General features: G+C 35.6%; 6 protein-coding genes and 1 long non-coding RNA gene across 22 annotated transcripts; 4 read left to right on the top strand and 3 right to left on the bottom strand.

Annotated features, from left to right (window-relative positions):
• Window positions 1-34,821: 34,821 nt before the first annotated feature.
• LOC111596526 (mucin-5AC) lies at window positions 34,822-55,057 on the top strand. Of its 5 annotated transcripts, none has more exons than XM_023310796.2 (15): window positions 34,822-35,035; window positions 36,922-38,406; window positions 38,483-39,274; window positions 39,330-39,497; window positions 39,565-39,606; window positions 39,670-39,696; window positions 44,744-45,040; window positions 45,098-46,500; window positions 47,416-47,634; window positions 47,689-48,155; window positions 48,235-48,641; window positions 49,754-50,177; window positions 50,235-50,340; window positions 52,968-54,037; window positions 54,841-55,057. In XM_023310796.2, the coding sequence occupies exons 2-15, from the start codon at window positions 37,117-37,119 to the stop codon at window positions 54,906-54,908; spliced, it is 6,780 nt and encodes a 2,259-aa protein (XP_023166564.2). In that variant the 5' UTR covers window positions 34,822-35,035; window positions 36,922-37,116; the 3' UTR covers window positions 54,909-55,057. The 5 variants fall into 5 exon arrangements, with proteins under 5 accessions (XP_023166564.2, XP_023166563.2, XP_023166565.2 ...); XM_023310795.2 differs by lacking the exon at window positions 54,841-55,057 and having other exon boundaries at window positions 47,689-47,954; window positions 48,006-48,155; window positions 52,968-54,620; XM_023310797.2 differs by lacking the exon at window positions 54,841-55,057 and having other exon boundaries at window positions 47,689-47,954; window positions 52,968-54,620.
• Window positions 55,058-60,658: 5,601 nt separating this feature from the next.
• LOC111596524 (nucleic acid dioxygenase ALKBH1) lies at window positions 60,659-62,927 on the bottom strand. 4 transcript variants are annotated; one of them, XM_030223740.1, is made up of 4 exons: window positions 62,730-62,927; window positions 62,083-62,197; window positions 61,066-61,613; window positions 60,659-61,010 (listed from the first exon to the last, which is right to left on the bottom strand). In XM_030223740.1, the coding sequence occupies exons 2-4, from the start codon at window positions 62,194-62,196 to the stop codon at window positions 60,680-60,682; spliced, it is 993 nt and encodes a 330-aa protein (XP_030079600.1). In that variant the 5' UTR covers window position 62,197; window positions 62,730-62,927; the 3' UTR covers window positions 60,659-60,679. The 4 variants fall into 4 exon arrangements, with proteins under 4 accessions (XP_030079600.1, XP_030079599.1, XP_030079601.1 ...); XM_030223739.1 differs by lacking the exon at window positions 62,730-62,927 and having other exon boundaries at window positions 62,083-62,253; XM_030223741.1 differs by lacking the exon at window positions 62,730-62,927 and having other exon boundaries at window positions 60,664-61,010; window positions 61,066-61,310; window positions 62,083-62,252.
• Window positions 62,928-76,349: 13,422 nt separating this feature from the next.
• On the top strand, window positions 76,350-88,540 carry LOC111596962 (BTB/POZ domain-containing protein 7). Its single transcript, XM_023311423.2, has 4 exons — window positions 76,350-76,574; window positions 84,932-85,420; window positions 85,476-87,989; window positions 88,046-88,540. Exons 2-4 carry the CDS (start codon window positions 85,049-85,051, stop codon window positions 88,187-88,189), a joined length of 3,030 nt encoding a protein of 1,009 aa, XP_023167191.1. The 5' UTR covers window positions 76,350-76,574; window positions 84,932-85,048; the 3' UTR covers window positions 88,190-88,540.
• Window positions 88,541-92,647: 4,107 nt separating this feature from the next.
• Window positions 92,648-95,308, bottom strand: LOC111596959 (myb protein). 2 transcript variants are annotated; one of them, XM_023311419.1, is made up of 3 exons: window positions 94,706-94,823; window positions 93,376-94,631; window positions 92,648-93,301 (listed from the first exon to the last, which is right to left on the bottom strand). In XM_023311419.1, exons 1-3 carry the CDS (start codon window positions 94,738-94,740, stop codon window positions 92,670-92,672), a joined length of 1,923 nt encoding a protein of 640 aa, XP_023167187.1. In that variant the 5' UTR covers window positions 94,741-94,823; the 3' UTR covers window positions 92,648-92,669. The 2 variants fall into 2 exon arrangements, with proteins under 2 accessions (XP_023167187.1, XP_023167186.1); XM_023311418.1 differs by having other exon boundaries at window positions 93,376-95,308.
• A 9,802-nt stretch (window positions 95,309-105,110) lies between these two features.
• On the top strand, window positions 105,111-108,262 carry LOC111596523 (guanine nucleotide-binding protein subunit beta-1). Of its 4 annotated transcripts, none has more exons than XM_030223720.1 (3): window positions 105,111-105,321; window positions 106,514-106,715; window positions 106,776-108,262. In XM_030223720.1, the coding sequence occupies exon 3, from the start codon at window positions 106,903-106,905 to the stop codon at window positions 107,923-107,925; it is 1,023 nt and encodes a 340-aa protein (XP_030079580.1). In that variant the 5' UTR covers window positions 105,111-105,321; window positions 106,514-106,715; window positions 106,776-106,902; the 3' UTR covers window positions 107,926-108,262. The 4 variants fall into 4 exon arrangements, with proteins under 4 accessions (XP_030079580.1, XP_023166558.2, XP_030079581.1 ...); XM_023310790.2 differs by having other exon boundaries at window positions 106,511-106,715; XM_030223721.1 differs by having other exon boundaries at window positions 106,502-106,715.
• Window positions 108,263-113,123: 4,861 nt separating this feature from the next.
• Window positions 113,124-129,210, top strand: LOC111596963 (G1/S-specific cyclin-D1). Of its 5 annotated transcripts, none has more exons than XM_030223755.1 (7): window positions 113,124-113,249; window positions 113,646-113,813; window positions 113,880-114,375; window positions 116,974-117,195; window positions 127,217-127,391; window positions 128,771-128,916; window positions 128,979-129,210. In XM_030223755.1, exons 2-7 carry the CDS (start codon window positions 113,758-113,760, stop codon window positions 129,180-129,182), a joined length of 1,299 nt encoding a protein of 432 aa, XP_030079615.1. In that variant the 5' UTR covers window positions 113,124-113,249; window positions 113,646-113,757; the 3' UTR covers window positions 129,183-129,210. The 5 variants fall into 5 exon arrangements, with proteins under 5 accessions (XP_030079615.1, XP_030079614.1, XP_030079613.1 ...); XM_030223754.1 differs by having other exon boundaries at window positions 113,124-113,259; XM_030223753.1 differs by having other exon boundaries at window positions 113,124-113,297.
• A 13,070-nt stretch (window positions 129,211-142,280) lies between these two features.
• Window positions 142,281-143,323, bottom strand: LOC115483021. The gene is made up of 3 exons (XR_003944204.1): window positions 142,770-143,323; window positions 142,475-142,586; window positions 142,281-142,418 (listed from the first exon to the last, which is right to left on the bottom strand). It is a non-coding gene; the product is annotated as an uncharacterized LOC115483021 (long non-coding RNA).
• Between the last annotated feature and the right edge of the window lie 856 nt (window positions 143,324-144,179).

Here is a 144,179-nt window from a genome sequence, read left to right as displayed (position 1 = left end):
GGATTCTTTGTACCTCTAGGTTGTGTTTCGGCTTGATACGAATGCCTCTCCTGTTGGTGACCCTGCACCTTTGCATGTGGCTTGCGCTCTTTGTCCTCTAGACTTTTTGCGAAATTAGCCGCGAATGCGTACCTTTCATGATTCGACTCGACTTCTTGCGCGAGAGCTAGCGCTGAAGGCAGATCTCTGGGCTTTGCTGCAAAGAGAACATCTGTAAGACTGCGCTTGAGACCCGATATGATACGCAACGCATCGTCGCGGAACTTTTCACATAGGCCCTTTGCTAAAGCCGGCTCATATGACATGTTAACTTTGTTAGTGAGAAGAGTGAGTTCTTCTCTACCTCATCGTAATATTGAAGCAGGGGCAGGCCACCTTGCCTCAAGGTACCTAATTCCTGTTCAATGATATGAATTGGTCTCTTGTTACTGTATGTGAAATCTAGGCGATTTATTATCGCATCAAAATTTAATACAGTACCAAATGAGGCCAGAACCGCGGCTGCGATAATAATAACAGCCTAATAATGACGAGAACTGCCATTATGTGGTTTGAAGATCTCATAAGCGGCTAATGCTGCCTGCCTCCAAGATACATAAGAATCCTGTACTCCTGCAAACTCAGGTAAGCACTTGACGGCATCTAGCGGCTCGTCACAGTGAATGTCGTTTCTAATTCCTATAGCAGCATATGCTACTACTTGTGGGGCGGCAACGTTTGCTGCTGCTATTTGTTCAGCTAACTCATTAATTCTTTGAGTCAATGCAAGCTTCCTCTGAACCGGGACATGCGCAGGCCAGTGGCCGCGAAAAATAAAACGGGCCGTTAAAAGATGGGTCGAATTACGTCGCAGCTCTGAACTACGAGAACTAAGTGCACAACTTTAGACACACAGAAAGTAACACAAAGTAATCTTATTAACCATCTGGATAAATCGTTTCCACTAAAATTCTCAAAGCAGTCACTAACTAATTTTTTAAGAATTAAACTTGAGGAAAAATTTTGGCTAGAGTATCCATTTACATGATTCAACTAAAAAAAATTCTCCTTATAATTAGTCACTTGCAGCTCCCGCGCTGCTGTCTTAATTGATGTTGGTTGTTGCAGCTCCTGTGCTGCTATTTTATTCCTTGTTGGTTGTGGAGTCCGACCACTAGTTGGGCGCCAATTAGTTTCCTTCCAGTCCTGTAGTGGCTGAAGATTAGGTTGAGAGGTAACTGTTCCTCTTATTGCTGGCCTCGGGCTCAGACAATAAAACAAATTATTTAACGGCTAAGTGCCGGAGTGAATATTTATTTAAGCGACTTATGGAAAGAGCGCTGTATTCAAAACTAAAAACTAATTACAAAGAATATTTCGCTTAAGATAAGCCAAAACTCGCATCACGCCACAATGTCACAAAGTCAGCAAGCCGACTCAGCGAAAATCTTAGGCAATAGCGGAAACTCTTGCAGAAAAACCAAAAGTGTCCAGTTACCGCCGCTGACCAGTACTGATACAAAGTATGTCGCAATTGCGAGGGCTGTTTCTTAACTTATAAACTTTTAACTTATAATATCTTACTACGTGTTAACTTATATACGCGGTAGCGCATGTTATTTTCGATAAGTTTCAAGGTGAAAAAAAAACATGGTCGTCGCGCCATTTTTATGTAATTTGCGGCACTTGACATAACGGCTGATGTTTCCGCAATGTTGGGATCAAAGGATTCGTTCCTGCAAAAGCTGTATGGGTGTAGCGTAAGCACGAACGATGCCAGCGATGTCTCGATGATAGCTGCGTTAGCTTAAGCTTCCACTACTACCTTCGTTAATGCGGCCCCACTGCAGTTGCCACCGCTGCTGATGCTCCCGCTGATGTTGTCCCTGTAGTTGCAGCACCCGGTATCGGTGTCGCTAAGCCGGTATCTTCCGATGCGGTGACGAGTTAGAACGCGATAGTCCAGCTCAGGTTAGGAGAGCTATAGCTTGTGTAGAAGTACACGTCAACGTCACACTATGCTGGATGTTACGACAAAATACTCGCGGTTCATCGTTGACATAACCGGCAGAATTGAGTACTGGAGGCTTTGAGACGCGTTCGCAAACCTCCTACTGCCACCTTCGCTGTTACCGCTGCCCCAGCTACTAATGAACAAATAACTAATAATAAATAATTTTAAAAGACAGCGACAAGCTTACGTGTGTGCGTAACTGATGATCGCAAAGTTGAACATTACACTAAAAACAGAAATCACAGGAATGAAATAAAAGAAAACAATACAGTTGGCTGGCCCAGTTGCCCACCGTGCACAAGCAGATAATGACAATATCGCTGACCTACTCAACCGGGATGATAACTCTGCAGACGAGGCCAACAATGTTATGTACATCAGTGCCAAGTACCAGGAGTTGGCGCTTCACCTGATATCTAAGATAACACGGTAAGAGACCGACCTTTACTGTTTCCCAACCAGTGCTACGATTGCTGCACCCCGAATCTGCAAAGCTGCGGTCTCTGCAGGTCAGTAATTGTAATGAGCCACAAACTCAAGTACCTTCTTCTATCGAGATGCGAATAGTGGTGGTCAATACCAAAATCAAAGAACTTGATCTTGATGTGAAACAAAATGAGGCGCATATACATAACATAGCAGTGTAACAGCTGCATAATTAAGACCCAAAAACTATTGAAGAAAACTCAAAATAGTTTAACATAAGTGAGTATTAATTTTTAATTACATTGAAAGAGAAGCCAACATAAATCAGAATACAAATACACACACCAGTAAAACTAAAATTGTAATTACAATTTATAAACAAAATATGTATGTGTATATTGCACTGTAAAGAGTTGAGTAGAGTTTGAATCATATTGAAGAAAAAAGTGATTTCATTTCAACCTATGAACTTTCCACTCTTGTAGAAGAATATCTTTTAGTTGTATGCGGTTCATTGGATTCACACATGGTGAATAAGGGTCACATCGGGGATAGTGTATCAATTATGGAGAAGCGAAGTCCGCACATTAATCTTTCCTTTGTGGAACTTAAAATTTGGCCTTTTGTTGTTAATAAAACCAAATATATCCTCAATTCTCTTTAAATTTATCGTTAAATTTGAGGCATTCATTGTGTTCTCTATAATTGCCAGTTCTCCGACTCCTCGGCTAGAGATGCACCCAAAACCCAAAGCTTTCCAAGTTTTACAGAAGGAATGATGTTTCAGCTTTTCAATGTAGTTAATGTGCCTTGTGCCATAATCTGGAGTGACCATTGGTACATTATAGTATTACTTTTGTTTCGAGGCAAAATAAAAAAAATGTGAAATGTGTTTTACCAATATTTCCAATAATGTTCGCAGTCATTTACCAATGAAGGTTGAAGTTTTTCGTGCAATTCTTGAAGAGTACCTATGCCATAGGAAGGACCGACGTACTGCGTCATGTTTTTTTCTTGACAAACTGTTAGTAGATTGTTGTCATTTAAATTATGAATCTGTTAAATGTTTAAAAATGTTAGAATATGATTTACGACTGTAAAGAGCAGCAGTTGGAGGTGTGGGAGCGGGAGTGTAGTGCGCATTACAATTGCTCTTCCATAATAAATAAAATAAATCAGTTTGGAATTAAATCTATTCAAGACAAGAGGAAAGTGTTGCTCAGTAGCTCTACATCCCACAATAATTGTTGTATATTCTGTACTCAGTTTGAACTGGAACAGGCCCAGGAACAACTGGAAATCGCAGGCATATGATATGCATCAGCAAACTGGGAATTACATAAAATATAATTTACAGACTATATTTATATATAGATATATATATATTTATATATGTCGACTTAGTATTATATGCTTGATTCATTTCGTTAGCGCAGCGAGTTCCGGTCGCACTCGAGCTCTGACTCGAGACGCACAAATCTTGTGCGCATCTTCCACCGAACCACGCTCGGCGACAGCTTTTGTTGCTATCGCCTCGCTAAAACGGGACTTTCTCTAACTACAAAACACAGACAATCACAGCGCACAGGAAGGATGATGCAATATCAGCATGATGTTGCAATTATGATTCTAACGAAAATGCTCAAAGACGCACCAATACATAGGCAGTGCGACCTTCATATTACCAGCACGCGCTTGCAGGACACCTGCACATTTCGACTGCCTACTCTCCGACACGGCCATCCTGACCATAACCTCGTGTAGAGACAATTACCAACCAGGCGATTTTAAATTCTGAATTCATATAACTTATTATGTTACCCATTTCATAAAACACTATCTTTCTTGCTTTATTAAACAATATTTTTACATAATTTTTTTTTTTTTTTAAGCAATTTTAAAATAATTATTTATTCTTCTGTATACAACATTAGACATTAACATTTGTTTCAAATCGTACCTTGCCGTAAGCTGATGTAGCTCAAATATTTTTTCTGCTTGTGCCCTCACGTTTGACAACTCAACATCATTTTCTACATTACTAGGTTGAAGTAATCCTAATGGGCGTGCTACTTTTCCCAATAACTTTTGAAGAAGACTTGCATTGGTGCACCTCTCCTGTAACAACGTGATCATGGTTCGTTCCACTTGGCCGTTAGCTCGGCTAGCACCGGTGGCAATCAAATGCAAGTTTATTTTCTGATCTGAACATAATTGGCTAAACTTGGCACCCGTAGAACACCTTCCCTGATAGACTATTATTCTCTTTGGTACTCCAAATAACGACACAGAGGATTGAACAGCATTTATGCAGCTTTCACTATCTAATGTAAGGGAATGACTGAGGAAAACATATTCGGTAAATGCATCCACTTGAACGATAACATACCCTTTCTGATCACTTTTGCCACTTAATTTACCTGTTATGTCAATGTGAAGTGTGCCAAGGAATATTAACTTTCGGAATTGGGTGCAATTTTGCTTGAATTTTTCCTGAGGTTGGTTTGGACATTTTATACGTAATACAGCTGTCCACAAATTTTCTAACATATTGTAACATATATTCAAACCAGTAAAGTTCGTAAACTTTATCTAATGTCTTCTCGTAATTATCGACTCGTGCTAAACAACGTTTTCTACCGTTTCTGTGTATTTTTCGTTAAAGAACTTCTGCTCTTAGTTCAGAGGTTTTTGCAGTATCTTTAGCAAGAGAAAAATCCTGGGAGTCAGATTCAGTTTATTTCTTGACGCTTTTAGTACAATCAGTAACGACAACAAAGTTCCTACACAATAAATAATATCTAAAATGTTTATCGTTTACGACAGCTATAGTTTTTAACTCGTATGAGTAGTATCTTGATTCTGCAGGGGAAGTAGTATTCTACTACATGAGGTTTGTTGTTAATTTTATGTAATAAAATTGCAACGCAACCAATGCATCTTGCATCTGTATGCAATTCAATTTCATAATTTGGGTCAAAGATAACAAGGTTTGGTTTATCAGTAAGTATAGAAATTACGTTCTTCCGTATTTGCTCATGTTCTGTTTTCCAACAACATTTTTTCTGAAGTTAAGAAATATAAGGGTTTCATCAACTGTGAAAATCCGTTAATAATCTGAAATACGATGCTAACCCAATAAATTTTCTTAGTGATGTAACTGACTGTGTAGGTGGAAGAGTAGTTAATGCTTCAATTTTCTCTGGGTTTGGACGAATTTTACCTGCACTGATAAAAATTGGACAGATGATATTAAGAAGAAACACTTTGTAATGTTGAAACGACAATATCAAACCCCTGATTTAGTATTTCTCTGCCAATAACAATTTCACTTTGCATTTGATCGTCTGCAATTACATAAAACATAATTTCCATACAGATATCATCAATTCTTATGTTACTTAATATTTGTACCGAACTACATATTACACTGTTGCCTATTTCTTTTAACATAACAATATTCGTAAATCGTTTACCAGAGAATTTTTATACCCTGATCTCATTAAAAATGGGAAATCAAGGTATAATGGTTTTGTGCAAATGTATGTAACAGGCAGAAGGAGGCGTGGCAGACCCCATTAAGTATATATATTCTTGATCAGGACGACAAGCCGATTCGATTGAGCCCTGTCCGTCTGTCCGTATGTGTGAACGCGTGGATCTCAGCATCTATAAGATCTAGAGACTTGAAATTTTTTCGCAGGTCCGTTTATAGCACGCGCAGGTCAAGTTAGTTTCAAATATTCGATAACTATTCGCATTTAATTGTTATCGAATAAAAACATGATTGAAATGCTGTTAATAAATTATATCTCGGACGTCTTAAGAACTAGAGTTTTATGGATACTGGCTCCAAATTTCCCCAAATTCTTAAAATTTAAGTTTAGTTGGAACTAGGGCCATTATGTGAAACCGTTTGCATCTCAACCAAGCCAATAAGATATGTAGATCATATGCTGAAAATTTCATTAAAATCCATTAAGTAAACAAGTAAGAAAGCTCTAGTCGGGGTGCCCGACTAGGAGATACCCTGATCCCAGTCCTTTAAGTTTTGTAATATTTTCCGTAGTTTGTATCGAGTATTAAAAAAAAAAGAAAACAAATAAAAATCGACATTGCGTGACCAGGATTCGAACCCGGATTATTTGCGCAACGTGCACAAACTCTACCAACACCGCCACTTCATAACTAAAAAAAAAATAAAACAATAAAAAACATTTCATCTCCACTGGTCTCGAACCCGGACCAAGCTGCATGCGAGCGGCGCCTCTACCAACGCAGCCACTGTCCTTCTTACGCGAGCTGTTGCAAATTTGAACATAAGTAGCAGCTAATAATTCAGCCCAATTCAATCGCAATTTCAATTCTTGGAATAAAAAAGAATACACACATTTGAATGTATGTGTGCACACGCATAGGAAAAATGCGTGCGCGTGGCGCTGCTGACATGTGCTTTTGCAAATTGGCCAAACGTTTTGTTTAATAACTTCTGTTTTACTTAATGGATTTTAATGAAATTTTCAGCATATGATCTACATATCCTATTGGCTTGGTTGAGATGCAAACGCCTTCACATAATGGCCCTAGTTCCAACTAAACTTAAATTCTAAGAATTTGGGGGGAATTTGGAGCCGGTATCCAAAATCCAACAAAAATCAAAATTGCATAAAATATACATAAGACTAAATACAAAATTTGGAGGCTCTAGCTCTTAAGACGTTTGAGATATAATTTATTTACTGCATTTCATTAATGTTTTTATTCGATAACAATTAAATGCGAAAAGTTATCGAATATTTGAAACAAACTTGACCTGTGCGCGCTATACACGGACCTAGATGCTGAGATCCACGCGTTCACACATACGGACAGACGGACAGACGGACGGACAGACAGACGGACAGGGCTCAATCGACTCGGCTTGTCGTCCTGATCAAGAATATATATACTTTATGGGGTCTGCCACGCCTCTGCCTGTTACATACATTTGCACAAAACCATTATACCTTGATTTCCCATTTTTAATGAGATCAGGGTATAAAAAGAAGTTATTAAACAAAATGTTTGGCCAATTTGCAAAAGCACATGTCTGCAGCGCACGCATTTTTCCTATGCGTGTGCACACATACATTCATATGCGTGTATTCTTTTCTATTCGAAGAATCGAAATTGCGCTTGACTTGTGCTGAATTATTAGCTGCTACTTATGTTCAAATTTGCAACTGTTCGAGAAAGCAGTGCAATGGGTGCGTTGGTAGAGGGGGCGCTCGTATGCAGCTAGGTCCGGGGCTCGATACCGGTGGAGATGAAACATTTTTTATTGTTTTGTTTTTTTTTTTTTAATTTTAATTATAAAGTGTTGGTAGAGTTGGTGCACGTTGCGCAAATAATCCGGGTTCGAAACCTGGTCTAGCAATGTCGTTTTCTATTTGTTTTCTTTTTTTTTTTTGAATATTTTTTAATTATGAAGAGGCGGTGTTGGTAGAGTTGGTGCACGTTGCGCAAATAATATTGGTTCGAAACCTGGTCTCACAATGTCGTTGTTGATTTATTTTCTTTTTTTTTTGAATACTCAGAGGACTGGGATCAGGGTATCTCCTAGTCGGGCACCCCGACTAGAGCTATCTTACTTGTTTACTTATCTTTTCTTTCATCAGTGAACACACCGCACCAGAATCGAAGGTTATTACGAAAATATGTCCTCTATGGTCCAGGTATCCCTTCATTACTGCAATGCTTCACTGTGCCACTCGTTTTTCCCGGTTGAATGTTTTGTTCTTGTCAGTTTTCTACCTTGTACACTGGGCGGATATTTGACCCAACTCTCCGCACTTGTAGTAATATATACTCGATTTTTCAAAATGATGAACATCTCGAATGCCTTGTCGATCCTTGCGTCTTGAGTTGATAATCAATCATTTTATGGCCCAGTTTGCCGTAAAAATTGCACTTTATCGATGATTCTTCTTGTCTTTTTGGGTGAATGCTTTCAGTTCGGACTGCAACTCTCTCCTGGTTCAAACGCTGAAAGCGATCATCAAAAATGTAGTTCTGTAACCATGCAAGATTCCCGCCGTCGACTTGACAACATATTTAGAAACATGGCTTCTGGTGTTTCTATAGTGTCGAAACGCTGCATGATCAGCTCTTAAACTCGGTCCAGGAGATATTTGCGCAACACACATGAGAAAGCCGTTGTGAAGCGCTTCCCTCTAATGCTGAACATAGGGTCACGACCAGCACACTGCCTTTTAATGAATTATCTTGTAGAATAATTTCTACGGTAGTGCACCAAGATGAAGCGTTAGCGCCTGTAATGTCTGTGAATATCCGTTGCCTGTGTCTCCGTCTGTATAGCATCCCAATTTTTTGATGCTTTCCAGAGCTCCCTGGACGTCCAGGCACATCGTTGTTGATGAGCTGATTACCTTGTTGGTTGCGTTGTTGTGACCGGGGTTCGATTGTTAAGCAAACACTATTTTGAAGAATTTCCACATTTTCCAAAATTCCTCGAAATTTCACTTTCCCTTTGGTTCGGCGCAGTTTTAATTGTTGTGTGGCTTCTTTAGATATAAAGTTTTTTTCCGAGCCTCCATCTATAAGAGCCCTTAGCTGCTCGTATTTTCCAGACTTATTTTTAATCTGGATGAGCGGACAGTTGCTGCTGACGGTCTCTTTATTATTTGCATTTTCGAGCGCTTTTTAACAGGCTTAGCTCTAAATCTCGGACACCTGGTTATCTCATGTCCAGTCAATTGGCAAAAACGGCATATTTTGTAGCTCGTTGTCTTTGCTTCCATCGACGTATGGACGGCACTCTTTTCCACTGAGTCCATTGAGTTATACAATTGCTCAATATACTCCAGCACGTTGCCCAAGGACTGAATTTCTCTAGCCTTCTTCACATGTTGCTCGTAAAGTTGTAGGACTTCCGTAGCGAATCGTCGGAACAGAATTTGAGTGAATAGAACGTCAGCTTCATTACCAAATTGACCTTTTTCTTTGATCATGAAAATACATTCGTTTTCTGTGTCCAAGAACGTACGGATACTGCCTTTATCATTGTTCCTCAGCAGTTCCATGTCCACTAGCTGGTGAAAAGCGTTGCCAAATATTTTGCGCCTTTTTTCATATTGCTTCCACGCTGTATTGTAGCTAGCAGACGAGCCAATTAATAAATGGCCTACGACCATTTTGGCTTCTCCTTTGAGGCATGATTTCAGGTAGTTCAGCTTCCTTGTTTCGCTGATATCTTTCCTGTTGTGTATCCTTTCCTGTCGCCGGTGTTGTGCCTTGGATGTCTTTGGTTGGATGGATGCTGTTTGGTCGGTGTCTATGGTGTCGTCAGCAACTTTAACTTTCATCAGAGACTCTTCATAGTTCCTGATGTTTTCCATTATGCCATCATATATTTTCTCCTTAATATTGATGGTCGACGACACCGATTTTGACCAGCGTTAGATGATTGGGAGTAAACACTTCTGCTAATTTATCAATGACTGGTAAGGCATCCTTGTTTGTAATGCTCTGCCGGATCTTGTCATAGATCTCTGATTGCTTTTTGAGCAACTCAAGAGTTTTTCCCGACAGCATTTTGTTTGTGTTGTTTCGTGCGAAAATTTGTTCTTAATTTAGTCTTTGGCTTGCCCCGTTGGAGGTGTTTTTGTTTTGATCGCCTGGTTGATCGTGCTGTGCCTCTACTCACAGCTTGAACTGGTAAGCCAAAGAAAATTATTTAAACAATTTTGCACTTCACTTTTACACTTATCACAAAATATAGCCTTGAAGATTGTACTCGAAGGACCAATGTGAATACATTTGAATGTGGTGGCGTTCAGTTGCGTAATGATCTTTATTCGGCTGAGTTAGAGTTGTTATACCCGTACTCAAGCGTATTTTATCCCTTATATCCAGCTTATCTATGCTAAGTGCGTAAGGCCCAGCGTTGGTATGTCTAATTTTAGTTTCTAAGCATGTAATTTGATCTATTCTTATTGAGTGCGTAGACGGCTTAGAATTCTTGAATATGGTATATGTTCATGCCTGAAGAGTAGGACTGAGCTGAACTGAACTGAAGATTGCGACACATCATTTGATGAGTTCTGCGGTTGAGTGGAGCTCCAAGCGGGAGGCATGCTATGCTCTCCCTCTGTGTAGCTTCATATATATAGCTTGTATATACTTATATGCATATGGCATAAACATTAGGCAAGCGGCATAGACCTTAGGCAAAGTGCGTACGCGGCATCTCCCGCGCTGCTGTGGTCTGACCATAAGTGGCTGATCATATTATATTTGTTTATATTTGCGCTCGCCCTATGTTTATGCGTAGGGACAAATGTCACTATATGCGTATTTAGTATACACTATCATATGTTAGGCATATGACGCATTTATATGTAGAATACTCTACATTGCTTCGGATCTTATTAATATTTTATTAAATATACTACAGTATGTTCATGCCTGAGCATTCTGCGGGGGGCCAGAAAATGCGACAGCTAGCAATTGCTGCCTCTGGTTTCTCTTCTTAATCCGTGGCCTACGTCTCCGTCTGTATAGCAACCCAATTTTTCGATGCTTCCCAGAGTTCTCTGGGACGTCCAGGCACATCGTTGTTGATGCGCTGATTACCTTGTTGGTTGATAATCCAGATATACTGCCAGAGATAATCCACCCAAGTTCGGTCTTTTGTCCCAGAGTTTTGTTGATTTTCTTTACTTTTCCCAACATTATTAAGGGTAGTAAATCAACGCCAATGACAATGTCAATTCGGCTGGGCTCGTTAAAATGTGGGTCTGCTAGCGCGCAGCCATTCCAATCCTTATTGTCCATTTTCTTGGTCGGAAGAGCTCTCTGAAGTTTTCACATAACAAGTGCCTGCGTTGTGGTAATGAATTTGCATTTAAACCGGGGTTTGATTGTTAAGCAAACACTATTTTTAAGGATTTCTATATTTTGCGAAATTCCTTGAACTTCCAAGTTCCGTTTAGTTCGGCGCAGTTTTAACTGTTGTGCACCTTCTTCAGATATTGGGGTTTTTTGCGAGCCTCCACCTGTAAGGGCCCTTAGCTGCTCGAATTTCCCACACTTATTTTTAATCTGGATGAGCGCTGTCGCCAGCAACGTTGCATGCCCTTTATTTTCATTTAGACAGTTGCTGCTGACGGTCTCAGTTTTATTTGCTTCCTCGTGAAGCAAATTGTTGTGTGCTTTGGTGCATTGATTGCAAGTCCAATTCTTTTTGCAATCTTTAACGCTGTGGCTGCCTAGATATTTGTAGCAAAGCGAGTTTTTGAACACAAACTCCTTGCGTTTTTTAACCGGCTCAGCTCTAAATTTCTGACACCTGGTTATTTCATGTCCAGTCAATTGGCAAAAACGGCATCTATCGTGGCTCGTTGTCTTTGCTTCCCTTGACTCATGGGCGGCGCTTTTCTGCACTGAGTCTATTGAGGTATACAGTTGCTCAATAAACTCTAGTACATCGTCCAAGGAATGAATTTCTCTGGCCTTTTTTACGTGTTGCTCGTAAAGTTGTAGGACTTCCGTAGAGAATCGTCGCAACAGAATTTGAGCGATTAGAACGTCAACTTCATTATCAAATTGACCTTTTTCTTTGAGCATGAAAATACATTCTGTTGCTGTGTCCAAGAACTTGCGGATACTGCCTTCATCATTGTACTTCAGCAGTTCCATGTCCACTAGCTGGTTGACGGCGTTAGCAAATACTTTGCGCGTATTTTCGTAGCGCTTGCATATTAGTTCCCAAGCCGAGTTGTAGTTAGCAGACGAGCCAATTAATAAATGGCCTACGACCATTTTGGCTTCTCCCTTAAGGCATGACTTCAGGTAATTCAGCTTCCTTGTGTCGCTGATATCTCTCCTGCTGTGAATCACATCAGAGAATAACTCAAAGAACGTCGGCCACTCTTTGGGGCTTCCATTGAAGTGAGGAAGATCCACTTTCGGTAGCTCTGGAACGTCTTCTCGAGTATTTTGCAAGCCAGCTACTCTTCTGTTTAGTATTTTTGTGAGTATGCTGACATTGCATTCCAGCTCATCGATCTCATCGATGTCGAAGGCAAATTTTTCGTATTTTGCCTTTAAATCCGTGAGCGTTGACTGGACTTTGTTCCACAGGAAAATCAGCTTGTCTTTATAGTCAAGGATTTCTTCCTGGCTGCTGAGCTCTAGATTGGCAGACACTTCTTCCATGTGTTACCTTACTTTTAGAGCTCGTTTGTCCACAAGGTTAACCAGCACCTTCATTGGGCTCGAGCTTCTTTGGGAAAATATTATTTTCTGATGCCTGTGTTGTGCCTTGGATGTCTTTGGTTGTATGGATGCTGTTCCGTAGGTGTCTATGGCGTGGTCGGCAACTTCGACTTTCATCAGAGACTCCTCGTAGTTCCTGATGTTTTCCATTGTGCCATCATATATTTTTTCCTTAAAATATTGATGGTCGATGACACCGATTTTGACCAGTATTAGATGATTGGCAGTAAACTCTGCTGCCAATCTATCAATTGCTGGTAACGCATCCTTGTTCGTGATGCTCTGCCGGATCTTGTCATAGATCTCTGATTGCTTTTTGAGCAACTCCAGAGTTTTTGCCAACAGCATTTTGATTGTGCTTTTTTTTCGTGTGAAAATTTGAACTTAATTTACCCTTTGGCTTGACCCGTTGGAGGTGTTTTTGTTTTGATCGCCTGGTTGATCGTGCTGTCCCTCTACTCACAGCTTGAATTGGTAAGCCAAAAAAGTATTTAAACAATTTTTCACTTCACTTTCACACTTGTCACAAACGTAGCCTTGTAGATTTTACTCGAAGGACCAAAAAATTGTGTGTACACATCACAAACGTAGCCTTGTGGATCCAGCTCGAAGGTCCAAAAAATGTGAATACATATAACTGTGGTGGTGTTCAGTTCTGTAATAATCTTTATTCGTCTGAGCAAGAGTTCTTATACCCTGGCTCCTGCGTATTTCATCTCTTAGCCTAAGTACATTATGTAATGACTTCTGCGGTTGAGTGGAGCTCCAAGCGGGGGACATACTATGCTCTTCCGCTATGTAGCTTCATATATATAGCTTGTATATACTTATATGCATGTGGCATAAACATTAGGCTAGCGGCATAGACCTTAGGCAAAGTGCGTACGCGGCATCTCCCGCGCTGCTGTGGTCTGACCATAAGTGGCTGATCATATTACATTTGTTTATCTTTGCGCTCGCCCTATGTTTATGCGTAGGGACAAATGTCACTATATGCGTATTTAGTATACACTATCATATGTTAGGCATATGACGCATTTATATGTAGAATACTCTACATTGCTTCGGATCTTAGTAATATTTTATTAAATATACTACAGTATGTTCATGCCTGAACACTCTTTGAGATTGACTTAAACTTAAAAACAGTGAAATGTATAATGCTTTTTAATGTGAATACAAATGTATTATTTGTTATAGTGTTAAATATCTTACTATATTTTGTGTTTCCCAAAATTATCTGTTTTGTTTGAAGGTATGATGTTGGTTCTATTTTAGTTATGTTGTTTGTTATATATGTAGATGTTCTGTGTATATAATGTGTTTACAATTGAAATTTCATTTATTTGAACGCTACAGTCATATATCTTATTTATATTATTACCTTCAATGTGGATGTTTTTTTTATTACAATTCTGGGTTATTTATGTCTTAGGCAAGTTCCAAGTTACAATTATATTAGGTTCTATATAGCTAAGATTGTAACTTCTGAATATTTTTGTGTATTTACATTCTGTTGAGATTTGTGTAATTATACTAGTTATACATTCGTTCATTTCTTTTTTTTTTTTGTTGATGTGAAATATACTTTATTACTTTGTGTGTAGTAGGTTTCATAAGTGTTTTCTGTTAGGGTATTGTTGTCATTTTCCGGATAGGGGAGAATCTTGTATAGTGGAGTTTTAGGTATTTATTTTGGTATTTGGTATGTATGGCTTAAACCAAGTGGAAGTTTTTATATATAGAATCTTTTCGGAATTGATATCTAGTATATTTTGGTGCTTCACCAGCTTAGGGTTCAAAATTCCAAGTCTAGTTAGTTTCATTTCTAATTCGATGTATTGTGTGAAATGTTCTCGTGTGCTGCTTAGATTGTTAGAAAATTCTATGTTTTTGTTTACTGCGTTTATTAGGTAGCTTAAGTCGTTGTTCTGTTATTGATTTTGAATTCTAATTCTTCTTTGTCGTTTTGGTCTACCGTTGCCAAATAGATATTTATTAACTGTGCCTACTGCGTTTATTAAACCTCGTTTATTTCTTTTAATAATTTGAATTCCGTTCATTTGACGCTTTAATTTTTCTATTAGGTATTCTATGTGGGCAATGTCTTTAAATAGCTCTGTTTGTTTAAGTAAGTCGTTGTAGGCAGTATGTATTTTAGTTAGTTGTAAGATGTTGATTTCTGAAATTGTTATATTTGCTCTCATTAATTTTCTTTTTCCTTTTACATTTTGATTTGTAGTGTGTAGTTTGTCTGCCTCTATTGGTTTCTATGAAGTGTTTTTGTCCGTTTGTGTTATTAAACCTGTTTTCTTAAATGACGTATTTGTTTTAGTTTTTACTTCAATATTTATTCTGTCTTTATTAAGGTTTTTAATTTTGCTTGTCTGTTTGACATATAAGGGTGTACCTACGTAGATCATTTCTATGCTTTCGGTCATTTCTATGTAAGTTATTTTTATGTTTGTTTTGTGGAAGTAATGTGTGGTATTTATTTGGTATTCGTTACCTTTTATGAATTCAATTTGTCTGTTTTATGAGTTTATGGGTCTTTCCGGGTATGAGGTTTTCGCCGTCTTAAGCACTTTGAATAGTTGCTCACGCGTTAATAATTTCTTGTAATTTGATTCTAAAAGGGGCATCGGCTACGTGGTTTTCTTTTTCTGGAAGGTATTTGATATTTTAATCGTATTCATTCAATTTCATCTTCCATCTTTGCAGTTTCATATTTGGTTCTTTTATATTATGTAACCATGCTAAAGGTTTGTGGTTGCTTAGAATTTGGAACTTTTGACCGAAAAGATATGGTCTGAAGTATTTAGTAGCCCATACGATGGCTAATAGTTCCTTTTCTATTGCCGAATAATTAAGTTTGGGATCGTTTAAGATTCTGCTACCGAAACAAATTGTTTTGTGAACCTCTGAGAGGACTTCTCCTATAGCCACATTGCTTGCGTCTGTGGTTAGGGAAAAGGTTTTATTGAAATCTGAGTAAGTTAGTAAAGGATCATTTGTTATGAGTATTTTTAGTTTCTCGAAGGCTGCGATGGATTCTTTATCAGTTATATTGATTTTAGATTCCCTTTTTAATCCTAAGGCCAAGGGTTTTGCAATCTTGGCAAAGTTAGGGATGGACTTGCAGTACAATCCGCAGAGGACTAGAAATGATTTGATTTCTTTAGATGTCTTGAGAATTGGAAATTTGAATATAGCTGCTACTTTGTCGGGGTAAGGCTTAATACCTTCTGTGGTTTTAATGTGTCCTTAGAATTCTGTTTCTCTTTTTAGAAACTCACATTTGTCTAATTGTAATTTTAAGTTTACTTTACGTAATCTGTCGAATACCCTTTTTTAGAGACTAAGTTTTCTTCTAGTGAGGTTGAAAAGATGATTATATCGTCAAGGTAAATTAGACAGCCTTTGAAGATTAGGTCTTCTAAAAGGTTATGCATGCATCTTTGAAAATTTACTGGGGCGTTTTTAAGTCCGAAAGGCATTCGAGAAAATTTGTAGTGCCCTTGTTTTGTTGAGAATGCAGTTTTTACAATCGATTTAGGGTCCATTTGAATTTGGTAAGGTCGATGGTAAGGACATACTGACATTTGCTTAATTTATCAAGAACTTCATCCATTGGGTAGTTGTCGTCTATGGTAGCTTCATTAAGCCCACGATAATCGATAACTAAGTGGTATTTCTTTTCTTTGGAAGCGTCCTTTTTATAAGGTACGATAGATAGGGGAACAATAGGGTACATTAGAATTTCGTATGATTCCCTGTTCTAACATTTCGTTGATTTGTTTGTTGACTTCTTGGTCAAGAATTTGAGGATGTCTATAAGGATGTTTATAGATAGGGTCCTCATGTTTGGTTATTATTTTATGTTTAATTGCACAGGTAAAGGTCAAATTTTCACCCGTTCTGTATTGGGTGTCACTGTAGTTGCGAAGCATTTCTTTTTAGGTTTTCTGTTTCTTCTAGATTTAAAAGATTCAGTCTGTATTCTTCTATATTGTTGTTTATCTCGTACGAAAATAAGTTGTATTCGAAGGATAAGCAGCTTGACCGGGTGTTTCGTTATCATATTGAAAATTGAATGTATAGTTTCCTATAGTTACGTTATCTTCCGCGTAATTAATGATAATAATATATGATAATAATATATCGTAAGTGTATAAGAATTTGTGACAGTGGAATTTTTGTTTGAAAGGACCAATTTTGCTGGATTTATTAAGTTCTATTATGCCTTTTATAGTTTGGACTTTTAGATACTCTTTAGTTTCTGGGAAATTGAAATAATTTTCATTGATTAAATTTATAGAAGAGCCAGTATCTATTATGCAATTGAGGGGAGTGTTGTTTATGATAAGATGGATATAGGGGCTTGGTCGATTGTTTCGGTTGGATTGAGTTGATCCGAGGTAGATTGAAGAAAATGGTCTGACCATTTCATTTTAGTTTAATCGCTAGTGCTTTCTCTTATACGTTTAGTTGGTTGGTTTAAGAATGTATTTTGGGTTTGTTCTTGAGCAATTTTTTGATAATTTAATAGATTCTGTTGTGTTCCCTGATTTAATTTATTAGTAAATTCACTGTAAAGTTGATGATTAGTTGAACTGTTTCGTCCAGGAAGGGTAGATTGATAGATGCTCTGTCTGTAATTAGTTTGGTTTTGAGTAAGTTTGGTGACTGTTTGGATTGTTTTGGTTAGCGCTTGGCTTTGAATTGGTTTGGTTTGAAGTGTTCCTAGGAAATAATATTTTCCCAAAGGAGCTCGAGCTCAATGGATGTGATGGTAGACCTTGTGGACAAACGAGCTCTAAAAGTAAGGCAACACATGCAAGAAGTGTATGTCAATCTGGAGCTCAGTAGCTAGGGATAAATCCTTAGCTATAAAAACAATTAGATTTTAATGTTGAACAAAGCCCACTCAACGCTCACAGATTTCGAGGCAAAATATGAGAAATTCGTCTTTGACATTTATGAGATCGAAGAGCTGGAATGCAATGTTACCATACTCACAAGAAGACTAGATGACTAGGAGAAGGTGACTAGCAAAATATAAAAGAAGACGTTCCAGAGCTACCGAAAGTGGATCTTTCTCGCTTTAATGGAAGTCCCAAAGAGTGTCCAGCGTTCTTCAAACTATTCTGCGATGTGATTCACAAAAGGAAAGATATCAGCGCCACAAGGAACCTGAAGTACTTGAAATCATGCCTCAAAGGAGAAGCCAAAATGGTCGTAGGACATTTATTAATTGCCTCGTCTGCCAGCTACAATTCAGCATGCGAAGTTATATGCAAGTGCTATGAAATAAGCGCAAAATATTTGGTAACGCTTTTAACTAGCTAGTGGGCATGGAACTGCTGAGGAACAATGATGAAGGCAGTATCCGCAAGTTCTTGGACACAGAAAAAGAATGTATTTTCATTATCAAAGAAGTCCCACAAGTTTTCGAGCAACATGTAAAGGCTAGAGAAATTCAGTCCTTGGGCAATGTGCTGGAGTTTATTGAGCAATTGTATAACTCAATGGACTCAGTGGAAAAGAGTGCCGTCCATACGTCGATGGAAGCAAAGACAACGAGCTACAAAATATGCCGTTTTTGCCAATTGACTGGACATAAGATAACCAGGTGTCCGAGATTTAGAGCTGAAAAAGCGCAAGGAGTTTGTGTATAAAAACACGCTGTGCTATAAATGTCTTGGCACCCATAGCATTGAAGATTGCAAAAAGAATTGCAATCAATGCACCAAAGCACACAACTATTTGCTTCACGAAGAAGCAAATAATAAAGAGACCGTCAGCAGCAACTGTCTAAATGAAAATAGAGGGCAAGATACGTTGCTGGCGACTACGTTTAGCCAGATTAAAAATAAGTCTGGAAAATAAAAGTAGCTAAAGGCTCTTATAGATGGAGGCTCGCAAAAAACCTTAATATGTGAAGAAGCCGAAAAATGTGAAAATTCTTCAAAATAGTGTTTGCTTAACAATCAAACTCAGGCTTAAAAGCAAATTCGTCACCACAACGCAGGCACTTGTTATGCCAAAACTTCAGAGAGCTCTACCGACGAATGTCAATGAGGATTGGAATGGTTGCAAGCTAGCAGACCCACATTTTAACGAGCCCCTTAAAAATAATGTTGTTATTGGCTGATTTACTTCCCCTAATAATGTTGGGAAAAGTGAAGAAAATCGACAAAATACTAATCTTGGATGGATTGTCTCCGGCAATATAGCTGGGTTATCAACCAACAAGGTAATCAGCGCCTGGACGTCCCAGAGAGCTCTGGGAAGCATCGAAAAATCGGATTAAGAAGAGAAACCAGAGACAGCAACTGCTGTCACATTTGGCCTCCGCAGAATTCCAGAACTCTACGCATGCCGTCTACGTCCTCAACCACTTGCAGGGAGTGTAATAAGAATAGATCAAATTACATGCTTAGAATCTAAAATTAGACATACCAACGCTGAGCTTACACACTCAGCATAGATAAGCTAGATTTAAGGGATGAAATACGCTTGAGTCAAACGAATAAAGATGATTACGCAACTGAACGCCACCACAGTCAAGTGTATTCTCAAAGTCTGTCTGGTAATTTTCTAGTTATAACTTCTTCAACTATATTTTTTATTAAATTAGTGTAAAGTGTTGTATAAGTGATATCACGTTCTAGTGCTAACTTATTAGTAATTATAAATGTCTTAGTCTTAATATACTCAAAGTATTGGTGTCGCCTTGATTAAACACTCGTTGTCTTTAAAGTTTTCTTACATTTTTTTTATTTAATCGCGCTTTCCTGCACGTTGGTTCTTTGGCGGATAAAATTTGTATTGTTTAACACGGTGTCTATGTATTGTTAGATCTTTGGAAAAGAGATTTTTTCTTAGCGGCACTAATCTTAGTTGTTCCCATTAACACACTTTAATTTTATCCTACCGACTGCGCCAATAATGAGTTTTACGTTACATGTTTATAACAAAAATATAACTTTATTATAACGGAGCACAATTCTTTATAACAATGCACAACTCTTTTCTTATGATAAAGTACAATTCTTTATTTATAATTAGGAATCGACTTTCGTGGTTAAGGGGTGAGAACTGAGCTGAACTGAACTGAACTGAAGATTGGGTGTTCATTTGTCTATTATAGCTAGATTTGATGATAGTGGCGTGATTTAAGATATGCGTAAGTGGCCTGATCACTTGTGATAGGTCACTTCGAAATATGCTGAGTACTGGGTCCCCACAATAAGGGTGTAATGTGATCTCTTGTTTTTTGGGACTCTAAGAGTGAGAGATTTGTTTATATTAGATGATGGAAGGGGATCGTGAATGGACTTCAATGGTCTGTTCGAGTGTTGTTGTATATGTTACTGGTGGATATATTACTATATATATAGACTAACATACGTATGTCGTTTTATTGAAGGATATAATGGTTTGCGTAATCTATGCAGTGCGCATTTGCAGCAGTACCCAGCGCTTCTCGTACAGTGTCGTGATATTTGCCTGCATATTCCTCGTATACGCTTTCCCTTGCGAAGATTGAACGCTGTTACATTCTTGCTGCTAAATGCTCACCGTCATTTGCGCCCTTGTTGTGCACTTTTTATCATTCGGCAATATAAACAAATGTGTTTGTGCATTAGTAATATTCGTCGGTGTATTTGACACTTGCACTCTCAATTGCGAAAAACGAGTGCGGGGACGTTGTTGTTGCTGAACAATAATCGTTACTCACTCTCACTTTGCGCGGACTAGCTAGTGTACATGTACAAGTATGCATGTACATTGCACTTCGCCGCTCACACTTATTCAAACTATTGTGGTACAGTCTGGTTGTTGCCTTTGGTAATCTATGGATTACCGATCTATGGACGACTAATCATCACAAACGAGAAAGCCCGTATTTATAAATCTTTGAAAGATAGATACACGATAGATACACGATAGGTAGAGCTATTTGAAATTGAGTGTTAATTAGAAATATTAAATCGATAAATATAAAGTTTTCAAGATTACGGCGACTACTCAGAATAAAAAAGCTCTATTGGTTATTTTGAGAACTTGGTTGACAAGGATCCAGCGCTATCAAATATAAAGCATATAAATTACCTCAAGGCTTTGAATGCTCTTTAAGTGTGCATCTCCAAGTTGTTTAAACTGCCCAACATGTCTGAACCAGCAGCCTCATCTTTGTTGTCGCTAATTGATTCAATATTATAAACAAATTTCTAATGATATGCTGATTCATTAAGTAATATCCAAGGAGGACCCCGGCACTCGCTCAAGATAGCAAGAAAATCTCGACTGTACGAAACTCCCGTTGTAGCAATTTTGCCACACAGTCGTGAAGCTGCTTTGAACTGACGGTATCACATAACACTTAACACTTCGCTGCTAAAGAAGCGTCTTCTGAATGTAGTGTGATGCGTAAATCAATTCACGACAACACCGAAAGAAGTGGAAAAACTTCACTGGCTGTAACTCTGCCAAGTCAACATCAGTCCGTAAGACACATTAATAAATGTGTTTTCTTTAAATCTATACCATGTCATAAGCGATTCAAATTCGCAAAATACTATCTGCTCTTATTAAGTTTTGCGAAGAATACATTCAGTAGTTTCTTGCAAATCAACTCACTGTCGTGTTTGATGTAAGCCCCATCACACAAGGATCAATCAGGATAATATCAGTTAGCCAAAGTCCTCTTAGACTCCAGCTCTCAGATAAACTTTATAACTGAAAAACTAGCCAAACAGCTAAAACTGAGAAGACAAAGAAAGGGAATTAAGTTGTTGCTAACTGTCAGTCATCTATTCATCACAACGTTCAAACATCTATAGCATCACGAACGGACGACACAAAAATCATAGCAGATTTCGGTATATTAGCGACCATATCTTCCTGATGAGATCATTTTACCTGATAGCGTAATTTTTGTTTTAAGAGAAGACCCAATAAAGGGAGCTAGCTGCAGTCCAACACACATAAGACGAATGAAACTGTCAACAACTTTAATAAATGTTGTGAAGAACGAGAGGTATATAGATTCGTTCGTTTACAAATTTTTGGAATTGGAAGAAAAGCCAAGTACCCTAATTCGAATTTGTATGCAGAACAACAACTATGCGAGAAGTCCACATCACCTCGGGTCGGCTCAGAGTGTCTTTGCCATTCAATTCGACTCAAAATTACCTAGGCTTGCCATAGGATATATCCAAGCGACGTTTTATGGCCCTGGACCTATGTATTACCTTTTTGAAGGAAAACTAGGCTTTGGCTCATATGAGTCCAACTGACAGTCAAATCATTTAATCATGATGCATCTAGCCAGTCGTCACCATTCAGCCACAGTTACGTTTTCGTTTTTCTACGTTTTTGATTTCGTCCCCAAGCTGCTACCGCTGACAGCGCTATTTTCAAATTGTTGTATGTTCGTAAAACATGTGAGCGACCTGCATGCTTTTAAAAAAAGCTGCTGCAAGGATTTCCCCATGACTTTTAACAATTTTAACAATTATTCAGACATCTGTCTTTCTTCTCACAAAATGGTGGTCTAATTTTGAGCAACTTGCTGCGCAACCAGCAAGCCACATTCGGAAATGCCGAAGAAACTATAGTTGTTGAAGAAGTGTAGAGTTGCTATTGTATTGTATACAAATTCCATTATGCAGTTGAAGCTACATCCTCATTTCCAACAAGTAAGAAAGCTTGAGTCTGAGTGTCCGATTAGGGGATACCTTGATCCCAGTCTTATCTGCGTATTTTAATTTTTTGCATAGTTTGTATCGAGTTTTTAAAAAAAAAAATTAAAACCTGATTTTTTTAATATTTTCCATAGTATTTGTATCGAGTATTAAAAACAAAAAGAAATAAAAGCCGACATTACAACACCAAGATTCGAACCAACATTGCCTATGCAACGCGCATCAAAAACCACAATACAACCTCCCTTCGCCACTGATAATTTAAACGCAATGCAATCTCAATTTCAATTCTTCGAATAGAAAAAAATACACGAATTCCTATATGTGTGTACATGTGTAGGTAAACTGTGTGCGCTTGGTGCTGCTTGACATGTGTCTTGTTTAATAGCTTCTGTTTTTTTTTACGGATTTAAATGAAATGGTCAGCATATGATCTACATATTCTATTGGATTAGTAAAAATGTAAACCACTTCACATATTGGGGAAATTTGTATCCGGTATCCAAGTGTTCACTGTGAAATTTAATTTTAAAAAAATTCAAATTTGAAATTTTTTGTGGTTGTCCTAGGCTCTCAATGAGTACGGTCGTACACGCGCAGAATAGTGATAAATAGTGAATAAACAAATAAAACAAAAAACAAGTAAGAAAACTCTAGTCGGGGTGCCCGACTCGGAGATACCCTGATCCCAATCCTATCTGCGTTTTTTAATATTTTCCGTAGTTTGTATCGAGTATTAAAAATAATTCAAATAAAAACTGACATTACCACATCAAGATTCGAACTCACACTTTTTCCGCAACACGCATCAGCTCTACCAACACCGCCACTTCATAATTAAAAAAAAAAAATCAATCAAAAATGTCTCGTCGCCGCGAGGATTTAACCCGAGATTATACGCTGACAAGCGCCGCTTCTACCAATTCAGCCATTGCACTGTTTACTCAAGCAGTTGCAAATTTTAAGTGAAGTAGCGGCTAATAAAACTGCACAATTCAATCTCAATTTCGTTTCTTTGAATAGAAAAGAATACACGCATTTGAATGTATGTGTGTACACGCATAGGAAAAATGCGTACGATTGGCGCTGCTGACATGTGCTTTTGCAAACTGACCAAACATTTTGTTTAATAACTTCTGTTCTACTTAATGGATTTTAATGAAATTTTCCGCATATGCTCTACATATTCTATTGGCTTCGGATGTAAACGCTCTCACATAATGGCCCTATTTCCAACTGAAGTTTAATTTTAAAAATTTGGGGAAATTTGGAGCCGGTATAAAAAATCCAACAAAAATCAAAATTGCATAAAATATACATAAAATTTGGAGGCTCTAGCTCTTAAGACGTTCGAGATATAATTTATTAACTGCATTTCAATCATGTTTTTATTCGATAACAATTAAATGCGAATAGTTATCGGATATTTGAAACAACTCGACATGCTATACACGGACCTACAACAAAAATTTCAGTCTCTAGCTCTCATAGATGCTGAGATCCACGCGTTCACACATACGGACAGACGGACATACGGACGAACAGACAGACGGACGGGGCTCAATCGACTGGGCTTTTCGTCCTAATCAAGAATATATATACTTTATACATTTGCACAAAACCATTATACCCTGATTTTCATTTTCAATGGGATCAGGGTATAAAAAAAAGTAGCGACTGCAAACCGACTGCTTTTAAGCAGCAAAATTATGCCTTTAGGAGACGTTGGAAAAAGCACCAACAACTCCACGATCACTTAAACGAAAAAATGAAGAGTCTCCATCTGTGAGAAGGAAATCTCTACACTGGCCCTTCTACATCTCGGCAAGCTAACCTCTTTCTTCAATTCCTCAACACCGACGCCACTGAACGCCACATATAAGACACAACGAGACGGACATATTCGCATTATGATAAAAACTGTTGAAAAATATAGGAGCATAGCTAAAATAATAACAGCTAAAAAAATATACTAACACACATTTCAACTAAAGTAGGAAAGAGCATTTAGAGTTGTAATTAAAAACTTGCATCACTCGACACCCATCGACACAATAAAGCGTGCAATAGAAAAGCAAGGTCACGCAGTCAGAGGGATTCACAATATCAAAAGTCGTATTACCAAGAAGATACTTACAATGTTTTTCATAGACCTGGAACTAAATAAAAATAATGTGGAGATCTACAAAACAAAACATGTTGAGAATGCCATAGTAACAATCGAGCCGCCAAGGAAAGTGAGCGAGATGGTACAATGCTTTCGATGCCAAGAAAGCATATTGAAACAAAAAATTAAGCGTGTTAAGTGTGCTGGAAAGATGCACCAACCACCTGTGCTAACTACCTTGAGAGCCACGCTACTAGCTACAAAGGATGCAGAGTCTATCAGTCTATTACCAAAATCAAATCTATCGATAACGAAACAGCAATGGCTAATGAACGACCAAGATTGTCAACAACAACACTCCAACAACAACACTCTAACAAGCAATACGAATCAATTTTCACATTATGCAGGCTATGCGCAAGTACGACGAGATGACCCTGTCATAAAAGAAAACTCTTCTCTAGAGAGAATTGAAAAACTGTTAGTAAAACAATCTGAACTAACAAATAATTTACTTAATATGATAATGTTACTTGTAAATAAGTTATGCAATTAGCATAGCCGCATAGCCATATGGAATGCTAACGGGCTTTCCAGTCATCGTAATGAAATAACCTTATTTATTAAAGTCAACAAAATTGATATATTACTTATTTCAAAAACACATTTTACTAACAGAAATTATATGGCCATTAGCGGGTTTAACATCATTAATGCTGCCCACCCGTCTGGAAGAGCACAAGGAGGAAGTGCAGTTATTGTAGAAAATACTTTAAAATACACAGCATTAGACTGTATCAGCACAAATATTATACAAGTTGAAGCGATTCAATTACAATGCATGCACTCCACTACATCTATTGCTGCAGTATATCTAACACCAAAATATGCATGCAAAGACTTGGTAGATGCTTTATTGCTGGAGGTGACTATAACGCAAAGCATCCATTTTGGGGGTTAAGACTGGTAAATCCAAAAGGTGCTGAATTATACAAATTTATCACCTTCAACATATACTCAACCTTATGGAAAGGCATGCCGACGTACTGACCAACTGATCCACGTAAGATCCTAGATTTTTTGGATTTCATTGTTTACTCTCAGCTACCGCAAAATAATTTTAAAATAAAAGATAACTTTGATCTGAGCTCTGACCACGAAAGAAAATGTAAATAGGCAAGCTTTTCTGCCACTAGAACTTAGAGCAAAAATAGGTGAAAAAATAAAACTGCGGAAAATATGGCAACCGACAAAAGAAAAATCAACAAAGCAGTCAAAGACTTGAACAGTAGACTAAACAATGAAGCTACAGCAGAAAAGGAATCTTGACCCATATACAAGTGACTTGGATCACAGCCTTAGGAAAGCAAATAGGTATCTTAAGAGACTAACCAGAAGAGCTACCACAATTCCCCCAGCAGAGGACAACGCTTCAGAGGCAATAAAGAAAAAGCTGAAGCGTTTGCAGAACATTTAAGCTCTGTTTTTCTAAAGTATTCGAAAGAAGAAGAAGAATGTCAGTGGAGCTGGACGAACTAAATATCTTACCAAAACATTAGTTTGGACTTAGAAGACGGCACGGAACACTCGAGCAATGCCATCGTATAACGCATGCAATTATTGTTGCATTTGAATGCAAAAAATATTGCACAGGTGTCTTTTTAGACATTAAAATAGCGTTTGATAAAGTCTGACATGCAGGTCTTCTTTACAAAGTTAAGTAGTGGCTGCCAGCACCATACTTTACTATTATAAAATCGTACCTGGCAAACCGATTATTTTAAGTAAAATAACATGACGAATCATACAATATATACACTTGGGAAGCTGGTGTTCCGCAAGGAAGTGTTTTTTACACAGCGGACCTACCTACAACAAACGCTGTTGAGATAGCAACATATGGAGCAAAAATGGAGAATAATAGTGAACACGCATTTACATTTTCTCTGAGACCTGGAAGTTGTCCTGCAGTCACACTAAACGGTCATGATATACCTGTTAGTGAATCGGTAAAAAATCTAGGTGTTCATCTTGATCGGCGGCTAACTTAGAAGCAGGACATCAAATCGAAACGAGACCACTTCAAGGTGAAAACCAGGAAAATGTATTGGCTGTTAGGACCACGTTCTGAATTAAGTCTTGAGAACAAAATAAAAGATTTCATGTCTTAGATCTGCCCCACAGAAACTTTTATCATAATAGTCATTCTTCCTGCTGACCGATAACATGAAAATAGACCATTTGAGATCAACGGAGTGAATTTCTATGCTATACTTTGAAGGCTATGTAAATTGAATTATTTAGAGGCTTAATACATTTCTAATGTGCATATTGAATTATTTAGAGGCTTAATACATTTCTAATGTGCTTATCCAGTTTTATTGGTATATGTGGCAGTGTCAGAATGCCACCAACTTTGTGGTTGATGCAGCTCTCGGACAAGTTCAATGCCAAAACAGCTGGCATACAAATGTTTACTGCGGAACTGGGAGTGGAATTAGTTTTTGAACCACCGCGGGCGCCGCACTTCGGCGGCGCTTGGCATCCGGCAGTCGGTCAAGGCAATAGGTCGCGCCGTCTTGCGACAGGACGAACTGGCAACTGTTCTAGTCGATATAGAAGTGGTCCTCATTTCCCATCTAATGGTCACTTTCAGCAACAACCCAAACTACAGCGAAGTTCTTACGTTCACACGGCTGATAGCTGCGTCAATGCAGCTGATCTCCAAGAACAATGCTCGATTATGGACAGACTTGTCAAGGGATTAGGGATTACCTGCCCAGCCTCCATTAGAGACACATTGGACCAAAAAGAGGGATTTTATGGAGGCCAAAAAAATTGTCCTCATGGGAGAGACAACGCTCCGCCTCAGCATTGGATACTATATGTGGTGACCGACGCGATCGATAATCTGCAGAGATGTTAGAGTGCGAGTGGTGAATTAATGAAATACATTAAGTTTTTTAAATTATGAATTCATTAAATACTCGACAATGTTAGAATAAGCTCTTCTACTTCCGCTCGCTCGGCTATGCTCGCTTTGCTAGTGCGCTAGCTGCGCTTCATGTATAGTTGAAATAAAAGAAATCAGTTTGAAGCTGCGCTGAAGTCCACAATAGTTGCTGTACATTCTGGACCCAGTTCGGACTAGACCAGACCCTTTTCACAGGACATAGTTCGAAAAAATAAATAGATATGTTAATTATTTTTTGTTAAAAAATATATATAAAAATGTCATTAAACAAATATACACGTATATAATAATATTTTATTGTACAGGTTAACGAGTAGTTGCAACTAGATAGTAAGTAGCTTACAACTTACAATACTAACGAAAAATACTATCGGCATTATCGATAACTTTCTGTAACTAACATTACAAGCCCCATTTGTATCAACTGTACAAGTAAGATGTCAAGGAACACTCACTCTCTCCTGTAGCCTCATCGACGGTAGACGTACATAAATTTACGCTACAACAAAAATAAATAATTAAATAAAGAATTAGTACAATATTGTTTTTCTTACAAGTAGCTTACACCCAAAGAAAGTTCATGGAAGTGACTTCGAAAAACATAGTGGAAAATAATAAGCAAATATATATTTAGAAAATAAGATTTCATAAGATGGTAGCGCTAACTATTAAAAGGGAGTTGAGTCAAAATTTTAACTCGAGTAATTTTAAATTAAGCTTATTAACTACGCAGTTGAAAGTTTCAAATTGGTAACTGATTTCGCTGAAAGATAAAACGATTATACAAGTACAGTGCTAAACTTCAACGCAATCATGGCAGCCCTCAGAAAGGCCTTAAGAGCATTGGTTGTCCCAGCCCAGACCAAGAATTTGCCATCTGCTTTAACGGTGGCTCAAGAAGCTGAAAGCAGTATCGAGAGAAGCATGTTCACATCGTCGTATGCCAAGGCAATCGAAGAAAAGAACCGTTCAGGGGGAGGTGGCAGACAGAATAACCGCTTTTAGGCTATACAAAGGAAAACCCCATATTTCGTTGAAAATTGGCTAATTTACTGAACCCAACATGAAAATTATTGGGCAGGACTCCCCAAGGCAAATGCAGGTGCAACCCATGGATGTCGATCTATCGGTATCTAGGTTTAGATAAACAACTGGTTGGGAGAACCTCGGAGTAATATCGCACGAGGCGGAACTCAAAAAAGGCGAAACACCTTAGAGAGTATGTCACGGCAGAGACGTGAATAATTTAGTCCAACACGCGCGTAGCCAAGACGGACAATGGTATGCGGACGTAGCTGAGAACGTAAACGCCAGGTGCAGGCGTAAATGACAAAATGATTCACAAGACGATGACCTGAATTTTGTAGAGAATGTTCCCGACTGACGTATGTGGAGCGGCTGTTGGCAGGGAGAACACTAAATATCCTAATAGCCAAAGGGGCAGCGAAAAGTTATGTAAAGCCCGTAAAGGAGCTTTATAAAAAAAAGTCCAAAGAAATGCCTAATGAACATTTTCGTACATTTTTTTTTTGCTGGACACGCTCAGCTCATTTGACGCCATTGTAGGCTTCGACCTGTTAACATAGACAGGAGCGGTATTAAATTTATGCAAGAAATCAATAAGTCACCCCAAACATATCGGAACAACTTCATTATCACGACTTTGAGAATGTTAGCTTTACAGATGTCACTGACATTGTTGTACCTAATTCTGTTAAAAAGGATTTCAAAAGCACGATTCTCAACAGAAATAAGGTATTTTCGACCTCTAACGAGGCGTTACCTTTTAACACTACTGTAGAAACTCATAAACCGATATATTCCAATTTGTACCATTACCCCATTCGCGTAGCAGATTTCCTAAATAAATAAATACAACAAAGTATCATTAGGCCATCAAGGGGTCCATATAACAGTCCAGCATGGGTTGTAGACTGTTACCCAATGCCAAGCATTGCCATGATCTTAGCGAACCTAGGAAATGCCAAATATTTTACAACTTTGGATTTAAAATCCGGGTACCACTAAATTTACTTAGCGGAGCAGGACCGCTACAAAACAGCCTTTTCTGTTATAGGGGGGCAAGTACTACTTTTGTCGACTACCATTCGGTCTGAAGATTGCGGGAGGCATCTTTCAAAGCGCCATTGACGACGACCCTAGAGAACAAATTGACAAAATTTGCTATGTCTATATAGACGATGTTAATATATTCCCCGAAAATGAAGTCGATCACATAAAACACAATGACACAATGCTTAAATGCTTCCTCGATGCCAACATGATGCCAACAAAGTTTTTCAAGGAGAGCGTTGAGTTCCTTGGGTCTATTCTGACCAAGTGCGGAGCAAAAACTAATAACGAATAGGCTCGTTGCATCCAAAAATATGTCGAACCGAAGACCTTGTTTAGCCTAAGAACGCTAATAGGTTTTGCAAGCTAATATAGGAGATGATTGCCAGCAATCGTATGGGCTTTGGGTAAACTACAAAATTACTTGCATGGTCTAAAAGAATCAACGTCTTCACAGACCATCAACCGCTAACCTTTGTGGATACCAACGCCAAAATAAAAAATTGGAAAGCCGTGACTGACGAATACAATGCAAATGCGTTCTATCATCCTAGCACAGAGAACTTTGTGGTAGATATCTTATCGAGGCAAAATATAAATGCACTACAAAACGAGGCGTAGTCGGACGCTGCAACACGGTCAAAATGACTGACAAACATCTAAATGATTTTAGAAATTAAATTGTGGTAGAGGAGGTACGTTATGCGTTAAAGCGAACCATCATATTAATGTATAGCAAAATGCACCACTCAATAAAGTTTACAGAAGAAAATAGTCTTATTGAGATACTTAAGCCATTAACAAGAATTAACGCCGTAAACGCAATTCATTGCGATCTTCCAACTCTTGTCAGTTTCCAACACGATTTAGTATTAAATTTCCCATCAACCAAATTTTTATACTGTAAAAATATGACAACAGATGTAACAAACAGAAACAATCAAATCGTAATAATAGCAGCTCAGCACAATAGAGCACATAGAGCTGCAAAGGAAAATGTCAAACAAGACTTTCACAACTATTATTTTATTTTTAATGGCCAAGCTAGCTAAGGATGCTGTTACAAACTTTAAGGTGTGCATAAAATCTTAATATGATAGGCATTTCAAAAAACAGGAACTAGGCACCAATCGCTTCAAACCCAATCGAGATGTCGCATATTGATATTTCGAGAAGTTCCCCAAATTCGCAATGGTACAACCATTGATGTCTCGAACAATAGTGAATGTTAAAAAACCAGTTTTACAATTGTTAAATTTTTCCCACAAAACTAAAATAATATTTTGTTATAATAAAGAATCGCTAATTTCTAAACAATCGGATCACTTTTAAAAAATAACTATGACATTGACACAATAAATGCACCACCATTACGATACGACCGAACAAATCCTTATGGCCACAACCTTATATAACAGGTCGGTACACTCAGTCACAAACTAAACGCCCAGTGAAATAATCCATTCCACACCGGACAAGTTTTTCTAATTTATTAAAGATAAGTTAACAAAGGCACAACACGGTAATCTTTACCGATGTAACCCAGAAAGGCAGAACAAGGTGTTCGATGTAGCCGAAAGAGTGTTCCTGAAGAACAACAAGAGATTAGTTTATCAGTTGTCCCCAGTATTCTCGGAAGGGACCATATAAACTGACCTAGTAACACCCGTGCTTATAAAGGGAAGGGTGATCCATTAAGACAACATAAAGTAAATTCAAAGAGTAAAAACAGAGTCGGACCATGAAAGAACTGACATAAACGCAGGAACAAGTTAATTTTAATAACACTTAAATACTACTTACGAACATGTAAAACTTTCGTTCACTGCCACGCTCGCCAAATCCGGGTTAAAAAACCACAATATTTAAGCCTATGAGACTATTTTTACCGTACAGCTCACAGATAGCCTATATTACTCTCAAATGTTTGTACCTAACACTAAACTAACTCTAAGGATTATATCCCGCCGTAAGAGTTAATCTAGTTTGTAAGAGGCCCCTGACATCCAACAACACCAGACGCATGCCAAAGCGAGAAAATGTGATGATAAAGCCGTAGCTAGCACAGAGCTCATCACAAACAGCTGCGCAACAGTTGCAAACACGTCGAGGATTATACCCAGGCGGATCAGTTATGCACTCGGTCATCTAGAACCGACCACAGTGGTAAACGAGGGAGTACTTGACATCAACGATCTGTACGAATCCATAAATTACATCTTTGACTACTATCAGGAGGCTCCCTTGGGCATAAAGAAACGCATACCCATAATCACGGCACAAGGTATTCAAGCAGAACAAAGCATCAGCGGGGTCCTGAAACTATTCGACGTTACCGCACGTTTGCAACACCGTCCTTAAGAACACTATAGTCAAGTCGAAACTCAACAAATGTGTAGCATTGCCGAGGACGGCGACAATCTTAAGCGAGTAGTTATTTACAGCTCGATACCAACAAAAACAACTATCGGAATTATCGATAACTTTCTATAATTATAGTTACAAGCCACATTTGTATCAACTGTACAAGTAGGATGTCAACCTCTCACTCTCTCCTGTAGCCTTATCGAAGGCAGACATATATAAATTTACGCTACAACAATGATAAATAATTATATATATAATTTACATAGTATATTTTACTTTTCATATCATCATATACTCATAAATATTGTTCATGTTGAAACTTCCATAAATTCTCTTTAAAGCTAAATAATAGAAAATACATGCTAAAATTTCGACATCAGGTTATCGCCATCAGCGAAAATGTTAATGCATATGATTGATTTGATTGATTTTGATTAAACTTAATTGTTTATTAGTTATATTGAAAATAGTAGATATAAAAAGCAAATTAGAAGTAAACGGTCTCGCATTTTTTACGAAATGACTTCGAAAATTTGATTAAGAGTCTAATTGTATAAACTAATAATGTAATTGACTAAAATGCCTTTAATAACTTAGTTTTTTTTATTATTTGCCGTTCCTTCGGACTCGTACACTTTCTTAACCATTTATGTTGGTTCAGTATGATGGACATACAAAACTCCCGACATTTAGGGTTTGAATCCACGATTTAAGGGACTTAGTTATAGGGATTGTGGTACTTCTCATATTCCGAAATAACTATTCGAAATTCAGAAAAGTTTGTTTTAATACGTAATTACAGCTCTTCGCAATAATACACAAGATTTAAAATTGCAATTTATAAGTGGCTTAGTAGATAATGGCTATGCCAGTAGTCCAAATGATATACCTGTTTTCGAAGATCATGAAAAAAAGTTAAACCCATCCGGGACTTCCAAATTAAATTTATATATATCCTGATGTTTGAATTAGGTAACGATGGACTTGCAGAATGGTAAACCAACCTTAATTCGGTAGAGTTTCTTCAGTATGAACAAAGCTGAAGGACACACCAAGCAATCTTTAACTACGAGTCAGCCGATTAATACTGTCAATTTGAACTACCGGATAAACTGGAAGTTCTTTGTTTTTACTGAACCCATTGAATATAGGAGATCAGGGCATAATGTTTTTTTTAGTCTTAGTTTTATGTTTATTTCGTTTTTAAGTTCCAAAATAGCTGCTATGTGAGTATCTTGAATTTTTACTAAGCTGACATGTACTCGAATAGAATATGTTGATTAAATGCTGAACATTTTCATTAAATTAATATATTAAGCAATCATCTGGTAAACTTGAAAAGTCTTACGGTAAGCCTACGGTAAGCCCTTCCAAACGTTTCTTTCTTGTACATGGGCACATTCTTTGCATTCTCTTCTATTCGAAGCCGGGTATAAAAGTGCACTGTTGCACTTAATGCATAAAAAATATAAAATTTACACTGGTACAGATGTCCTGGATACACAACATTAATAATTCATAGTGATCTACTTAAAAAAATAAAGGTTTTCGAATGAACAATTTGAATATCTTTAAAATAAAAAACGCCCGAATATATACATGAGTAAAGCATTCGAGCCCTATTCGTGCGCCGTGGGAGACCATGGAAAAAAATTGAGATTAGATGTTTATTTGTGTAAAATTTCCTATTTGATAAGAAATGCCAGGTTTTATTTAAAAACTTCCAAATACTGACATGTTTTCTTTCACATTCATTCATGAAGTGTGCAATGTCCGTTTTGCAGTTGGAAAACCATTTCTCCTTTATTTGTGGCTAGAGACTTGAAGTTTTAAGATATGTCAAAAATTTGGAGTGCACATAGATTTATGGTGTTTAGTAGTTTTAAAAAATAAAACCTTCATTTGCACTTAAAGTACTGTTAAGATTTTTTGATCAACGAAAAAGTTATGTCATTGATAAATAGAGGCGTGGCAAAGCAGATTTTCGTATTTATTGTTTAAAACCAATTCTGTAATATTTTGAAAATTGTACGGCCCTATGAATGCATATGAAAAAAAAATATATATATATATACATAAATCTTCTATGATATTAGAAACCTAATTTAATCTAACGTTCCATATAATGTTCCAGTCTGTTGTTATGTTACCGTATTATTACTATCGATTGCAATATAGCAAATAATCGATTAATAATAAATACCAACATCGATTATATTACTTCACTATTTTCTTGTTCGATTTTTTGGTCAGAAAATTTCAGAAATATCAAATGGTTTAAATGCACTATTTAAGATACTGAGAGTGAATGAGTTCTAAACTAGTAAAGTGCAATGAATATATATCGAGTCTGGTTAATGACTTGATCGAAAGATGCTTTTTACTCTAACACTTAAATAATATATATATATATATATATATATATATATATATATATGTATATATATATATATATATATATATATATATATATATATATGATTGTGTGCGGCGCTGAAGCTGTTGCGTACACGAAGTAGAAAACACGCAATAATAAGACAAGTGCAAGCGAGATGGCTACTGCTACTAGATTCATTGTATACAACATCGTTCATATATGTACATACATACATAGAAGGCAAGTAGCGCGCGAGTACTGTTGTAGCCGACTTCAGAGCATAAAGTATAGTAATTAAAATAAGAAAATAAATTATAAAAACCTATTATAGTTACACGTATGTAAATCACGCAACACATGCAAAAATCAAAAAACGCTTTTAAAAAATCAACTGAAAATTTATCTTTTGGATATGTGTGTATATGAACTAAAATTTTTTAATATGCATATTAAATATCAACAAAATTCAAACAATTTTGGTTTTAAGCAAATACATTCAGATGTATAAGTGAGCAAATATGATGTATGTGGATATACACTTATAAATATATCTAACAAAGTGCAAAAAAAAAAGCGTTAAGGGGTGATTACCGAAAGGGAAAGAATCATTATTCTATGTATGTCTTTTCGTACGATATATAAATGTTGATGTGAACTATAAACATACATAAATATATATCTACATATATCTATTTATGCATTTATACATATCTACTTTTTTCTGTGTGTAAGTATATACTAAATGAAAACAAAATGATAAATTAAATTTAAATACCGGTCACCTAGTATTGTGAATCAAATGTCAAATGTTGTAGATTAGATGAAAATTTCCTGAAAAAAAAATGTTTGGGTAGCATTAACTAAGCGTATTGTATTATTCATTTATATATACAGTCTGTCAAGAAACACTTTACACAGTGGAAAAAATCTCAATTTTTTGACTTTATGTAAAAAAATAAAGAGTTTTTGTTTAATTTAACTAATTTTTTTTAATGGTTACCTGTTTAATAGGTATTTTTAAATCAAATTATAGAAAACAGAAACAAAAACAATAATGGTGAAACTTAAAAAACAACAAAAACTTAGATTACTCATATTTTACACTGTCAAGAAACTCTTTACACATTTTGTTCTCTTCATCTGTTTTGCTCTGATTCTAAGAAATAACGGGGCTTTACCGTTAACTATGCCTTTAGAATCTGTCTATGCATCTCTATTTTTGTGTTTATTTTTCACTTTGTGCGAAATTTGGCTGAGTACACATATAAAAGCAATACAAATTTTGATTAATAATGCCCGGAAAGAGATTAAGCTTCGATGTTGTCCAATTGATCTTCTACAATCGGCAGTTGGGCAAATCAGTTCCAGAATTAGTGGAAATGTTTTCTGTGTCAAGAAAAACCATATACAACGTTCTCAGTCGCGCGGAAATGAGGGAAGACTTGAGGCAAAGGGTGTGGGTGGCCGAAAAAAAAAGATATCTGATCGGGCAAGCCGCCTTATGATGCGAAAGATCAAATCAAATCCCCAAATCTCGACCAGAACTCTTGCCAAGGAGCTCAAAGAAGAGTGTGGTGTGGATGTGTCCCACGAAACGATCCGTCAGGCTATTCTACGGCATGGGTATTCTTCGAAAGTGGCACGTAAGAAACCCTTGCTGTCGTCGACAAATGTGGAAAAGCGCTTCTGTTTTGCTCTTACTATGCTTAGGCACCCAGAGGAGTATTGAAAGGACGTTATATTTTGCGACGAGACCAAAATAATGTTGTATTACAACGAAGGTCCGCCCAAAGTATGGCGAAAGGTCTCTAAAGCTTACGACAAAGCGAATATCATTCCAACAGTCAAATTTGGAAAGCTGTCGGTTATGGTTTGGGCCTGCATTTCCAGCCAAGGAGTCGGTGAATTGGTATTCATTGAAAACACAATGAATGCCGAGCAATATTTTTTAACCAAATTTGGCTTTATTAGTGAAAATCGGCCAACTTTTAAATTTTACCAAGACAACGATCCAAAACATAAGGAGTATAATGTACGTAATTGGTTGCTTTACAACTGCGGAAAGGTCTTGGATACACCACCCCAAAGCCCAGATCTCAACCCAATCGAACATGCGTGGTCTTATTTAAAGCAAAAGGTTGGAAAAAGGAATCCAACCAACCGTGGACAGCTAAAAGCTTTCGTACTGGAAGAGTGGCAGAAGATACCCCTAGAGTATATTCAAAACTTGGTCAACTCAATGAAAAGAAGACTCCAACATGTACAGAATGCTAAGGGGGGCCATACTAAATATTAAGTATTTCAAAATTAGTTATAATTAGTTTTACATTTTAAATTTAGAACAATATATAAGAAGTGTGTAAAGAGTTTCTTGACAGTGTAAAATATGAGTAATCTAAGTTTTTGTTGTTTTTTAAGTTTCACCATTATTGTTTTTGTTTCTGTTTTCTATAATTTGATTTAAAAATACCTATTAAACAGTTAACCATTAAAAAAAATTAGTTAAATTAAACAAAAACTCTTTATTTTTTTACATAAAGTCAAAAAATTGAGATTTTTTCCACTGTGTAAAGTGTTTCTTGACAGACTGTATGTCAACCTTAAAAAATGTAGAATTCTCACCATATATAAAGTGGGCATTGAATCCATGCTATGATGACACCATTGGACACTCTCATGGATTTACATTTCAATGATTACAGCTTTAATTGCACCCGCAGCAGTAATAGCTTAATCGAAAAATTATTAATGCACCAAGAGTGACCAACCTATCAAAAATAAAAAATAACAGCGAATTACATTTTTGAGATGGATGTAACTAATACAAGCCAAACTGCACAGACGATGTTAAGCTCGCTTGCAGATGGCAACGTACTACAGGAGTCACGGAGTCTTTTAACGCAACACGGCAATGTAAACACAGCACAAGATGTTCTTCCGGTACCCACAGCTGTAGTGAGTCTCAACAAAAATAAAAAGCAAAATGAAGCGAGCCTACGAAGTATTGTTCCGGCGCTAAGTGACACACCAGATACTTCAACACTTTCGACGTTACCGATTTCAACCACATCATCTGTGGTCTTAAACCTGCCGCCGCCAAAATCGAATTTAAATGTCGCTGGATCAGCTTCAGATGCTGCGTTATTAAGTTGTTTGCTGCCAGCTCCGCCTTCTTTTTCAAGTTCAGGAATTAGGGCCACTTCAACACCGCCACCTCATAGTTCTTCAGAGAAAACAGGACCATCACAACTAAAGTCTGCACCATGTGCAAGTGATTTTGACTCTGACACGGAATTGTCAATTGTTGCAGCGGCAGCGACAACAGTAGTTACGTCTACAATAGACCACTCGACCACATCTCCCATGTCATTAGCTTCTACATTAACGTGTGCACCTGTTCAAAATGCTTTATTAGCCACTACAAACGGTCACCTCAATAACAGCAACACCTCCAGTAATTGTCCTCAACTAAATCTAATCACAAAACAGCAACGCCAACAAAAACGTCGGCGTGAACGAGCACAGCGCCTGCAGGCAGAGCGCGATAGTCGATGCACTTTAAGTGCATTAAGTGGCGCTCTGATTGGAGGATCTGTAGGTGTGGGTGTCAGCCTTGGTATAGGCGCTGCTACTGGTAGTACCAGTAGTAATATAATTGGTTCTGTAACTGCACCTGCCATATTAATAGGTAACAATAGCGCATTGGGGCCTGGTAATAGCATGTTGTATCACATCAATAGTGCTGGTAGTATGGGAGAAGATAGCAATAATTCCAATGGCAACTTTACTAGCAGTAGTAACGGTAGTAATAATTTGCTGCCACCTACGGACAGCATTGCATCACTGCTATTGAATCCGCCACACTCTCCCGAATGCAATTCTGGTTTAATGGCAACTCCTAGTGATAGCGAAGGTGAATCGCTAGATGAAGATCTCCTTTCAACATCGTCATCATCAACGTTACTGCTTCCGCGCGATAAGCCTCCACCAAGACCGCCACCTCCAGTTCGTCGAAAACTGCCTAGGTCCCCTGTCTTAGAGGAGGAGATTATTGATGGATTTGCCATATTAGAGTTCAAAACGTACGAAGATCTAGAGGTAAGCATAATAAATTAATACTACTATTCGCTTATAATTTCTATATATCTAATATATAATAAATATTGGTAAACAGTTTGCTATTAAATTGGGACAAAAGCGCAAAGAAAAACGGCTTTCGGCATTAGAAGAACTGACGTGCACGTATAGCATAGAGGAAATGAAAATGCCAAAGATTATCGATACAGGCCAACCTCACCCATTACGTACCACAAATATTTCCAATTTGTCAATTGCAAGCAACAATAATTTAAAAGAAACCAATCACCACCAGCATCGCGGTAATAATGTCGGCGTTGGGGGCACTATTGTGACTACGACTAACAGCATTAGCACTAACAATAATTCAACAAATAACAATAATAGCAATACGGTATATACTATGCCAGTGGCAAGTATTCCCGATATAGAAACAGAAAAATGGGTAGGAGATCCATATCGACAGCAGCAGGAACAGCTAAGCGGTAATACAAATAATATTAGCATCGGAATTAACAGCAAGGCAAATCAAATCAGTAATAGTCAACATTTGAACCATGTAATCCAGTCCAATCATTCCGCATCATCTGTCATCAGTATAAGCAATACGCCTATCCCAGGAGCCGTAAATACTGTCAGCTGCATTGTGGAGGAAGACAATGAAAAGTTATCCATTGGCGCAGTCGTGCCGCACATCGATCTAAGTGGAAATATAAATGAAAGTAATAGTTCCGGGATTACATCGCAAAACACCATAAACATTCCTAGCCAACCAAAAAGCGATATAGCAGAATATGTTAGCATTAAGGGCACAAAGCAAAATGATGCCGCCGCTGTTAGCAATCGTCTATGCGTTATGCTATCATCGTCTTCAAGTTCGAAAATCAACGTAAGTATTTATATTATCTTTTTAATAAATACATTTATATGTTACTTTTCAACAGAAGCTGAAAAATTTGGAAAGCAGTGAAGCTGATGCACCTGGCACGGCAGAAACTGTCGCAGGAGGCTTAACGCTGGAAATTGAAGACTATTCGATCGGTACAGCAAAGTCTTTGGGGACTAGCATTCTGCTTAAAAAGGATATCGATCTTAACGAAAGTTTTGCAAATGTAAGTTTTAATATTACAATTTCATATTTATATATAATTTTTATCATATTTTCTAATTTTTGGCCAGGTTTCAAATCACTGCACTATCAACAATAAAGAAACTAATATCGTATGTATTTACTCTCAACGAACACAGATTATTATCTTTATATGTATAACATGTTTGTTTCAGTGTGATAAAGCTATAGGCGGGATTAAGGTAAGTGCTAACAAGCAGATAGTGAACTTATTTATTATGTGCACAGCTGCCAAAATTGAAATAACACTACTCTCCCAGCAGTTTTTCCAAAATAAATCTGGAATCTCTCTAAGAATTGTTGAAGAAGAATAAATTAAGCTCACCGGGAAAGAAACTAAATTACATATTTGTCTTACAATTTCTTTAAATATAACAAAATTTAGGAAGAGCTAATTACGAATTTTGGAAAAAACTTTTTAATTGTATACTTAAGAAATTATAACTAACTAAAAAAAACTCTAGCCAGAAGGGAATAACTTGAAGATACCATCAACCCTAGCCGATCTGCGATTTAAGCATGCTATATACCTTGTATCTTTGCAGTTACACATGTACACGCACATAGACATAGTGCATTATTAGGGTAGCGCAAAATTCTCTTCTCCGTTAATGTTAAATAGTTTCTATATCATTCAAGCTTCCATTGATTTATTTTTCTTGACATGAAACAAGGCTGGTATAATTCCAGGAAATATTTTGAAAAAAGCTTACTTTTAATATTTTATACACTATTAACAAAAGTGAATAGTAAGGTCGACAAAAATTAGATTTGGAACCCAATTGTAAATTTAATTTAATATATATTAATAAAATAGTAGGCCCAACGTATTTAAAAATTGAGACTAACTAATAAAATTTTTTTTTTCGAAGGCGAACATATTGTCCACCACCTATTTTCAACCGTTTTCGTTAATATTAGTATAGATGGTAAATATGAACTTCCACGTTTTGGGTTTTGAGCGATTTCGATGACATATGCCGCGAAGTTTTAATTTTAATTAAATAAATTTTGAAGGTGATGCAAAGCAGTTGTCAAGTCTTTTGTAATATCCGCATTCAAGTGTGGATGTGAAGAATACCTACATCACGGTCGTGTAACACCAGTTCTATTCTAAATATTTGAAGATAATTGGTGCGAATGTTTTTCTCAGCATGGGGCGCCTCTCTGTCTCATCTGTTCCTGCCAATGAAGTTTTTATAATTCATACGTATTTATTCTTTAAGAAAATCAATTTTATCATCTACACAAAAAAAATTGTACATGTGATTGCCAAACTGAGCGAGATTCAATTGAATTTGGAGACGCTACGCAAATGACATAAAATAAGTACAACCTTTCAACAAAAACAAAACAACATAGCAACAACATATACAGTAGGGAGCAAAAGTGTTTCCACAGTTGACACTTTCAAATTTGTGAAACGATATTTGCCAAACGAATGAAGCAAATCAAAAATACTTTTTTTTTTTTTCAATAATATGAATTTAATTCTTAACAAATTGCCGTATATAACAAAAACAAAACTTAATCAGTAAAATATTCAAACAAAGAAAACTGAAACAAAACGCATGTGTACAATTTTGCACCTTCAGTGAAAAAAATTAAATAGGATTCAAAATCAATATTTTGTCCACAGGCCCTTATTAGCTATTACATTTTTTATTCAGTTTGGCATACTCTCGACCAACTTCTCTTTGGTTTCCTTTGGAACTAGGTTCCACTCCAGTTCAACACGCTTCCAAAGATCGTCTAGGTTGGATGACATTGATTGATATTGCCCGAGCCGTCGCTTCACGATTGACCACAGGTTCTCAATCGGATTGAGTTCAGGACTTTTAGCTGTCCACTCCATCAGCATAAAATCTCGGTTTTTTTATCCATTCGCGGACAATTTTGGCAGTGTGCTTCGGATCCCCATCTTGTTGAAAAATGATTACCTTTACGGGGTATGCACACTTGTCCAAAAAAATGGGTAGATAGGTTTTCAAAATATTGAGATAGTCTTCTTTTAACATTATACCATCAATTTTCTGCAATGGTCCAATGTGAAAACCAAGTAAAGCAACCCCTAACTGTGACATTGTCTCCTCCATGCTTAACGGTTTGCTTCACATAGTGTTTTTGAAGCTTGTCCCCGGGCCTGTGCCAACAGTATTGCTTGCCATCTGATTGAAAATGGTTGAACTTGAATTCATCCGACCAGATGACAGGTTTCCAATCATCTACAGTCCAGTTCTTGTGTTCCCGGGCGAATTTCAATCGACCCTTGACATTCTTCTCGGATAGAGCTGGTTTATTTTTTTTCACACTTGCCAAATATCCAACCTTAGCTAGTGCTCTTCTAGCCACCCGCCGACTCACGTTTTTCCTATGTCCATAAATGGCTTCTTCGGTGTTAGGAACTTATCAGTTCTCATTTTCGACATTAGTCTGGCGTCAGACTCCTTTAAGAGGCGTTTGCGGTCTTTAATAGTGTTTTTGGATGCACCACTGCGTCTTTTCTGGACCTTGGACACCGCTGAATTAGAAATATTAAACTGATCTGCAATACTACCAGTCGAAATCCACTTTCAGTTAGGCTAATAATGCTATTTTCTACATCTGACGAAAGCTTCTTCATTTTTTCGCAGCACTTTTTAGTTTTAGTTTGCTAAAAATTAACAAATTTACTTCGAATAATAAGAAACACGTGAATTTCTGGATCATAAAAGTGTAGAATCCATAAATAAAACATATAAGGGTAAACTTGCGTGTCGTCTATTGCCGATTATTACGAATATCGGAAGGTGCAAAATTGTACACATGCGTTTTGTTTCAGTTATCTTTGTTTGAATATTTTACTGATTAACTTTTGTTTTTGTTATATACGGCAATTTGTTAAGAATTAAATACATATTATTGGAAAAAAAAAGTTTTTTTGATTTGCTTCATTCGTTTGGAAATTATTGACTCACATAGTTGAAAGTGTCAACTATGGAAACACTTTTGCTCCCTACTGTATATGTCAAGCTTAATTTTTTGTTAAGGAGATCACATAGAAGAATAACTATACCAAAAAAGAAAATCAAAGTTTCTTGAGATTGGAAAAAAAGAACTAGAAACTCGCAGTAATATATATGGACTTATAAAAAGTATGAAATAAAAATAATTTTCGACAGCAAAATTTTAATCATCCCATTCCAATTTACGTCTTCACAATTAAATAGCCCTTTTGTTACCTTATCAAACCTATGATTCCTCAAACTCACGCCATCACTATTTATCTACTTCAAAGTTGCAATGTAGCAAGTGACAATTCAGATGTAATTAAAATTTTTTTGAATACAATGCGAAGGAAGGAATGTATAAAGAGAAAACACGTATGCTTGGTGCTAATTGCTACGTGTATTTGGTCAATTATCTTCTGTTCTATTAAACAGATGTCAATTAATGTTCAGCATATGATCAATATATATTGTACTGAACATAAGACAATTTATCTAAAATAAATATTTAAATCTAAAAATAATGGTCATATTTGCAACTGAGCTTCAATTTAAAAAAAAATTTTTTTGGGTTTATGTTATTCAAAATAGAAAAAAATTAATTTATAAAATATATAGCACCAAAGACGTACAATGTATAATTTATAGCCCAAGCTCAATACATTTTTGAATTTATTATAACGGGAAATGTTATCTATTATTGGAAACAAATTTGCTCTGCGAGTGTTATAGGAAAAGCTATGTATAAATTTAAAGTCTCATCAGAATATCCGCAACTGAGTTACTTAATTGACTAAATTCATATATCTACGCTAGGGAATGTTCCCAGAATATGTTATCCGTAAAAAATATTAATATTTCGCCGAATGTAGATCTATTAATAAGAAAAACGGCTGTATTAATCTAACTAAAAGTCTATACGAATTTAAAGGAAGAGTTCTAGTGCCCACATTCTTTCATAAGTGGGACAACGATCTGATTCGATCAAGACTTCTCTGTATTTTAGAAAAAGTCTGTTACCATTAATGAAATCATAATATCAATTAAACGTCTACATAGAACACATGAAATAGAGCGAGAAGAACATAGTTTGGCAATTGCATAGCTTTATTCAAAGCCACAGATTTTTGTTGCCATTAGTTAAATCTTATTAATACACTGTTTTCTTCAAGGGTCAAGGGTAAAGAATATATTTGTCATCTTGAGCCAATTGTGCATTATTGCTGTTTCCATTGATTGGTGTATATATAAGTATATGCCTATAAATCAATTTTATAAATTTTACAATTATTCGATAAGCAAAACTGAAAATAACAACTAATAAAGCATGAGTGGGGATGTCTGATTAGGAGATACACTGACCCATGACCGATCTGCGTTTTTAAATATATTCTATATATCTAATCTAACTATTTAGCACGTTTGTAAAAAAATAATAAAAGTACTGAATATGGGGAAATTTGAAGCCGATAACCAAAATATAATAAAATCAACATTTTATTCGAGCTATTGATACTATCCACGAGTATATATTTAAAATCAAGTCTCTAACTTTTCGTTGCGTTCGCACGGACAGACGGACATTGCCAGATCGACTCAGTTCATTAAGTTTTTAAATTTGATCAATTCCATCCTTGGAGCCAGTCTAAATTTTGCGAGTAGTTTCAAATTTCATAAAATTCTTTAAATTAAATTTCAGTTGTAATGTGAAAGAGCTTGCATTTTTATTAAACTGACAAATGGAATATATATATAATATATCATGTGCAATTATTCAATACAGTAAAAAAATGTTGGCCAATTAGCAAAACCCCGTGTCCCGCAGCGCAAATCGTACGCGCTTTTTTTTATACATGTATTAAAAGTGCGTGAAATATATTTAATTGTAAGAATTTTAATTGTCAATGAATTGTCTGCTCCAACTTTATTTGACGCCCGCTCAATGAAGAGGCAGTGTTGATAGAGGAGATGCGCACTTCTGAGCAGTCAACTCCAAACGACATGGCTTTCACTAATTTTTTTTTTTTTTTTTTTGATAAATGTGCTATTTTATTGTGAAGCTGTGTGTGAAACTACGAGTGTTCAAGGGATCTCACAATCGAAATTGATAATAATATAAAGTATTTAAATTTATTCTCTGATTTGAATTGGACCACTAATTATTTTTATTTTCGTTTAACGCCACATGTTTTTATAAAAACAATATGAATAACACAAATTTTAACGGATTATGTAACTGCAGACTAGTCGAACGGAATGTATAGCTGTAAATATGTGCGATATCGATTTGCCAACTTTGACGGCTTTATCAACGCCACATACGAGTCCTGTATCAAGTAGTACTGCACCAAATGGCTCTCATACAATGGACAATGAGATTACAAGCGAATCTACGAGCATACAACAAACCGTCAATGTGATACCATCAACGCTTTTAACGGACAAACCAAAAGCTAATGGGGATAATCAACAATCCAGCACAGGAACAGATAATATATCTCATACCATAAAGCATCCTGCTGTCACGTGTTCTACACAAGTAAGTGGGCGTTTTTAATGTTTTAGTACTTTTTTACAAATTTTGAATACTACTTAGGTAACTAGCGTAAGTATTTCTGGTTGCGAATCGTATCTTACGTCGGAAGCTGTACATTGTGGGCTCGAAGTAACTTCATGTGCAACTACCAAAGGAATTACTCTAAGCACGAAAATGGTAACGTCACATGGAATGGACACGCCAGTGCTTAAACCTACAATTTCTTTGGGTACTCCTTCAACCCCCGTTACTATAGCACCATTACATGTTACATTTGTGGAACGAACGTCCAATGCTGTGCTTACAACTAACTATAAGACAAATGATAATACACAACTAAGTATTGATGGCCGAAAAACCACTGGTTCCGTGGATTCGCTGAAGAACACAAATGTCTCAATGCCAATGTCTATTTCCCCAGTTGCAAATGGATTCCTTTCTGGCCATTCAGCACTCGGTTGCACAACAACTTCCGCTGTTGGAAAAAGTCTTCTAAATATTTCTCCACATTCAGGAAACAAAGTGGTACCAGTCCCTATGAGTTTGCCACCTAATACGGGAGTTAGTTCCGTTGCAATTACGGCCTCTGCTATCACGAAAGCATCCCTTAGTACTGGAAATACTGCAGTAGGGGCAACAGGCTCTTCATTGGTGTTTCATGGGGCACCCCCACTGATGCCTCACTCGGGAGCTGGGTTACCTATGCTAATTCAAGCAACGCCATACCGTTCACCTTTTCCCAATTATTCAAATTTATATACACCCTATAATAACATAACTCATGGACAATACCTTCCGTCAGTGATACCAATGGGAAATTCTAATACATCGTCCTTGTCTCAGCGTTCGGAAAATCGCAACTGTCGCGATACTCAACCGACAGCATCATTAAAAGTTCCAGCAACAAGTGCAACTTCACTGAATCAGCACAGTGGTAATAGCATCGCAGGATTGCGACCTATTACACCGCTTGGCTATGTGATTAGCAATAATAATACAACGCAGGTATTAGGGACTATTCCTATAACAACAACAACGACGGTACCTTCGTTACATTCGACGCAGTCCCATCACTTACCTACTAACACCACATTTGGTGTTTCATGCACTGGTCCACCGATTTCAACAACACAATTGGCGACATCCTCAGGAATTGCAGTTGTTACTTCGCAAATGCAACCTTCTGCTCCAATGCTTCCTCAATCTGGGTATCAAACACATCTTCCTCAAGTAATAAGCTCATACCCACAGTTCGCACCTTCAACATCAACGTCACAACAGCCACTTGTGCGTTGTACTACCACTTCAACTATTAGTACAACTAACACATCAGTCCTTACTGTACAAAGCTTAATGACAGCGACGCCGTCGTCGCCAATAAACACCTCTATAGCATCATCATCTGTGATTCAAAAAATACTTTCGCCTAAAACCGAGAGTAGAGAACGGGATACAAGTTACAGGTATAATATTTATACTAATCTATATATAATTGCAAGAAAAAAGTTTAGAAAAAAAAAACTGACTTTTTGGTTATATATTCCACACAGTGTCTAACCAACAATTATTTCATTTAATTCCTATCTAAACTATTTTCTCGAAATTCATATACTTTTATCATAGGTAAAACTCTGGTAATCATAAGCATCTGGCAGTCTTGTTTCCGCTAGGTCAATCGATAGTGTTTGTGCTTATAAAGAACAAATAAGTTATAGAGAGGCGAACATCTTATACAGTATATTTAATTTAAAAAACGATTTTGCATAAAATGGACTATCATATAATTACATTTTGATGTCATTTGTATATTCTGAACATGTCATTGTATATGTATATATGTTTACAAGCTTACAATAGAAATAGCAATTCCGCCAGTCTGTAACTCATGGTAGAAATCTTGCCATCTTTTGGTGAGTTTCATTGTAGCCAACAGCCAATCAATTTTTTTCACGTTGCTGTGAACATCAAAGTTTATTTAAATAAACTGTTAAACATAAACATATAAATTAGGCGTTTTAACAATAATAATGACATACACGATTAAAGTGGTTGTTATATGAGCTAAAAGTAGTTAGACTAAAAATTTGTTGCGTAGCACGTTGGTATTCGTGGCGAAACAGGATATTAGTGGCTAAAACCTCACTAAATTATAAGTATATTAAAAGATAAGATAAATGCTCAGAACTCCTCGCCAACCTGAATGTTTACGTGCATATTTAAAAAAGACATACCGTAGGTATGTAGGTATACAAATATGTCTAAATATAATAATCATCTACTGCTTATATTATTTCATTAAATATATATTTAATCATAGATATATTATATATATATACAATAGATAGTCATATAATTTAAATTTTTTTTACTAATGCCAGCATTACGTCCGTTCGACCAAGCAATACCGTGTCGGTGTCAGGTGGGCCATCAGGCATTGCATTAGGGGCACCATTTTGCAGCTTAGTACCATCGACACACTACAGTGCCGTATCCGTATCTTCATCATCGACCCCGCTATCATCGGCAACCCATTCAGCTCTAGCAGTTACGGGTCATAGCATTTCCACATATACAACAAAGACTGGGCTCTGGTTAAAGTAAGATTATTTGTGTTCCATTTTTTTATATATAACATTGTAATATAATTTTAGCCCATCAGTTATGCAGACGACAGCAATGACTTGTACACCTTCCATTCCAATTTTGACTAGTGGCAGTGCTCGACCAGTTCCCTCACCTCTGAGTTCTGGTGTTATAGGACCACCTGGTCGAGTTGCCGTGAATGCAATTTCACCTCATGCGGTGCATTCCAATGTTGGCAGTGGACATGTGCCAATGGCCAACTTTCAGACCACGTTTTTTGCCACGCCCCATGCACCACCCCAATCGTCTTCAGCTGCGACCATTTCTGTTACAGGTAGTAGCATCAACTCTGTTTCTCATTTACCTTTGGTGTCATATACAACAGCTGTTATTGTGACGATGGCCACTGCAACAACCACGACGTCGTCTATCAGCACAGTTGGTAATACACAGTCCACTGTGGCAACGGTGTGTACAGCTGTTACACCTACACCACATCCATTTTCCGCAGAATCTCTCTTCCAACCAAGTAAAAGTATGAATGTCAAAAATAGTAGCTCTCCGATGCAAACCAGAATAATTTATTAAATTATTTTTTTATATGCTCTTAATAGATGATCAAGCTGATTTATTGCGTCGCGAGCTGGACAGTCGATTTCTGGATCGGTCTGGCTTAACCCAACCTTCTCCATCATCCTCATCAACTTATTTGCGACAGGAGTTGCATCATCAACATCAGCATACACACCTACATCAACATCCACAGCTTTTGCCGACAGCACCAATGCCAGCCCCTACTACTATACTACAGGCTACCCCACCGACACCCGCACAAATTTTTCCTCCTCCGCTATTTAAAGATATACCCAAAATTGCTGCAGTCGACCCACAGTTTTATCGTGCAGGCCTTGGAATGCCTCCAAGTTATACGGGATATAATCCAACAGGGCTTTTGCACAATGGCTTGGGTGGGCCAACGCCATTTGTTCCACCCAATCATTTAACTTCATTTGCGCCAAAGGTAAGATGAAATAAGTGAAGTATTTTTAAATTGTCTATGGAATATTTTAAAATACGTTTAAAAAAAGCAGAATTGCTTGTGACTTAAAAGTTGGACATATGTATATTATACATATATAGACTTTTTTTAACATATTGAGAGACTACATATCCCCGAATTTAATGGGCTCAAAGTGAAAGAATATTAGGATACGTGTTAAGCTTGAGTCATGCATGATTGTAAAAAACAATAAATAAATCTATTACACGAGAACTAACCACAAATACAAGTGTATATACTCTTCAAAAATAGTTGTTGTATTTAGGCCAGACTGTCTACTAATTATGACTTAAAATTACGATAAAAATCTCAGATCTTCGCAAATAAGATCCACAATGTGTTATTTAGCTTCTAATTAGTTTCGTAATTTGAATCCTACGACAGCGATTGAAACTCACATTTACCTTTTATGAAACAGTAAAGACAGTAAAAAGTTCGGTTCTAACTATTTATTGAAAATGAGAATTTAGGGTATGCTTTGCGAAAGCGTATGTAACAAACAGAAGGAGGCTTGGCAGTTCATCTAGTCATGGCCACATGTTCCTTTGTCCGTCCGTATGAACGGAACGATCTCTTAAGCCACAACTAGAGCCATCACAATATGAGCTAATTATTTTTTTCGATAGCGTATTTAATTTCCATATCAATAATTTAACTTTGTTTTAAAGCATAGCTTTAATACCATAAACATTTTATTTACTGTTAGGGCAAAGTACACACAAATTTTGCATATTTTGGATTTTGAAAAATAAAAACCGCAAATACTAAAGACTTGTGTTCTGGTAAATATGCTCGTCTTACTAGATGGTCTTTGCTTACCGTCAATGATAATGAGAATTGTATAGACAGTAGAAAAGCTGCTATGTGGCACCTGTTGGAGGGTTGTAAGACAGAAAACATAAATTTTGAAAATATGTAGGTGTTTTTGGACATCTTTAGTCACTAAAGTCAAAGTGGTTGGGTCACCACCTTTTAATATATTTTTCACCCAAGGAGATACTTAACAGATCGAGATTTATATAGTATAGAAAAAAATGTATGTGACTAACAGACTTATCTATTTTCGTAACTAGAAAACTGGGCGTTGGAACGCTATGCATGTCCGTATTGCGTGGGAAATTTACTATCACCAAAACAAACAGAATTCAGAAAAATCCATATCAGCGTCAGGTTCTAATCTGGGAAGCAACTGTAACAGCGGTAACTCAGGCACTTCTAGTGCAACTAATAACTTAATTAGTATGAGCAATACAACGCCCATGAGTATATCTGGGAGCAACAGCGCTGTTTTAGCAACCAGTGGAGGCATGGTTGTGGCCAGTGGATCCACAGCAGCAGTTAATTTGAAACCATCCCCGTCGTTGACTCTGAGTTCCACATCCCCGCACCTTTTACATCGGTCGACTGAGCTTACGACAGCTGCTACGTATGCCAGGTCTCCATTTGAAACTGCTCCACTAGCTGCAAGCTTTATTGGTGCACCACCTAGTCATATTGGTAAGATTAACGTACACAATTAATTTCACGGTTTTTTTACTTATAAAAATTTGACAGGTACAGCTGTTTCCCAGTTTAGTCGGTACGTTGGATCTTTTGGATTTGCCGGCCTTACGCATTTTGGACGAGATATTTCATTGAGTGGACATTTGGATACATGGAGGTAAGTTAATTTGCAAATTAATAGCACGCGCATATCAAGTTTGTTTCAAATATTCAATAACTCTTTCCATTGTATTGTTATCGATTAAAAACATAATCGAAATGAAGCTATTAAATTATATCTCGTACGTCTCCTAATTATACCCTGATCCCATTGAAAATGGGAAATCAGGGTATAATGGTTTTGTGCAAAGGTATGTAAAAGGCAGAAGGAGGCGTGGCAGACCCCATAAAGTATATATATTCTTCATCAGGACGACAAGCCAAGTCGATTGAGGCCTGTCCGTCTGTCCGTCCGTCCGTCTATCCGTATGTGTGAACGCGTGGATCTCAGCATCTATAAGATGTTGTAGGTCCGGGTATAGCACGCGCAGATCAAGTTTGTTTCAAATATTCGATAACTATTCGCATTTAATTGTTATCGAATAAAAACATGATTGAAATGCAGTTAATAAATTATATCTTGGACGTCTTAAGATCTAGAGCCTCAACATTTTGTATTTAGTTTTATGTCTATTTTATGCAATTTTGATTTCTGTTAGATTTTGGATACCGGCTCCAAATTTCCCCAAATTCTTCAAATTTAAGTTCAGTTGGAACTTGGGCCTGGTCTCACAGGACTGGGATCAGGGTATCTCCTAGTCGGGCATCCCGACTAGAGCTTTCTTACCTGGTTTGTATTTAGTTTTATGTATATTTTATGCAATTTTGATTTTTGTTTGATTTTGGATACCGGCTCCCAATTTCCCCAAATTTGTAACATTAAAGTTTAGTTGGAAATAGGGCCATTAGTAAAGGCGTTTGTATCTCTACCAAGCCAATAGAATATGTAGATCATATGCTGAAAATTTCATTAAAATCCATTAAGTAAAACAGAAGTTATTAAACAAACTGTTTGGCCAATTTGCAAGAGCACATGTCAAGCAGCCCCAAGCGCTCGTGTATTCTTTTCTAATCGAAGAATTTAAATTGCGATTTTTTTGTGCTTAAATTATCAGCTGCTACTTAACTTCAAATTTGCAGCTCTTTGTCGAAGCAGTTCAGTGGCAGTGTGGGTAAAGGCTACGCTAGTGAGCAATAATCTCTGGATTTAAGCCTGGTGGTGAAGGGACTTTTTTATTGTTTTTCTATTTTTTAATTATAAAGTGCTGTTGTTGGTAGAGTTGATGCGCGTTGCGTAGAAATTGTGGGCTCGAATCTTGCCTTCGTAATGTCAGTTTTAATTTGTTTATTTGTCAATGCTCGATACAAACTATGGAAAATATTACAGAACGCAGATAGGACTGGGATCAGGGTATCTCCTAGTCGGGCACCCCGACTAGAATTTTCTTACTTGTTTAAAATTTGTTTTTAATTTATTTAATAAAGCGAAAAACGTAGAAATATTAATGCATATGGTCAATGTAGTATATACATACAATGTTTAATCTAATATTCTCATTCTCAATTCACGACTTTTTTTGATGGTCGTTGTAGAAGCAAATATCCCGGTCCTAAGGAAAACATGTCAGAAATTTTTATTGTTATTATTATCTGAAGAGCGCAGAGTTTATCTCTTTATGGGCATTTGCGGGAGATCATTGTGTGTAAATTGGAAAAGCGAAAATAATGGCGCTTAAATTTTTTTAAACCCTGATCCCATAGAAAATAGGATTAATGATCCCATTAAATGGCGTGGCAGACCCCAAAAAGTATATATATTCTTCATCAGGACGGCAAGCCGAGTCGATTGAGCCCTGTCCGTCAGTCCGTATGTGTAAACGCATCGATCTCGGCTTCTATAAGAGCTAGAGACAAACTTTTTGTAGGCCCGTGTATAGCACTATTCGCATGTAATTGAATTGTGCTGAATTATTAGCTTAACTTCAAATTTGCAACTGCTTGGGTAAGCAGTGCAGTGGCTGCGTGCGGTGCTCGTCATTCATTTTTGTTTTATTTTTTATAATAATGAAGTGGCGATGTTGGTAGAGTTTATGCGCGTTGCGTAAACAATGTGGGTTCGAATCTTGGTGTGGTAATGCCAGTTTTTATTTGTTTTTTTTTAATAATCGATACAAACTATGGAAAATATTAAAAAACTCAGATAGGACTGGGATCAGGCACCTCGACTAGAGCTTTCTTACTTGTTTTTGTGTAGGCATACTATTTAATTGTGAAAGTGTAAGCTAGCTAATTTCTGTCAGAATCAGATACAGCTCTACCGATAAATCTATATTGCTCTATCTGTCTTTTACGTATCCATATGTCATAACGAATAGTTCATCATTGGAAAAGATGTACCGTACCGTACCGTAAATTGCACAAAAGCAGAGAATGTACTAAAATTTGTCAGAAAAATACATATAAACATTTTGTCCTATTTAGAAAAAATAAATGAAATAACTGATAAGCTTTGAAAATAGGCTGAGATGTTTTCATTTCTTTCCATTTACTATGTTTTATTTATCACGCATTCGTTAAGGCGCTTGCCATTCGAGCTTGCGTACTTTGCTTATACGGCTTATATAACAAACCAACTTTTGTATGAATTGATTAAATCTTTAAGCATACAAATAAATACAATACAAATAAAGTTTTTATTACATATTTAAAATTTTAATAAAATGTGTACTTGAAATATTCTTTCAGAACTAGTTCAATACCACGCTCAATGCCATATCATCCAGCAGCTACTGCTGGACCTAATGGTTGGCCCATTAAATCAGATCTCGCCATGGAGAATGCTCGTCGTGAAGCGGAAGAACGAGATCGAGAGCGTGAAATACGAGAACGAGAGCAGCGGGAGCGCGATCGACAAAGGAGAGAGCGTGAAGAACGTGAACGTAAAGAAAAAGAAGAAAAACTTAAACGTGAACAGCAGGAGCGAGAGAGAGAACGAGAACGGGAACGTGAACGCAAAGAGCGCGAACGACGTGAAATAGAACGCCGAGAAATCGAACGTGAACGAATGCTACAGCAACAACGGATTAACGAGAGCAACAAGCAGACTGCAGTAGCGTCCTCTACATCCACACCACGAGATCGCTCACCACACCGTGTTATTGAGCTGAATACAGAGATTAGAATAAAGGAAGAACATGGCCGAACGAAAGAAGAGCAAGACGTTCTTCTTATGCGTGCATCCGCAGTCGCGGGTGTAGGGGATCCACGTTATCATCCTCCTTCATTAGTGTCTGTTCAACCGAGTGCAGCAGTTGCCGCTGCACATCACCATGCAAATTTTTTAGTAGCGGGTCGACATGGATTACCGCCACCAACATCACATATTTCCCGTAATATGATGGCGCCCTCAATGGGTATCAATGGCCCACTAACACATTTCGGTCCACCAGGGCCGCCACCGTGGGGTATTGATCCATATCGTGATCCCTATGCACCTATTTTGCGATACAACCCCATAATGGAAGCAGCTTTTCGTCATGAAGCAGAGGAACGTCAGAAAGCACTTAACATGTATGCAGCACAATCGGCAGCTCATCTGCGAGGTAAGGAACCAAGTCCCATACCGCCACCAACGGTGGGTCATTTAGGTCCTCCTGCCACACATCTTCGAATACAGCCAGCGGGTGTAAATATTATTGCTTCATCAAATGCACCACCGTCTTCACAAAATCCACAAACACAATTGACTACAATTGGAATTGGGAAGGGACCCCAACCATCCACTATGAACTTGGCGGTACAACACATGATAACAGGTGATTCTTTGATACATCCATCCGTTTCATCAAAAAAAGATACTGAGCATAGTATAGGTATAGCGGTAAGTGCATCCGGAACAAGTATTAGCCATAGCAGTGTACCTGGAAGCATGATAGGCATACCACCAGCTTCACCAGTAACGCCAAGTCGATGATAACTTTCTAGGAAAATATAAAGATTATTTCAAATATTTTAAATTTTAGAATTTTTTTACCAATTCCAACAATTTTAAATGTTTGTATTTATTTGCCGTTCCTCTTGGACCCCTAGCCTGAAAATACCAAGATAATAAGCGCAACGCTTTTGTAATATAAGAAATTAATCTCAATATTTATTAACTTAATTTTAATGTGGCGGAATACAATTGTTTCATTAAAACGATAGTCGAAATATCTCATTTAAGACACAATAAGGTGTATAAGGAGAAAGTGAATTACCGATTATCTTTTGAATTATGTGCGCTTTTAGATTTCGTAACAAGTTGCTTCCCACTAACGTCTACCCGTAACGACAAATCGCACATACATACGTACTCGCATATACAAAAATTACTTTAAGATTATAAATTAGCTGGATATATTTATATATAAATTAGATTTTTAGGTTTGCATATATGTTTAGAACATTTTTATTTAATTTGAGGACATAAATATACTTAAGTGTACATATATACACAATCAAACATACCTAGTAATATAAAATACGCTAAATTATTCATTAATTCAATAGCAGTACAGTATAATCTAGCAACTGGTAGAATCAAACTATACCATTCCAATTGTGCATTATGTGTTTCCAGGTGTAATTACATGTATGCCGGTAATGTGTAAAATTTTGAAGAAAATTATAATAGAAACATTGCTATAAACTGAGACAGTGTGATGTTTCGCATAAAGACGGACTAGATTTATAACATTTATGTTAAGCCATATACGTTTGCAAAGCTCTATAATTTATAATAATGTAAATCAAGCTTTTAACATATTTTCAAAAAGCCAGAACGAAAGTAACTTATTCTCTTAAATAAGTTAAATATAAGATGTGGCGTTGAAGTAAATTATCCATAAGATGAATAGATAGAAAGTTCAATATTATTGTACAGACTTTACAAAAAAATAATAAAATAACTGTTTCACTGACTTTCAAATTTTTGTCAGCAGGTGACTAATGGTATATTTTGAATATAGCGTTATTTTTTTCAATTGTTGCATTGTCTTTAACCTCATTTAGAAAGCTCTCGTAATCAAGTTAATCACTTTATATTTTAAAAATAGTATGTGTTCAATTTTTATACTATTAAATTAAATTTAAATTAGCTATTTAAGATGTTTGAATATAAGTGAAAGAACTTTTTACTTCAATTTAAGCGCTATATCTAGCAATGATAATATGAATAGGATTAAAATTTGCTACAAAAAAAAACCTCAAGCGTTAATACAAAACAAATATTGTGGTCAGAAAAAAAACATGGTAAGTATTTCGAAAGCTTGCAAAAAACAATTGTAGGAGGAGAATTTGTGTTTAATGTTGGAACCAAAACGAAAATAAAAAATTGTCCTCAAAAACCTAATGAAATTCATGCAGGCTGTATTCACTACTTCTATCTACTTATATTATCTCACTGTTCAAAAGTAATGAACAAACCATACAATGTTTACACGATAACTTAAATTAAATTTAGTATGGAATAGACATCTTAATGATAAATTACCTTCAGCACTTAATTCTTAGGAAGCATTTAAAAAAGTGTTTGTTTTTAGTTTTATATGATCTAGCTAAAATACAAAAATGTAACATCGGCAAGTAAAATCCAGAACCTGTCATGGCATACCTTGCTTGTAAATTATATTATTTCGTTCTGTGATAATTAAGAGTGCCTTAGTCAAGACTTCTCGAGTAAGAGAAGGACTGTATCTAGGGGTTAGTTGACAATCCACTCATTCTACGCTTCATTAATACATACATTACAAACAACACATTTATTCATACGTCCTCAAGCGCGCATAAGCACGTGTTCTGTTACCGCACAGTGTACATTTTTATTTATATGTGTTTGACGAGCGTATACATTTGCTGTGTATTTGTACGTGTGCATATATATACTATTCTACATAGCGACACGAGCATTGTAAGAGCCACCCTGATGACTGGAAAGGTTCAGTGTGTGAACAGGCGTTCGTCTCTTTCCTTCGTACAGATTCAGCAATGGGCTCGCTTCGGGCACATAAAGGTCCCCAAGGACAGTTAGCCGAAGTACCATTCGGAGCCCATGCAACAGTAGCGGATGCTGTTGCTCTCGTGGCAATAGGTGATTTCAATGGGAGTCTGTCACGCGATTAGCGATATTGCCGTTCCGCTCCAGTAGCAACTAGGCCCCCTTACAGCGCGAAGCTGAGTCTGCGTCAGGGCAAGTTAATGTGAAAGTGAACTTGAAAGAACCGAAAGTCAATGCATCTAACCAATATACATCGATATTAAGAGTATCCAAGGAACATATCTAACCACCACGAAGATAAGAAAAAGTCTTGGATCAAGAGCTACCACCAAAGAGGACACCGATGTACGGCATAACTGAATAGAGCTTGCGAATCCTGTGCGGGAGTAGGGTACCATTCACGCAGCCGTGCGAACATAGTGCAGTGTGGGTTAAGGTTAATGGGCGCAGGTACGAGCTTAGATGTTTGCCATTTAAAATAAAAAGTCATAAAGCGAATCGACAAGACCTGCTGTCTATTTAGATTAGACACGTGGCTGCTTTAAATTTTTAAATAATCATGTGATGTTGACGTCAGTCTTTTAGGTGAATATATATAGTATATATCATATAGTCGAAGGTCAAAAACTACCAACTTTTATATTGATATTTTTGGGATAGTCAACTATTTTCATTACTTAGTATTTCAAACTTGCCGCTAAAATGCCGATGTATCCCGTGAGAAATGACTGACAACAGACTGACTTACAGAAACTTTTGTTGCTATTTCTCTAGTTGTCAATTTTTAGTCATGGTACGCCAATATTTTACCTTTTTTCTCGGAAGTAACTGCTTTACCACTTGCCATATTATTTTAAATTATAGTTCAATAAATTGACAATAACTTTAGAAAAGAATTTGCGACTTCCAATGTACACAACTTATAAGAAACTATAATAACCTCTTCTGAGTCTATTCCGATGATTGCAAAAAAAAAAAACACATTTATGGGCAAAGGCAAAGCAAAACAGAAATACAAAATAACTGTATATTATTTGCATCCACATAAAACTAAATACAAAATTTGGAGGCTCTAGATCTTAAGACGTTCGAGATATAATTTATTTACTGCATTTCAATAATGTTTTTATTCGATAACAATTAAATGCGTATAGTTATCGAATATTTGAAACAAACTTGACCTGCGCGTATACACGGACCTACAAAAAATATTTCAAGTCTCTAGCTCTAGCATTCACACATTCGGACAAAGGGACGGACAGTGCTCAATCGACTCGGCTTGTCGTTCTGATAAAGAATATATATACTTTATGGGGTCTGCCACGCCTCCTTCTTCCTGTTACATACATTTGCACGCAGTTATTATTATTAGGAACGCAGGAAACACTTGCATTCCGGTGTTGGTAGAGTTGGTGCACGTTGCGCATACAGTCCGGGTTAGAAACATAGTCTTGCAATGTCGTTTATTATTTGTTTTCTTTTTTTTTGGAATATTCGATACGAACTACGGAAAATATTAAACTCAGAGGACTGGGATCAGGGTATCTCCTAGTCGGGCACTCCGACTAGAGCTTTCTTACTAGTTTTATGATCCTTTTATATTTTTTATTTTTATATAAGCAGTATTATTAATACGACTTAAATGTAGGGCTTACTCCAATTATTTATTCAAATTGAGAAAAGAGTATAAAAATATTTTCATAATTCATGTTAAATCCGTATTTTGTTATTAAATTAATAGGTAAGTTAAAATCCCGATTAGAAGTGAGCAACTAGTCAACTGCCATCAACTGGAAAGTAGACTATACTTTCGCTATGCAAGTTCAAAAACACACGCACCGGTACACTAACAATATAAAAATATACAAGTACAAAGGAATTTTAAAACATATATTTCCGTAATAATACAATTACATCTAACGCTATATATCAAGGCTGTAAGTATGACTGTCTATATTAGAGAAGTTACTAAACCAAGCGCCAGGCGTACGCATTTTTGTCCATACGCGTGTATATACGTAGGGAATCTTGCATTCCTTTTTGTACGGAGAAACGCAATTTTAAATCTATTTTCATCAGCTTCTGTAGTTTAGAAGGAACGCCGGATTTTTTATTTTTAATTAGCTTTAATTTTAATTAATTAATTAAATTAATTTTTTTTTTTAAATCAAATGACGATGCTGGTAGTAGTGATGAGCATTGCCGAAGAGACGTTGGTCTGAGGCCTGGTGTCCTAATATCGGGGATTTTTCTTTTATTTTTTAATCATTTTTTTTTCAAATATGCTATTTGATGGTGAAAGTATTCAATAAAAAAAGTTGCCCGGTGAAATTTGCTAACTTTAATGTTTTATTTCATTATTTGTATATTCTGTCACTATTGGATTTTTTATTTATGTTATACTACCTCAACCCTGTTAATTTTGTATTAATACTTTAAGAGTTTTCTACTACTTTTCACTTTTCCTTTTAATATTGTTATCCAGAGTTCTAGTCTACTGTTTAAAATTATCTTATTAATTCGGGTTTGTACGATATTATGAAAATGGATAAGTATTATTTTCTAAGTTTTATTTTAACAAAAGACGTATATATGGAGTCGTATATAAATAAATATATTCTATAAAATGTTCAACATTTGGCAACTGACGGATATTCATAGCAATAGCTTGGATTCGAATACAAATATATATGATTATTGTATACAATAAAAATAAGGTATCAAAATATCATTACATTTTTAATTGTCATACGAGTAATAAAGGTATTCTTGCCTTACAGGAACGGATATATTTAATAGCCAAAACTACCTAATTGCGAATGTAATAGTAATAGCGGAAAGACGAGAATGAGTGTCGAACTGAACGCACTTTATTGATTTGCCTTTTTGATACTGTCCCTCCTATGGCATGGTACTGGCATAAGATTTTACTTCTGAAAGATAAAAATTACGTATACATAACATTCAAGTAAAAAGTAAACTCAGTGAGTAAGTTGTTTATAGAATAATTTGAAATCTATTGGAGCTAGCATTCTTACTGACTTCATATGTAGTGTTGGTATCAGACCTAATAGACTATGCATATGGTAAATATATTATATTTTTGTATGTATAGTATATATTTAAAAAAAATTAATTTACATGAAACCAAAGCTAAATGTATACTCTACTTCCAAACACGTATGAGATATAGTTTAATAAGTCAAGTTTGATATTATTTGAAACAATTAAGATCTGCGTTCTATACAGCTTTTATATATTCTAAGATCGATGCGTCCATACATACAAACACGGCTAAACCGAGTCAGTTCGTCGTCCTGGGTAACAATTATATATTGTACTTTATACTTTATGGGGTCTGCCACGCCTCCTTCTGCCTGTTACATACATTTGCACAAAACCATTATACCAGAAGAAAGTAATTGTCGGAAAATGAACCAACATACGATTGCTTGACAATCTTAAAACCATAGGCTGAGTTGAATACTGTAGTTTTGATTATTTCCCGACTTAGATATACGCTGAAATCTTCAAAGAATTGATATTCCATGATTATCGGCTTCTTTTATACATACATAGCAAATACATACATACATACGCACGAAATCAAGAGTTTTCATATTGACTTACGCAGAAACTACACTTGGAATGAGGAATGGGATCTTAATTGTTGTATGACTTTTGTTATTATATATCAAGATTTTTCGTGTAGTTGTAAATAAATTCACTATTGTTTTTACTCAGATTAGACAAATCGTTTTAAATGCGTGCTCTGCTATATACATTTAATATGGTCGCATTAGCTTCTGCCCTAATCGAACGATGGTTCATCCTGCGTTCAGGCTACGACCACTGACTTAGCATGATTAAGCCGATAAGTTGTTAGAATGGATCTCGTAATACATAGGCAGTACGATATACTCATTCTTTCCATCTTTCTTATCGATACAAATTATTTAATTTATTTGATGTATTCAACGAAGCTGAAATACCGTAAAAGCTGGAGGCTTCAGATTTTCTGAAATTAATAGACATTTTCTACACCATAAATTGCAAAAAACTATTTCAGATACCAGAACCTTGAGCTTTGATAAATACTCATCTGATTGCTATTATTGCTATGAAATTAATTGAATTAGAAAGCAGCAGTCTTGACGATGGCACTACCCGTTTTAATTTATATATAAATGTAACTTGTATTAATTTAATAAAAACAAAAAAAATGATTAAGCAAAACTTTTTTTGTATCAAACGTAGTTTTATTTTTAATTTTCTCCAAGAGCATTTTTGTATCATAGCTAGATTTTTTATTAAAGATAGTTAATTTACTTGATTAAAACTCATCTTAGGGTCATAAAAATATCAATATAACAACCAGGCAAGCAATAATATAACATTATATATAATATATTATTATATATATTTAACGATCTGAAGAGTAGACCTGACGAACATTAATATTTATGCGGCAGTCTGTAACATAACGGTTAAATGGCATCCAAAACAGTTCATCATTAAGCTGGTCGTATAATTCAAAATTCATCGAACTATTAAAGGTGTCAAGCTTTTCGTTTGGATTTGTAAATAAGTTATTCCAAGGATCTTCTAATGCTTTCATAATACGCGGAACGGCATGGTAGCACAGACGTGATTCCTTTGACATAACTAAAACATCGCCACTACGGAGATACACAGCACTAGGTTGTTCTTCTAGAGTACCGTGACCTATAAGAAATATAGCAGTTTGTCCGAAACTGAAATAAATAGTAAATAAGAGTTATTCATATTTTAAAAGGTCTTCATGTGTACCTGTATGAAAATAGCGGTGCTTCATGATTTATCTCAGAATGATCAGTGTGTCCATTTAAAGAAGTACCAATTGGATAATAATTAACAATTGCGGCTTGCGGAATAAAATTTGGAAACCCTAGGGCTAGTGAAAAATATTTGGACAAGTAACATAAATCACTTGGGAAGGGAGTGTGCATTGTCTTATCGTAAACCTTAGTGTCCCAGTTGTGATGATAGCCCAAAGTTGTCCAACGCATCGCAGTCTTAAGACGATGAACAAGATTTGGATTAGTACAATGATGTAACTCTCCCCACCAATCAGATATAGTCTTGGAGGAAAAATGTTTTGCATCTAAGTTCACAGTATTGGGTGGCAGAGGGTAATCACGAAGACTTCGAGCTATCCAGTAACGCTGTCCTCTGAATGTAAATGGATTGCGTATGATCAGAAGACCAGGATGCTTTTTAAGCGTATAACATCGCCACATACGAAGTGGCTGCAATCCAACCGGAAAATCTAGACTTTTACGTATATCCATTTCGGAGATATCCTTTGGATTTACTATCTAGGATTTTAGACATAAGCAGACAATATCAATTTTAAAAATGCTTTTTTGTAGAGGATACTAATATAGTTGCGATCATTTATTGCTTGATAATTTCTTAATTTTCGATCAAATCGACATTTGATTTGGATTTTTAAGAGTAACTGAAATATGACAAAAGATGGAAATATCTAATTTACTATGGGGATTTTGCTATTTGGGATAGCTGGGCAGCTATTAATAGTATTTGAACAACTTTTAGGAGCTCTGAACCCAATAAAAATAGTAATTCCGTGCATAATGGTTTTGTGAAAATGTCACATTTATAATGCCGGAAGAGTCGTGGCAGAGCTCATAAAGCACAAATTTATAAATGATAGGTTTGTTGATTGAAACAAATTAACATTTTTTTTTGCTTTATGTGAACATACATACTATGCATATGCATGCATGTAAACATGTAAATAAGTTTGATGTATTGTCTACTTACATTACACAAACCATTTGTGGAATTATTTGCATCGTAATTGTCTAAGTCAATTACCTCCTGAAGATCAGACAATGGGTTTACTTTTTTAAACTTTTTAAAAGTTTGCTTAAACATCCTACAAATAATAAATATTTAATATGCAATCTTAAATTCAATATTAATTTTTAGAGATGTAAGAAATCAAAGGTGACGCTGCCTATCGAGTATAATATATATCGAAATATTTGAAATATTCTGAATAAGCTTAACTCAGTCGGAAAGCCGACCCAGCGTCAGCAACATATTGCGTTGGGTTGAACTATTGCATATCACGATATTGCAAGGGTTATTTGTTAACTTGTAATGAAGCATAAACTTAAATTTTCGAAAAACAATTTTTCCCCGCATAACTTAAACTGAAATTTTATTTAAATAGTATGTTTGGCACACAAAACATTTTGTTTGAAAAAACCTATAAAAGACACCATATCAAAGCATTTTAAATTGTTGGGTAAAACCGTTTATTTGACAGATCTTAAATACTAACAACGAAGAACAAATTACTTTAAATGGTTTTGCGTAAATCAGTATTACCATATTTGTTCTCTATCTATTTCTCATCTTCTAATATTTGCCTTTGTTCCCTGTTATACAAATATGGTTCTTACGATTTTTGTTTAATTTTTCTTTAAAAGCACCAATGTGATTTGAATTAATAATGAAACAATATATGCAAATTTGTATACAAATATTGTAATTTTATATATTTTTGGTTTTAAAGACATTAAGACACGATTGGTCTTTATAATCTTGTCTGAATGACATTAAGCCTCCTATGCACAATGTATGTTGCTTGCACACGTGTTATGTTCTGCTAACTTAAAGAATTTGGCGTATTCGGTGGTGGACTTTTTACTTGACCATTATCGATTAGTATATGTATTGTGCTATCGGTCGGAAGCACTTTGATATTGGATGCTTCCATTAAACTTACTACAGGCATCTTTGTATGGCGTTCCACGAGGATCGACTTCAAATCATTAGGTCAACAATTGTCGGACTTATGATATTATATTAACTGTCAATCGACAACATCAAACATTAAATTTTGAATCTTAGTAATTAACATTGTGTTTCGGGCCAACACCGTCTAAGCTCTTCAGGTGTGGTGTATCTGTTAACCCACGCTATTAGTTTGATAATCTGTTTTTTAATTTCGGTATTTATTAACACCTGCCTATTTTTTGACGTGGTGTGTAGTGCGTCGGATATTTTTAATTTCTTTCGCCAAAGCGGACAACACGTTTCTGATGGGCTTGGCATTCACATCAAGAAATATTCGCATATGCGACTATGGGAATAAGTTAGTCTATCTGTCTCGACCAGTATTACAGAATATTCGGTTGAATTGCTGTAGTGCCTGAGAAACCGCCATACCATAGTTTCTCCGTCTATGAAGAGTGAGTAGTGCAGTATATTCTATTCTTGTATTAAATTCCGTACAACTCCCTCAGGCCGTCCCCATAGACCTCCCACGGGGGTGCATTAACGATAACGATTTCCAATTGGGTTTTCAACAGAGATCTTAAAGTCTTTGAATTTTCCCAATAAATTATTGTGATTTTGGGGATATCATGCAAAAGTTGAATATGTGGAACCGATTGTCTGCTGTTATTGTCGAAGTGATCGGTTGTGTTATACTTAGCTCCTGTTGTTTGGAATACCTTTCTTAGTAGCTCTAGTGTCTGCACTATTTTGCAATTACCTTGCCTTATCAGACATTTTTGGAAAATAGGAATTGCAAAAGATTTGTTTTACGTTTTCTTGAGCCGCTCTATGAGCACGGTTGTTTTTGATCCTAACTATTTTCCTTTGGCAAATGTCCCTAGTCTTGTGAGAGGACAGACCCAATACCATAAACAGATTGTTGCTATATCCTGAATGAAATTCTGGTAATAGCTAGCTAAGCCTAACAGAAAAGTCTTGGATTCTTCTTACATTCTTGGAATGCAAGCATTTTGATTACGCATTATACCCTTATTTGTCGACAATCCAAGTCATTCAGTTATATGAGGGTTTTGAGGGGCGAATAATTTTGTTTTGTAGCAAGTCTTCAGTTCAGTAGAAAGAATGGGATTTTGTGTTCAAAATGACTACCCAACACTTGCCTTTCGAGCTGTTGTGCCACGTATGGAGCCAACTTTAAATAGGGAGTCAACCGGCACGACTCCCCTAAGTGCCTTAACGGGCTTTGTGTAGTTTTTTGGTTGCTCTAATGACAATTAAAATTTTTAATTCGTCTTCCGCAAAATTGCCTTTGACTAAGTGGTAACTGGGAACGACCCCATAAGTCCGACTTCCAACCGCTCTCGTGACTGCCTCTGGCCTCTAGTCTATTGTAATATATTGTCTGCATAACTGTCAGTTATTGCGTCAAAGTTTCGTACTGTGTTGTGCGCTACTAATAGGGCTCTTGCAGTTCCGCAGACCTTGTTTGTTAATTTTGTGATAGCTTGTAGTGCGCTTCACTTCACGTCAATCCTTCAAATAGAATTTTATGCCGCTGGCAGTACAGTCAAATTCAAAACGCAAGTCAAAGTACAATTGCAGCCCAGAAATATAATTCAAAGAAGTAAACGTCACAAAAATATCTTTAGATCTTATGCTTGAACACTCCACTAACTTGATGAGGTGTGGTTCTTGACTCAGTAAGATATAGATTTTTAATATACGTTGGAAGCCTATTAATTTCTTCTTGCGTCCCTCAGGTTTCCACCAGTAAATGGTGATCTTCAATAAAGATCTTCAATTAATGGCCTTGTGGCTCATGCAGGAGTAACGATGGAACACTCATATTACTGTCTTTATTTCAAATCAAATTAAAACTAGCAAACATGAAATATTCAAAATAAGCTTAACACAAAATTTTGTTAGATACTCGGCTACAAAGTCAGCAAGCCGTCCTTTCGTCAGCGATAATACTGCTAATGCAACACATTAATTTCGCACACAGGTATTTAAATAGTTATACATGTGATACTGCATGCTCGTCCCAGTGTAAAAATAGATTTCCTCCTTCTCAAGTATAGTATAGAATTACTCAATCGAAATTGAAATCTCAAAGTTGTCTACGCAATGCGCATGAACTTTATTAACACCGACACATCGACACAAAATAAGTAAATCACATAAAAAAACATCGGTCCGCCGCCTGGCTCGACGCACCAGAACTAGCGTCTACGACCGCTGCCTCTACCAACACCATCACTTCACTGCTTGAGCAGTTGGAAATCCAAGTTAAGTATCAGCTGACAATACAAACACAAATCCAACGCAATTTCGATGCTTCGAATAACAAATAATAAACGCTTTTGAATGTATGTGTGTACATGTAAAGGAAAAAAGCGTACGCTTGGCGCTTGCCACGTGCTTGGGCAAGCTGGCTAAATGTGTTGTTTAATAACTGATACCCAAGTACATAAAAGCAGGCGTTCATCTAACTGCAAACTTTTGATTGTTGAATATTTTTTGTTACAGTTGAATTTTCTTAACGAAATTGTTAGAGTATAGTAACGATATTCAACCCACGCATTTGTTATTTAATATAAACCGATTTTTTTTTTCAAATTTCGTATTTTAGGTATCAAAAATTCAATATTTGTGTATTCACCACAAGATAAATTTGATCCTCCAGATTTTATGGTAGTCACATGTTCAAAAATATAAGTTAATAGTAAAGTAAATTAATATAAGCAGTCCGAGTTCGCAATGTTCAACCTAATTGTAATTTGGCTTTATGACTTTTATTTTTAATAGTATTAAACTCTTAGCTTAGTAAAACTTAATACTTCTTCTTGTAAGCTAGTTATATATATGTATACAGAAAAACAGCCCCTATAGATATATAGGATTGGCAAGCTACTACAGGTGTTTTGTCAGGGCCGTTCTTTAAAAACTGTTTAGCGAACGGACACGATGGTCTATGGTATAGAGGAAGTGCTCTGTGAGAATGATCGATAGAATTACTTGAAAGTATGGGTCCCTGACAAACTTCATCATTACCTTTATGTGGTAATAGGACATAAACATGTTAGCTAACCATCAGCTCAAAAATAATTAGATAGCAATTAATCGATGGAAAGCGTTTTTTCACGATCACTGTCATGTCAAAATGTAATCGCGTAGCAGGAGACCATCACGAATTTTGGGAATAGAGACTCACTTATTGAGTAGATTTAATCAGTGATTGAGCCGGATGTGATAAACACTTGACATTATAGAATATGGTGTTTTACTAGAATTGCCACGGCCCCATTGGGCGCAGATATATTCACTATATCTTTCTTATCTTGTGCAGTCAACACGAATATTTATTCTAAATTAGGTGAATTGAGATAATTTACGATTTTCTATACTTTTTTTGCTTGATTTTCATTACGCTTATTTTTCGTCACAGAGTTACTGAGTTATTTCAGTTCATTATGCGATTTCTACTAAACTTTTCCATTTCCATGCTGGAAGGATGATATCGATATAGTGAGTATACGGCCTGATCTATATGTTAAATATAAACCGACATACGAGATTATACGCAAGAATATATAAAAACACTTGTCCTCTGAAAACTTAACCGTTATTTGTTGTCTAAGTAAATTGATGTTGTTTAGTGAAATTAGATTTATGAGCGGCAAGATCAAGGTATCAATGCTTACGAATGCTTGCGAAGTAGGAAAACTATAGCGATTATACCGAAAAGTATAGCGATTATGATTTTTTATGTTTGGAAACATTACTTTTTGCAATATTATCATAATATATTAATAGATGGAAATTCTTCACGTAACTTGTGTTGAGTAAGGGTTATATAAGTTAGCAATCAATAAATTTACACAAAGTTGAGAACCAATAAGTCACATTGCATCGTCAGATCAGAAATGCAACAAATTGCTGATCTAGCGTCTGCAAAACTTCCTGCGCACGCCAACCAGCAACTGTCAAAAGAAGAATAAAAAAAAGCTCTACACATTTTACCCAACGGGCCATTGACACCAACAGCGACGACACTGCGTTCGCTGCCGCTAAGTCACAGCTTGTTTGGGATAGATCTGATTTAAGCTGACTGCTAATAAAGAACACGCTTTCTAAAGGAACAAGCTTCCGAAGTCGAAATTTACTTTTTAATCGTTTTAAGTAACAAGTAATTAACTGGCGCCAGAGCAGCGAAAACTAAACCAGTGCAACTCCCGTTAACTAATTTGGACGGTCAGTTTGAAATCGCTAAAAGGCCAAATAGAACTTAATTGTGTGATTGCTCAACGGTGAACAACAATTCGTGTCAGGTCCGCCCCCAGGAAGAAAGCCTGGTCGCAGAATCCCTAGTAGATACAGATTCAAAAACGATGAAATCCGGATCGGCGGCGTAGTTTTCCGCTTCAATCGCAGTAAGTGAACAGCGCATAAATAGACAACAACAACGACGACAAACAAATCAGACAAAACGAACGTTTAGAAAATAGAGAAATGGCAAATAACATATTGTTAGTTAGCTCTGGGTGCAACAGCTACCAGCGTTACTGAGATTTAAACAATAGATAGAGTTCCAGATACTGTAAAAAGCCGTAGGGAATTCTCAGGAAACCAAACAGAATTCAGCTCATGGACAAAAGTTGTAGATCGTATACTCTCTTTGGCATATTACACAGCATAAGAAATAAGATTACTGGAGATGCCAATACTGCTCTTGAATCGTATAATGTCCCTTTAAACTGAAATGTCATATCTACGTGCTTAACAATCCAGACAAGATGGATCTAGGAACATTGGAGTACTAAATGACAATGTTGGTACAAGGCCACAAACAATCAGTAGAGGAATTTTACCAAGCAGTTTACCAACACCTGCAGTTGATTTTGAAGAAGGTAGGATGAATGGAGTTGAACAGAGAATCTGAGACACTCATGACCAAAGATTACCGCGGTAAAGCGGTCTATACATTTGAACGAGGTCTAAGAGGTGAATTACCTCAACTCCTGGGTATGAAAGAACCAGTAGATCTTCCCTCAGCCCAACATATCTTTCTTAAATTAGAGAATCAAAATTATCGAACCAATATCGCCAAACCCCAAAAAGCTACCTTTAAAAACTCAGGCAAGCCCACGCTTCAAATAAAACAGTCTAATCAAACACTAGACAATACGGTCAACAAGTTTATTATACGGAACCGACCCCTTCTTATCCGAAACAGCAAATGGTTGCTCCTCCTTGCCCAGCGGCACCGAAACCTCAGACAACGACCCTTCCATATGCACCCGAATGGTTAACTATATAAACATACCAAACTTCCAGGCAGGCAATGGACAAAGCTGACAAAATAGAACGAAATTTCAAAATTCAGACGAGTGACGAAAGGCTAATTGAAACAGAACTCACTGACAATTACATGACCATTGAAGAATATGAACAGATAATCGCACAGCACGATGAACGGATAGACACTCAACAAACTTTAGCAGATTAGCAGGGACCGACACGTGTGGCAATAGAACAAAACGCTTCTACGAGAACCTCGTCGGTTATAAGCGAAAACTAAACCAGTGCAACTCGCGTTAATTATTTTGACGGTCGGATTTAAATCGCTAAAAGGCAAAATAGAACTTGATTGTGCGCATCGGTGGAGAACAATTCGTGTCAGGTCCGTCAGCAGTCTGGTCGCAGGATCCCCAGTAGATACAGATTCATAAAGGATGAAATCCAGATCAGCGGTGAAGGTTGCCACATCAATCACAGTAATGTAAGATAGTTATTAAGAAACTAAAGTGAATGTTACACAAAGAAAATAAAAATACTAAAGAAAATATTATACAATAAACACAAAATTACACACTAACAAAGAAAAAGTAATTTAAAATATAATTACAGAATTATACAAACACACAACATTTAAGGTTAAAAATCAAAACTATTCCCAAAGCGAAAATAAAATACCGTATAAACCGTATAAACAAATACCAAGACTAAAAACGTAGTATAACAAACTTCAACTTTGCGATTCCTAAGGCCTCCAAAGTAGAAGGAAAAGACCAGACACTGGTCATCACAAAAAATTATATAAATACAATTTCAAATAGTTTTAAATATTAAAAAGAAATTTTTTTCTTTTTTCCCTCAATCCATTTACTAACCATATAAATTCTTACGCTGTATGGCTAACGAAAATAATCTCATTAGGCCCCCAATTCTAAATTTGAGGAACGAAGAGAGTCAGGCTCAGATAAGTGAACAGCGCTTAAATAGACAACAACAACGACAATTGGACAGACAAAACGGACGTTTACAAAATAGAGAAATGGCAAATAACATAGAACAAATAGCAGCTATTGTTAGTCAGACCTGGGAGCAACAGCTACCAGCGTTACTGAGATTTAAATAATCCTTCAAATCAATTTAATTATGTAGTAGATCAGGGAATAGCAGACAGTCAAAGGGAGAATTTATGCGATCTAAATAGAGTTCCAGATATTGTAAAAAGCCTTAGGGAATTCGCAGGAAACCAAATAGAATTCAGCTAATGGACAAAAAGTGTAGATCGTATACTCTTCGCAGAAACTGGTTCGCCAAAATACTTTGGCAATTACACAGCATAAGAAATAAGATTACAGGTGATGCCGATACAGCTCTTGAATCCTATAATGTCCTTCTAAACTGTAATGCCATATCTAAGCGCTTAACACTCCACTATGCAGACAAGATGGATCTAGGAACATTGGAGTACCAAATGAAAATGTTGGTACAAGGCCACAACCAATCAGTAGAGGAATTCTACCAAGCAGTTTACAGACACCTGTCCTTGATTTTGAGGAAGAAAGGATGCATTGAAATAAACAGAGAATCTGAGACACTCATGACGAAGGTTTACCGCGATAAAGCGTAAGATAATAGTTAACTATACGAACACACCCAACTTCGAGGCAGGCAAACGACCACCAGCACCAATGAACAAAGTTGACAAAAGAGAACTTTAGCAGATTACCAAGAAGAGACATAATGCGCGGAATACAATTAACCAGAAGTCTCAGACATACATTTTTTAAGAATGAAAAGCTCGTCTCTTCCTTATATTGAAGTAAGATGAGGAGCAGTGAAATTTTAAATATACCAATGGACACAGGATCAAATAGCAACTACATACAACCCAAATTGTTGCAATTACAATTGGCGGGAATATTAAAATCACACCAGAAATTTGCTAACATTTTCAACAGAACAGATATTAAAGTAAAATTTTTCCTCTTACCTACTTTAAAGACATTTGACGCTATATTAGACAACGATAGTCTTAGGAAATTAGATGCTGTTATCTAAAACAGAAAATTAAAAACAATATCCGCATACGCACCAAAGAGAAGAAACTTGAGGCAGTGAATACCGTATTCCCAAAAACGGATCACATGACTAACGAACAAAAACAGAAATTAGAACATTTAGTCCGATTGTATCCAAGCCTGTTTGCCAACCCTAATGAAAAATTAACCTACACAACAAATGTCAGAGCAGAAATAGGAACGAATACCGACTCTCCGGTATATTCCAATTTCTACCAATTCCCCATGTGGTTGAAAGACAAACTAAATTGGCAATTTTGTATGACGGATTAATCCGACCATCCCGATCCCCATACAAGTCACCTGTTTGGATTGTACCAAAAAAATTAAACGCCTCCAAGGAAAACAAATATCGCATGGTTATAGACTATAGGAAACTGAATAAAGAAACTATTGCTGACAAATGCCCAATCCCAGATATCAATGAATTTCTAGCCCAATTAGGCAATAACAAAATATTCTCAGTCTTAGACTTGAAAAGCGGGTTCCACCAGATCCCATAGAAGGCGGCAGACTTCGAAAAAATAGCGTTCTCCATGAATAACGGAAAATACGAGCTTATACGACTTCGTTTCGGCCTTAAATATGCACCTTCTCTTTTCCAACGAGCGCTAGACGATACACTTCGTGATTATATCGGAAAAATATGTTTCTTATACATAGATGACATTATCATATTCAGTAAAGATAATGAAACACATGCAAGAAATTTTGACAACATTTTTCGAACTCTTCAAGAAGCTAACATGAAATGTGAGCTCGGCAAAGGCGTTGAGACTAACCCAGACAAAATAGCAGCCATAGACAAATATTCAATTCCAAGAACTCTTGAAGTTCTGAGATCATTTATCGGACCCTCTATTTACTATAGAAGGTTCATAAAAGATTTTGCTAAGTTAGCATAGTTCTCTTTTACGAGGGGAAGTTGGACGAGTGTCCAAAAATCAATCTTCAAAAAAAATAGTCAGTCTTAACCAAGAAGCCATAGATTCTTTTAACAAAATAAAAAACGCTCTAGGCTCTAAGGAAGTCGTCCTACAATACCCAGACTTTAATAAAGAATTTCAATAACAACGAACACATCCACCTTCGCAATTGGAGCAGTCCTATCTCAGAATAAACGACCCAGAAGAAAATTATGCCACTAACGAAAAAGAAATGTTGGCAATTGTCTGGGCGCTAAAAGCTCTCAAATATTACCTTTACGGTAATACAAAAGTAAAAATATACACCGATCATCAACCACTTACACATTCACTTAGTAGATGGAATGGCAACGCTCGAATTAAAAGATGGAAGGCGTACCTAGTGGAATTCGACTATGAACTTCTTTACAAACCAGGCAGGGATAATACAGTAGCGGGAGCATTATCAACAGCAAACCACATACATCTACTCAGCATAGTACAAAAAGCTGAAACCATAACTTAATACCCAGTATCAAAGCTCCGATGAATGCATTCAACAACCAACTATGCATAGACAAAGGTTACGTTAACCAATTATAAATTGCAAATTCCTTTCCCAACTTTCCATAGACATCTCATAACCAGACAAGAGTTCACGAAACATAATCTAATAGAGATATTAACAAAATACCTACACCATTCTGAAATTAACGGAATAATAAATATCCCAAGCACTTCAGATACTTAAAAGTAAGATTCACACAGAGACAAGAAAATGACTTGTCTAACGAAACAGAACAGGACGAACAGATTCTAAAACTTCGGAGCTCACTGCAAAGCACTTGAAAAACAGTTGGCAGAAATCCATTCCATTCCTAGGATGCAATAGAAAATAACATCATTGGTCAAGCTATGTCAAATTTGTAAGGAAGAAAAATACGACAGACATGAAACACACAGATACATAAAACACCCATACCCCAATATCCTGGACACATAATTCACATCAACATACACACGACAGAAGAGAACTTAGTTCTGAAAGCAATAGATAAGTTTTCCAAACTAGCCGAAGGACGAATTAGTAAACGTAGAGCAATAGAGGACACAAAAAAGCCACTGCACGATATTTTATTTTACTATGGGGTCCCAAAAGTTGTAGTTGTAGATAAAGAAAAATCACTGAACTCAGGGTCCATAACGTTCATGACGCGGGACCAATTAGGGATTGAAATCTACAAGACTCCACTTTACAAAAGCGCAGTTAACGGACAAGAACGATTTCACTCTACACTTTCAGACTTTATGACAAATCAATCTACGATTATAATTACAGTATTCATTCAACAACTAATAAGCGACCATTAAATTTGTTTTTTTTTTTTTTTTAGAAATTTAACAACAAATCCAGAACAATATGAAAAATCTAGGCAGGAGAACATTGACAAACTAAGACAAAAACAAACAACGGGCTTACAGAACCATAGTAAAAAACGCAACGAAATACGCACTTACACACCAGGTGAAGAAACATATGTCAAAATCAATAACAGACTAGGAACAAAATTCTCACCTAGATACAGAAAATAAATAGTTAAAAATGACAAAAATACAACTTTACTAACAACAACGGAAAAACAATACACAGGAGCAATATAAAAAATCTAAAACTTTTACAGGCTAATTTTCACGATGACAGTAACACTGACTGAAGGGCACATAGCCATATCAAACTACACCGATGCGCAAACTGTTAACAAAATAAAAGAAATAGGAACAACAACACGAATAGTACAGGTTATAGAATTAACGCAAATTATAGAAGCATTAGACACCCTCTCGCTCCTCACAGAACAAGATCTTAAAGCAAACCCTTTATACCACACTTTACACCATGAAAGAGCACAGACAATGTTTACATTTAGCACAATAGTAGAATTCCAGAAACGTCATACTAGAGCAATCAATATGTTAGGCACAGCATGGAAATATCTAGCAGGTACCCCGGATAATGACGACCTAGTTATGCTATCGGACAACATAAATAAACTGATAGATAACAACGACCAACAATTAACAATAAATAAACAACTGGAAGTAAGAATCAATAGATTGACAAAACTTTCTAACGATCAAGCTAATAGCATAAAGAAGATTCACTTGTTGGAGACGAATTAGCCGTTAGCTTCCAAAACCAAATCAGGCTGATAAAGGAAGAAATAATTAACATTAAATATGCCATACAGTGGGCGAAATTAAAACTAATAAATACATTTTTACTGAGAAAAAAGAAATACAAATAATTAGTAATAAATTTAAAAAAAGTAACATGCCACCATTAAATACCGAAGAAATGTTAGAATACGCAGATGTTCCCATTTTGGATAATGGAACTACACTTTTGTTCCAACTTAGAAGAAATAGATTGTAAAAATTCAATTCTGAAACCCGTAATAAAAAACAATAGTATTATTAATCTCGAATATAACAAAATATTTCAATGTAAGAACTACAATAAAATACCAATTTGCGATAAGACAGCAATTTTCAGTTTAACTATAGATAGTTGCATTCCTAAGATAATCAGGAGAGAACAAGCAATGTGCGTCTTTAGCAATGCAGACCACGTCCCGGAACTAGAAGAAATCGACGAGGGACTAATCCTACTAAACGGCTTTAACGGAACCATAGAATGGCAGAAAGAAGTAAAAAATTAAGAGACACGTAGTTGTTAAGCTTTTTGAACGAGACAAAAGTTCTCAACAGGAAAACAATCAGTAATATTGAGATTTCGATAATGAAACCTGGACGTCCGATAATACATGTAACACCGATGGAGAGCGAACGTATAAGAATTCCCTCATTGGAGGCACTCGAAGAATTTCATGTTAACAATAGCAAAGTCATGCAAAAGATCCAGGTGCACTCAACAATCAATAGAATAGCACTTGTCTCTCTTTTTATAACCGCTATCCTCATCAGCATCTTACTACACTTGATGATAAGGAAAATGGGAAGAAAGGTTATCCTACAACTTAACCAGAAAGAGACTTGCACTAAAAACAATGCTAGGCTGATCAATATGCAAAGACTCGAGAATCAAAACCTCTTATTTATAAGTATACCATTCTTTTACAAATTCACTAGAGGACAAGTGTAAATTGGAGGAGAAAAAGTTAGCAACTAATAAATTCACATAAAGTTGAGCAAGACCAACAAGTCACATTACATCGTCCGACCAGAAATGCATCAAAATGCTGACCTCGCTAACCAGCAACTCTCAAATTCGAAGAAGAATATGGACAGGCTTTGCACTGTTGCTGCCGTTAACCCACAGCATGGTAGGGATACATTTCATTTAAGTTGATAAGTAGCATATTAGACATAAAAGACATAAAAGAACACGCTTTCTTAAAGAACAAGCCTGCGAAATCGAAATTTCTTTTTTACTTGTTTTAATTAACAAGTAATAAACTTATATACTCATCGTTTTGCACTAATACGTTTAATACGTTTTATATCGTTTGCAAACAAAAGCTAAATAATTTATTTTTTTTAGAAAAGAGCGGTTCAATTGTCTTTAATTACATTTTAATTCATTAATAAGCTTGATACATACCTTGGCAAGATATCAGCAATGAATTGTTTTTTATTATTGTTATCGTTTTTTTTAAACTATATTCACTAATGGTTGTCCATAAACATTTCCAGCGTTTTCTTATGAATTCGGGTAACTATCCGAAACCACAAATATCATCGGTTGATAAGCTGTAAGGGTGTTGAAGTCCTAAGCCCGGCCGCCCGTTATGAGCCAACACAGCTTTAAGCTTATGAACCGCTACTACACATCTGGTGTTAGATGAAATAGATTTTTTTAAGATATACTGATTCTGCAAAAATGTATGTGTATGTATATAGGTAATTAAAGTTGAGTTGTAAATTTAACCTAATATAATAATAAGCAGATGTGCATGTGTGTGCATGCAAGTTTGATTTATTATATAGAAACGTAAAATAATTGGTATATCACCTCTTTTTTCTCGCATTTTTTAAGGTCTCCTTCTCGAGTAGTCTCAACTAGATCGCTGTTCCTTGTTTTGTATAAATTGTGTCATAATTTGCATACTATTGATACAAGGACTTAAATGAATTGTGTGGGCCTTGCTTCAGCTCTGTCATTACCACTATGGGACATCAATATATTCATCGATCACCTACACCTTACGTTTGCTGTATTGCACACTTCACATATGTTACACATTGACGTTTTCTTAACAAGTCGCACATAGTTTGCTACCTATTTCTAACAGTTTTCAAAGTTTCATATATATATATATATATATATATATATATATATATATATATATATATATATATATATATATATATATATATATATATATATATATATATATATATATATATATATGTTGGACAAATTCATGACAATTCTGGATAATTATATCTTGATCAAATAATCTAGATAAAACTTTATATTAAACGTTTTAAAATTTTTGTTTAGCTGTTTAAAGTAGTCATTCTGGCTTATACAACCCAAGATTTGGTAACATTGCGCTTCACCATTGCACACAAGTAAGGGGACCAACCAAATACGAAGTTGAGTATTTGTGTTAAGACAAATATGTTGCATGGCTAGTGATGTCTCAAATATAACAGAAAAAAAATTGGTAGCTTACTTTTGCGATAATACATCCGGTATGCCTAATATCTTCATTACTTTCATTTAAAAGCCATATCATTCAAGCAGGCGACCTCAAATTTTTCAACAGGAAAAAGACTGACGCCGAACATTTTACGTACCTTTTCATTCCCGACGAAAATAAAAAAGTATAAGCTTTAAAGTGGAATCCAAAGGAATGCTGTCAAAAACGAAGTGGAAACTCCGCGTATTACCGATAGTGCGTACAATATTACTATCGAGTGTATTTCCGATATTATTTTATCACATCTCTACCCTCGGTCTCGTGAAAACTTAATTTTGTCTTATAAAGCTAGATGCATAGTTTTCAAATTTTTATAAACATTATCAATGGGTAAACTGATTAACAGAAAATAGTACTGATAATTATTTAATGTTGCAAAAAAAAAATTATTCAGTTACAACGATAAGTTCTCGTTAGCTAATGTGAAAAAATTGGCATACGTTCTGTGCGGTAAAACTGCATCAAAATGATAGTGAAGAGTGTAAACATGTATAATTCAAGTGAGTAATAATACTTTACAATGTTTATTATATTATACAAACCTTATATAGACTTCAGTCTGCACTAATATATTAAAGTTTGTACTAATAAACACATGTTTAAAAGTACATTGGTTTTATTTTTTGTATATCACTATTATCTCACTAAATACATGTATAAAAATAATCGAAAATATGTTTCAATATGCAAACTAATGATAAATATGTGTTATAAACATACAAGATCATGTGTATGCATTCAATTAATTCATTATGTACATACACATATATTTCTGTATGTGTGTACATAAGTATACTAAAAGTTCATGAGAAAATTTTATTTTTTAAATCAAAGATATAAACTATTGTGTGAACTTGGCAATGTAGGTCAAGGTAATTTAATACATTCGGCATTGCTTTACTCATTACTCATTAAAATTTATAAAGTATAGGTGTTGGTGAAAAATGTATTAGTTTTAAAACAAGTGAAAGTGATCTCGCCTGAAGAAATCGTGAATCCAAATTACACTGCTGTTTCAATTATTAGCTATGTACACATGTATACAATAACACTAAAATTTAAATAAATGCAAGTACACCTAGGTGTATGCACCTAATCACATAATAGATAAAATAGATACATCTTCAGGCTTGAAATTGCGTGTTAAGAAGTTAAAAATAAATTATCGTACAAAATATAATTTGTTTTTTTTTTTTTTTTTTTTTTTTTTAATGAGTGACTAAGGGAAATTAGACACCGTTTTCGTTCTCTTCCGATACCATCACCGCAAAATTTGATATGAAAGCGGAAAACGCAAAATTAGAGTAGCAACTACCATAAATGCGAAATGTAGAGAATATATCTAGCTTATTGCTAATTTATGCATGGTATTGCTAATTGTTAACTTGATTGATATACTATACTAGAAAATAAATTGAAAATGTGTTGGCTATCTCTAAATAGATTCGATATGTAAACAGAAGTTATCGGTCATTTAAAAAAAACTGGGTCAGTTAAGTTATGTGTTAAAATTAGGCATATAATTAATACCCTGTTAAGCTCTTGTAAAGAAAATCAGTAAAAGTAATACGCTTCAATTTTTATACCCTGAAACCATTTATTTTGATAAAAAAAAAACGTGTAACACAGTTGCTATCGTAAAAATTCAAATATATTAAAAATTGCGGTTCTACGGGAACCAATGGAAGAAAATAGATCAAAGACCTTGTTGGCTATAAACCCGAGACTATATATCAATACTCCGTCTAGATAGTCATTTGGTTACTGTTAAATTACCCATAAATTATATATATATTCTAAATCAGAACGACGAACTGAGTTGATTTAACCCTGTTAGTATGATCTTAGCATATATAATAATTATTCCCGTTTTAATGTTATCACTTAAAAACGTCATAGAACTTACGTTACTAAATTAAATTTGAAAATAGAGTATACATTTTGCATTAGTTTCATATATATTAAGTTAAATATATATATATATGCTTGATCGTCATACTTTTTTTTAAGTGGACAAATGCTGTTTATTTGGTAGTAGTCTCATAATATAACATAGTGTATTAACAGACAGGAGGCGTGGAAGACCCCATAAAGTATAAAGTACAATATATAATTGTTACCCAGGACGACGAACTGACTCGGTTTAGCCGTGTTTGTATGTATGGACGCATCGATCTTAGAATATATAAAAGCTGAAGACTGTTATCCCTGTATAGAACGCAGATCTTAATTGTTTCAAATAATATCAAACTTGACTTATTAAACTATATCTCATACGTGTTTGGAAGTAGAGTATACATTTAGCTTTAGTTTCATGTAAATTAATTTTTTTTAAATATATACTATACATACAAAAATATAATATATTTACCATATGCATAGTCTATTAGGTCTGATACCAACACTACATATGAAGTCAGTAAGAATGCTAGCTCCAATAGATTTCAAATTATTCTATAAACAACTTAGTCACTGAGTTTACTTTTTACTTGAATGTTATGTATACGTAATTTTTCTCTTTCCAAAGTAAAATCTTATGCCAGTACCATGCCATAGGAGGGACAGTATCAAAAAGGCAAATCAATAAAGTTCGTTCAGTTCGACACTCATTCTCGTCTTTCCGCTATTACTATTACATTCGCAATTAGGTAGTTTTGGCTATTAAATATATCCGTTCCTGTAAGGCAAGAATACCTTTATTACTCGTATGACAATTAAAAATGTAATGATATTTTGATACCTTATTTTTATTGTATACAATAATCATATATATTTGTATTCGAATCCAAGCTATTGCTATGAATATCCGTCAGTTGCCAAATGTTGAACATTTTATAGAATATATTTATTTATATACGACTCCATATATACGTCTTTTGTTAAAATAAAACTTAGAAAATAATACTTATCCATTTTCATAATATCGTACAAACCCGAATTAATAAGATAATTTTAAACAGTAGACTAGAACTCTGGATAACAATATTAAAAGGAAAAGTGAAAAGTAGTAGAAAACTCTTAAAGTATTAATACAAAATTAACAGGGTTGAGGTAGTATAACATAAATAAAAAATCCAATAGTGACAGAATATACAAATAATGAAATAAAACATTAAAGTTAGCAAATTTCACCGGGCAACTTTTTTTATTGAATACTTTCACCATCAAATAGCATATTTGAAAAAAAATGATTAAAAAATAAAAGAAAAATCCCCGATATTAGGACACCAGGCCTCAGACCAACGTCTCTTCGGCAATGCTCATCACTACTACCAGCATCGTCATTTGATTTTTAAAAAAAATTAATTTAATTAATTAATTAAAATTAAAGCTAATTAAAAATAAAAAATCCGGCGTTCCTTCTAAACTACAGAAGCTGATGAAAATAGATTTAAAATTGCGTTTCTCCGTACAAAAAGGAATGCAAGCTTCCCTACGTATATACACACGTATGGACAAAAATGCGTACGCCTGGCGCTTGGTTTAGTAACTTCTCTAATATAGACAGTCATACTTACAGCCTTGATATATAGCGTTAGATGTAATTGTATTATTCCGGAAATATATGTTTTAAAATTCCTTTGTACTTGTATATTTTTATATTGTTAGTGTACCGGTGCGTGTGTTTTTGAACTTGCATAGCGAAAGTATAGTCTACTTTCCAGTTGATGGCAGTTGACTAGTTGCTCACTTCTAATCGGGATTTTAACTTACCTATTAATTTAATAACAAAATACGGATTTAACATGAATTATGAAAATATTTTTATACTCTTTTCTCAATTTGAATAAATAATTGGAGTAAGCCCTACAGTTAAGTCGTATTAATAATACTGCGTATATAAAAATAAAAAATATAAAAGGATCATAAAACTAGTAAGCTCTAGTCGGAGTGTCCGACTAGGAGATACCCTGATCCTCTGAGTTTAATATTTTCCGTAATTCGTATCGAGTGTTCCAAAAAAAGAAAACAAATAATATACGACATTGCAAGACTAGGTTTCGAACCCGAACTGTTTGCGCAACGTGCACCAACTCTACCAACACCGCCACTTCATAATTAAAAAAAAAAATAAAACAATAAAAAATGTATCGTCGCCGCGAGGATTGAACCTGAGACTAAACTCTAACGACCGCCGCCTCTACCAACGCAGCCACTGCATTGCTTATCAAAGCAGTTGCAAGTTTGAAGTAGCAGCCAATAATTCAGCACAGTTCAATCGTAATTTCGATTCTTCGAATAGAAAAGAATACACGCATTTGAATGTATGTGTGCACACACATAGGAAAAATGCGTGCGCGTGGTGCTGCTGACATGTGCTTTTGCAACTTGGCCAAACGTTTTGTTTAATAACTTCTGTTTTACCTAATAGATTTTAATGAAATGTTCAGCATATGATCTACATATCCTATTGGCTTGGTTGAGATGCAAACGCCTTCACATAATGGCCCTAGTTCCAACTGAACTTATACGTTAAGAATTTGGGGAAATTTGGAGCCGGTATCCACAATCCAACAAAAATCAAAATTGCATAAAATATACATAAAACTAAATACAAAATTTGGAGGCTCTAGTTCTTAGGACGTTCGAGATAAAATTTATTTAGTGCATTTCAATAATGGTTTTATTCGATAACAATTAAATGCGAATAGTTATCGAATATTTGAAACAAACTTGACCTGCGTGTGCCATACACGGACCTAAAAAAAAATTGCAAGTCTGTAGCTCTTATAGATGCTAAGATCGACGCGTTCACACATACGGGCACACACGGACGGATATGGCTCAATATACTCGGCTTGTCGTCCTGATCAAGAATAAATATACTTTATGGGGTCTGCCACGCTAACTTCTGCCTGTTACATACATTTGCACAAAACCATTATACCCTGATTTCCTCATATCTTGAGATCTTTCAATTGCCCTCATAATACTGCCGTTTAAATGTCATCGGGAATGTCTTGAAATGGTTGGTGTACGAGCCTAGAAAACAATATACCACAAAAATGAATGGAGTCGAGTAACGTCATAAAATGGTAGTGGTCATAATGTTTATTTTTAATAAAACACTTTGCATTGTTACTGTAAGTAAACGTGGTTGAAATAAATTATGGAATAGTTATTTTCTTGATTTTTTAGTTCTTAAAAATAAAATAATTGAAAAATATTTAAAAAATAAGGGAGCTAACATTTTATAAGTTAAAACAAAACAAAACTAACAACTTGCGTTTACATAGATAGTGAGAAATCAGGGTATAATGGTTTGTTAAAATGTATGTAATAGGGAGAAGGGGAGTGGCAAGCCCCTTTTTGATTAGGATAACAAGCCGAGTTTCCGTATATGTGAACGCGTCTATTTGTCCTAAATCCGATAATTATCGTTTTTTTTATTATCGATTAAAACGTGATCGAAATGCTTATATTAAATTATATCTTATACGGTTTATGAGTTAGAACTCCCAAAATTAGTTTTTTGTATATTTTATACTACTTTAGTTTTTATTGTATTTTGGATACTCGCTCCTAATTTCCCAAATTTTTTAAGTTTAAGTTCAGTTGGAAAGAGGACCAATATATATTAAAAAGTTTGCATTCTTACTAAGCTGACAGGTACTCCAATAGAATATGTAGATTATAGCTAAAAATATGTTTGGCCAATTTGTAAAGCCACATGGTAAGCAGCGCCAAGTGCTTGTAATTTTCATATACATGTGCACAAATACAGTTTCAATAACTCTTTACACACCGAAAAAGTAGAGTTATTGGCTAGGTGAAAATTAATAGGCTTTTATTCAAATTAACGAAAAATTTTTAATGCGTTATCGTTTAGTAATAAGTTTTAAATAAGATTATAAAAATAAGAGAGCAGATTTAAAATGCGTAATAAAATAAACAACAAAAACTAAAATTTTCAAGAAGAAACTGAAGAAACTGTTTACACATTGAGTCTTGGAACTAACTGTTAGAAATAACGGTGCTTTACCGTTATCTATTCTTTTTGTGTCTTGATTTTGTCTGTTTGCAAAATTTTTTACAATTTGGCTGTGAAATTTTGTTAAATACCAATCTAAAAACTTTAACTTTTAAAATGTCTGGCAAAAGATTAAGTTTTGATGAGGTCCGATTAATGTATTATAATCACAAGTTGGACAAATCTGTTTTAGAATTAGTTTCAAGTTTAATAGTACAGTACGGCAATCATACGCCATCATAAGGTACAGCTACTCTTTAAGAGTTGCACGAAAGAAAACACTGCTTTTATTTGTAAATGTAGAAAAGGGCTTTAATCTAGCTGTAAACATAATTAGTCAGCCGGAAAAATATTGGGAAAACTTCACATTTTGCAACGAAACAATAGTAATACTGTACAGTATCAACGCTCCATCCAGATTATGGGCAAAGCCTTAACTAATAATAATGCATCATTTAGTTTTAGTTTTTTTTTATTATTTAATTTAATAAATATTATTAAACAACTTACCATTAAAATAAATTTCAAATTTGAAATAAAGGCCATTAACTTTGCACCTAAAGTCAAAAATTGTATTATTTTTTTCAGTGTATAAAAAGTTCCTTGACAAACTGTACATTCAAATGCGTGCTTTTTCAATAATGCATCATTTAGTTTTAGTTTTTTTTATTATTTAATTCAATAAATATTATTAGACAACTTACCATTAAAATAAATTTCAAATTTGAAATAAAGGCCATTAACTTTGCACCTAAAGTCAAAAATTGTATTATTTTTTTCAGTGTATAAAAAGTTCCTTGACAAACTGTACATTCAAATGCGTGCTTTTTCGTCTGCTCCAAAATTTTGCACATTATATATGTATACATTTTTTCTTTTTGATAAATGTAATATTTGATTATGAAGATGTGTGCAGAAATTATGTAGGAAACAAAATGTGTAAAAGGTAGAAAAAGTGTTGCGTATATGAACATACAGTGGTTCACAGCTTATTTCAACCAGCACCTTAAAAAAAGTTTGTTGGGCTATAAAATCTAAACTATTGGGAGTATCCCGAAAATTTAAATGCAGGTTGTTAGTGTGATGTTTAAACTAATATAAAATCAATTCATTTATTTTTTAAATATTTTTTCAATATTTAATAATGTTTAAAAACTAAAAATTGAGACCAAAACAGTTCCACAGCTTATTTCAACCACTTATGAAATAACATTATATAACACTAAAATAACATAAAATAATAAAAAATTAATACTTAGTGTGACCACCCTTTTGGTTAACTATTATTTTAAGTCTTTTTGGGATAGATTCCACCAACTTTTTGGTGACTTCTGGAGTAATTTTTTCCCATCCCTCAACCAATGCAGCTTTTAGGTCCGATTTGTTGGATATATTGTGTTTGCGAATGTTTTTTTCCAAAATCGACCACAAATTCTCGATTACATTTAAATCTGGTGACTGGGCTGGTGGTTTCATAACGTGCGGACATTTCCAGATCAGCCAAGTCTGGACAATTCCCGCAGTATGTTTCGGGTCATTATCTTGATAAAATCTGAAGTCCTCCTTTGGACTTCAAAATATCAAGATATTTGCCTTTATCCATCGTAGTCTCAATGAACTCTAAGTTCCCAACGCCGGCGGCTGACATACAGGCCCAAACCATAAGACTGCCTCCGTCATGCTTTACTGTAGCCCTCAAATGTTTTGCGTCAAGCTCTCTGTTAGGCTTACGCCACACATATGAGGGCCCATCCGACCCAAACAAATTAAATTTGGACTCATCGCAAAATAAAACTGTATTCCAGAATCCAATGTCCTTGTGCAAGTGCTCCTGGGCAAATTTTAAGCGACACTTCTTGTTTTTGTCGCTTATAAAAGGCTTCTTGCGTGGTACTCTGCCATTAAAGTCATGTTCCCGAAGCACACGGCGAATTGTTTCTGGGTGGCATGACTTGCCCAACTCCTCCTTAACATCATTGGCTACTTGTCGAGCCGATATCCTTGGATTATCCCGGATTTTTCTCACAATATAGCGCTCGTCCGTGGGATTAAAAATTTTGTTTGGAGCATTTCTGCCTTTATCGTGGGTTCTATTTTCACGGACAAACCGGTATATGATGCTTTGAACTATAGAATCACTAAATCCAACCATCTCAGCAATTTTTCTACGGGAATGACCATTTTTATAGTGTTTGAGAACAAGTTCCCGCTGCTCAATAGGTGTGCGTGGTCCCATTTAGCTAAATTCACTTTTCTGAAAGTTCAGCTTTCAAAATTCTGCAAAAATTATTTTATCACACTGCGAAAACAGTGAATAAAGCATAGAACATGAATCTACCGTTTGCATTGCAAAATAACGGATCTTTCATCAGCTGCAAAGTTTGTGGTTGAAATAAGCCGTTTTTAAACATTATTAAATATTGAAAAAATATTTAAAAAATAAATGAATTGATTTTATATTAGTTTAAACATCACACTAACAACCTGCTTTTAAATTTTTAGGATACCCCCAATAGTTTAGATTTTATAACCCAAAAAACTTTTTTTAAGGTGCTGGTTGAAATAAGCTGTGAACCACTGTATTGTGCTCATCTAAGTCCATTTAGCTGTATCCGTCTGTCTGATGAATTGCATTTTTAAAGGTAGGTTATTTATTCTAATAGAGTCCTACTGCATCAGTTTTACTTCTTTCGCACAGCTGAAAAGAGAAGCAGTATATGAATTGTCCCATTTTGCTGTTCTATATGCAAAACTTTGACATATACATGATATATTTTTAAACCGCTATTTTAATTTTTTTAATACAATCACTAAGATAATTATTTATTTACAGAAATTCGCAATTTTAATTTTTTTTAGTACAATCTAATAATTACTTATTTACAGAGATTCGGCAGATTCAATTTGCACAATTGACAAGATGAAGAAAAAGCTACATTTCGCAAACAAGTTAATGTGTTAAATCAATTTGAGTATTAAGGAATTCCAGGCTTAAAGAAGGAAATGGGTTCAAACACGTCCAACGTTGGTTACCCAATGGCCACAACTACTGAAATCGAAGGTGCTTCCAATGAAAATGGAAATGCATTTGCAGTGTCAAATACTGCAAGTATGGGCTCAACTAGTTCAAATGGTATCACTGAAGGCTCTGGCACAACTTATGCTTGTAGCGGTACACATTGTCATCGTGATCAGAGGCGAAAGCGAGTAACGGGTTTTGCGACTCTTAAGCGAAAGTTTATACGTCGCCGGCGTTCTTCAAAAGCCTGTGATCATGCGCGAGTCTTACGGGACTTTGTGTCTGAGTGGACACCTCTTGAGCTGGCATCTCTCTGTGAGGAGTTCGAAGCGTTGGCTGCATTAAGGGATTTATCGGTAAGTGAACGTTTATTATGTTTAATCAGTATTAACAATTGTTTATGTTAAACAGGTGCAAGCCGAATTAGCGCGTCCCCCAGCTACTACATATAAACAAGATCTGGCTGCTCTTTACGATTTAAATCTATGTACTGATTGTGATCTTGTATTTCGTGGATCGATTTTTCCTGTGCATCGTTCTATACTATCCTCACGTTGTACATATTTTCGAGACCTGCTTTCTGGTTGCCCTGGATTTGGGGCTCGCATATGTCTTGAACTTCCTACATCACCTATCGATGTGAAAATATTTTCTATATTGCTACGTTATTTATATACGGGCGATCTATGTGCACATGACCCGACCGTTAATATCAATTTGTTGCGTCAACTAGGTGACGATTTTGGTACACCTAACCCACTTGAACATGATCTTCGATATTTGTTAGAAACAGGGGATTATGCGGACGCAGCACTCGTATTTACAGCGGAAAGCGGAAACGATTATTTGCGTCAAGAATCGGTTAATTCCGAGTACGGGTTTCGGCCGAAACTCGAGCTACCGTGTCATAAAGCTATATTGAGTGCCCGTTCACCATTTTTCCGAAATCTTATTGCCCGCCGAACGCGCAACATTGACGAGTACGTAGAGCGCTCTATACACGTACCAACGCGCATTGTTCTTGATGAGACCGTTATACCAAAAAGATATGCGCGTGTGCTTCTACACGCTATATATTTAGATACTGTAGACTTGGCGCTCATACTACGAGGGGCTGGCACAGGATGCTCGACCGGCTCCCTTGGTGAAGTGCACGCGTTGACAAATACTGGTCGTGTTCGACCAACTACTCTCGAGGAAGCGATGGAGTTATATCAAATAGGCAGGTTTCTAGAACTTGATATTTTAGCACAGGGTTGTGAGGACTTAATACTTGAGTGGTTGTCACTTGAAACCCTATCAATGGTTTTAAAATGGGGATGTCAACCACATGGGTCTGCTTGGGTTTTTCGCCAAGCCTGCCAGTACCTACGCGAAGAATTTTCAGCAATTAGCTCCTCACCAGTGTTGAATCAGTTAGATAAATCACAGTTGGTATATGTATTACAAAGTAACTTTTTACAAGCATCAGAACTTGAAGTACTACAGGCTGTTCTAAAGTGGGGGGAACAAGAGCTTATCCGGCGCATGGAGGATCGCGAACCAAACCTTTTATCGCATACTGCCCACTCTGTAGCGAGGAAGGGTGTAAGAAAGCGTGACTTAAGTGACGTTGAGCTGCGTGAAATACTTGCCGAACTACTACCTTTGGTAAGAATGGATCATGTTTTGCCGCCAAATAGTGAAGTTCTCTGTCAAGCTATACGCCGTGGTCTCGTAAGTACACCACCATCACATATGATTGGTGACGATCGTGAAAATTTACGAATAAATGCTTGGATACGGGGAGGGAAAAACCAAGGTCTTTTTGTACGACCACGTCTTTTTATGCCATACTTTGAAGAAGTAAAAGCCTTATTAGAAGATCGAATGGCATCATCAAATCATCACCTTGAGCTTATGCGAATGCGTCGATCTCGACATTTTCCCGACATTCCAGATACCCTTTACATGGTTTCGCGCATAAACTCTTCTCCGAACAACAGCTTTGCTCCTGGTGTCACTTGTAGTATTAGTGGAAATAATAGCGAAAAAATCGATCCTACTGCTATTCCGCCACCAGATAGCCATACGCTTGCAGCAATGAGAAAGCGTGAACATAAGCTCCGCCAATCGCCAATGTGTCAAAGGGCACTGCTTCTGCCACTTTCATCAAAACATGAAATCGACCGTCAAATACGACTTCGTGTCGTGAGAGAGTTTAATCTGCCGGATGAAGTATCAGATCTGCTCGAAACTTCTCTATTAACTAACAATAGTGGCAGAGATGAGTGCAACAGTGCCCAATCGGCAATACAACCGGAGCAATGTCTATTAGAAGATGAAGATCAAAGTCCACCACCATCACCGGCAGCTACCGGTTCTACACGCCCAACAGCTGTGTCCGTCTCGTTTTTGTCGACTTCATCAATGGCCTCATCAGTGTCATCTACGTGTGGCGCAGATGGTGTACATGAATGTTACAGTCGAAATATGACTTTCCCCCGTCAGCAGCCAAATAGCCTACTTGGTGTCACAAGTCTTTTGACAGGAAATTCGGGTTCGGCCCTTCAAACAAGCTATGCTCGCCTATCAACATCAGTGCATCATCGTAACGATTTGCCGGCTTTAATTAGAGAGGGTGATTTTCGATTTCCACATACTAATGCTCTGAACTTGGTCAGAAGCGGTGAAAGTGATGCTTGTGGCTTAGACGCTAGCAATGGACACCTTTCCGATATGATGCCTGATGTAGCCATGGCCACTGCGTCATTGGGTCAACTTCACCTCAGCACTGGTGGATCTAGCTACTTGAGCAGTAATGTCAGCAATTGTCCTATTGTAAACAGTAGTGATATGTCAGAAAGCTTGCAGCTTGATTTAGGAGATGGACCGACTCCACATATCATTAGTGCTGCTGGTGTGATAACTTTACGCAACTTACAGGTGAATTGCTTTGAAATATTTAAAAAAAAAATGATTAATTGTATTTCTCAAAACAGCATCAACTACCAGAAACCAGTTTTCGTCACATAATTCAGCGTTCGAGCTCGCCGTTTGATGTTCTACGACAGGGGCAGCACTCGCCTGCTCCACAGCTTCCTCCATCAGGCGTATTAAATTCTGGGCCACCTAGATTTTTATAGAGGTTGCAAATAGCTCCCGATAAGGAACTTTATTTTAGCACTCCATTCTAAAAAAGCACAGAACTTACATTTTAAATTTATTCACGGTATAAAAAGTTATTAAAATCAATATTTCAAGGGAAATTAGTTTTATCTAAATACAAAATGTATGTAAGTAGAAAACGCTAACGTTTGCGATGCAATAAATTTATCTTATTCAAAATGTACGCCCATAACATCATTAATTTGTAATGCTGCATGTTGGATGAAAGCAGAGCGTATGTACAAAATAGAAATGAATAATATTAATGTAACAATGTCTGTCGCATCTAAAAGTACAGTTACTTTTTTTTATAATATTAATCAAATAAATCCCAGTTATATATACATAAATAATATGAAAATAATCTTTTAAAACATCAAAATATTCCTTACAAGATGCAAGATAAATTAATAATTTAATTGAAATATCAAATTTCACCAAATACAAATTTGCTGTCAAAATTTGCTATATAATATTGAAAATAATTAAGTAAAGTTAGGGAATCTAATAACTCACCAATACAATATGTGGTATTCAAATGAATGTAAATTTATACATTTAATTTTAGAAAAATATTATTATCATAATTCGACGCTTATTGTATACACAAAAGTACAGCAGGCTAAGCAATGGCCGCGCTTAGACTGCGTTATTTCACTAATCAATTCAATTCATAGGTGTGACATCTAGTACAAGTTTTTACAACGCATAACATTTGATCACTATATCCCACACAACTTCGTATTTGTAAGGGTTCCTTACTTTTAGGTACGATTTCAAACGCTCAACTGAATTTATCGAATTTCATATGAAGTCCCATTATGCTCAATTTATATCCTGCTTACTATCCGGTCTCATATACGTGTATATATATAAAAAAAACCTTAGCTTAGTTTAGTCCGAGGGTATTCACGAGTGTTTGTATATTCCAAATTGCAACTTCACAGCGGCGAAAGATGAAAGAGCAGAATCGATCTTGCCATGTCCGTCTATCCGTATGAACGCTGCGATCTCCTAAACCATGAGGCTTGAAATTCAATAATTTATAACTTGCGATAACTCATCTCATTTCCTTATTACCGATAAGGAATGGACAATTTTAGTTTTTTCAGTAACACTTCACTTTTACACTTCAGATTTACATTGTAGGTTTCTGTAATAAATACAAAGATTTGGATTTTGCTTCCTCTGTTTCTAAAAAATGTATTTCAAATACTAGATAGTTGTGCTTTGCAAATACACACAGGACTGTCAATTTGATTTAGAAAGTCTATCCATGTATATATAACACATAATCTGTACAAAAGAGTTAGATCTACAATGAGAGAGGTAGAACCAATTTTTTATGTGCATATTTCCCATTTTCTGGAATATCTGATTTACCTAAATTCATACTTAAAATTATCATTACATTGGTGTTTGGCATTATTTAAGTAAGATTTCTTGTTTTCTTTTGCACGTATAAATACAAGTAAGTTGGTATGTTTGAAAGAATAGCTCCGCTGACTGATTGGTTTTCTTACTCTGAGCTTCTTACACACCATAAGGTTAGTACTTCAAATCTAGCTAAACACGGACACCCTTGAATATAACACAAAGAGATAGAGCATCAAAATCACCTTGATAACATCTGGATGTACTTGTGTTTTGCTTACAATTATGCACATTTTGATCTCCCTCAATTTTGTGGCGTTTGGTAATTTGTGCGTACATAGATAAAAAGAGAGGCAAGTGATAAAAAGATAATCAAGATTTCCCATTATGCAGAGTGAAGCTCATTTTTCGATCAATTATCATAACTGTCGATAGTAACCCTGCTATTTTAAAAATGCAAATAGAACATTTTTTTTTTGCAATCTGTCTCATACTAGACAATAATCAAATTTTTTAACAATATTACCTAACCGGATGGCTTGGGCTCCAATGAGATCAATCCATATATTTACATACTTTACATATTTATCTACTTCTGTGGGGCAGGTCTAGGACATGAAATCTTAAGTCACCTATGGTTGCTTGAGTCATCTAGTAGTCTTAGTGATAGAGCATTATCATGGTTATGTAGTTTATTCATGTATCTTTTTGCATATAGTTGTATTTCTTCTTTAACAAGGGACAGTTTAACATCTTTGTGGATATTATAATTAATCACATACTAGGGTGTACATGTAATCATTCTGAGCGTCTGCATAATTTCATTCTGGTATCTCTGCATAATTTCGATATTAGAATTACTAGCAGTACCCCATAACTGCAATGCGTAGGTCCATACTGGCTTCAGTACAGCCTGATATAGCCTTAATTTGTTCTCACGACTAAGTTCAGAACGTGGTCCTAACAGCCAATACAGTTTCCTGGTTTTCGTCTTGAGCTGCTCTTGTTTCGATTTCATGTGATGCTTCCAAGTTAGCCGCCGATCAAGGTGAAAGGATATTCTTAAGCTTCAAAATTAATCTATCGAATCCCATTGAAAATGGGGAATAAGGGTATAGTTTTGTGTAAATGTATGTAACAGGCAAAAGGTGGCAAAAAGTGCAGATTTTTGGATTTCTACCAAACAAATAGAATATGTAGAAGCATTTGGGCAATTTGCAAAAACACACGTCAAGCAGCGCCACATTCAGTGGCGCTGTTGGTAGAAGCGGCGCTCGTAAGCTATAATCTCTCGGTTGGAGCTTGACAGCGAGGGGACATTATTGTTTTTTTTTTTACAATTATGACGCGCGTTACGTAATCAATGTGGGTTTGAATCTTGGTGTATAGAGCTGGGATCAGGGTATCGTCTAATCGGGCACCCCGACTATCTTACTTGTTTTAAATAAATCTTATATTTAAAAATACCAACAAAAATTATAAAATATTTTAATCTTTTGTTTTCTCGAAAAAGTTTATGCTGCACCAGCTGCGAGTTTTTTTTACTTTATAGCAACTGTATTTTGGTTTTTATACCCTGATCCCATTGAAAATGGGAAATCAGGGTATAATGGTTTTGTGTAAATGTATGTAACAGGCAGAAGGAGGCGTGGCAGACCCCATAAAGTATATATATTCTTGATCAGGATGACAAGCCGAGTCGATTGAGCCCTGTCCGTCCGTCTGTCCGTATGTGTGAACGCGTGGATCTCAGCATCTATAAGAGCTAGAGGCTTGACATTTTCAAGTTTGTTTCAAATATTCGATAACTATTCGCATTTAATTGTTATCGAATAAAACCATTATTGAAATGCACTAAATAAATTTTATCTCGAACGTCTTAAGAACTAGAGCCTCCAAATTTTGTATTTAGTTTTATGTATATTTTATGCAATTTTGATTTTTGTTGGATTGTGGATACCGGCTCCAAATTTCCCTAAATTCTTAACGTATAAGTTCAGTTGGAACTAGGGCCATTATGTGAAATAGGATATGTAGATCATATGCTGAAAATTAAAATCCATTAAGTAAAACTGAAGTTAAACAAAACGTTTGGCCAAATTGCAAAAGCACATGTCAGCAGCGCCAAGCGCACGCATTTTTCCTATGCGTGTGCACACATATATTCAAATGCGTGTATTCTTTTCTATTCCAAGAATTGAAATTGCGATTGAATTGTGCTGAATTATTAGATGCTACTTATGTTCAAATTTGCCACTGCTCCCGAAAGCGGAGCAGTGGCTGCGTTGGTAGAGGCGGCGCTCGTATACAGCTCGGTCCGGAGTTCGAGACCAGTGGAGATGAAACATTTTGTATTGTTTTATTTATTTTTTTAAATTATGAATTTAATAATTATGAGCAAATAATCCGGGTTCGAAACCTGGTCTCGCAATGTTGATTTTTATTTGTTTTCGTTTTTTTTTAATACTCGATACAAACTACTGAAAATTTAAAAGCTCAGAGGACTGGGATCAGGGTATCTCCTAGTCGGGCACCTCGACTAGAGCTTTCTTACTTGTTTTAACACCCGTTTGTATGACCTAAAGTTTTTCTCACGTTTTGCCGGCAAAAGCTATACTGTGAAGCCAATATAGTTACTATTTATACAAAAACAGCATTATATGAGTTATGGTTTTTAAATATTAAATTCCTGGTTATTATGTTCATCTTCAATGGAAGAATAGTAAATTAATATATGACTTGTATCCGAAATCTTTTGTTTACTGTAGTATGCCGGCAACCAATTCAGTACTACGCAATCGCTGTCACGCGATTTGCCCATATAATGGTTCGTTCACATTGACATGAGTAAAACAATTTAAGGGAAAATTAGATTAATTTTTAGCATAAATAATGATCCATATGTATAGATGTTGTCTTCTATTCTGATAAAGCGGCATAGATTAAGTTTAATTGTTTTTTAATAAGTGAATACAAGTTTTAAAGGGACAATTTTATTTTATTTCCACATAGTTTTGTACATGCTATAAATAATTATCATCTATATCTTTATTTATTACAGCATTTAATTTATTAATTCTTTTTTCATTTTTGTTTCTCAAAATTTAATGACCGTGGCATTAAGTCGAGATTCTGAAGACATGCATATGCTTGTTTCTCCATAAAAATTTGATCTTTGGTTTTGCCACATGCAACTCGGGCCCATTTTGGATCCAGAAGATGATCGTTGGAAACGACACGAAACCTCTGACCGTATGGTCTATTTTCTTTTTTGCCCTCGTCGAATAATAGGTCCTGTTCACTATCTAGAGTCTCCTCAACAATGTTACTTGGGGAGAAATGCGTAACCGATTGTTCCGACATAAGAAATTTACTAGGTGTCTCTGTTATAAACGGTTGCGTTTTTTTTTCGTATTGTGATAAGTTTACGTTCCAACTAGGAAGCAAAGATTTTCTGGCTCGCTTTGGCGCAGGCGAATACAGACTTATATTTGCAAGAGTATTTGAACATTCTGGTTTGGATATGTTATCGCATCTATTTTCAGCTTTACTGATATTAAACTCAGAGTCATTTAGTTGTTCCTCATTGATAATTTCTGCAAGATCTTCAGCTAGACTCGAAGGACTAGACGGTACGTAAGAGCGTCCATCCAATTTTTTTCCAATAGCAGCAAGAGCATTTTTGAATGGGGTTGGAGTGCGTGGGCCAACTAAACCTATAAAAATTCAATTTTAAATTGTATTTATAAGCATAATAAAATGTAAAATGATTTAGTATAATATTACATACTTTTATGTGGCGTTTCAATTGATGTGGTTTCCAACTCTTTTTTTATTTCCATTCCCACTCTGTTATACGTTTTGGTAACTGGTGTGCTTGCTGGTAAATTCATATCCTTAAATGTTGTGAGACAAGGTGATTTAAGGAACTGGCTTGGTGAAAAGGGCAGTGGTTTAATAGGGGTTATAACTGGCGTTTGTGGTAATTTTGATTTCATGTCACTTTTTAACAAATCTGAAATTTTCAATGCATCTGGAATGTGTTTGCGTGACCGTTTCAGTATATTAGGTGTAGCCCTAAGTTTTATATCATATTGTAAAAGAGGTAATGATGTCCTGAATGTGCCCTTCATAGATGCATTGACATTATGTGTATCAATAGTTGAAGAATCAGAAGTTTCGAGGGGTTCAGTGTACATTTCTTTAATTACATCATCGGTTTTTATAACTGTAACAAAAGCGTCTTTATATGATTCTACAGCTTTATTGATTTCTGATTTGTATAAATCAGAAATACTGTTATTAAAAAGAGTTGATTTGGTATATAAAGCTTGTGGGCACTTATTAATACCACCAGTTTTAATCAATTCGATAAGACGAGTGCGTGAGCTTTTTAAATCACTACCAGATACGGAATTAACAGATCTACGCTCAGCATCATATTTACGACGCATTGTAGAATTCCAATGATTTTTTATAGCATTATCAGTTCGACCTGGCAGCAGTTTTGCAATCTTAGCCCATTGATTTCCCAACTTTAAATGGGCATTGTAAATTATTGTATCTTCTTCATCCGTCCAAGCGGTTTTCTTAATACTTGGATTAAGATGGTTATGCCAACGTTCACGGCATTGTTTTCCAATCCGTCCATTTAGATACCGAGCAATCAAAGTCCACTTCTTTGGTCCAAATCGATGCACAAGTTCAATAACTTTCTCATCTTCTTCGCGCGTCCACGGTCCTTTAATAAGCTCTGGGTTCAATACCTTCGCCCAACGCTGTTGAACTTGTTGCTCAAGTCTATCTTTAAAATGTGATCCAATAATATCCCAGCGTTCCCGATGTTTTTCAACTAAAGATTTAAGTAAAATGTCTTCTGATTTCGACCAACGCTTACCGAAACCATAGTTTGGATGCCCAGTTACTGATTTCGTTGGTGTTTTCAGCTGAAACTTAACGGGCACTCCGTTTTCTATATGTTCACTTTGTGTGTTCAGATCGACTAAATTTATGGATTTCGAAACATTATTATTTGAAGGGCCAAACCTATTACCATTAACATTTACATCGAGGGATTTGTTAATGGTATGTAGTTCTGAATAATTAAATAAACTACCTACTTCATCGTCAATAGGGTCGCCTTCTTCAGTATCATGATCGGAATATTCCGATGTCTCTGATTTTTCTGATAATGCGTCAAATTGCAGGACTGAATTTTTGTTACCGGAATCAGCGTCAATATTTGCCATGATTATAGATTTCTTAATGTCTTTTTTTCTTGTTTTCGTGGTGAACAATAGTGGAAAACTTCCGGAAGCACTCTCTCAGGATGTAGATAGTGATGAACGTTTCCAGTGCAATATAAGCACTTGACAAAACTTTGCAGATGAGGATAAACCATATAATGTGCGCATATATCACTTAAGGAATTATTTTGAATGTGCCTTTTGCAGCTTAGACAGAGCACAAATTTTGTTGGATGTCGATCCGTTCGTAATAAGGGGTGCGTTGCATCGTTTTCTGAACGGCCGACAATTTCGATTTCCGAAAGATTATACGCACGTTTTGAGTTATAGACGTTGCGAAGCTCCTTATTTAAAAACAAATTCTCATCCATTTATGCAAAATATTTATATTATGAATACATACACATAAATATATTTAGTTATAAATATATTTGCATATTAGTTTATAAATTGCTTGCATGTACACCGTTATATTAATTTTGTGGCAATTTAACGTATGTACATACATACATATTTATTTCTTTATATATATCGGTAGTTCAAATATATTATATTCATGGCGACGAATCGATACACCGATTTTGAAATTTTATTAAGACAATCAATGAATGAACTTATTATTACTTATGCGCATAATTTACTTTATTCTGTACAATAAATTTTTATCATTACTATTAGGCGTCGATTATTATTTGTGATCGATCATATTATCTATCCTATTGTAATCATAACCATTCCACATACATACTTTGGTCCTATGGAATTGGGACAAAAAAATTGTCGTCATTTAAGTACCATGAAAACCGTTATAACATCTTTGTGAATACTGAATTTCAAGGAATATAAAATACTTACTAATAATAACAAACCAGTATCATAATTGCTTGATGGGCTTAAGTTGCTAAAAAGAAATTGTAGTCCCATCAGCATAATCATTCGTCAATTTAGGATATTTCTTATGAACTGCTAAGCTTGCAATTATGAGTACAATTAAAATATTATATACATAGATATAGTTGATATAGTGCAGCTACAAGTACTTCGACATAGTTGTCTTTCTTATAACATATGCAGCTGACAGACAAGCAGCTTGTATTATTATTTCAGAAGTACTGCGATCTAACAGGTTTAAATGAATAAATATATTTTATGAACATTTAAGCATATGAGCAGATTCTCATCTGCGTGAATTGAATTGCGCATGAATTTCGATGAGTTGACAATAGTCATGCAATTAACTATACTCTAAAGCCGAACTTGGTCAGTCCATACCTCCATTTCATCCCTTTTAACAACTCGCATTCCGCTTCATAGCTGCTACCGAAGTGGGCAGACTTGAATTAAATATTTTCGACAGCCATTGACCATCGATGGAAAAAAAAGCTCAAGATAATGTCAATTATATACAATGCCAAAACTTCAAAAGGATTAAAGGACTATTTGATCAACGACGTGTCGACGCATAATTTTTCATTGCAGCAAGGACCAAATGGCATGCTAATTGTTTAGCTCTAATCATTTTATGGGTCATCATAGGCTGAAAGAGAAAAAGTAGTAACACTTGAGATGATAAGTAAGAAGCTTGTGTGGTTAAAGTGGTTTAGAGTTTCGTTGCCGTGTCTAAAAGTTTATCAAGTTTGCAATGACAAGGTATATATCCAGTTAGAATGTATGTCACAAACGAAGCCTTGTGGAGTTTACTCAAAGGACCAAAATGTGAATACAAATAACTGTGGTGGTGTTCAGTTGTGTAATGATCTTTATTCGTCTGAGCAAGAGTTCTTATACCCTGGCTCATGCGTATTTCATCTCTTAGCCTAAGTACATTATGTAATGAGTTCTGCGGTTGAGTGGAGCTCCAAGCGGGAGACATACTATGCTCGCCCTCTGTGTAGCTTCATATATATAGCTTGTATATACTTATATGCATATGGCATAAACATTAGGCAAGCGGCATAGACCTTAGGCAAAGTGCGTACGCGGCATCTCCCGCGCTGCTGTGGTCTGGCCATAAGTGGCTGATCATATTACATTTGTTTATCTTTGCGCTCGCCCTATGTTTATGCGTAGGGACAAATGTCACTATATGCGTATTTCGTATATACTATCATATGTTAGGCATATGACGCATTTATATGTAGAATACTCTACATTGCTTCGGATCTTATTAATATTTTATTAAATATACTACAGTATGTTCATGCCTGAGCATTCTGCGGGGGGCCAGAAAATGCGACAGCTAGCAATTGCTGCCTCTGGTTTCTCTTCTTAATCCGTGGCCTACGTCTCCGTCTGTATAGCAACCCAATTTTTCGATGCTTCCCAGAGTTCTCTGGGACGTCCAGGCACATCGTTGTTGATGCGCTGATTTCCTTGTTGGTTGATAATCCAGATATATTGCCAGAAACAATCCATCCAAGTTCGGTCTTTTGTCCCAGAGTTTTGTTGATTTTCTTTACTTTTCCCAACATTATTAAGGGAAGTAAATCAACGCCAATGACAATGTCAATTCGACTGGGCTCGTTAAAATGTGGGTCTGCTAGCGCGCAGCCATTCCAATCCTTATTGACATCCATGTCAATTTTCTTGGTCGGAAGAGCTCTCTGAAGTTTTGGCATAACAAGTGCCTGCGTTGTGGTAATGAATTTGCATTTAAACCGGGGTTTGATTGTTAAGCAAACACTATTTTTAAGGATTTCTATATTTTGCGAAATTCCTTGAACTTCCAAGTTCCGTTTAGTTCGGCGCAGTTTTAACTGTTGTGCAGCTTCTTCAGATATTGGGGTTTTTTGCGAGCCTCCACCTATAAGGGCCCTTAGCTGCTCGTATTTCCCACACTTATTTTTAATCTGGATGAGCGCTGTCGCCAGCAACGTTGCATGCCCTTTATTTTCATTTAGACAGTTGCTGCTGACGGTCTCAGTTTTATTTGCTTCCTCGTGAAGCAAATTGTTGTGTGCTTTGGTGCATTGATTGCAAGTCCAATTCTTTTTGCAATCTTTAACGCTGTGGCTGCCTAGATATTTGTAGCAAAGCGAGTTTTTGAACACAAACTCCTTGCGTTTTTTAACCGGCTCAGCTCTAAATTTCTGACACCTGCTTATTTCATGTCCAGTCAATTGGCAAAAACGGCATCTCTCGTGGCTCGTTGACTTTACTTCCCTTGACGTATGGGCGGCGCTTTCTTGTACTGAGTCTATTGAGTTATACAGTTGGTCAATAAACTCTAGTACATCGTCCAAGGACTGAATTTCTCTGGCCTTTTTTACGAGTTGCTCATAAAGTTGTAGGACTTCCGTAGAGAATCGTCGCAACAGAATTTGAGCGATTAGAGCGTCAACTTCATTACCAAATTGACCCTTTTCTTTGATAATGAAAATGCATTCTGTTGCTGTGTCCAAGGTCTTGCGGATACTGCCTTCATCATTGTTCTTGAGCAGTTCCATGTCCACTAGCTGGTTGACGGCGTTAGCAAATATTTTGCGCGTATTTTCGTAGCGCTTGCATATTAGTTCCCAAGCCGAGTTGAAATTAGCAGACGAGCCAATTAATAAATGGCCTACGACCATTTTGGCTTCTCCCTTAAGGCATGACTTCAGGCAATTCAGCTTCCTTGTGTCGCTGATATCTCTCCTGTTGTGAATCACCTCAGAGAATAACTCGAAGAACGTCGGCCACTCTTTGGGACTTCCATTGAAGTGAGGAAGATCCACTTTCGGTAGCTCTGGAACGTCTTTTCGTGTATTTTGCAAGTCAGCTACTCTTCTGTTTAGTTTTTTTTTTTGTGAGTATGCTGACATTGCATTCCAGCTCATCGATCTCATCGATGTCGAAGGCAAATTTTTCGTATTTTGCCTCTAAATCGGTGAGCGTCGACTGGACTTTGTTCCACAGGAAAATCAACTTGTCTTTATAGTCAAGGATTTCTTCCTGGCTGCTGAGCTCTAGCTTGGCATACACTTCTTGCATGTGTTGCCTTACTTTTAGAGCTCGTTTGTCCACAAGGTCAACCAGCACATCTATTGGGTTCGAGCTTATTTGGGAAAATATTATTTCCTGCTGCATGTGTTAAGCCTTGGATGCCTTTGGTTGGATGGATGCTGTTTCGTCGGTGTCTATGGCGTGGTCGGCAACTTCGACTTTCATCAGAGACTCCTCGTAGTTCCTGATGTTTTCCATTACGCCATCATATATTTTCTCCTTAAAATATTGATGATTGATGACATATTGATGATCCTTGTTCGTGATAGTTGCTGCTGACGGTCTCATTTTTATTTGCTTCCTCGTGAAGCAAATTGTTGTGTGATTTGGTGCATTGATTGCAAGTCCAATTCTTTTTGCAATCTTTAACGCTGTGGCTGCCTAGACATTTGTAGCAAAGCGAGTTTTTGAGCACAAACTCCTTGCGTTTTTTAACCGGCTCAGCTCTAAATTTCTGACACCTGGTTATTTCATGTCCAGTCAATTGGCAAAAACGGCATCTCTCGTGGCTCGTTGACTTTGCTTCCCTTGACGAATGGGCGGCGCTTTTTTGCACTGAGCCTATTGAGTTATACAGTTGCTCAATAAACTCTAGTACATCGTCCAAGCATTGAATTTCTCTGGCCTATTTACGTGTTGCTGGTAAAGTTGTAGGACTTCCGTAGAGAATCGTCGCAACAAAATTTGAGCGAATAGAACGGACTTAGGACTTTGTTCCACAGGAAAATCAACTTGTCTTTATAGTCAAGGATTTCTTTCTGGCTGCTGAGCTCTAGCTTGGCATACACTTCTTGCATGTGTTGCCTTACTTTTAGAGCTCGTTTGTCCACAAGGTCAACCAGCACATCTATTGGGTTCGAGCTTATTTGGGAAAATATTATTTCCTGCTGCATGTGTTAAGCCTTGGATGCCTTTGGTTGGATGGATGTTGTTTCGTCGGTGTCTATGGCGTGGTCGGCAACTTCGACTTTCATCAGAGACACCTCGTAGTTCCTGATGTTTTCCATTACGCCATCATATATTTTCTCCTTAAAATATTGATGATTGATGACACTGAATTTGACCAGCATTAGATGATTGGCAGTAAACTCTTCAGCCAATTTATCAATTGCTGGTAACGCATCCTTGTTCGTGATTCTCTGCCGGATCTTGTCATAGATCTCGGATTGCTTTGTGAGCAACTCAAAAGTTTAAGCCAAAAAAGTACTTAAACAATTTTTCACTTCACTTTCTTGTGTCACAATCGTAGCCTTGTAGATTTTACTCGAAGGACCAAAAAATTGTGTGTACACATCACAAACGTAGCCTTGTGGATCCAGCTCGAAGGTCCAAAAAATGTGAATACATATAACTGTGGTGGTGTTCAGTTCTGTAATAATCTTTATTCGTCTGAGCAAGAGTTCTTATACCCTGGCTCATGCGTATTTCATCTCTTAGCCTAAAAACTTTATGTAATGAGTTCTGCGGTTGAATGGAGCTCCAAGCGGGAGACATACTATGTTTTTGTTTTGATCGCCTGGTTGATCGGGCAGTGCCTCTACTCACAGCTTGAATTGGTAAGCCAAAAAAGTACTTTAACAATTTTTCACTTCACTTTCACACTTGTCACAATCGTAGCCTTGTAGATTTTACTCGAAGGACCAAAATGTGAGTACAAGTCACAACGTAGCCTTTCACACTTGTCACAAACGTAGTCTTGTGGATCCGGCTCGAAGGACCAAAATGTCACAAACGAAACCTTGTGGATTTTACTCGAAGGACCAAAATGTGAATACAAATAACTGTGGTGGTGTTCAGTTGTGTAATGATCTTTATTCGTCTGAGCAAGAGTTCTTATACCCTGGCTCATGCGTATTTCATCTCTTAGCCTAAGTACATTATCTAATGAGTTCTGCGGTTGAGTGGAGCTCCAAGCGGGAGACATACTATGCTCTCCCTCTGTGTAGCTTCATATATATAGCTTGTATATACTTATATGCATATGGCATAAACATTAGGCAAGCGGCATAGACCTTAGGCAAAGTGCGTACGCGGCATCTCCCACGCTGCTGGTCAGACCACACTTAAGCGGCTGATCATATTACATTTGTTTATCTTTGCGCTCGCCCTATGTTTATGCGTAGGGACAAATGTCACTATATGCGTATTTAGTATACACTATCATATGTTAGGCATATAACGCATTTATATGTAGAATACTCTACATTGCTTCGGGTCTTATTTATATGTTATTAAATATACATATTGTAGTTCATGCCTGAACAATGTATGTAATCATAACAAATTTATCACCAGCATGCTGTTTTCGTAATGAATATCAGTGATAGAAAACATTCAATTTACAAATGCTAGAACATGCAACGTTATTACCTGGCTGCCAAGTTTGAAGCGTTAAGCAGGACACGCTTATTACAAATTGAAGCTGAAAGAATGTCCTTTGAAAAATCTATTAAACAATGGAAATTCAAAGAGAGGAGAATGTTGGGCCCAGCAGCCAGCAGTTTAATTTAAGTATTAACAAACTTAAGTTCTGAGATTGCGGTCATTGATGTCACTGTAAGAATATGCTTCCGCCGTGATCACTCGTATAGTAAAAAGATTACTTATAACAGGTACGAAATCTCCAGTCGGGGTGCCCGACTAGTAGATACCCTGATACTAGTCATATCTGCGTTTTTTAATATTATCCGTAGTTCATATCGAATATTAAAGAAAACATGTAAGAAAAGTCCAGTCCCATCTGCGTTATTTAATATTTTCAATTGTTTGTATCGAGTATTAAAAGAAATACAAATAAAAACTGACATTACCACACCAAGATTCGAACCCAAGATTACACGCTGACGAGCGCCGCCTCTACCAACGCAGCCACTGCACTGCTTATGTAAGCAGTTGCAAATTTGAAGTTAAGTAGCAGCTAATAATTCAGCAGAATTCAATCGCAATTTCGATTCTTCGAATAGAAAAGCATACACGCATTTGAATGTATGTGTGCACACGCATAGGAAAAATGCGTGCGCGTGGCGCTGCTGACATGTGCTTTTGCAAATTGGCCAAACGTTTTGTTTAATAACTTCTGTTTTACTTAATGGATTTTAATGAAATTTTCAGCATATGCACTACATATTATATTAGCTTAGTAATGGTCCTATTTGCCACTGAACTATAGCTCTTAAGACGTACGAGATATAAGTTATTAACTTTCGATGTTTTTATTCAATAACAATTAACTGGGAATAGTTATCGAATATATGAAATAAACATGATATCCGCGTGCTGTACGCGGACCCACGAAGTCTCTAGCTCTTATATATGCTGAGATCGACGCGTTCACACATACGGAGAGACGCACAGATGGACGTCCTTATCAAGAATATATATACTTTATGGGGTCTGCCGCGCCTCCTTCTGCCTGTTACATACATTTTCACATAACCATTATACCCTGATTTTCCATTTTCAATGGGTTCAGGGTATAACAACACAAATAATGATGTGTGTCCATGGGCCGTCTACAGAGTAAATATTCTATCTGTATTTTTTGGGCCGTTAGTCGATTTCTTGTTGTTTGCTCATGCAGGATGACTCGGCGACTATCTGACTCTTGCAGAATATCTTCGATATAGTGTTAAAAGTCATCATATTTTACGTAAAGCGTTGGACCAACAAACATTTTAAGTTCTTAAGAAATTATAACATTTCACATGAAAATTTGTAGGGCAGTATTATTTATGCATTCGGTTTTTAATGTTCAATATTCTTTATTTCGTCAGCCACCTTTTCCAGTTTAATTAATAGTTAACTAATTCTACAGTGATTGCTCTCCAATTGCAATAACATTTCTCCGAATTGACTTTCCTTTGTATCATTCATCAAATTTTGAAGTTTGATCATAAGCATACTTTTACTTTTACAGCCTTTGAACTTCACGATGTGGTTAACCAATATTTTAAATTTACTTGTTGCATTCTTTTGTTGCATCGAAACTTATCGTCTGGTTATCAACGTTATCTAAAATTTGTATACTGGAATTTCCTTATTGTTGAGGATTCCCTTGCAAAATTAATTAAATTTTCGGTTTTGATCACATAGATCTCAATTTGTCAAGGGATTCCGTCAGTTTTAGTACTTCAAATTAAGCTTCTTTATCTTTTTTATATTACCTTGTTTTCTGATCAGATTTTTTTTAAACTATAATCTCCTGCTTATTTGCTTTACCACAGGCTGAGTGAGTTCATATCAGAATTGTTCATTTCGAATTTTGATAAAGCAAAACTAAGTACTAATGGAAATGAATTAAAAATGCCTGGTTGTCTTCTTATACTTATCACATGATGCTTACAGTGCGAGTCAGTTTAGTACGACTAATATTCGGGAAAGTAGAGTCAAGATGAAAACCAGGAAAATGTATTGGCTGTTAGGACCACGTTCTGAACTTAGTCTTGAGAACAAATTAAGGCTATATAACGCTGTACTGAAGCCAATATGGACCTACGCATTGTAATTATGGGGTACTGCTAGTAATTCAAATATCTAAATTATACAGCGATATCACAACAAGACACTTAGAATGATTACATGTGCACCTTGGTATGTGACTAATTATAATATCAAACTAGAACTAGGAGATACCCTAATCCCAGTCCTATCTGCACCACTTGCAAGGAGAGTTGCAAATTTGGAGTTACAAAGCAGCTGATAATTCAAGCAGTATTCAATCGCAATTTCGATTCTTCGAATAGAAAAGAATACACGCATTTCAATGTTTGTGTGCACACGCATAGGAAAAATGCCTGCGCGTGGCTCTGCTAACATGTGATTTGCAAATTGGCCAAACGTTTTGTTTAATAACTTCTCTTACTTAATGGATTTTAATTAAATTTTCAGCATGTGATCTACATATTCTACTGACTTGGTTGAGATGCAAACGCCTTCACATAATGGCTCTAGTTCCAACTAAACTTAAGTTTTAGGAATTTAGGAGAATTTGGAGCAGGTATCCAAAATATAACCAAAAAATTGTAGAAAATATTCAAGAAAATAAATTCAAAATTTTGAGGCTCTAACTCTTAAGCCGTACCAAATATAATTTAACAACTGCATTTCGATTATGTTTTTAATCGATAACAATGAAACGGAAATAGTTATGACAGACAAAGAGTCGAACAGGGCTCAATCGACTCGGCTTGCCGTCCTGATCAAGAATTTATAATTTATGGGGTCAGTCACTCCTACTTCTGCTTGTTACATACGTTTGCACAAAACCATTATACTCTGATTTCCCATGTTCAATAGGATAGGATGGATTGCTTGGTAGAAAACGGAATTGGGTTGGATTGTATCATTTTGAACAAAGTCGAAAGGTAAATCAACGATAGTAGCAACAAGTGTAGCAATAGAAGATTTAAAGAACAAAAAGGAAATAGAGTTTTGTGAGAACAATTTCTTGAATGTAACGAGGAAAAATTCAATGGGTCGATATATTGTAATGAAAAGAAAATTACTTAACACAAGCAATAGCTCAGTTTTTGAAAAAAGGCTACTAAAGGATTAAAATTGTCACCCAACTAGGTGGCATTACGCAAAGTTATATTTGCTCAATCATAAATACAGATGTGAGTATTCTTGAAAAGTCGTACATTGCAAGATATAAGTAGTATATTAAAAATAAACAGGGAACATTTCGTAGATGTGAAGTTTCATAATATAATGGAATTATACATATCGATGAAAACCAACTGTAAGACACATTAGTAAGTCTAAATTTTTATCTCTATCACTACACAATTTTCAACTCTTCGAAATGGAGAAGAGATGTATAAAATCAAATATAATCCAAAATCTGTGTATTCATTATATGAATTCCGTGGTTAACTGGATGTTTGCTGTAATAAGGAAATGGGGAGTGATCGAATAAAATTTATAAGCTCATACTGCATATGATAAACTGGAATAAATATTTATTTTATGTCGAACTTTTGATTTTTTTGATTATGATAGCAACAGCAGACCACGCAATATGGAAATTCAGCAATCTATTGCAGGCGAAGTAGCCTGTGTATTTGAGTGGAGTCAGTCGTTAGTGATATTTCTCATCGAATAAAGTTTAAATTTAATTTATATCAACTAAATGATAAGAATTTTTAAATAGAATAATAAATCGAGTGAGCTTATAAATGTACATAAATGTGCTTTTTATACTTACACCTGGAAACAGAAAATTAACGTTTGCATATATTGTCATCGATAAAATAATATCGATATATTTACAGCATGCCTGTATTACTTCTAGGTGTTGGCTAGCAATTGAGAAGTGCAAATGAAGAGTTGTGTTGGGATTGACATACCGAAAAAAATCTGTTAGCGATTAGTTAAGAGGTTTAAAGTTCTACCGAGTGTAAAATTTATACATCTGTTTATCAGTTTACTGTGTACCCAAGTGTGTAACAATACAATACAAATCAGTAAAATTATTTAAATTGATTAGCAGCGGTGTATAAGGGTGGCAGGTGTGTTTTCACGATTGAAATTTACTCCGTCGAAAAATACAAACTTATTGAATATATATATATATATATATATATATATATATATATATATATATATATATATATATATATATATATATATATATATATATATATAAATGTATGTATACATAAGTAGATATATATGAGTAAATATGACTACAAATTGAGGCCCATTTATACTGATAATTTATATATATATATGTATACATACAAATATATATATATATATATATATATGTATAATTAATGTTCGTATATTCCATTATGTTAATACATATTTGTTGAACGTAAGTTTAGTTTTACATGTTGCCTTACATTTAATCCGGACTATATTATAGATGTTCAGTTTAAAATGCTTATGTTTGTACATAAATATTTGTACTCGACAATTTTAGGATTTAAAATTGATTTTTTCTTATGTATGTCTTTCTCTCTTTATCAATTTCATGAAATGTCACTATCTGTTGGTGCGAATGGGACAAATGCTTACTTACATTTAACTATACTTGTCGCACCGACACTGGTTACATTTAAATCTGCCTTTTCTGTCGTACGCACTAATGTTCGGCACTATAAAACACTGGCTGTACTGCTTTCTCCAATTACTCGGGATTTTAATAAAGCGGTGGTGCAAAAATTACAATTTTGGTGTACCAAAAAAAAGCTAGTATAATTGGGAGACGGTATTCAGCACGGGTAAAAACAGGCTAACCAAACGGTTGGCGAGCAGAAAAAGGAATATTTTACTGGGAACAGTTAACTGTATGGTTTATTATTTTGCAATTGTATACAAATTAACTAAAAATCAATGAGCTTAAACTAAAGTAGAAAAAAAAAAACGAATGAGGAATTTTATTCTTTGACTTCGAATCTAATTATCAAAATACCTTTTTAAATTTGAATTTTATAAAAACAAAAAAAAAAAAAAACAATGCATAATGGCGGCTTATAATTAATCAAAAGAAAATCAATCTGCATAGATTATAAAGATTAGTCAATCGGTACGTAAAAAGAAACATAAATACCACCGATTCGCTGAAGAATCTTTTTCATAAAATTTATTCTTTCACGCGATTTAATTGAGGTTTTATACTTTGAAAATACATTTATTAAGCGTAGCCAACCAAGCAAAGTGTTCTAAGAAATACATATATCTAAGTTTTATCAGCAGGATAACATGAATTAACAGCGTGCAATAAGAATTGCAAGACGAAATCTTGACCAAGTCCATACCGTTGAAATTGGAAGAGAAATCATCTTTATTGGGAAATACGCATATTACCGGCGAGTGTTAATCTAACTTTATATTGTTGTCAGACAAGAATCAACTGAACTAACAAGGACGAAAGCTCTGTAAACAAAAATTTAGAAACGTGAGTAGTATAACCTTTCCAAAAAATGTATTTTGTAAATTTACTAATGTACATATTTAGATTCGGAGCCAAAAATACCCGGAGGCATCCAGGCCAGAATTTGAATTTTGTTAAAAAGGTTTTGGTTCATAACGTGTACGAACGAGAAAAACATTTAAGAAAAGAACGTAACTATCAACTATACAATATGAATGAACTAGATAGTCTAAGACAAGAAGCTGAGTCATTAAAGAATGCCATTCGAGATGCACGAAAGGCAGCGTGCGATACGTCTCTGTTGCAGGCTGCCGCTTTGCTAGAACCTATTGGACGTATACAAATGCGCACTCGACGTACCCTGCGCGGTCATCTAGCTAAAATTTATGCTATGCATTGGGGTAATGACTCCAGAAACCTAGTATCAGCTTCACAAGATGGGAAACTAATCGTATGGGACTCGCACACTACGAACAAAGTACATGCTATACCGCTGCGATCTTCGTGGGTGATGACCTGCGCATACGCTCCATCAGGAAGCTACGTCGCTTGCGGTGGGCTCGACAACATGTGTTCAATCTATAACTTAAAGACACGCGAAGGTAATGTGCGTGTGTCTCGTGAGCTACCAGGACATGGGGGATATCTATCATGCTGCCGTTTTCTGGACGATAATCAAATTGTGACAAGCTCAGGTGATATGTCATGCGGCCTATGGGACATCGAAACCGGTTTGCAGGTTACTTCTTTTCTGGGGCATACTGGTGATGTGATGGCTCTTTCCCTGGCACCGCAATGCAAAACTTTTGTGTCGGGTGCATGTGACGCATCTGCAAAGCTATGGGATATAAGAGAAGGTGTTTGTAAGCAAACTTTCCCTGGACATGAATCTGATATCAATGCAGTCACTTTCTTTCCTAACGGACAAGCCTTCGCGACAGGCTCTGACGACGCAACCTGTCGGCTTTTTGACATACGTGCAGATCAGGAATTGGCAATGTATTCGCATGACAACATAATTTGTGGTATCACCTCCGTTGCGTTCTCAAAAAGTGGCCGCCTGCTATTAGCAGGATACGACGATTTTAATTGTAATGTATGGGATACAATGAAAGCAGAACGCTCAGGTATTCTGGCTGGGCATGATAATCGTGTTTCATGTTTGGGGGTCACTGAAAATGGTATGGCAGTAGCAACAGGATCGTGGGACTCATTCTTGCGCGTATGGAATTAAATGTGCACAACGCGTATTAATGGGTAGGGTAGGGTCAACGTGGCGGTTGCGAGCATTCCGCGTTTAGCATCACCGACAATAACAGCAGCAACAAATACAACATCTCAAATTCAAATGAACATAAATACATATTTCGAACCAAAAACAATTTTGTGCGCTGTTGTCAGTGGCTAAATGTTACTGTTATTAGGTGAAAGTGCTTACGCAGTGAGTAAGCAACCGAGATAATTAGAAAGGGAAAGGGTGTTGGCTGCGACGTAGACCATAGCAAAAACAAGAACTTTATATACAAATTATTTATATTGCTATATACTTATTATACTTATACAAAACCAAACACAGACATACACAGAAAACTACAACTAGACATACATACATACAAGTATATTATTAGTGTAAATGAAAAAATTCGAAACAGATCCTATAATGAGCTGTCGATAATAGTCAGTTGTATAGTCTAAATTCCAGTCACAGCTACAGTTAAAACTACGTAAACTTAGTTCAAGTCGTCTAAAGGTCATAAATGGGCGGCGACGCCATATTATAAACAAAAATACAAATTGGGTATGCACTACGTTGACGACTATTATAGCACAATCACGATTATTATGGTAACTTTACCGTAATATCCGTACATATGTGTATAATGGATGACGCGTCAGTTTCATTCAGTAGGTAACAAACAAAAATCCTTACATGACTACAAACAGAACAGGAGTTGGTCTTAATGAAACAAAGTCAAATAAAATTAAAGCATTTATATAAAAAAAAAGTCACAGGTAGAAAATAATATATATAATATATAATATATATATATATATAATATATATATATATATATATATATATATATATATATATATATATATATATATATATATATATATATATCTACAAAATGTAATGTAAAAAAGAACATCGGTAAACAATACACTTTATAAAACATTTTTCTTATAACGTTTAAGTCCTTAATTTATATACAAACAAAATAAGAATGATTTAAATAACATACTTATTAGTAAAGAAAACTATTTACATAATTAATTGACGGCCATATAAGCTACAACAATAAATGAAAAAAAAATAACTTTAAACCTAAACAAATTTATAAATGTTTAACGAAATCTTAACATATAGACTAACAGAAGTAACGATCGTTAATGTACAACAGTCACTGTAGCAACGTGTATGAATTGTCAGACTCCGTAACGGGCAAATTAACTTTTTCAATTGTTACAGGATAAGAGTTTTTGTAGTTTACGTATAGTTTGATTATGAGCTTCTAAATTATGCCGAAAATGTGAACTAATTTTTTTGAACATGCATGCAATTAAGTCAACTAAAAGCCATTCATATATAAAAAGCTCAACGAGTATACATAAACATGAAATAAAACAGCACTTTATTTTATACTTTTTATATACAATATATTTATTTTTATTGAATGTAGCTGGAATGGAAAAGCTTGCACTTCAATACACACACAATGCTACGCTTTTATAAGACGTTAAGATCGGGTCCCATTAGAATTATAAAGCAAAAGTATACATAGTTCAAATGTATGCGAAAAGAACGGAAGCTATTAATTTATTTAGTATATTGATCTTGTACCAGTACAACTTGTGTTATGAAACATTTTTGTATCAGACAGAATTATCAAAAATTTGTTAAATTGAAAGAAAAAGGGTAATTGCAAAAATAAAATTGCCCTTAAATGCACCATTGAGTTTGGACATAACTGAAATATTCTTAATTTTAGAATTATGAAGTGCGGAGAGTGGCATTGTGTGAATTTTTTTTATGAGCATCCGGAAAAAAATTATAAAATTATGGTTAAAAAACAAAATGAGAAAAGTACAAGTGCTTAAGTCAGTCAAATTTAATTTAAGTTTTGACTATATGTTAAAACTAAAGATAATGGGTTAAAAGCTAGTTTGAACGTTATTAGAATCTACCATAAATCCATATTAATTTCAATATCTATACATACATATGTTTATATATAAATTTAAATATACTTATATAAATGCAATATATACTTCCTTGTGTTTATATGTATTTGCCACATCACATATGCATACGTACAGTATTGTACTTTATTATGATTTTTATGTACAATTTAATCAAAAATCAAAAGTAACAAATAACTTTAATGTCTGTAATTAGCTGAATTCATCAAGAAAGTAAATCAATAACCAAATGCTTAAGGTATTATCAATAAACAAATAGATATCGAAAAGAAAAATACATGTTCATGTTAAATTTACATTAAAATCTCAAAAATACATTTTGCTTACATACATATATGTACTATTTATGTTTAATCAGTTGACTCGGCATTATTAACAATGCGTAAGAAATTTAATTGTCTTAAGTAAATATGGATCCTGATAGCTACTTGAGGTTAATTTAGTATGTCTTCATTGGAGGCATATATGAGGATTAATAATATATGTGACGAAAAGGTATTTGGAGCAATAAATTAACATCCACCCTAAAATGTAATAAGTAATTTGCATTTTGTGTATTTGCGCCGTATACATTATATTTGTCCATAATGGCTTATGTAAGTATTGATCTAAAATACTTATATAAAATTGAGTTTGCTTATTAATGTTATATAAAAATCCCTGAAAACTTAACAAAATTATAATCATAAGATTTCGGTTGTTAGTTGTACTATGAAGTACATAAATGAAAATTGTTTTTAACAAATTATTTTGCATATATTAAAAACATCTATTGGACCAACCCTAGATGTTTGGCAGATTAAAAATATACTAGATTTTTTAATTAATGAATATAAGCATATTAGCTTAATGAATACAATATTGTGCAATTATTCCAGGCACAAAAATTGTAAAGCAATGGAAAATGTTAACAAGTCTGGTACTTCTAAAACTAGTCTCCATATATCACGTAACCATCAAAATTTCAAGATATAATGGTTTTGTGAAAATGTATGCTAAAAGAAGGCATGGCAGACTCCATAAAGTATATATATTCTTAATCAGGACGACGAGATGAGTCGATCTAATATCTTCTCCTGAGTATCTGTCACATTCAATTCTCTGTGGAGGTTTCGCTAATTTTGTATAGTTTAGCTCTTACATACCTCATCCAAATCTTCACAAATTCGAAAAAACGTAATTCTTACTAGGGACTTGTGCTTTGGTTGATAAGGTAAGTCAATTTAGAATAAGAGATTTAAAAATTTATTTCCCATAGGCTAGACCAAGCGCAAATTACTCAAAAATTTTAATTTAAATTTATCCGCCGTAGCTTTAAATATTTTTATTTTGAATTCCTAAAAAAATGTGCACTTCTATATATCATCTTTTATAACTGAAAGATATTTCCAGGAAAGGGTATATAAAGAGAAGTGGAACTTCGTGCGCTGGTTGATTATATTTTCGTTTGGTCTATGTGTCATCGGTCTCTATAGAAGCACAAAAGGAACAAGTAAGAAAGCTCTAGTCGGGGTGAGCGCTATGAGAGACCCTGATTCCAGTCCCATCTGCGATTTTTAATATGTATCGAATATTAAAAAAAAAATAAAAACCGATGTTAGGATACAAAGATTGGGACCAACATTGCCTACGCAGCGCGTATCAACTCTATCGACACCCCCACTTCATAATAAATAATAATACCAAAAAAATAAAATAAAAGGTTCCTTTTGTTTTACTTAGTAGATTCAAGTGAACTTGAATATGTTCTACATTTTCAATTGAAGTAATTGTCAGCTTCGTAAAAATACAAACTCCTTAGCATATTGGCCCTATTTTCAACTTTTTAGATTTAAAGAGTTTGGGAAAATTTTGAACCGGTATACAAAATATAAAAAAATCGAAAAATTTTAGAAAATATATATTAAGCCACATACAAAATTTGGAGGCTCTAGCTTTTAAGCAATACGAGATATAATTTAATAACTGCATTACCATAGATAACAATAGAACAGGAATAATATCACAATGTTGTTCGCAGAAAACAAAATGAAAGAAAGTTTCTTTGGGACTTCGATATTATAGCAAAAACAATCTATAAAAGGGTAACAACAGGGTATTCAATGAATATCAGATGGGGGATTTAGAACATTAAAGTCGGTACTAAAATTTGAGCACAAAACCTTTTTGATTTTTTCACTGATGCATTGGCATTAAGTATCCAGCATAACTTATTTTTACGGAGATACATTAACTCCAAAATTTACAAAACTTATATAAATATATATATCCCCCCTTCCTCTCCCAAAATTCACAAAAAAACACATTTCAAATACTAGAGACTTGGATAAGAAAGTACCTCTAGCAAAACACATACTGACATAGACATACTGAATATCATTGATATCATTGAAATTCGTTAAGTAACACAAATGTTATTAAACAAAACATCTGACCATTTTTATGCACACATACATTCAAACGCGTGAACTTTTTTTCGTTCGAGAAACTGTAGATTGTATTTTTATACTATTTACAGATGTTATTTGAACTTTGAATATCCCAATATATAGAATGTGTAGTGCGGCAAATAACAATATTATTTGCGTCTCGAATTCCCATACACACGATTGTTCTTTGATTGATCCAAAATTTCACACCTGTGGCGATGTCATAGATAGACTTTCAACCACCGCGTCTTAATGAATATTCTTAAAGTAAAATTTGTCATACTATAACTATATATTAAGTTTTTAAATACCATTAGATCCCGATCATCTATATTATTTGATTTAAGTAAGTCATTAAGTAATCCACATTTACTGCTTTATACAAAAATGATAGTTATCTTGAATACAGTTTCTAATAGTTCTCGTGATTGATAGTATTGATTCCTCCCAAAGATATTTTTGCATTTGTGTATTTTCAAACTATTTTAAAATTAACTGACAATAAGTAAGTCAGTTAATTTTAATATAGTTTGAAAATACACAAATGCAAAAATATCTTTGGGAGGAATCAATACTATCAACAAATGGTCTGTGTTATTCAGCGATGAAATATACACGTCCCATTGTGAATTTTGTAAATTTATCCCATTTGCATTTATTTTTTATTTAAATGGAATTTATGTGTTCAATACAAAGTTGTATTCATTGTTCTTCCACCTATTAATTTGTAATAAAACATGATGCGAACAAACGATATTTTTTTATTGCAGCCCTGGTATAGTATAAATAATATTGTTGTGTTTAACCAGTCTTTGATATTTATCGCACCAATTTTATATGTCTTACAATATTAGGCCTTTAGATATGTATATCCGTTTTATTTGCCGGTAAAAAACTACCTATAGCTGAAAATGTGGGATGTTTATGTATGCTAATGTAAAAATAATTCGAGAATGTACCCATTTGAATGTTAGGTTTGTGTTTAAATTTAAAAATATGTATTTGCGATTATACATGTCTACATCGATACGTCAACATATTTGACTTAAAATAATGTAAAAAAATAAGTCAAATAACGTTTGTATATGTATATTAAATTTAACTAATAAATATATAAATATATACACATGCTTAATGTTCTTCCTTAAATTGTATTTTATAAATACAAGCATGAGTTGTGTTGTGGAAGTTATATATTTTAACACGTGTGCTTAATTACGGCAAATACAAAGATTTTCGATATACATTTTAATATATGTGACTATAATGGTTTTTTCTCGAACATCGTCTAAATAATTATTTATAATTCTTTCTGCTTACAGACGTGCATATGTTCACGTGTATGCAATTTGATCACAAAAAAATCAGACATAATTAAAAAACAATAAATACAAAACATACATAAGTCAATAAGTGGATCAGCGTGGATAAAATATGGATTTACTGTGTACTGAAAGCATAGTAACTCATTCCGAACTATCATTATATAGGTATAAAAAACAAGCACCTGCTGTTAAAAATATTACAAAACCTAAAATCAAGTACAATTCTTTTAGCGAGTCTATATCTTGTTCATCAGCATGCTTCTCTACTATCAAAAAATGTAGCACTTCAGGGAGTGCTATAGTCAAAAGGGACCCTGCTGAGAGTGTCAACGTACCTATCGCTTGCAATATGAGTAATCTAATGTATGTATTATCTTCAGTTGCAACTCCTATAAGTGCAACCAAATCTACAAAACAACCTCAACAGAGAAAGTCAACCAGTTGTCAAATACTGTCTAAACTTTGTCCTCATCGGCAATGTAATATCAACACCAGCTGGATGTGCACAGCAGTAAAAAAGGGGACAGATGAGGCAGACGATAAACATTTTGCTTATGAAAATGCGCATATGATCGTTACTGATCCTATTTTTAAAACAGACCGATGTTTAAAAAATGCGTTAAAATCGGAAGAAAATCATGAACAGATCCTTGGAACACATTTTAATACTGTGCAAAAGGACATTACTCCTGCTATGCGGAAAATTGTAGCTCAATGGATGATGGAAGTGAGTAGATTTAACAATACATACATTACCGTCGAATATGGAAAGTCGGGGTATATTAATGATTGTATCAGGCAGAAGGCAAGGAGTATCAGACTCCATAAAGTATACATCTTGATCAGAATAACGATCTACCTCGGTCCATTTCTGTGTCGGTCCGTTCGTGTGATGTTTGGGATTCGGGGTACCTCTTACTGGGGCACCCCCGATTACAGCTTCTTAATTGCTTTAATAGTTCCATATTTTATTAAATAAGTGGAATACCGCAAGAAATGCAATTGATTGATTGAAAAATTTTAGGCGGGTTGTCAAAGTATAAAAAAATATATAAAATATATCAATACATGGGAGATTGGACTCTAGCTTTGAATATGTGATATAAGATAGAAATAATTTAATGGCTAAACATCGATACTGATTTGAATCGATATCATGACAATAGGAAAATAGGGATTGGGAACTTAATAAATATTGTCTTTTTCGTTTGTAAATGTAATGAAATAATCTTAATAGAGTTGATATTCCGATTAAAAAGGCACATTTGCACACAAATAGTTCAAAAGTTACTGCATTTTTCATTTGAACCTTTTGAAATTGGCTAATCATAGTGAAACGGTTTTGTTAAATAATATGAAACCAGCAAAAAGACGTGTGTCAGACTTTTCTTCAAGTCATTAATAATTAATTTATAACGATTTTTGTAATGTTATCGATTAAGAACGTAATCGAAATTCAGTCATCCGATTATATCTCGTACGTCGTCTTTGGAGCTAGAATCTTTAATTTTTGAATTTTGTTTTTATATATATTTTGTACACCTTTCTGGGGGTATAATAGTTTGATTAAAATATATATAATGGGATGAAGGCGTGGCAAATCCCATAAAGTATATATATCTTGATCAGGCAGACAAGCTGAGTCGATTTAGACCTGTCCGTCTGTCTGACTGTGTCTGTCAAATATCTGCACTTATAAAAGTCAGAGACTTCTATAGCATATCAAGCTTGTTTCGATAATAATCGATAACTGATGGAAAACATGATCAAAATGCAGCTAATAAATTATGCCTCGTATGGCTTAAGTGCATGAGTTTCCAAATATTGTAATTAGTTGTATGTATATTTTCTACAATTTTCATTTTCGTTTTATTTTGGATAACAGCTCCAAATTACCCCAAATTCTTTAAATTTAAGTTCAATTTAAAATATATCCAATATGTGAGAGTTTGCATTTTTACAAATCCGACAAATAATTTGTTTAGTTTTTAAATATAAAGTGACGTACCAACACAAGGATGATGAGCGTTGCGTAGGTTCGAGTCCTCTCTGATTTACGTGATTTTTATGTTAGATGTTAGTTTTGCAAAATATTAAAAAGCGCAGATGGAACTTGGGACAGGGTACTCTTTGTCGATTACTTATTTTTTTCTTCTTACTTATTTTTTTTATTATACTTAATTTATTAATGTAAAATATTCTTTTGTTGTTCATTGACAGTGAGTGATAAATACTTAATTATACATTATGAAATCAATTAAATTATTATTATTAATTATTGCGATACTTCACCTTTGTGTTGTGGTGTATATCCGACGAAATGCAATAATGAACGATCGGCGATTGTAATGGTTGCAGAACGACTTCGATGCAAAACCACTTACTCCATGGCCAAGTTTCAAGCAATTGAAGCATAATTTTTGTCTTTTGCAAAGGCCTATCGTTGCTTGATAGACAAGCCAACTATAAGCATGCCAACAATGCACTTACATTTAGTACAACTCTTTGAATGGTCAAGTAGCGGGCATGACTTTTACACTTGTTCATTTTGACTGTGCCTGGTTTGGCTGGCTTGCAGAGTTGAGCTCGATTAGAACCCTCATCCAGAAATTGGAAATTTCGTAAAAAATTTCACATACCACACAACACATGTAGTGTCATCAATATTTGGGATTATTTTCTTTAGAATATTTTTCTGAATATTTGTTAATTGCGTTATTCGTCTTGCTCATAAGGGGCATAAAAAAGTGTATAATATTTGGTCAATCTATACATAACAGTTTCTTATATTGAAATTCTATCGCTCAAAATGGAGCATTGAAATGTTCTAACGCTAATATCCTGTGTGTTCAACTAGATATATTGTAGATTCAGTGGGCACTCCCTTGTAGAGTACCCATTGTAGTGCGTGTTACAAATATATGGATGATATGTTTTTCCGTTTTTCTACGTCTTCAAGACGCGTATATATGTAATGTTTGGTAAATTAAAATAGCATTGTAGTCTATACTAATGAACTTATGAAAACTGAAAGTTACAATCTATTTTCGATATGCTACGCCCGTAAATGAACGTATAATTTTTTTGGTGCATGCATATTGAAAGTGAATAGTAACCCAAAATCTATTTGATCAAGGTGCCAGCTAATAAAATAGCGGAAAGTTAGTTCAAATTCCTAACGGAAATTTACGGCCTTTTTTTTGTACATCTTATATGTGACTGCAAAATATATTATTGTGAAAGAAAAACTACCATTATATGTAATAAATATTACGGTTAAATATCTCAAACATTATCCAATTAACCATCTTTATTTATCATTTAGGTGTGTGTTGAGGAAAAATGTCAAGAGGAGGTAGTTTTACTAGCAATTAACTACATGGATCGCTTTTTGTCAACAAAATCGGTGCGAAAAACTCATCTACAAACTTTAGCAGCAGCCTGTTTATTACTTGCTTCAAAACTACGGGAGCCCAGCTGTCGAGCGCTATCGGCCGAACTTCTTGTATTTTACACGGACAACAGCATATGTAAAGGTGATCTTATAGTAAGTAATATAAGCATTTCTGGTTTTAAAAATTGTTGTCCCAACGACAAGTTGTATTAGATACTAATTTATATTTGACAGTTACGTTACTGTAGACTCTTAAGGAGTGGCCAAAAATTATATATATACTCCACATTGGGCTTGGAAAATCAGAAAAAACCGTATATTCTACAGTTTGCAATTAGAAACTCAAAACAAACTTTAACAAATATTGTCTGTTTCGTTTGATAATGTTATGAAAATAATGTGAACAATAGAGTTGCTATTCCCATTCAGAAGTCACATACACAATGTGTTCAATAAATAAGGGAATTTTAAAATATAGAATAAAATACGTTTCGTACTATGTTTAAAAGTTATTTTTTATTCGAAATAGTCGCAATTCAACTTAAATCAAGCTTTAGAACGATCAAGTAATTTACTTTCATGTCATCATGTCATCGGTCACGGCTGCTTGAATGACTCGAATATTATCGTAAAACGCTCCTTTCATGGCAGTTTTCAGTTTAGAAAACAGAAAATAGCCACATGGTGATAGATCAGGAGAATACGGAATCTATTTTTTCATTTAAATTCACGAACTTTTTTGGTTTTGTGAGGAGGTGCATTATCATGCAATAAAATTTCATAAAAATTCAGATCTAACAGGAACAATTCTTGACCACAAACGATGTAAAGCTTGTAAATAGTATTCTCCACTAAAAATTTTACTTTTTGGAATAAATTCCTTGTGTACAATACCATTCGAATCGTAAAACGTGATAAACATTGCCGTAATTCTGGAGTTCTGAAAACGCAATTTTGTTTAGTTTTGACTCGCCTTTCTTCCATTTTGCAGATTAACGCTTAGTTTCAGGGTCATATTTAAAGCACCATGTGTTATCACCAGTTACGATTGAATCAAGAAAATCTGGATCGTTTTCAGCTGCTGAAATAATGTCTTTACAATGCTGTTATCTCACCGATCTCGGGGATAGGGTATCTATCCGAAATTGTTATCGAATTAAGTTTCCGGTAGGCTATTACAACTCTGAACTTTCACTCTCCGGAGCCGTCGCTTTTTTTTGGTACTATCCATACTGGTGCGTTGTAAGGTGACCGTGAAGGTCTGATAATGCCATCTTGTAGCAATAGTTGCATCTGTTTTTCTACTTCTGATCTAAGCGAGGCCGGGTAGGGATAGTGTTTACTGTAGTGTAGTCAGTTTTTTGTCCGGGTCTGCGAAAAGATTTGGATGTTTTTGCGTGAGGGAATCTAAGTGCTCGATTTGGGTCGGAGTCATAGGTTCCGTTCTAACTTTTATATTATTTACTGATCGGGTATTTAGCTGATCGAAATGGAGCTTCTTACTGTCTTCTAACATCACTGCATTGTCTTTGACGTTTATTACTGCATTGAATTCTTTTAAGGCATCGTTTCCAAGGATACCGGGGAAGGTTTTTAGAGTTCGTAGTACAAAAACTTTAAAGGGACGTGTTTACCACCGACAGAATTAACGAAGAATTTATTTTCATTTATTTAGCATTTTTGGTTAGGTGGGGATGAATATAGTTATGGCCTTCCAGTTCAGAGGCGTATTATATGGTTCCAGGACTATGTCAGCTTCGCCAATAACTTTGTTACGAATTGCTAGTGTTATTCTCTACCTTCGTACAAACTTATAATACGTGTGACATAGAAGATGTCTCCTTTTCCTAATGTTTTTTTGATCAGGCGCCTATCTTAAGTTAGCTAATTCCTTGTCTTGCATTGGCTCCTCAAGCTTATCCATTTTGTCCTGTGTCAGGTGACTCGGGCCTCTGCGGGCTGACACTACAGAGGAGGTCGGCGATAGTTATTGCACCAGGCAATAATAAGCGTACAACGCGTGGCGATAAGGCACGATCTAACTGTTGAGCGCGATCCTTTACTAACGCGCAATTCCGCGGTTCCTTGCTCGGGCTCCAATTAATAAAAACCATACTGTGATTTTTTTATGAAAAGCCAACTGGCCGGTATATTTAATAAAATTTAACTGAACTATGAAAAAGATACAGTATAAGATATAGATTAGTATTATGGGTCGCCGCTGCCACTGCATTTTTGTCGCTACCGCAGACGGTGCCGCTGTTGTTGTCACTGCCGCTGTCCCTGTATGCTTTCGATTCGATTCCGTCGAAATTCTGAAGCAGCTCACGTGCCGGAAACCGCTTGGGGATCAGTGCACTAACATTGTTGCTGTGTTACCCACAGCTCATTTGGTGTAACTTGGTGTAGTTAACTTCTATATTTTATACAACTTTCTGAGCGGATAATAGTTTTGTTAAAATGTGTGTAACAGGCAGAAGAAAGTGTGGCAAGTCCCTTAAAGTATATAGCCCTGCCTGTGCGTCTGTAAAATTTCTAAAACCCGGAGACATTATATAAAACTTGTTTCACAAAATCGGTAACTGTTTCCGTTTAATTATTTTCGATTGAAAGCTTGATCGAAATTCAGCTATTAAATTATGCGTCGTACACTTGAATTGAGAGCTTGAGTTTCCAAATATTGTGCTCAGTTGTACGTATATTTTCTACAATTTAAATTGTTATATTTTGGATAACAGCTCCAAATTTCCACAAATTCTTTAAATTTAAATTCAGTTTCAAATATTTCCAATTTGTGATAGAGTTTGCATTTTGACTAAGCTAACAAATACTTTGTGTATTTTTAAAACATAAGTGTCTTATATAACACTGAAAAGAACTGTAATTCTCGACATGTAACGTACCAATAGAGCATTGAAATGTTATAGCACCAATTTCAAATATTCTAGAACCATAAAAATTAACGATTGCCTCGACTCTTATTGTTTTGATCGTGTAATTTTGAAAACGAAGTAATAAATCAATAGGGGTCTCTTCCTTAAACATTGAGAAATCGAGAGTGAGAAATGTTTTAATTGCCTCAACGTGAACACGAATCAAAATTATCAAATTAAATTATCACGCTCCAGAAAAAAGGTTGATTAAGGGACATCTAACTGTATAACTTGATCTAGGGGACGCAATTAGAATAAAAAAATATAAAGTAGTAATATTATAAAAGTAAATATTAGAGATAATATATCTTCTATATTCTACTATATTTATATATATGTAAGTTAATAACTTGTTAATTATAACTAGTAAAAAAGAAATTTCGACTTCGGAGGCTTGTTCTTTTAGAAAGTGTGTTCTTTAATTTATGTCAAATATGCTACTTATCAACTTAAATTAAATCTATCCCTAACAAGCTGTGGGTTAACGGCAGCGACGGCGGCAATGTCGGTGTAACATTGTTTTTAATGCAAGTCTCTTTCTGGTTAAGTTGTAGGATGACCTTTCTTCCCTTTTTCCTTATCATCAAGTGTAGTAAGATGCTGATGAGGATGGCGGTTATAAACAGAGAGACAAGTGCTATTCTATTGATTGTTGAGTGCACCTGGATCTTTTGCATGACTTTGCTATTGTTAACATGAAATTCTTCGAGTGCCTCCAATGAGGGAATTCTTATACGTTCGCTCTCCATCGGTGTTACATGTATTATCGGACGTCCAGGTTTCATTATCGAAATCTCGATATTACTGAATATTTTCCTGTTGAGAACTTTTGTCTCGTTCAAAAAGCTTAACAACTACGTGTCTCTTAATTTTTTGTTTCTTTCTGCCATTCTATGGTTCCGTTAAAGCCGTTTAATAGGATTAGTCCCTCGTCGATTTCTTCTAGTTCCGGGACGTGATTATCTTAGAAATGCAACTATCTATAGTTAAACTGAAAATTGCTGTCTTATCGCAAATTGGTATTTTATTGTAGTTCTTACATTGAAATATTTTGTTATATTCGAGATTAATAATACTATTGTTTTTTATTACGGGTTTCAGAATTGAATTTTTACAATCTATTTCTTCTAAGTTGGAACAAAAGTGTAGTTCCATTATCCAAAATGGGAACATCTGCGTATTCTAACATTTCTTCGGTATTTAATGGTGGCATGTTACTTTTTTTAAATTTATTACTAATTATTTGTATTTCTTTTTTTCTCAGTAAAAATGTATTTATTAGTTTTAATTTCGCCCACTGTATGGCATATTTAATGTTAAATATTTCTTCCTTTATCAGCCTGATTTGGTTTTGGAAGCTAACGGCTAATTCGTCTCCAACAAGTGAATCTTCTTTATGCTATTAGCTTGATCGTTAGAAAGTTTTGTCAATCTATTGATTCTTACTTCCAGTTGTTTATTTATTGTTAATTGTTGGTCGTTGTTATCTATCAGTTTATTTATGTTGTCCGATAGCATAACTAGGTCGTCATTATCCGGGGTACCTGCTAGATATTTCCATGCTGTGCCTAACATATTGATTGCTCTAGTATGACGTTTCTGGAATTCTACTATTGTGCTAAATGTAAACATTGTCTGTGCTCTTTCATGGTGTAAAGTGTGGTATAAAGGGTTTGCTTTAAGATCTTGTTCTGTGAGGAGCGAGAAGGTGTCTAATGCTTCTATAATTTGCGTTAATTCTATAACCTGTACTATTCGTGTTGTTGTTCCTATTTCTTTTATTTTGTTAACAGCTTGCGCATCGGTGTAGTTTGATATGGCTATGTGCCCTTCAGTCAGTGTTACTGTCATCGTGAAAATTAGCCTGTAAAAGTTTTAGATTATATATGTATATTGCTCCTGAGTATTGTTTTTCCGTTGTTGTTAGTAAAGTTGTATTTTTGTCATTTTTAACTATTTATTTTCTGTATCTAGGTGAGAATTTTGTTCCTAGTCTGTTATTGATTTTGACATATGTTTCTTCACCTGGTGTGTAAGTGCGTATTTCGTTGCGTTTTTTACTATGGTTTTTTTACTATGGTTTCTAAAAAAAAAAAAAACAAATTTAATGGTCGCTTATTAGTTGTTGAATGAATACTGTAATTATAATCGTAGATTGATTTGTCATAAAGTCTGAAAGTGTAGAGTGAAATCGTTCTTGTCCGTTAACTGCGCTTTTGTAAAGTGGAGTCTTGTAGATTTCAATCCCTAATTGGTCCCGCGTCATGAACGTTATGGACCCTGAGTTCAGTGATTTTTCTTTATCTACAACTACAACTTTTGGGACCCCATAGTAAAATAAAATATCGTGCAGTGGCTTTTTTGTGTCCTCTATTGCTCTACGTTTACTAATTCGTCCTTCGGCTAGTTTGGAAAACTTATCTATTGCTTTCAGAACTAAGTTCTCTTCTGTCGTGTGTATGTTGATGTGAATTATGTGTCCAGGATATTGGGGTATGGGTGTTTTATGTATCTGTGTGTTTCATGTCTGTCGTATTTTTCTTCCTTACAAATTTGACATAGCTTGACCAATGATGTTATTTTCTATTGCATCCTAGGAATGGAATGGATTTCTGCCAACTGTTTTTCAAGTGCTTTGCAGTGAGCTCCGAAGTTTTAGAATCTGTTCGTCCTGTTCTGTTTCGTTAGTCAAGTCATTTTCTTGTCTCTGTGTGAATCTTACTTTTAAGTATCTGAAGTGCTTGGGATATTTATTATTCCGTTAATTTCAGAAGGGTGTAGGTATTTTGTTAATATCTCTATTAGATTATGTTTCGTGAACTCTTGTCTGGTTATGAGATGTCTATGGAAAGTTGGGAAAGGCATTTGCAATTTATAATTGGTTAACGTAACCTTTGTCTATGCATAGTTGGTTGTTGAATGCATTCATCGGAGCTTTGATACTGGGTATTAAGTTATGGTTTCAGCTTTTTGTACTATGCTGAGTAGATGTATGTGGTTTGCTGTTGATAATGCTCCCGCTACTGTATTATCCCTGCCTGGTTTGTAAAGAAGTTCATAGTCGAATTCCACTAGGTACGCCTTCCATCTTTTAATTCGAGCGTTGCCATTCCATCTACTAAGTGAATGTGTAAGTGGTTGATGATTGGTGTATATTTTTACTTTTGTATTACCGTAAAGGTAATATTTGAGAGCTTTTAGCGCCCAGACAATTGCAAACATTTCTTTTTCGTTAGTGGCATAATTTTCTTCTGGGTCGTTTATTCTGAGATAGGACTGCTCCAATTGCGAAGGTGGATGTGTTCGTTGTTATTGAAATTCTTTATTAAAGTCTGGGTATTGTAGGACGACTTCCTTAGAGCCTAGAGCGTTTTTTATTTTGTTAAAAGAATCTATGGCTTCTTGGTTGTGACTGACTATTTTTTTTGAAGATTGATTTTTGGACACTCGTCCAACTTCCCCTCGTAAAAGAGAACTATGCTAATTTAGCAAAATCTTTTATGAACCTTCTATAGTAAATAGAGGGTCCGATAAATGATCTCAGAACTTCAAGAGTTCTTGGAATTGAATATTTGTCTATGGCTGCTATTTTGTCTGGGTTAGTCTCAACGCCTTTGCCTAGCTCACATTTCATGTTAGCTTCTTGAAGAGTTCGAAAAATGGTGTCAAAATTTCTTGCATGTGTTTCATTATCTTTACTGAATATGATAATGTCATCTATGTATAAGAAACATATTTTGCCGATATAATCACGAAGTGTATCTTCTAGCGCTCGTTGGAAAAGAGAAGGTGCATATTTAAGGCCGAAACGGAGTCGTATAAGCTCGTATTTTCCGTTATTCATGGAGAACGCTATTTTTTCGAAGTCTGCCGCCTTCTATGGGATCTGGTGGAACCCGCTTTTCAAGTCTAAGACTGAGAATATTTTGTTATTGCCTAATTGGGCTAGAAATTCATTGATATCTGGGATTGGGCATTTGTCAGCAATAGTTTCTTTATTCAGTTTCCTATAGTCTATAACCATGCGATATTTCTTTTCCTTGGAGGCGTTTAATTTTTTTGGTACAATCCAAATAGGTGACTTGTATGGGGATTGTGATGGTCGGATTAATCCGTCATACAAAATTGCCAATTTAGTTTGTCTTTCAACCACATGGGGAATTGGTAGAAATTGGAATATACCGGAGAGTCGGTATTCGTTCCTATTTCTTCTCTGACATTTGTTGTGTAGGTTAATTTTTCGTTAGGGTTGGCAAACAGGCTTGGATACAATCGGACTAAATGTTCTAATTTCTGGTTTTGTTCGTTAGTCATGTGATCCGTTTTTGGGAATACGGTATTCACTGCCTCAAGTTTCTTCTCTTTGGTGCGCATGCGGATATTGTTTTTAATTTGCTGTTTTAGATAACAGCATCTAATTTCCTAAGACTATCGTTGTCTAATATAGCGTCAAATGTCTTTAAAGTAGGTAAGAGAAAAAATTTTACTTTAATATCTGTTCTGTTGAAAATGTTAGCAAATTTCTGGTGTGATTTTAATATTCCCGCCAATTGTAATTGCTTCAAAGGATTTTTCGTTAGGAATGGCCTTGGTTATGAATTTGGGTTGTATGTAGTTGCTATTTGATCCTGTGTCCATTGGTATTTTTAAAATTTCACTGCTCCTCATCTTACATTCAATATAAGGTAGAGACGAGCTTTTCATTCTTAAAAAATTTATGTCTGAGACTTCTGGTTGATTGTATTCCGCGTATTATGTCTCTTCTTGATAATGTGCTAAAGTTCTCTTTTGTCAACTTTGTTCATTGGTGCTGGGGGTCGTTTGCCTGCCTCGAAGTTGGGTGTGTTCGTATAGTTAACTATTATCTTACGCTTTATCGCGGTAAACCTTCGTCATGAGTGTCTCAGATTCTCTGTTTATTTCAATGCATCCTACCTTCCTCAAAATCAAGGACAGGTGTTTGTAAACTGCTTGGTAGAATTCCTCTACGGATTGGTTGTGGCCTTGTACCAACATTTTCATTTGGTATTCCAATGTTCCTAGATCCATCTTGTCTGCATAGTGGAGTGTTAAGCGCTTAGATATGGCATTACAGTTTAGAAGGACATTATAGGATTCAAGAGCTGTATCGGCATCACCTGTAATCTTATTTCTTATGCTGTGTAATTGCCAAAGTATTTTGGCGAACCAGTTTCTGCGAAGAGTATACGATCTACACTTTTTGTCCATGAGCTGAATTCTGTTTGGTTTCCTGAGAATTCCCTAAGGCATTTTACAATATCTGGAACTCTATTTAGATCGCATAAATTCTCCCTTTGACTGTCTGCTATTCCCTGATCTACTACGTAATTAAATTGCCTTGAAGGATTATTTAAATCTCAGTAACGCTGGTAGCTGTTGCGCCCAGATCTGACTAACAATAGCTGCTATTTGTTCTATGTTATTTGCCATTTCTCTATTTTGTAAACGTACGTTTTGTCTGTCCAATTGTCGTTGTTGTTGTCTATTTAAGCGCTGTTAATTTATCTGAGCCTGACTCTCTTCGTTCTTCAAATTTAGAATTGGAGGCCTAATGAGATTATTTTCGTTAGCCATACAGCGTAAGAATTTATATGGTTAGTAAATGAATTGAGGGAAAAAAGAAAAAATTTCTTTTTAATATCTAAAATTATTTGAAATTGTATTTATATAATTTTTTGTGATGACCAGTGTCAGGTCTTTTCCTTCTACTTTGGAGGCCTTAGGAATCGCAAAGTTGAAGTTTGTTATACTACGTTTTTAGTCTTGGTATTTGTTTATACGGTTTATACGGTATTTTATTTTCGCTTTGGGAATAGTTTTGATTTTTAACCTTAAATGTTGTGTGTTTGTATAATTGTGTAATTATATTTTAATTTACTTTTTCTTTGTTAGTGTGTAATTTTTTGTTTCTTGTATAATATTTTCTTTAGTATTTTTATTTTCTTTGTGTAACATTCACTTTAGTTTCTTAATAACTATCTTACATTACTGTGATTGATGTGGCAACCTTCACCGCTGATCTGGATTTCATCCTTTATGAATCGGTATCTACTGGGGATACTGCGACCAGACTGCTGGCGGAACTGACACGAATTGTTCTCCACCGATGGGCAATCAAACAATCAAGTTCTATTTTGCCTTTTAGCGATTTAAACCCGACCGTCAAAATAATTAACGCGAGTTGCACTAGTTTAGTTTTCGCTTATAATCGACGAGGTTCTCGTAGAAGCGTTTTGTTCTTTTGTCCCTGCTCTGGCGTCAGTTAATTACTTCTTAATTAAAACGATTAAAAAAGAAATTGTGACTTCGGAGGCTTGTTCTTTTAGAAAGCGTGTTATTTATTTTATGTCAAATATGCTACTTATTAACTTAAATCAATCTATCCCTAACAAGCTGTTGGTTAACGGCAGCGACGGCGGCAATGTCGTCGCTGTTGGTGTGCAAAGCTTGTCCATATTCTTCTTAGAATTTGACAGTTGCTTGTTGCCGTATGCAGGAAGTTTTGCAGACGCTAGGTCAGCAATTTGATGCAATTCTGATCGGACGATGCAATGTGGCTTTTTGTTCTTGCTCAACTTTGTGTGAATTTATTGGATGTTAACTTATATTTAAAAAACCGCACAAAATGAAATGTTTAAACCTGCTTCTTTGTAGTAAAACAAACTGGATTCTAATAATATTTCCACCAATGTTATATATTACAATTGGAATAAAAAGAACAGAACTAACAAATATAGAAAACTAAAAATGATTTGGATGAAATGACACCCATCAGTCAGTGTGCTTGGTGCTTGCCTAAATAAAAATTCAATCATACAATCACTAATATTTGAAAGAAATTTTGCATGTTTTACTAAAATTCAGAATATTCAGCTTATGATAAGTCCAAAAAATTCTTCATTTTATTTTTATGCCTTAAGTCAATTGTGAAAGAATAAAGTGGTTATACTGCAAGTTTTAATGTATTTATAATTACATATTGAGATAATCTAAAGTATTCTGGGTAGAAGGAACCATGTTGGGTTAAATGCTAATATTTTACAGTCATTTTTATGAAAATATCAAAATAATGAAATAAAGGAACCGAAACTTTTAAATTATGCAATTTAATATATATATAAATTAATGTATCTTCTTATCTATTGTTAACGACCATGCCACTCATTCTCATCATAATTAAAGGCTATAAAATACTTTCGTATTCTTTTATTTACTGTCAGAAATGGGAGCTATACGTGTTGAGCCGTCTTGGCTGGGATTTATCATCAATGACACCCTTAGATTTTCTGGAGCTCTTAATTATTCAATTGCCTGTAAGATGTAAAATTTTTTCTGGCTTAAACATCGAAAAAGTACGCAGTCATGCTCAGACTTTGATATCTCTTGCGGCCCAAGGTAAGTATAATTTTATAATATAACTATGTATTTATGTCTACATCCATCCATCTAAAAGAATTTGTCGATATCAGAAACTTAGAAAAGTACAGATTTCAAATTTATAATTCAAGTTCGTATTTTACGCAGAGCTATTATAAAAGTTAGACTAAACATGTGTAAGAGTCTTTTGGTGTGGCGACCTAACATATGGAATTACATATATTGCCCCTTAAAAGCGATCAGCTACTTAGTTATAGTTATCATAGAGGATGTTACAGAATGTTGGAATGTTGTTAAAGGCTGAACTCTAGGATAGTAGATTTTTATAATCTTTATGCTAGATGTCACTGGAAAAGTATAGCATTTAGTAATCAGCAGCTTGGAAGTCAGTGGTGTAAGTATATAATGAGCAATATTATAACTTTGAATATTGCAAAATTTCCGATCTAGTTACCAACAGCTAACTTTTCCTCCGTAATAGTACAGGGTTATTCGAAGTTCTATTACCGAGCTGCGGAACTTCATATATGTAGGATAAAAATATGTACAAATATTTCACATCATAAATATTATGCATATATCTACTATCAGTGTCCGAGGAAAATATATTCGACTTATGCAATGTTCGTCATTAGATCGAATTAAAAAAACTACACCTCCCACAGTTTCGCTGTACATTTTAAACACGCTCTAATGGTGGCGTTGCAAAGTGGACAAGTGGACCAAAGCTGTAGACCAAAAATCGGAACAATTTTCAGCTCGATAACTCTTAATTTTCATTACTGATAGACCTATAAAATAGATGTTCACCACATTGGGACGTGGCAAATCGTATTTGTTACTCTGACGAATCAAAACTAAATATAGACACAATTTGCGTACTCTTACCTATGTTTTAGTAGTAATAAAAAGTAAGAAAGTACTAGTCAGATGTACCCGATGAGGATATCCCCACATCCCCGGCCGATCTAATTGTAAGCCATAGCTTGTATCTCTGCATAGATACAAAAACACACACAGTTATTTATTGAATTATAGAAACTTCTAAAAACGCGTCATCTACAAAAAAAAAAAAAAAAAGAATTAATCAGTAAAACAGAATTTTTGTTTGACTATTTGAGATTAACACAAAAAAATGTTAAGTCTTTAACTTTTATAGGTTCTGAGATCCACGCATTCATACAAACAAACGGATTAGATCGACTCAGCTTGTCGTTCTGATCACGGATATATGTGCATATGCTTTATGAGCTTTGTCACGCCTCATTCTGTATGTTACATACATTTTAATATAATCATACTCTGATTTCCCATTTACACTATGTGTAAGAATGAAAAAAGTAAATATGTTTCAAATATGCCCTTTCATTCTAAACGATCTCTTATATAATTCGCAGAATACAGATTTTCAAAGTATGCAGCAAGCACAATTGCAGCGTCAAGCATTGCCACATCAATAAATGCCGTTAAATGGCATATTTTTACGGATGATAATATACATTTTCTATTCAGTTTTTTTACTGATTTAACAAGTATAAAACAGGTTTGGTTAACATTAATCTATAAAGCTACATATGGCATTAACCTACTTTTTTTTATCTGAAGGATCAGCTGCAGCAGTGCATACTATATATGAACGCCATATGTAAAGAGCACAGTCACAAGCTCCAACCGTTCATTCTCGACGATGAAAAACCGGAACCAATAAGTGGATATTATAAAAGTCCTTACTATGAACCCGATTACTGTCATCAAAAGCATATTATGTCCATCTATCAGAATAGCAAATTGCAGACGCAACCACAATAGGATTTGCAAGAAATAAAATTTAAAAAACTAAGACGATGGTTATTGTTATTGTAAAGAAAAAATTATGACTTTGCAACTCACTCAAGTATCGCCTTAATGTTAATAGCATTATTGCAAATAGAAAAAATTCAAAATCTCTAATCTAGTTACTCACTCATAGTTAAGTCTTTCTCGCTTTAAATCGTGACTGTCCCCAGTTTTTCCAAAATCATTTAGTAACTTCTGCACTCTTTCCAACCGATGACTTATTTCTTATAACAAACAACATCACTATGAGACTTGTAACGTCAATTTGACTTTCTTAACTCACATAGGAACAGTAAGTAAACAGCTTCTTATCTTTGATAGAGCCAATAGATTGTGTGCATTTGTTGGAGGTACTATTCAAATTAAAAAACATTGTACCATTTACATACATTAGTAAATATCATCAGGCAGAATTTAATCGCAATTTCGATTCTTGAAATAAAAAAAAATACGCACTTGTGTATTTTGTATTTTTTCTATGCATTTGTATAGTAAAATGCGTGCGCTGCTTGACATGTGCTCTTGCGAATTGTTCGAATGTTTTGCTTAATAACTTCTGTTTTACTTAACGGCTTTTAATTAAATTTTCAGCATATGATCTACATATTCTACTGGCCCTAATTCCAACTGGACTTAAATTTAAAGAATTGTGGGGAAATATGGAGACAGTATCCAAAATATAATAAAAAAAATTGTAAAAAATATTCCTAAAACTAAGTACAAAACTTGGAGGCTCTAACTCTTAAACCGTACGAGATATAACTCAATAACTGCATTTCGATTATGTTTTTAATCGATAACAATAAAACGGGCACAGTTATGCTGAGATCGACGAGCTCACACATACGGACACACGGACGGACAGGGCTCAATCTGCTCGGCTTGTCGTCCTGATCAAGAATATATATACTTTATGGGGTCTGCCACGCCTCCTTCTGCTTGTTACATACATTTGCAGAAGGTAAGCTGTAAGTAAGCCAATTCCTGATGTGAAAACAAGTAACTCGAGCATTCTACCAAATACAACTGTGGCTGATTCAGATTTTCATTGGTGACAGCAAAGAGATTTGCTTATCGAGACCTCGTCTGTTCGTCTGCCGGTCCGTATGTGTGAACGCGTCTATCTGACATTTTTGAAATTTTTGTTGATCCGTGTATGGCTTGCGCATATTAAGTTTATTGATTCAAATATTCTATAACTGTTATTGTTTTCTTGTTATCGATTAAAAACATAATCGAAATGCAGTTATTAAAATATATCTCATATGGCTTAAGTGCCGAAATGTTTTTTATACCCTGATCCTATTGAAAATGGAAATTCAGGGTATAATGGTTTTGTGCAAATGTATGTAAAAGGCATAAGGAAGTGTGGCAGACCCCATAACGTATATATTCCTGACCAGGACGATAAGTCGAGTCGACTGAGCCTGTTCGTCTGTCTGTCCGCTTGTCCATATGTATGAACGCGTCGATCTTAGCATCTATAAGAGCTAGAGACTTTATAGGCCCGTGTATAGTCCACATAAAAACAATTCTTAAAATTTAGGTTCACTTGGAAATAGGGCCAATAGATGAATGCATTTTCATTAATCCGATAGAATTTGTAGATCATTTGCTGAAAATTTCATTAAAATCCACTAATTAAAATAGAATTTTTGAACGATACGTTCGGCCAATTTGCAAGAGCACATATCCAGTAGAAGAAACGAAATTGCGATCGAATTGTACTTGAATTGCCACCTCCTAGTAAAGTTGAGATTTGCTACTTCTTGCAGAAGTACTGCAGTGGCGGTGTTGTTAGAGGCGGTGGTCGTAGGCGCGAAGATAACGTTTGGTGGAATCTCGGTGTCGTAACGCCGGTTTTTATTTGTATTTTTTTTTTTTTTAATACTCGATACAATTGAAAATATTAAACGCAGATGGGAATGGGATCAGCGTATCTCCTAGTTCGTCACCCCGACTAGAGCTTTCTTACTTGTTTTGGCTGTTCATTTGTACAACTTGCTATTACTTATCTTAACATGTTGTTGAACTCTAAAGACCTTACCTCTGTTTTATTAAAATCCGCATACTATTTGACTAAAATCATTTCAACTATTGTTTCGCTTTGCGGCCAAAGATTCCCTTAAATATTTAAATGTTTAAAACTATTTCTTCTTCATTAAATCCCTTCCGCGTATAGCTCCGATGAGCAACGTTCTTGCTTCGGTGGCGATATTGTACAGCAGCAAATAGCTTTGATAAGGGAGAACAGTTAGTTTTACGGCAGGTCGGTAGACACGAGAGACATCAGTATTTAATGCAGCTTGACGTTGCTGATATCATAGATGTCGTTATTTTAGTTCCCTACGTTGTCGTCATTGATGATTGTCATGGGTCGACGAAGCTCCCACCCTAATAGCGTCTATGTTGAATACGGGATTCGGGACTTCGTTAGGTTCTTGTTGAACCTTTCTCCATAGCATAAGGCCCATTTTCTTTTGTTGCTATGCTGTGTGTTTGATGCAGTACGATGACTATCGGCATGTGACGATTTCTTGTTCTGGGCAGGGGTTTTGAGGGGGTTGGGTTGTCATTTCTTCGGATGCGTCCCGTCTTACTGACAACTGAGTCTAATCTGTATGAATCTGTATGCTCCCAATCATTTTGTTTCGGCTTGCAGTCGATTCTTGATTCAAATCATAAGCGCGGATTATTATAGTTATCATAATCCGCAACAGAGCTTGCTGGGATTTATTCTCTGCTCTCGGCTAGTCGGGACGGTTGTGTTAATTTATACAATTATACAAAGCCGCAGTGATATTGACATGGCACCATTGATTTTATTGTATTAAATAATATGACAAAAAGAAATTTCCCAAAGAAATCATCAAAACATTTATGATTATTAAATTACAATTAAAGCTAAAAAACAAATATATGTATTAAAATATAATATGAATGAACGAATTAGTTAAACCTACGTTAACTGATTACATTTTGGCATCAAATCATTGTATATGCAACATGAGGCTTAAAAAAAACATGCCACTATAAAAGAAAACATAATTATTAATTATATTTGATTGCACAGTGAATCGAAATTATGCATGGTAAATAATTATAAAAGAAATAAGAATAAATAAAAATCAATTAATATACAACTGGTACAAAATGTTGCTACTGGTATTTAATTTTATTAGGTATAACTAATTATCTAAGCTAAGATAAAACAAGTAATAATAATAATAATAATAAATATATCTTGCAATCGGTGCCAGGTAGGGATACGAGGTAAATATAAGACTGGAAGATTGGATACTGAAAGACTAAGTTACTCAAAACATTCTTCCCATACCGCAATCGATATGGCGTTACAAAATAAAGAGTGGGTTGAACGTGTAATTGTGTTGTTGCACTGATAAATTTAACATTGAAGACATCACATTTAATTTCGGTGTGATGTTGGGACCAAAAAATGTAAGAATGTTAAATCTTGTATTGAGTGGAATTTACATTTTGAATACAATGGGTATTTTCCCAGTTGTAGACAGACAAACAAAAAAATATTCTAGTTAATTTTTATTGCACTTTTACAAATTAATTTGAAATTTTTCTTATTACATTATGCCCTCAATTACTTTTTAATAAGATAATTAAAATTGTTCCCTTGCTCGTTCAACCAAAACAACCGTTTATTTTAATTTTCTTTACAAGCAATGTTTCTATAAGTTAGTTAAAATTTTATGGCATATTATTGAATTTTATTATTTTTTTCTTACATCTTTATCTTTTTCATCCACTACTGAATTTAATTATCATATTATTACTACGCTTTCTACGTTTTGATAATTCCCCATCGACACAATATTTTACATATCCTGCCGAATTTCTGTAAGTTAATGGAAAAAATATTTTAATATGACCATCCCGACTCAACGTAAACGCGGCACCGTTTACGGTAAAAGAGCCAGAACATTAGTCACACCAACACTTAAACGAACAATTGGATCAAAACCGAAACATGGCCAACCGCGATTAAGTTTTGGCAGTCGTCAACGAGGCAATCAACGCCTTAGTACCAAATCTCATTAGACAGCATCTAATCCAAACGCCGACTTTCTCAACGACCAAATCATCGAAGAAACACATCGCGCGAATCTTGGCCACCTAGATCGAGTACTCGACGATGTGAAATGCCTTAGGGATAATAGGCAACTAAGAAGAGTTACGAAGAACCCCCAAATACTACGGTATTTAACACACTATTCATAAGAATCTAGAATCATACAACGTGCCGTTAGACTGGGGAGCAATCTCCCAATGTTTAACATTGCATTTTGCAGACAAGCGAGACTTAAGCACGTTGGAGTACCAGATGGCAGCGCTAATCCAAGGTTACAATCAATCCGAAGAGGAATTCCATCAAACTGTTTAAAGGCATTTATCGGTTATCTTAAACGGCTTAGGTTCAATGAACTTACCACGAGAATCCAAGCAATTGAAAATAGAGATCCAAAATTCCGATCAAACCACGCTATCAATAGAGCTCAACAATATTCTTTCCGCCAAGCTCCAAGGCCTGCGCCGATTCCAATGTCTCGAATATAGCTGCCACCTCAAAACTAACAACAACAACCACAATTCTCACAGCCATTACCCCCAAGACCTTTGCCTAGAAATAATTATTACCCTCAGACACCTACTAATCAACAACTAAATTTCAGACCCGTTTATCAACAAGACACACAATATGGACAAGCCACCACCTCGTCCAATGGCACCCAAGCCGATGCTTTGTCCGGAACCAATGGATGTAAATCCCAGCATCGGGACGAGACAAAGTATCTACATTAATAGACATCAACTTAAGAGTAGGCTCTCTCCTCTCATAGCGCCACAACCGGAGAAAAAACAACGAAACTTCAACATGGAGAGCGACGAAACTAACAACGACGGACCGGACGATACAGATTATGAACAGGCCATAGACAATTACGAAACTGAGGACAACTACGACCAAACTTTGGACGAACACATAGAATTTTCTCACCAAGAAGACCCCCAGGATAAAACTGATCAAGAATTCTCCAACATACATTTTTTAGAGTAGCGTCCTCCTGCCTTTCTTACATCGAACAAAAATGAAGGGGGGGGGGGGGAAATCTTGAAAATCTTAATTGACACCGGATCAAACAGAAATGACATAGAACCAAACCTCATCTGAACCTCAACCCGATACCGAACAAAGAATCCTTTAACGTAGTTTCAGTTGGCGGGAATACCAAAATTACTCACCATAAAATAGCTCACCTCTTTAACATATTAGATATATAAAATTCTTCCTTCAACATCAAAATCATTTGACGCCATCTTGGGTAACGATAGCCTAAGGGAACACACAAATAAAAACTTCATTACAATACACGACCACATAACAATTCCGATAAAAGAAAAGAAAATAGAAGCCATCAATAATATAAACCTCCGCATAGAGCACATAACGAAAAATGTACGTCCCAAGTTCCTCAACTTAATCGCAAGATATCCCCAATTGTTCTCTAACCACAACGAAAAGTTCACGTACACCACAAATGTAGTGGCTGAAATAAGAACATAGTCCGACACTCATGTTTACTCCAAGTTACCAATACTATGTCTGTGTCACTTAAAGACGAAGTCAACAAACAAATCTCAGTGCTTTTAAGAGATGGCACCACATGACTATCTAGATCCCATTATAATTCACCGGTGTGGGTCGTCCCAAAAAAATTAGACGCATCCAATGAAAAAAAGTAAGAAAGCTCTAGTCGGGCTGCCCGACTAGGAGATACCCTGAGCCCAGTCCTCCTATCTGCGTTTTTCCGTAGTTTGTATGAAGTATTAAAAAAAAACACAAAAATCGACATTACCACACCAAGATTCGAACCCACAACCCGCCACTTCATAATAAAAAAAATAATACAATAAAAAATGTTTCATATCGCCGCGAGGCTCGAACCTACCAACGCAGCCACTACACCGCTTGCAAGAACAGTTGCAAATTTGAAGTTGAGTAGCAGATGATAATTCAAGCAGTATTCAATCGCAATTTTGATTCTTCGAATAGAAAAGAATACACGCATTTGAATGTATGTGTGCACACGCATAGGAAAAATGCGTGCGCTTGGCGCTGCTGACATGTGCTTGATATGCGCGAGTTACCATCCTGAGGCTGGCCACAGCTTCGCCCCCTCTCAAGCCACCTCGCACCCATCAGCAACTCTGCTTGTGTGGCAATGCGCGGGAGTAACGTCACTGACCGAAAATGAGAAGCAATACCAAAGCCGAACGAGGCGGACGTGTGACGCTCGGCAGTAGGCAGAACTAACAGGTGCCTAGCCGGTGCGCGCTGGTAATATGTTTGAAGGTCACACTACATATGTATTGGTGCGTCTTCGAGCATTTTCGTTGAAACATAATTGCAACATTATGCTGATATTGAATCATCCTTTTTTTGTGCATTGTGTCTCCCAGAATCTGTCGCCGAGTGTTGTTCGATGGAAAGCACAAGGAATGAGAGACTGACAGAGTTCAGTTGTCTTCGAGATCTGAGTGTAATCGAAACTCGCTGCGCTAAAGCAATGCCAAACAATAAGAATATTAGTGACGCTACAACATATATATATAAATTCCAATACAATACGCAGATCCCAGATACAGTGAATGTGTATTGCGCTATTGGTGCTGCCAACGGCGCCGCGTCTCTTTTGAGTACCGCACATTACATTGTAGGGAAACGAAATTTAAATTACGCTTTGAGCGATGCCCTGCAAGAGATAAGGCAACGCAAGGTTGACTACCCAGCAGTTGTGCAACGATCAGAATCAATCAGAATCACACAGAATCACACATTTTTCGCCACATCGTATACCCGTTCAAACATTGATTAGAACACACACTAGCCAATTATATATTACAGCATATAAAGCAAATAAGACTATACAAAAAAACAAAAAAAAAAAAAACCGAAATTATTTTTCTCAACACACATCTTAGTATTTTAGTAGTATTTTAACTCTTAAACAATAACATTTTGTTGATATTAATACAGGCAGAAGTGGCATTGTTAAATAAAGATAACGAAATCGGCATGTCCTCAGTAAACGGGTTAACCCTAACACACTTCAATATGTTGGCATACGTAAAAGAACTGCAAACTTTTGACGGCTCTCCCAACACCCCCGACTCATTCTTAACCACTGTCGAGGAAGTTATTTTTCTAATCTCTGAATCAAATTGGGCATTACATGGACTAGTCTTTCTCAGGAACATTAGGAATAAAATCGTGGGCAGGGCCAGGGATATTCTCGACCAAGACAACCCCTCCTTAGATTAGGACCACATAAAGAGAAGCTTAATAAGTGCATTTGGGGTTAGACGAAGTAAAGAACTCTAATCGGCGACATAGAAAATGTGTCGGGGGGCTCAACCTTAAGCAAATAATACTCCGATATATTCAATATAAAAAGCAATTGAGGTCTCAAAGCGTAATAGGATAAGTTGCACAAGCTAAAGAGACCGAAAACGCATCTTCGACCCGAGACAAACGAAACTACGACAAACGCTTCCGAAACAACAGGGACGCACCACCACGATACGGAAGGTATAACTCAAGTGCATACACACCCAAAGGAGCTCAATTTAAAGTAACAACCGTAATACTAATTATAATCAAAATCGTAATTACTCCGGAAAAAACTCTGACTCTCATGGACACACAAAGGGACACCCGAAGTAATCTATTTAATAAGGACAACCAACGAGGAGACCTTAATAATACTGAAATGAAGCAGGCCGGGCTTTCCAACATCGAAGATGGACAACATTTTCGCACAAAAGCCTCAACCTCCTACGGTCCTACGGTTCTACTCTTTCCTATATCTTAATTACTTCCCTCAACAAACAACCATTAAAATTTTTACTGGACAGAGGGTCCACCAACTCATTCATTAATCCTGAATATGCCCCTATCACTAATGTAATAGATTTAGAAGAACCAAAAACTATATCAACAGCTCTCAGCAGTTTTAGAATTCGCAAGAAGATTACCACCCCTTTATTTTCTGAATTTAAACAAAACGGCTTATGCGATTTACTGCAATTTAAATTCCATTCATTTTTCGAAGGCCTACTGTGCATGGACGTTCTTAATGCACATAGTGCGGAAATAAATCTATACGATCTAATAATACTCGAAGCACCAAGAGTGTCATTAAACATTTTCAACGGTGCCAATAATTCATCCGAAATTTATCACATGTCAGCAGAATCGAAAAACATCATTTCAATACCAGTTGCAATTCAAAACGGCGACTTTTACTGCTAACAAAAAAATATCAAAGATAGCGTTATCATATCAGAGGAAATATTTAAATCAGAGGACAACATGGGAAAAGTAGATATAATAAATAGCTCATTTGAGGAACTGTTGTTCTGCCAAGAACTACCCTTAAGAGTAGAGTCATACCAAAAAGACAATAATATTCAAATCCCTAGCCTGAACAGTGGCTCATCCCCTCTCATTACTCATTGTACTGATCTAACATGTATTAGAACGGAATATATGAACACGGAACACGGAATATATGAACACCGCTTTTCCGACATTTCGAATAAAATTAGGCATACGATACCCACATCGGATAATATACCCATCTACACAAATATACTCCACCTATAGATACTGCACCATACCCAATTTAGAAGTAAAAAAACAAATAGCAAACAATGGCAAAAACATCATTTACTGTGGAAAACGGGCATTATGAGTTTGTCCGTATGCCGTTCGGGCTGAAAAACGCCACCGCCACATTCCAACGAGTCATGGACAACGTCCTAGGCGACCTTGTTGGTCCCATTTGCTTGGTCTACTTAGACGATATAATTATCTTTTCACCATCACTGCAACACCATATTAACGACATTTCGAGCGTTTTTGTAAAATTAAGAGCAGCTAACCTAAAGATTCAGATTATCAAATCGGAGTTTCTCAGGAAGGAAATCGACTTTCTAGGGCAGATTTTTACAGGAAACGGAATAAAACCAGACAAGATAGACACAATTAAAAACTTCCCTTACCCAAGGAATAGGAGTGAGTTAAAATCATTGATAGGAAATTCATTAGGGACTTCGCCAATTCAATAAACCCTTTGTTCTCACAACAGATGCAAGCAACTTCGCGCTAGGCGCAGTACTCTCACAAGGTTGTGTTTCTAACGACAAACCTGTAGCGTATGCCTGCATAACACTTCCTGATACGGAAATCAACTACTCAACAGTAGAAGAAGAAATTTTAGCCATCGTCTGGGCTATAAAACACTTCAGACCCTATATTTTCGGCAACAAAGTAACACTTGTTACAGACCATAGACCTCTCACCTGATTAATGAACTTAAAAGAGCCACACTCTAAGCTTGTCCGATGGAAACGACAACTCCTAGAATATGACTACGAAGTAGTGTACAAAAAAGTCTCCCAGAACGTAGTGGCAGCTGTGTTGAGTAGAGTAGAATGCAACTGAAATGACAACATAGACTTGACAACATCAAACATACCATATACCGAAACACCTATAAATGACTTTAAATACCAAATAAACTTCGAAAACGGGCCCAACTTCACAAATAAAATAATATCTTCGTTTAAGAACAAATTAAGACGAATATTTCATTTCCCCACTATCAACGAGCAAATAATAAAATCCATACTTAGGGATGGTATCAAACCTCACAAAATTTACGCCATAATGGCGGACGATCATACCTTTTCTAACATTCAAAGCATAAACAATATGCATTCCAATAATAACGATTCATTCAAAATAGTCAGATGCAAAAACATATTGAAGGAAATAACTGACCTGACACAATTGGATAAAATCATCTCGAAGTACCACACAGACAAAAACCACAGGGCTATCGATGAGACATATCAACGTCTCAAAAGGGAACTAAAATCAATAGTGACCAAAACCATAAAGAACTGCAGCATTTTTCTAACAACAAAATAAGACAGACATCCCCAACAAGTACCTTTTTTCATCCCTGAAATTCTGTCCCTACCCCTACAAATTATACACATAGACATCTATACTATTAACAAAGCATATAACTTGACAGTCATTGATAAATTTTCTAAATTTGCGCAAGCATACACAATCGATAATAGGAACGCCATTAAAATCGTAATATCCATTAACAATTTTATAAAAACGTTCGGCATTCCAAAGAAAATAGTTTGCGGCCAAGGGCCAGAATTCGCAGGGAAAATCTTTAAAAACTTTTGCGATCAGTACGATATCAAGCTTCACATGACATCATTCCAACAATCTTCTAGCAACGCTCCAGTAGAATGACTCCACTCAACCCTTACCGAAATTTATAGAATAATCTTAAATAAAAGGAAAGAACAGAAACTCACTTTAGACCACGAAGACATACTAACGGATACCATCATACCATACAATAACTCAAAACACTCGAGCACAAATCTCACACCGTATGAAGCCTTCACAGGTAGAACCCATACTTTCGAATGTTTTTGTTCACGCCAAATTCAGTACACGATTACCTTAACAATCAGATCAGATCTAACTTATATCCAACAATTGAACAGCAGCTAAACAAACAACCCCAACTGAGCACAGAAAAACTAAATGCCAACAGGAAAACACCAGAGGCTGTAAAAGAAGGGGACATAATCTTTAGAAAGGAAAATAGAAGGAACAAGTTAACCAATAGTTTTTCCGAATGAAGGGGTAACACTAATTACATCTACTGGTCAAAAACTACATAAGGCAAAAATCAGGAGAATTCTCCTTTCAGATTTGCCACTAGCCAAGTCTTAAAATAGACAAACTAAACAACGATCAACTACACAACAAATTCGACCTCGGCCCAACCAGAATAATCTAAGAATTTAAAATTCTTAATCACCTGGCTAACCTCGGAGATAACGAACACACTATCAGGGAGTTCGAGCCCCTTGTGGACAATATTCCAATAAGCCCAGATCTTCACGACCTAAAAATAACATTGCAAAGAAGATTAGCCCAACTTAAAAGTTAACTCTCCAATCTTATGCCACACGACAGAAAAGGGGTCTTATTAATGGATTGGGATCCGTCATTAAATCAATAACCGGTAACATGGATGCAGAGGATTCGACTTGTTTTGAAGCGAATGAGGAAAACCTAGAGCAAATAATACAAAATAACACCAACATACTGCGCTCGTTGCAAGCAGAAACGCAAATTAGATTCTAAACCATTTTGGAACATATAAACAATGAACAAATAACGACTAACGACCTTGTTGTTATTCATACCAAAATAAAATTTTTAAAGACATTAACTCCGAACAAGAGAACATCCAAACATTATTATTAGCAAATAGAATAAGCTTTAACATTGATATCCTCTTTAATCATTTAAACAATTTGGCAGAAAGTTTGTTATTCATTAAATTAAATTTTCTACCACGTTTTATACTTAAAGATCTTGAGCTTCGAAAAATAAAAACTATGTTCAACGCACAAAATATTACCGTGAAGACAGATTCGAAATGTACAACATGCTTCAGATGGAAGCATATACGGAAAATGAGATTAGTATCTTTAAGATTAAAATACCAATTTTATTTTGAGAAGAAAACCATCTATATCACCTTATACCATTGTCCATTAATGGGACAACATTAAAAAAAATACCCGGAGGAGTTACCATCCCGAGGCTGGCCACAGCTTCGCACCCTCTCAAGCCACCTCGCACCCACCAGCAACTCTGCCTGTGTGGCAATGCGCGGGAGTAACGTCACTGACCGAAAATGAGAAGCAATAACAAAGCCGAACGAGGCGGACGTGTGACGCTCGGCAGCAGTTAGAACAAAGCTAAGAACTTTTGAAATTGAATAAAATACTTCAATTTTGACTCGCAAACCAACCAGTTGTGAATTTATTTTAACCATCTCACCGAGGGAGATTGACGCGATCAGATATACGGAGAGACGGACGGACAGACAGACGGACGGAGCTCAATCAACTCGGCTTGTCGTTCTGATCATGAATATATATACTTTATGGGGTCTGCCACGCCTCCTTCTGCTTGTTACATACATTTGCACAAAACCATTATACCCTGATTTCCCATTTTCAATGATATCAAACTGATATCGGGAACATGCGCTTTGTGAGTTTAGCAATGCACGGGTTCTTCTCAACAATTTCAACGGCACCGTCTCCCGGCAAAACAACATTACCACACTGAGGGGCACCTATCTCACCAAATTCTGTAACAAATCAATTAACGTCAAAGAAATAAGCTTCAATAACCTAGAAATCATAATCAGAAAAACAATCTCACCAACCATACAAAAAACTTTGGAAGAAACTAAACGACTACAAGTCCTTTCCCTAAAAGCAATCCAAGCTCTTCACATAAGCAACACAAGAAATCGAAGAACTGCGAATTAAAACAATGGTATCTCATCAATAACACCGTTCTTCCTCATAACTATAACCTTGACCACCGTAATTCTTAGCAAAAAAAAACAAGAAAAATCATTTTACAGCTGGCTCCACCAACCGCTGAAGAAGAAGCACAACAACCCAAGCCGTGCTACATGCAATTTAACAACATCCCATTTTTCTAAGAGACCACACATGACCACACACTAAGAGGGGAGGAGTTAAGAATTTGAACATTCAAATATTGTCAAAACAATATTTTTAACACACTCAGCGTCTGGCTTCCATCCGCTTCAAACTATATTTTCCACATAAAACAAAGTCAGCGTCTGGTCCCCATCCACTCCAAATCCACTTCGTTCTGCTGAAATCTGCTGCCGCTGCACCGACGTCGATAAGCTTCCGTTCACTTATTAATTTATATGTAGTCAGCAACGAGGTGTTAGGCATTTATGTTTGTCTTGATGTCCTAGTCTTCAAGAACACTTCAACCTGAGTGCGTAGACGACATCCTCGACATCCTCGACGACATCCTCGATTTTGTAAGTTCATGCATGAATAGGTTGTGATACCACATCAAACTTCTATGGTAACACTTGGGCTGGCTATTTGATCTGTTGTGATCAGGTATTTGAGTGAGAGATTAAAATTGTGTGACAGCTTTCGCAGTTTAATTATACATCCGTTTTCTTTTTATCTTTTTTCTAAGATATTAACGATTTGTTCCTGCAAAATTAAATGTGGGTTAGTATATGTTTGCATTAATATCGCTTAATATTTACTGGGCGAACTTTGTTCTGCGTTTTCCATGTCGCTGACTTCTGATCAATGATTGAAGGGAGCATTCAGCTTTTATGCGCGCCATATTGCAGCGTAACCGAAAATGTGAAACAACTTTGAAAAAAAAAAATAAACGATGATTGTGTACACCTCAGAAATGTATTGTATTTAATTGTTTTTATTAACGCCTTTTTCTTAATTGACCCTTGCGGTTTGAGAATACAAAATATATAAGCTGACGCGCACAGACACTGATTTTATTCTGTATTGCAAGTCAGAACGAATGAGAAATTTTACCTGTTGAAACATCAACGCACTAATGTACTTATGAGGAGATCACTGAATGTTAAGCTTTGTTAAGACAAGAGAACCAAATCATACATATGACAGCAGGGTGAAGGTATTGTTCTTGCATCAGTCCTCACAGATTACGCAGGCAAAATAAAATCTCCCATTACTAGTATTCCAGATTCCTTTGCAGGTCACTTCAAATCTGAAGAGAGCGACAACAAAAGAGTCAACATAATGGTGAGCGTTTTCGTCTTATACCCACATCCAAAACTTTCAAATCAGCATGTTTGTTAGGGTAGAATTGCTTTAAAAAACTATTTTTTAAAAAATAATTTTTTGTTTATAAAATAAATTTTCAGAAATTAAAGAAGTGCACAGAAGGCCAATTCGCACCCAAAAGCTAAACCATAGAATCTTGTTAAGACAAGCAAGATAATATAAAAATGTATGTCATGGCATTTGAAAGTAAATTCTTTAAGTTTTAATATGAATATATGCACAGAATGCTTCACAGTTTTCTGTCAACCAAGTTGACCATGTGAAATTTATCACATGTGATAAATGACACATGGCCAAAATGGTATTTAGATAATTATATTGTTTTTTATACTAATTCCTGATATAAAAGACTATAAGTTTTTACCAGCCAAATAAACAGAATAGCGGAAACGATTACAACATAGCCGAAAGCACTGAATAATCAGTTCAGTCGGTCGCACTGCCGGGTGGAACGAGACGCTGAGTCATAAGTTCTTGACCGCTGCTGTGGTTCTAGTTATAATTTGAGTCGGCCAGTAGGCGAGTAAATATTCAACAGTTAAAAAGAGTCTTTAATTAATTGGCGCCCAACGTCGTAAAACGATAAAGTACTTAATAAATGAAACTCCGTGTCTCAACTCAATGTTTTTCATGTAAATGCGAATTTCATTTGATTTTTTGGAATACAAAAATAGCATAAAACAAGTAAGAAAGCTCTAGTCGGGGTGCCCGACTAGGAGATACCCTGATCCCAGTCATATCTGCGTTTTTAAATATTTTTCGTAGTTTGTATAGAGTATTAACAAAAAAAAAAAAAACAAATAAGAATCGACATAACGATACTAAGATTCGAACCCACAAATGATGCAACGCGCATCAACTTTACCAACACCGCCACTTCATAATAAAGTAGCTGTACCATTTAACATAAACACTGTTCTTTTTAAACCCTTTAGGGGTATCTGACTTCGTAAATGCGGAGATTAAGCATTATAATAATCCTATTTAGGAAGTAGATAAGAAAGTTAGTAATTGTGTACATGGGAAACTCGCAGTATTTCTCGACTTTTGACCTGAAATCAGGATAACATCAGATCGAGCTGGCAGGAGGGGATAGAGAGAAAACCGACTTTTCTGTCAACAGTGGAAAGTACGAGT

The sequence above is a fragment of the Drosophila hydei genome, unplaced genomic scaffold (genome assembly GCF_003285905.1).
Source record: "Drosophila hydei strain 15085-1641.00,03,60 unplaced genomic scaffold, DhydRS2 tig00000271-arrow-arrow-pilon, whole genome shotgun sequence".
NCBI lineage: Eukaryota > Metazoa > Arthropoda > Insecta > Diptera > Drosophilidae > Drosophila > Drosophila hydei.
Note: the sequence above shows the minus strand (reverse complement) of the source record. Positions and strands in the feature narration are given on the sequence as shown.

Bases quoted from the DNA above. Each gene is read 5' to 3' on its own strand.
- LOC111596526 (XM_023310793.2), top strand. From the start codon at position 37,117: ATGGATGTAACTAATACAAGCCAAACTGCACAGACGATGTTAAGCTCG. The intron at 39,607-39,669 runs GTATGTATTTAC...TGTTTGTTTCAG, and splicing joins ACAATAAAGAAACTAATATC to TGTGATAAAGCTATAGGCGG. The intron at 48,642-49,753 runs GTAAGATGAAAT...TTTCGTAACTAG, and splicing joins TAACTTCATTTGCGCCAAAG to AAAACTGGGCGTTGGAACGC.
- LOC111596524 (XM_030223740.1), bottom strand. From the start codon at position 62,196: ATGTTTAAGCAAACTTTTAAAAAGTTTAAAAAAGTAAACCCATTGTCT. The intron at 61,614-62,082 runs GTAAGTAGACAA...CTAAAATCCTAG, and splicing joins CCACAAATGGTTTGTGTAAT to ATAGTAAATCCAAAGGATAT. The intron at 61,011-61,065 runs GTACACATGAAG...TATTTATTTCAG, and splicing joins GCACCGCTATTTTCATACAG to TTTCGGACAAACTGCTATAT.
- LOC111596962 (XM_023311423.2), top strand. From the start codon at position 85,049: ATGGGTTCAAACACGTCCAACGTTGGTTACCCAATGGCCACAACTACT. The intron at 85,421-85,475 runs GTAAGTGAACGT...TATGTTAAACAG, and splicing joins CTGCATTAAGGGATTTATCG to GTGCAAGCCGAATTAGCGCG. The intron at 87,990-88,045 runs GTGAATTGCTTT...TTCTCAAAACAG, and splicing joins TAACTTTACGCAACTTACAG to CATCAACTACCAGAAACCAG.
- LOC111596959 (XM_023311418.1), bottom strand. From the start codon at position 94,834: ATGGCAAATATTGACGCTGATTCCGGTAACAAAAATTCAGTCCTGCAA. The intron at 93,302-93,375 runs GTATGTAATATT...GAATTTTTATAG, and splicing joins AATTGAAACGCCACATAAAA to GTTTAGTTGGCCCACGCACT.
- LOC111596523 (XM_030223720.1), top strand. From the start codon at position 106,903: ATGAATGAACTAGATAGTCTAAGACAAGAAGCTGAGTCATTAAAGAAT.
- LOC111596963 (XM_030223755.1), top strand. From the start codon at position 113,758: ATGGATTTACTGTGTACTGAAAGCATAGTAACTCATTCCGAACTATCA. The intron at 113,814-113,879 runs GTATAAAAAACA...CAATTCTTTTAG, and splicing joins TCCGAACTATCATTATATAG to CGAGTCTATATCTTGTTCAT. The intron at 128,917-128,978 runs GTTTGGTTAACA...TTTTATCTGAAG, and splicing joins ATTTAACAAGTATAAAACAG to GATCAGCTGCAGCAGTGCAT.